This window comes from Eschscholzia californica, unplaced genomic scaffold, assembly GCF_041429995.1.
Source record: "Eschscholzia californica isolate CP2 unplaced genomic scaffold, dmEscCali1.0.p SCAF_6, whole genome shotgun sequence".
NCBI classification, from domain to species: Eukaryota; Viridiplantae; Streptophyta; class Magnoliopsida; order Ranunculales; family Papaveraceae; genus Eschscholzia; species Eschscholzia californica.
The window spans coordinates 42180747-42307560 of NW_028238483.1; the positions used below are offsets into that span (position 1 = coordinate 42180747).

A 126814-nucleotide genomic window follows, 5' to 3' on the forward strand; every position below is an offset into this window, starting at 1 on the left:
AGAGAGAGAGAGAGAGGGAGAGGGGGTAGCTTAAAACACGCAGGTCCAAATAGAGACAGATTTTATACACGTTTTCAGTTCAGTTTGTCTTTCTTCTTCTTCTTCTTCTTCTTGTTGTTAATTATATCTTGGCTTTGTTTGAATTAATTGTAAAATAAAGCAAGCAAAAGATATACTACTAATATATCCAAACGGACCAAACGTAATCAATTAACACACACAACAAATATAAAGTCTCTTTATTTAGATAAATCCTTTTGATAGATAAACTAGCTAGGTTAGAAAAGATAGAGAAGAGAGAGAGAGAGAGAGAGAGAGAGATCACGAGAGAGAGGAAGGAAGCATAAGAATGAAAGTAGTATAATATACTACTACTACTAGTACTAGTAGTTAGCTAATAGGTAGTGATTAGAATTGGTACTACTACTACTACTACGCTTATCTCATGTTTGCTTCACGCAATCATCCAAAAACAAAAAAGAGTCACTTCCTTTCTCATCATCCCTTGCCTTTAAAGATTTCTTCTTCTTCACCATCAACACCATCACCACCAATTCTTACCCTAGCTAATAATATAAACAAAACTTCAATTCTTCATTACTAAACAAACCCTAATCCAAACCAAACATACCTACCACCCTACCCCCCCATTCAAATACACTACTATTTTCATCCTCCTGCCACTTTAATTAATCTTCTCTCTTTCATATACCCTCTCTTTATCTCTCTCTATAGCTAGACAAAAATGAGTGGGAACCCATGTAGTAGTAGTAGTAGTAGTGGTGGTGGTGGTGGAGGAGGGGGGCCATGTGGTGCATGCAAGTTTTTGAGAAGGAAATGTGTGAATGGTTGTATATTTGCACCATATTTTGATGCAGAACAAGGAGCTGCACATTTTGCAGCTGTCCATAAAGTATTTGGTGCAAGTAATGTCTCTAAGCTTTTACTTCATATACCAATTCATAGACGTCTTGATGCTGTTGTTACCATCTGTTATGAAGCTCAAGCTCGTCTTCGTGATCCTGTTTATGGTTGTGTCGCTCACATCTTCGCTCTACAACAACAGGTAACCACCCCATATACATGCCCCTTAATGGACTACTTTTTTTTTTCTTTACACAGGAAGATTCGTACTCTAATCTTTTCAGGACATAGACATATATGTTACTAACCATCTATATATATATATATACTGGTTTGCAACAAAAAAAACCCCAATACACTAGTAAATTCTCGAGTAACTATTGCCAAACTTCAAAATTTTGAACAATTATAAGAAAATGAGTAGAAATCCCTAATAGGATAATAGGTCGGTGTCGAATATCCCACTCTAGATCTCGATACTCAGACTGACGAGTTCCGACTCAAACTAATGATGTTGGAGTAGATACGAGTTAATGATTTAGATCCTCAAGAGATTTGATTGTGTTTTGTTTGAGTGTTCTGCCTTATACCGTAAAAATTTGTAAACAATTATTATCTCGAGTTGAAAATGTGACTCTATTACAAATCCAAATAATGTTGGTAAATCTTAACATGACACTGGGCTAAAAAATATTATTGTAGGATTGAAATGTGATGTCGAGTCTTGAAGTCATGGCATCCACAACTCAGTACTAGAATTGGTGCATGATGAGACTGTGACCATAAGTCTTTTCCCATACCTGGTTACTTGTGTCTTTAGCTAGCTAGTTGTGATGTTTAGTAATGGGTTACTTGATTAGCTGCGTGACTTTGTGAAATATGATGAGATTTGTCAGATTAAGTTAGGGCTTGTTTTCTTATCCATTAAATCTTGCATACACTACTCCAATTTTTGTGGTTTTTCATATTTATCACTTTTAGTTTGAAAAATGTTAAGAAAAAAGAAGGCAGACTTTAGATAAATTTTATGTGGTCTGTTGTGATTAGTGTTTCTCATGATTCCAGTCCACTGAATCACAAATAAAGACAAACCACATAAAAATTCTGTGTAGAATCTGCCCTATTTTCTTGTTCTTTAGCATCACTTTTTTTTTTTTTGTTACCGTTCACTTCATATGTTCTTAGTTTACTGGAAAGAATAAAAGAAATACAAAATTTCGCATGCAACCGATAACAAATTTAGTCAGATTTCCCTTAAAAGAAACAAACACTGAAGTTGGAAAGAATAAAAACACCCCTAAGCCCTAAGTTGGTAACTAACTAGAGTTTGTGATTTTTGTTACTTAGGTGGTGAATCTACAAGCAGAATTATCATACTTACAAGCGCACCTCACAACCCTTGAACTACCATCTCCACCACCACCCCCTCCGGCACTTATTCCACCACCGCCTCTCTCAATAGCAGACCTACCATCGGCATCTGGAATGCCTACTAGCTTCGATTTATCGGCTCTTTTCGACCCTCTAGGCCAACCACCATGGTCACTACAACAACAACAACCAAGACAAGCAGACCAACTTCGACAGTTCACTGGAGGCAGAAACTTCCTTGAAAATCCCTCACCAGGAGGAAACGGCGATCTTCAAGCACTGGCTCGGGAACTTCTTCACCGACATGGGCCATCGACAATGTCAGCACTTTCAGGGGAGCAACCAACTCCACAACCACCAGCACCACCATCTCTCTCTAAAAGATAATCAACTCATCTTGGTATATCAAACTAACTCGGATGCAATGGAAGTCATACGAAAACTAATTTACTCTGTTATGTTCTTTTTTTGGACTTTATTTCTTCGCATATGGGTCACGGGTAACAGTAACAGTTTCGGTTCGCTAAACTTTCTTACAGTGGGATGTAATTTTTTTTCCTTCATCAAATAACTTGTATCGATCTAATTTCGTTCATTTTCATTTACTCACATGACACATTATACTTGAAGAATCACTGGAGAAATGGCGAACAATTTGAAATTGCATAATTTGATTTCATAAGACCATTTTCAAGTAATAAAAAAGGAATACATGATAACAGAATTATGTTTTTCTATTGTCACATGACTACAGAGACAAAAGGAAAATTTTGGGTACTCACAGATGAGAAATTTCGATAATTTGACACGGGTCGGGTCAAAGATGCCAATTCCGTCGGCTTAACCAGAGAATTTTTAGGCAAAAACTCCAATTTTTCTTCGCAAGAGAAAATGGGCCAAACGAACTGGAATGCAGCTGCAGTTCTTCTGGTCATACGTGTTTCCATGTTTCCTGCATCGTTGAAATGTGAGAAACTAGAAAGCGGGTCTTCTGCATGCAACTTGTTTGGCTGAGTATTCCCTCAAAACAAGCTCGACTTCCTCTACGACTCCTAACCGACGAAACCATCCAACTAGAACATCAGAAGCTTCTTCGGCAACCAAAATACCATCTTTCTCTAATTCAATCAAAAGTTCCAAAGCCAAATTAAGCTTGTTTTCTTTCTCATAAGCAGATAACATTATTGCTATGCATTTATCACTAGGCTTTAATCCAGCAGTTCTCATATTTTCAAACACGGAACGAACACCATTACTCTCACCTGCAACTAAGTAAGTGTTCATTAGGAGAGCACAAAACTTAGCGTCAGGAGAAATCCCAGCAAATTGAATCGAATCGAACACCCTTTGAGCTCCTTTAGTATCACCAATCGTGGAATAACTTCTTAGAAGTGCTTTATAAACTTCTTTTCCGGCGTATATATCTTGGGCTTCCATTTCAATCAGTAAACTTTCTCCTCGTATAGGCATTCCCGCTCTAATATAAGCCATTATCATCGACCCATAAGATCGTTTATCTAACGGCAAACCTAGCAATTTTATTTCTTCGAATGTTTCTTCAGCTAGTTGCAGATTTCCATCTTTACTATACATGTGAACCAGAACTGTTAGAGTTACCTGATCACAGATGAAGCCTCTCTGTTTCATGGCTTTGAAAGCATTTTCAGCATCAACTAAGCAACTTTTCTTAGCATAACCATCAATTAGCTTTGTGTAGTCTCGAACATGGGCCTCGAATGATTCTTCTAGAAGTGCGAATTCGATTACCTAACAAATGCGCGAAAAACAATAGGAAACAAATAATCAGTCTATGGGGTAGGATAAATGTTATCTGCAAAACAAATGATTCCATGATTTCACAACTCAATATTAGTTAGTTCAAGATAGTTTATACGTGGTACTAGTCACGAATTCCACCGAGGACTACTATTCCCGAGGATCGTATCAAGAATAGAAGTTAGGATGTGTAACTTTTACGTGTGTGATTCTTCTTCCACGGACCAGGATCTTTTTAATAAGACGGGCATTTGCTAAGTGTCATATCTAGAAATAACTTGTATTGTCGTTGTCGCTTCTAACTTCATTTTTCCATTTCACTTAGATTGCAAACTTATGAACCTAGTAGGAACATATAGGAAGGAAAAGATAAAGAGTAGGGCAATGTGAATACATTTCTTGCAAGCAATTACATCCATGATGGAAAAATCAGAACCCCTCAAAAAACAAAAGAGATAGTCAATTCAGCAAGAGAACACGACCCTCAAGTAGACATCAAAGACAACATAGATTAACAAATTGAGGAAATCAGTAGAAACAAAATCAACTAACAAAACCAATAATTTCAGATATAAGATCTTCGAGAAACATATGATCCTCAAGCTTTAAAGTATTCTCTGTTAAGACATAAACTCGCTCACTAAACAACCACCCAAACTATATAAAGGAACATCTTTTTATTCGCTCCTCTTGTTGGGCTTATAACTTTGAACTAGTATTGATGAAAAGGACATGGAACTAGTACTAACAAATTTGTACTTAGCTTACGTGAATTCGGCGCGATATTTTGAAAACTTATAGTTCTAAATATAGCTAAAAGTATTCACACCATTTCATAGGTTATGTATTTGAAGATAAACATTTGGTGATCTCACTAGATTCTATTGTGTCCAAGATTAAGTTTTGATTTTGCTCTACATTCTTTCAACTAATCACAACAAATGTATTTCTCAATAAACTTCAACTAATCAATAAAAAGTAAGCAAAAAAAAAAAAAAACTGAAGTAAAACTAGGGTTAGTAAAAAAAGAAGAAGAAATCCACCTGAAAGAGCAAAGGGTGATCCAATTTGGTCAATTCCTTAAGAACAGAAAGCCAATCAGCTCTTCTTGGCTTCATAATCTTAACCCATGAATCCAATAACTGATTCAAATCTGTTTCTTGATTATTAAAACAAACAATCTGTTTCATCAAAGCTTTACATCTTTTAGTCATCTTCAAAGGGAGTTTAGAAATTGCTTGATTTTGGGCATCAGTTATATCTGTTCCAATTTCAACCCATCTCAACTTTTTTACCTCTTGTTCTTCTTTCTCTCTCTTAAAACCAACTCCTGTATTAACAATTGTTGATGGTAAAACAGATGATTTAATGGGAATATAGGATTTGAGAGTGGAATTGAATCGTGGGTAGTGATTGGAAATGTTGAAAGAAGAGAACGGGTAGGAGGAGTAAGAAGATAACATGTTAGAAGCAGACAAGTTCATTTTTTGGTGCAAAATGATGCTTCAAGAACATACATCATCAGTTACTGATTATTTTGGATGTAAAATTCCAAGGCAAATATTGTCAAAATGATAATTTAACCAAACCCTAGATATAGAAGAAATTAGAATCTATATAATAAAGGCCAGCGCTTTGTAAAAGCTAAATAGTTTCCGGGGTGTGGAGACTTAGTAAAAAATTAGTCAATTTTGTTTGACAATTTTATTTTATAAATTGGGGGAAAAATAAAAAAATCTCCACCTCACCTCTCTCTCCACCTCACCTCATCAATCAAATGTTACGAAATTTATTTTATTTTTATTGAGAGAGAAAGATTTTTTATTAGTTATTATTTTTTGTTTCTTTTCTCTTAAATTAGTTATTATTTTATTGAGAGAGAGATTTTAATTTCTTTTTTTAACTCTTGAAATTTATTTTGTTTTTTTTTTCTTAAATTAGTTATTTTATTTCTAAGAAGGAAAGGATTATTGTTTTTTAAATATGTAATTTTATTTCTGCGAAATACTATATTTTAAATTTTGAGAAGGGCTTCTAGACAATATCCTTTATTAAAGAAGGATGTTTGTCCCAGTCATCGTTTTCCCCTCTGTTTTATTATATAGATGTTTGGGTGGTGTAGTCGGTTTTAACGCTAGTCTCAGACACTAGAGGTCCCCGGTTTGAAATCGGGCTCAAACACTTTTTTTCTTTGATGTCTTTTTAATGGAACTTCACGCTAGGGCTGGGAAAAAAGTCCGCAAACCCGAAACCCAGCACGGTTACTCGAATCCGTTAGAGCTACCCGCAACTCAAAGGCGGGTTTAGCCCGACCGACTCGATGAAATCAACGGGTCGGGTACGGGTTTTGAAGTGCTACCCGGCATCACGCACGAGACCGACCGATAATTTTTACCCGACATAACCCGCTTAATAATGTCATCCATTTATACGATAATACCTATGTACATTATATATATGCTTGCTTATATGTATTTATGTATGCATGTATAACATATATATATATATATATATATTTTTTTTTAAGTATTTGAAGTCTATAATATATATATATACATATATTGTTGTCCTACTGCGGAGTGCCCTTGACACAACATTGTTAAGAGAAGCTTAATTAAATTTTAGTTTCGATACCATCGAAATAGAAATATTTTGGTCATTTCGACCGAGATATTTTGAAACTTTGGTGAAAACCCGACACTTGACCGCCCGATACTCGAGAAACCCGAAAAGTTTGACGGACTTGGACGTGTTTTGGACACTAGGATTTGTTAAATGACCCACCCGATTAAACCCGAATGGACAGAGAGTTTCAAAGCCCGACCGACCCGACCCGATGAGTGACATGAACCCGACCCGGACCGATTCCCACCCATACTTCAGTCTAACCAGAACCAAAGTTGATAGATGGATTCCCTAGTGTACCCCCGGACAAGGGCATTTTGATCTTTTCACAGCTTTTTGTCAGATTGAAAGGACCAAAATACACTTGTCCTGTGTGTGTGTGTGTGTGTGTCTGTGTGGGGTGGGGGGGGGGGGGGGGGGTTTCACCAGCGAATATAGCCCATGGAGTCCCCAAAAAATGCAAGTCAAAATAATTAAATATTGATTTATTTTGAAAGTTTTCTTGTTTACTTAGAGAAATATGGGACTCCATTACACTTCCAAAGAAAATAAGAAAAGGAAGAAAAAAGTTTGCTCCAACAACACAAAGATTATCCATATGAAGACCTTCGACAATCTTCAGGTGCCCATGAGAGTCTATTTGTAGCCAAATTATACTCCATCCGGTTATTGATTTGATGCCTTGCTCCTATCAGAGAAAACTCTATTTCATCTGAAGAATATAATGCAAGGCAGTGATAGTCTTGATGGGCATCGTAATAGAACACATTTGTTGGTACCACTTTAAGATCGGCTGGCCCGTCAAAGTGAAATGTAAGGGTTGGAAGATCTGTGTATCCTCTATTTAACCTAAAACACATGTTTAAAGTTTGACCCGGGTTCGGAATGAGAGTGAAATGCCCCCTTAAGTATGTTTTTATAACATCAACGACACGTCTAAACGCGTCAGGAGGTATGTGAGAAGTAGCAGTTCCCGAATCGATAACAACTCCTCCCGATCCATCTGGTTTTGGTGCGAAATACCCAGGACTAAAAAAACATCTGCGGTTACCTACACTGATATCTAATAGGTTCAAACCGTAAGCATCTGCAAGATTTGGAAAAGGAACAAATTGTGTGGATTGGACATTTGATCCTTCTAACTTGTAGTCGTTACCGAAACTTAAGAAACTATGAGTCCCTGCAGGTGCGTTTTCATCAACTAAACAGTATGAAAATCGTCTCTGAGCTTCATTTCCCACCTGTGATATTAAAGAGAGTTCTCCTTTATCCATACCTAAAATACCATCAATATTACCTCCAAACGTCATTCCCCTATTATCTGTGCTGCAACCAAAGGCAATATTATTTAAAGATTTGACCGAACGTTGCGAATCAAATTTGAGAGTTTCAGTAGCTAGATAACCTCCAGTCCTCCCTGATACATACTCAAGGTCATATACGCATCGGTTGTCTTTGCATGTGAAATTTGGTGGCAGATAATTATTAGGGTTACAAGGTAGAGTTCTAAATGTATTTGATCTACTTGGATCAAAGGTTGGTGTATTCTGAGGAAAACAATTGGGAGCACAAGGTACACACTGGGTCCAAATTAGACCACTACCTGTATCAAGTAGTAAGTGGTAAGGTTTATAATAACCAATGCCTACTTGAACTAAATAAAGGAAGGCATCATGAAGTACAGGAGGACGAATTAGACCAAAATTAGAATAATTTGAAACACCAGCAATTTTGGTATGCAAATAGAGAAGACGCGATTTGGAGAACTGAAAGAATCGTTCGAATTTTTCTGAGCTGGTGAGATTACCAGGGTAAAGAGGAGACTCTGGGGAGTCTCTATGAATGAGTTTGAAGCTGAAACCTTTTGAGAGGCTGCCAGCAGCAGTACTGGTCATGAATTGAGATTGATGGGAAAGAAAGCAGCAAAGGATAAGAAAATAAGCTAGAGATGATAATTTTACTAAAAGAGCCATGGCTATGTTTATGATCCAAGTACTTGGCTACATCACATATTTATAGTCAAGATGGTGGAATCTCAATTTGTATAAATGGTAGGAAATCAACAATTAGATATAGGATTAAATATCAAAATCCATTTGGTATAACAAAATGGAATCATAAGGATTTGGCATCAGATCCATATTAAATGAAATACATGAATGTTAAAAGAATTACTTTGTCACTAACCATAAGATTTTCTTATTAATAAACTTTTTTTGTATTATTTTCATTCTAAATATATGTTAAAACTGTTCCAACTATAGCAAAGACAAACAAATTTTTTCTAAACTTTGTATTGGTAAAAAAACCAATCAATTTTTTCTATTCTTCAGCTCCCCGTAGTGTTGTTATAGTTAGTTGTTAGGGTTAATTTTATTTAAGCTCCTAATTATGATAAACTGGTCTTCAATTGTGTCACGACTTTCATTTTGGCCCCCAATTATGTTAGTGCTTCTGATTACCCAAATTTCTTTAATAAACTTTCCTTTTTTTCTCTCATTAAATTTCTTTAATTACAATTCTTTTTCGGACATAAAGAAAAGTTTCTGGGGCATAAGGACTTAATCAATCAAGATTGACTTACGGGGCATATTTATTTTTTGGCTCAAAAATTTACTAAGTTACCCCCTTATCTCCATCTTCCCCTCACCTTAACCCCCAAAATTCCGGCTGCCATTTTCATCTTTCTCCCCCTCGTCTCTGGGGCCGAACTCTTCCTTGTTGTCATTGGGTTTGGGTAGCTGTACTTTCACTTTCGAGGCGAGGATCTCTAGGATTTCCTCTCTCCCCTTTGTCAGGGGGGTATAAGTGGTGAAATCTGGTCTTGATCTCCTGCTCCGGTCCCGTTCCCTAGGAATCCTTACCTATTCACTTTCCTTTTTTCTGGATGGCTCTCCTTCGTACGGGATGTTGGCCACCTCTTTCATTCTTCGGTAATTTTCTTCCCTCTTTATGAACTGCTGGACTCTTTCTACCAGTTCTGGTAGCGTGTCTGGTTCTCGACTCGAGATGTCGCGTATGATATCGTCTTGTCTAAGACATCTCTTCAGAGCTGCAAAAGCGACCTTTGGTTCCAGGTCGGGGATTTGTACCATGAGGTTACGGAACCTCTGCCAGTAGTTCGTGAGAGTCTCGCTTTTCCTCTGGACCACATCGAACAGCTCGTCGGTTTTTCTTTTAATCGTGGTGCTGCCACGGAAAGCATCACAAAAAGCTTGAGCGAGTTCCTCGAAGGATCTTATGGACCCGGGGGCCAGTGCCTTAGTACTAAGCCTGTGCTGGTCCTTTGAGGATGGTGGTGAACACCACGCACCATACGTTCTTATTGGTTGTGTAAAGGTTCATCGCAGAGGTGTAGTTATTGATGAACAGATCTGGGTCTTCCAAGCCGTAGTAGTGTTCGAGAGCCGGACACTTAAAGTTCTTAGGCTTTTCCGACTCGAGTATCTCTCGGCTGAGGGGAGGCTGATGGATTACTGCTCTTCCCGTTAGTTTTTTTTCTCTCTCTCTCTCGAGTTAGCTCCGCTATCTGATGTATAAGTATTTCGCAGATGGTCGGGTCGTCCGTGCATCCTTCGTCGACCCCCCGCGCTTAGGGATGTACGTTATGTTTGGGTCCAGTACCCCAACTTCGTCCAGTATGGTTTTCATGTGCATCTGATAGCCAGGCCGTAGCTCCATTGCTCCGGATGAAAACACGCCGCCCGGTGAGAAGAGCTTCGGGCCTGCATCCTGATTGCCTCCTTTCGTTCCTCCTGTGCTATCCCTTTCCTGGCGGTTTCGGCCTTACGGAGGCTTTCTTGTAATCGCTTTACCTCTTCTTCTCTTCGTGTCCCATCAGCCTTGAGCTGCGCGAGTTCGGCTAACAACTCGACTGCGTTGGGATCCTATTCTGGGAGCCGCGGGGAGTGTGTTCCTCTGAGGACATGCTTGCCTGAAGGGCTGAGGGAAACAGTTAGTTTTGTAATTGGAAAGAGGGTTCGGGTTACCGAATTCAATGATTTTGCTGGAGAGATCCCCTCCTTCTAGCGCCAAATGCTGATGTCAAAAAATGGCCTTCCGTTATATCAGCATTAAAAAGGGAGTTGATGCATGACAACCTCCGTTATGATGGTATATTCTGTTATGAGAGGTGAGATTCCTCTGATTAGTCCTGCTTCCAGCTCTGGTTCTCTGCTACGTTGCTCATGTTCCTCCTTGCTTCTTGCTCCTCGTTCTTGCTTCTTGCTCATTGCTTCTTCCTCCCCGTTCCTTGCTCCAACTCAGGTTTCCCGTCTTCCAGCTCCTGTTCCAGCTCCTTTTGCTATCTCCAAGCTCCTGTTCGTCGATTCCCGAGGGGAAAAACCTACAAAGGGTTCGAAAATCGCTCCAACGCTTAAGACAGTCAGGGTGCTCTTTGCAGTAAAAGAATGAATGTTGATTGATCCTTTTGGGATAAAAGACGATGTTCTAAGATGTTTTCTTAGATTCGGGAAGTCTCCTCCAGATCCAAGATGTCCTGTGGAAGACGATGTGGGGGACCTTTTATAGGCTTAAGAGGCGGCGGTCTTTGCCGTTTGAGGGAAAGTTTTCCTTTGCGTTTATCTCGGATTCGGGATATGTGAAAGTTCCTAAGTTTAAGGATCTTTCATAGTTATCCTGCCGATGTGATAGATCTTCTGGGAGAAGTTTCCTCCCTTAGACACGTGGAATCCAAACTTGCTTAAACGTCAAGATCTGTAACCGACTGGGATCTTTAAGGTATTTCGGGATTGAGTCGGTAAGTTGCTAGTGTGCTTCTGCCTCCCAGTTCTGGATGTAAGGCATCGACCGAACCTACGTGGACCCCCCTCATTCCTTTAGAGACCCCAGGGTTGATCTGCTCATGCTGGAGGTGTAACATGGTTGGTTTCCTCTAGCCGACCTCCCAGTTAGGAGAGTACGTAGCGGATCGTCAAGAGTTCAGCGTCCGGCTGCCTTAAGCCGGGTTGACGCGTTGGACTTCAGGTATGATATTGACTCTTCAGACGTTAGTCAACGTCTGGACATTTTATGCATCATCACCACTGATATCTCCTAGGATTATAGTTTATGTAGCCACTAAACCCTAATCCCACCGCCTCACCGACTCTCTCTTTCTAAATCCGAAATACACATGGATACATTAACACTAATAACTGACATAAGCGTAGTTCCGCATTCCAGCTCTGTCTCGGAGATCAGCTCTGCCTCAGAGCCCTGCTTCCATATCAGCACTGTCTTAGCAATCAGCTTCGTTAACGAGTCTAAAATTTCGCGCTGAAACCGCTTGTAAACGGGTTGACGAGTCGTAAACCGGATTCGATATCAACCCATATTCAAGACACTTTCAAAAATAACCACCCAATCTAAACTAATAATGAAAGAGGTTTGAAACCCAATAAAGTGAAAGTGGCTTAAAACCCAATAACAATAAAGAAGCCTATAGCCCGACAAACTTATTACGTTTTTTATACCTTTAATAATGGAACTTCAATAACTGTAGATTCCACTTTCTCTGAAAATCGAACCTCGAACCTCTGAGAGTTTTAAACTTTTTGTAAATGTATTTTAATAGAAGTGTCTACTTCACTTGGCTAAAGAGGTGGATCTCATAATTTGGTTGGTTATTTTTGTAACTAGGCAACTGACTTTCCATGGAGCATTAACACTATTACCTAAGTATTTGTAATGAGGCGACACATGAGCTACACCTATTTAGTTGTCTAAAAGAAAAAACTCAGATGGGATTGAACTGAGTTACCCCCAATTGTATTTTGAATACTACTCCATGATTTAATTACTATCTTGTTTAACCACAATTATGTTTATCATTTTGTTACGAATACTGGTTTTAATATGCATATTTTGTTTCTTAAGCTTTCAAAAAATCTAGCTTAGCAAGTCATACTAACTAAATATTGATTCATTTCGAAATTTTATTCCTTTACTAAGAAACATATGGGACCCCATTATTCTTGGAAAGGAAATAAGAAAAGAAAGAAAAAGTGTGCTCAAACAACACAAAGATCATCCCTATTAGGACCTTCGACAATCCTCAGGCGCCCATGAGAGTCTATTTGTAGCTAAATTATACTCCATCCGGTAGTTGATTTGATGTCTTGCTCCTATTAGAGAAAACTTTGCCTTTGAAGAAAGGAGTGTAAGGCAGTGATAGTTTTCTCGATCATAGTAAAAAAACGCATTTGTTGATGCCACTTTAAGATCGGCTGGCCCGTCAAAGTGAAACGTAAGGCTTGGAAGATCGGTATATCCTCTATTTAACCTAAAACACATGCCTAATTTTTGACCCGGCTTCGAAATGAGAGTAAACTGTCCCCTTAAGTATGTTTTTACAAGATCGGTGACACGTCTATGCGCGTTAGGAGGAATTTGAGAAATAGCAGCTCCTGAATCGATAATAACTCCTCCTGTTCCATCTGGTTTCAGTGTGAAATCTCCAGGATTGAGAAAGCACCTATAGTTTCCTACACTAATATCTAATAGTCTCACACTGTAGGCATCCGCATTACTTGGAATAGTAACAAATGGCGTGGATTGAACCTTTGATCCTTTTAACTTGTAGTCTTTACCAAAACTTAAGAAACTTTGGCCGGGTGCGTCTTTATCAACTAAACAATATGAAAATCGTCGTTGAGCTTCATTTCCCATTTGTGATATTAAAGAGAGTTCTCCTTTATTCATACCTAAAATACCATCAATATCACCTTGAAACATTGTCATCCCCCTGTTATCTATGCTGCAACCTATGATTTTATTATTTAAATAATCGAACGAACGTTTAGAATCAAATTTGAATGTTTCAGTAGCTAGATAACCTTCAGACCTCCCTGTTAAGTACTGAAGTGCATATTCACATCGGTTGTTTTTCCATGTGAATTTTGGTGGCCGACAATTAGCGTTAAAAGGTAGAGTTCTAAATGTCCTTGATCTAGATGGATCAAAAGTTGGTGTATTCTGAGGAAAACAATTTGGCACACAAGGTTTACATTGTGTCCAAATCATGTCACTACCTGTGTCAAGTACTAAGTGGTAAGGTTTATAATAACCAATACCTACTTGAACTAGATAAAGGAAGGTACTTGAAACTACTGGAGGACAGATGAGAGCAAGATCAGAATAATTTAAAGGACCATAAATTTTAGAATGCAAATAGAGAAGACGCGATTCGGAGAACTCGACGAGTCGTTCGAGTTCTTCTGAGCTGGTGAGATTACCAGGGTAAAGAGGAGACTCCGGGGAGTCTCTATGAATGAGTTTGAAGCTGAAACCTTCTCTGGAGCTGCCAACAACATTACTGGTTATGAATTGAGATTGATGGGAGAGAAAGCAAAGGATAAGAAAATAACCTAGAGATGATAATTTTGCTAAAGGAGCCATGGCTATGTTTATGATTAAGGTATTTAGGTACATCACATATTTATAGTCCAAAATGGAAGGAAATCAGCAACTAGATATAGGATTATCAAAATCCATTTGGTGTATGACAAAATGAGAATCATAAGGATTTGACATAGTTTCCATTTTAAATGAAATGCATAAATGTTAAAAATTACATTTTTCACCAACAATAAGATTTACTAATTGATATAGAATTTTGGTATTGTTTTCATTCAAATGTATGTACCACTCTACCAAAATTTAACAAAGAGAAACTTAGTCAAATTTTCATTTAAATTTTGTTCGCTCATAAGAAACAATTATTTTTTAAATGACCCATTAGTTTATAACCATTTTCATTCCTGACCTCTTAATTTCTCGAAAATACCCGTATGACCCTCTTGTAGTTTTCAATAGTGGTCAATGTATGAATAATCAAATGTATTATGTGGACAAAAATATTATGCGGGCAAATGAAAAAATTGAAAATTTTATACGGACACCAATTTTTAGGGCGACATTACTCTAATATATTCCACTAATGCCCTCTAAACATTAGAGTTTTTTATTTTTATTTTAAGTCATCCCCCCTTTTTCTTCATCTATAAACCCTAGGCAACTTCTTCTTCATTACCAACAAAGAAATTTGTAGAGAGACAATCGGGCATCTTGATCCTTCTACTCGAAAACTCACTGCACTTACTGAGTTATTCATTGTTCAAGGTGGAATAATTGGTTCATTGCCTTAAACCCTAGGTCAGTTAAAAAATCTTAGGTTTTTTGTTATAGGTAAGAACTTCATTTCAGGTTTGATTCCTAAGTCGCTTTCAGAAATTCCAAATCTTCAAACCCTAGATAAGTTACAATCAATTAAACGGTAAAAAAATCTTAGGTTTCTTGCTACTGATATAAAAATCCGAAGGCAAAGGTTATCAAATATCCTAGGTAGGGATTTGATCAAGATTATATAAAAATTTCTGTGCGGTGTAGTCGGTTATCACGCTAGTTTCACACGCTAGAGGTACCATAACAAGATTTTGTTTATGGTTTTGTTACGACTAATACTGATTTTAATATGCATATTTTATTTCTTAAGCTTTCAAAAGTTTAAGTTAGCAAGTCATACTAATTAAATATTGATTTATTTCGAAAATTATCTTCCTTTACTTAGAAACATATGGGACCCCATTATACTTTGAAACAAAATACGAAAAGGAAGAAAAAATGTGCTCCAACAACACAAAGATCATCCACATTAGGACCTTCGACAATCCTCAGGCGCCCATGAGAGTCTATTTGTAGCTAAATTATACTCCATCCGATTGTTGATTTGATGTCTTGCTCCTATCAGAGAAAACTTTACCTCTGAAGAAACGAGTGTAAGGCAGTGAAAGTCTTCGCGATCATCGTAAAAAAATGCATTCGTTGATGCCACTTTAAGATCGGCTGGCCCGTCAAAGTGAAACGTAAGGCTTGGAAGATCGGTATATCCTCTATTTAACCTAAAACACATGCCTAACTTTTGACCCGGCTTCGAAATGACAGTAAATTGTCCCCTTAAGTATGTTCTTACAAGATCGGTGACACGTCTATACGCTTTAGGAGGAATTCGAGAAATAACAGCTCCTGAATCGATAATAACTCCTCCTGTTCCATCTGGTTTCAGGGCAAAATCCCTAGGATTTAAAAAACACCTGTAGTTGCCTACACTAATATCTAATAGCCCCACACCGTACACATACGGATTATTTGGAATAGTAACGAATGGTGTGGATTGAACATTTGATCCTTTTAACTTGTAGTCGTTACCAAAACTTAAGAAACTTTGGCCGGGTGCGTCCTTATCAACTAAACAGTATGAAAATCGTTGTTGAGCTTCATTTCCCATTTGTGATATTAAAGAGAGTTCTCCTTTATTCATAGCTAAAACACCATCAATATCACCTCCAAATAATGATGACGACATAGCGCTGTTATTAAAGCTGCAACCGAAGACTCTATTATTTAAAGATTCGACTGAACGTTTGGAATCAAATTTGAATGTTTCAGTAGCTAGATAACCTTCAGACCTCCCGGTTAAGTACTGATGTGCATATTCACATCGGTTGTTTTTCCATGTGAATTTTGGTGCCCGACAAGCGGTACGAGGTAGAATTCTAAAAGTATTTGATCTACTTGGATCAAAGGTTGGTTTATTTTGGGGAAAACAATCGGGCTCACAAGGTTTACATTGTGTCCAAATTAGGTCACTACCTGTATCAAGTATTAAGTGGTAAGGTTTATAATAACCAATACCTACTTGAACTAGATATAGGAAGGTATCTGAAACTACTGGAGGACAGATGAGAGCAAGATTTGAATAATTTGAAGGAGCAACAATTTTAGAATGCAAATAGAGAAGACGCGCTTCGGAAAACTCGACGAGTCGTTCGAGTTCTTCCGAACTGGTGAGATTACCCGGGTAGAGAGGAGACTCTGGGGAGTCTCTATGAATGAGTTTGAAGCTGAAACCTTCTCTGGAGCTGCCAACAACATTACTGGTTATGAATTGAGATTGATGGGAGAAAAAGCAAAGGATAAGAAAATAAGGTAGAGATGATAATTTTGCTAATGGAGCCATAGTTATGTTTATGATTATAAGATACTTACTTAGGTACACCACATATTTATAGTTCAAATGGTAGAATCCTTGTTTGTATAAATGCTAGCAAATCAGCAATTAGATATAGAATTAAATATCAAAATCCATTTGATGTATAACAAAATAAGAATCATAAGGATTTGACATGATTTCCATTTTAAATGAAATGCATAAATGTTAAAAATTACATTTTCAGCAAATATAAGATTTACTAATTAATATAGAATTTTGGTATTGTTTTCATTCTAAATGTATGTACCACTCTACCAAAATTTAACGCAGAGAAACTTTGTCAAATTTTCATTTAAATTTTGTTCGCTCAAAAGAAAAGGATTATTTTTCAAATGACCAATTAGTTTATAACCAACTTCATTCCTGACCTCTTAATTTTTAGAGAATACCCATATGACTCTCTTTTGTAGTTTTCAATAGGAAGAATTGGTGAAAGGTCCAAAAAACGCTGGGTTAATGAGGTATTGCCCCACTCCAAACCTAAAATGAGAGGGAACTCCAAAATGTCAGATTAACCTGACATTCTTTTTAATACCTATCTTGCACATGGACGGTACACTAAGCCTTCCCTCTGTTTAATTAGCCGACTGATTGGATATGCATTAAATGTAATCACATCCGGACGTCCAAATCTTCCAAATTAGATTTCTTCCCTTATAATCCCGCGCCATATCTCTTTCTGTCTGAAATATTCTTCTTTCTCTCTCTACAAATCTTCATTATCTCTTTCCCTCTGAAATCTTCATTATCTCTGAAATATTCTTCTTTCTCTCTGAAATATTCATTATTTCTTTCTCTCTCTACAAAAGATTGTTGAACCAGAAAAGTCTATCTCTCTATAAATTTTGGTTGAAATCTCTCCCTCTGTCTTTCCGGTGCCAAAAATTTTGTGTGAAAATTTCAATTCCCGCCGGGTGTTATTCATCAGTTTACTTGTAATGGGTGATTGGATTTCGGTGTTTAGGGTTTAGAGTTTAGAGGGTTTAGGGTGAAGTCAGAAACTTTCCCTTTGTGTCTTTTCCTTTGATTATCATCTCCTCATCTCTCCCCCATTTTCCCTCTCTCTCTAAAAGATTGATAAAGCAGAAAACTCTTTCTCTATAAATTTTGGCTGAAATCTCCCTCTCCATCTTTCGGATGACAAAACTTTTGTGTGAAATTTTCAATTCCCGCCAGGTATTATTCATCTGTTAACTTCCAATCTTTCTTCATATATATATATATATATATATATATATATATTAACAATCCACAAAGGTTTACAGGTTCCCTCACTTGCAAGAGTCATTGAAGATTAACAACAAAGCGGCTTTGAAGAATAAAGAAAATTCTCCGGGGAATAAATTCTCGAGGGAATCCAGATTTTTTTGAAAATTTTCCGGGGAATAAATTTTTATGGGGAATACAGAATACATTTTTTTGAAAGTTCTCCTCCATCTCATCTGTTCTCTCTGCCACTTCATCTTCTCGACACCTCATCATCTTCTCCCACGAAAGTCGCCGGCCCGTCATTTTTCCGGCGACCTTCAAACATAAAAAAAATTCTTTTCTTTCTCCTCTCTCTCTCTAATTTTTTTTTACTTACCTCTCTCACTCTAGAATTGTTCTAGAGAGAGAGAGGTCTGTTCGGGTGAGTCACTAACATTTATATAATCTGTTAACTTATGAACTTCTTTTTCAAGAATTTCACTTAAAGCACCACAAGCTTCTGATTCCACGGCTTGTAAATCATCCCAATCCTCACAATCTTGCATAAATTCAGCAAGTGATGCAAGATAATCACCACAATGCTCCACACTGATAAAATCTTCGCCATCTTCTCCTGCAATACAAATCAAATAAGATTAGTTAGGGTTTAATGAAATGATCTTGAAAGGATTCGGTTTAGGGTTTAATGGAAGAATTTTGAAAGGAAGGATTGGATTAGGGTTTAATGGAAGAATTTTGAAAGAAATGATTGGATTAGGGGTTTTTACCGTAGAGGAGAACAAGACGACCTAAGCATTTCTTGGAAGAATCTTCATCGAAACCAAAATCTAGGGCTAAACTCAGAAGCCGAGCTTTCTCTACGTCAAGATTTCGCCCTCCCATTTCCTTTGCTAATTTTCCCGCTCAATTTCATAAAACCCCGCCAACTGAACTTTGCTTGGAGACTCGTTCCTTTTATAAGGGGATCATTTTAACACGAATTGACTAGAACAAAGTCTGTTCGTGATGACACGAACAAACCTCTCTCTCTAGATCTGTTCTAGAAAGAGAGGTAAGAAAAAAAATTTTAAGAGAGAGAGAGGAGAGAGAAAATAATTTTTTTTAATGTTTGAAGGTCGCCGGCCGGAAAATTGGTCGGCTGACGACTTTCGCCGGAGAAGATGATGAGGTGTCAAGAAGATGAAGTGGCAGAGAGAGGTGATGAGATGGAGGAGCCTTTTTTATAGCATCTTCTAAAATTAGAAGCCCCTTAGCAATAAAAAGAAACATAAAAAGTCAATCTTATTTGACTAGTTTTAAGAAAAGTCTTTATTCTCCGGAGAATTATCTTTATTCTCCAAAGCCGCTGCCTTATTTTAAGAGTCCAAAATAATTTTGTTTAAACACAGTTGAAGGTTTTCCCATTTTAATGTTTCATAACTTTGTCTTCCTTAAACACTTTGTCTTCTACAGAAACTTTTGGACTGTACAGAAACATTTGGACTCAACTAAAATAATTTTGAACATAATCTGAAGTATTTATTCTCCATAAAAGTAGGTTGGAACATTGATATTTTGTTTGAGACCATAGTTTTTATTTTTATAAAAAAACTTTTCTTTCATTGCTTTTTCATATGGATAGAGATTTCTTTCATGTCTACACAGATTATGGATCACCAACATTTGTATTTCTCAATTATAACATGTTTTGTTTACTACTAGGTATCTCTCGCGCTCTGCGGGCGCGGTCAGTCCCGTCAGGCTTACGCCAGTCGTGGTTAAGAACCTCCACAACACAAGCACAACGTTTTTTAACATTCACTCGGGTGCATGTAACACGATGTCTACTTTAAATCTTCGTCTGACATCACTTAGAATGAGCCCAAACCTAGGCGTGCTAGCACTATATGACGAAACACAGGCACCACAGTGCTAGCACGTCTAGGTTTCGGCTTAGTCTAGGTGACGTCAGACGAAGATTTAAAGTGGACATCGTGTTACATGCACCCGAGTGAATGTTAAACACGTTGTGCTTGTGTTGTGGAGGTTCTTAACCACGACTGGCGTAAGCCCGACGGGATTGACGGCACCCGCAAGGCGCGGGAGATACCTAGTTAATAGTAAAATGACTAAGCCAAAATCACCTTGCATTAGAAAAGAAATTATAGATTTAAGATCCAATATTACAGGCCTCTCTAAAATGAAGTAGCATAAAATTGAGAATATATTGTAAATCTTAAAATATTTTGAACATTCATTTGTGCCCAACGTAAATAAGACAATGAATCTAGACCGTCAAACTCAAATCCAGTCGCTTTTAATCTAGACCGTTAAAGCTCAAATATCCATATGAATTGAACTTGAACCTCTACATCTCGAACTCTACCTTTCTGTTCTTAATCACGTGACGATCTCTATCTTCAATCTATTTTTATTTCAAAGCATCGGGTATTTGGTACAGATAGCATTTGCTTCCTGCCTGCAGGTAGTGTTTTTTCTATACCTTGTGGTTTGTGCTTGAATCTACTTTAAGAAATGTTTATGAGAGAGTATAGTGGATGGTTCTTTTAGTTTTTGGGTTACTCATACTTTCCTTGCTTTTTATCTTTTTCGAACAAAATATGTCGAAACGCAATACATTATTTTATTTTTTTAGGAATCTCTATTGAGTTCATTATGAAATTCAGACCTCGGTAGTTGTTGAAAAAAAACTATGAGTTTCAAATCCAAACCATAAAAAAAATCGCATTAGCATACTTTCCTTACTTTTTATCCTTCTTGAATAAAATATGTCAAAATGCAATAATATCGTATGCAGAAAATAGTCAATAATAGCCACGCCAACCATGTGAGTGAACAGAAAAAATATGTTGTAACACTTTGGATGAAGAGCTATCAAATTCTTCTTTGGTCTTCGACAAAGTTTCAACATCGTTCATTCGAATCTAGTTGCACTAAAATGTGGGAACTTCTCTATTTTCTAACACAAAGTTCATCTTCTCCATTAATCATTTTTTCTATATCTCCTTGTCTCCTTGAAAACAAAATTAACAACTTTAAAATTCTGACAATAATATCGTATGCAAAAAATAGTCAATAATAGCCACGCCAAACATGTGAGTGAACATAAAAAATATGTTTTCTGTGAAGAAAAAAAAGATTTATCGAACAAAGTAAATCAGTAGAAGCAATGAAATAGAAAGAAATTGAATCAAAGAGAACCGAGAATATTAAAACTTTAAAAGAAAAAAATACTTTCCTGTAAAATTAAACCTAACATTAACTAGCAAACCTCATTCATTATGAACAACAAAAAATAAGTTTCTTGCAAAGAGGAAAGAGATTAGATAAAAATAAGATGACTCACACATGAGGAAGAAATAAACAGAAAAAATGACATTACCTGCAAAACAAAAACGTAAGATCAAAAAAAGAAGATGAGACTAAATTAACAATCAACAATATTAAATGATGATCGATGACCAAAAAAAAGTAAAAGAGAAACAAAACTTGAAAATCAAAACTGAAATTTTAAAGCACAGTCAAGATTTATACCCCTTCAAGTATATATATTTAGATGTTAACCTACATGTTATTTTTGAAAAAAAATGAGGGTATAAAATAATGTGGTAGTTTTGATAACAAATAAACAACTAAATCATGTTTGGAGGCTTCTAAAACGATGGTTTGGATTCACAAACGAAGATTGCACGGTCAAGATTTATAGACAATGTTTATGACATGACATAAAAACCTTGCTGATTTGTTATATAGATAGTTGTACCTTCTCATATGCATAACAAGCTTGTAACAATATGCAGTATGAATAGAGATTTGTTTCGAAATGATTCAACCGATATATCAGTGTATCTGGGAACATTGCTCGAACACACCCTCATTGGTGAGACATAAAACACCATTTTTTTATGCATTGCTTATTGTTTGTTTGTTTGACACACACCGATGAAGCGTGAACTATTCAATTTCTGATAAACATAAAGTTGTACTCTACATTTTTTAGTGGTTGGGAAACATAAAGGTGTTCTGTACATACAAATGTTTTATTTGTTTTAGTAACATATAATTTGACTTTGTGTTTGCAGGATGCAACGAGAACTTTCCAGTTCTAGCTCGACAAGAAGGATTCAACTTGATCGGATTCGACAGAGTAAACTTGTAGCTTTAATGGTGCTTAGTATATGTTGTACGAGTATTCTAAATCAGATTAATTATTTGTCCAACACACATCAATGAACCGTAAACTATTCGGTTTAGTAAACATAAAGTTGTACTCTGCATTTTTAAGTGTTTGGGACACATAATGGTATAAGTCTTTCTTAGTACATGAAATCTTGCTCCCCAAATGAAACATTTGGTATACATATTATTTGAAAGTGCATTTCTGGTTGTAATAGAGGATTCTCTTTTAAACCCAATTTTCCTCCATGTACACAACTTTCTTCCCTGTACACAAACATATTTCCTATATACAAATCTATTTCCTAAACATTTCTGCTTGTAGTAGGACCAGTTAGAATGTAACACAAGTATGTTACACATAATTGATTGTAGTATCAAATTTTCTGTACACAAATCTATTTGTTAAACATTTCTTATGTATTGAAAATTAAAAATGTACATTTGGTATACATATTATTCAAGTCCATAAGAATGTAAGTTTGTCTTTCTTAGTATATAATATCTTGTTCCCTCTAAACCCGACTTTCTTAGTATATAATATCTTGTTATACATATTATTTAAAAGTGCATCTCTGGATGTAGTAGAGGATTCTCCTCTAAACCCAACTTTCTTCCCTGTACACACTTTTTTTTCTTGTACATAAATATGTTTTTTGTACACAAATTTATTTCTTGTACTCAAATCAATTTCCTGAACATTTCTGATTGTAGTCTCTGTCCCAAATATATCTTATGCGAATGTACTTGTCGTTATCAAACGTTACCTTAGATAATGTTTTGTACATTATATACTTCTCAATAAGTTTAAGAATATACTCCTTCAACTTTTTGTTTTCCAAGAGAGAGATCATGTCTTACGTGGGTTACCAAAGTTTACAAAATACGTACCATATTACTTCTTAATTACCGAAATTTTTCAAGAGGGGACATCCAGCACCTGAGTTAGTTTCAATTTTGTCACCATAATTTCTTGTTAACAAAGTTTACAAAATACCGTAACCTTAAGTACTTCTTAATTACATTTGTTTCTAGAATCTTGTGATATTTTGCCGCAAGGTCGGCAGGTCTGTTTTTCATCTCACTTTTAATCCCACTTCAGGTTTGAAGGACTTTCCCTTCTTTTTATTACTCTCTCCTAATGTTTCTTCGGGTGCTTTTCTCTTCCGTATAGACCGGTCGGGAACTTCTGTAGTTTCCATAGCTGGAGTCTGTAAACAAAATAAACTAGGAACAAACTTGTGTTACCCATTATAACAAACACATTATAACTGACACTAAAAGTTCAATGTTATTTCATGGACATACATTTTTTCAGTACATGGGGATAGGTACAGTGTGTTATTAATCGGGAATAAGCCCGTTTACAAGACACGAAATGATGTACCAGAAATCAATTTCTGTTCTACTGCATAGCGTCATGTACTGGGAATAAAAAAAATGCACAGGAAACAACTTTATAGGAAGTAGAAGAAATCAGTATAACCCATTAGGGTTTTTAAAAGTTCAATGTTATTTCATGGACATACATTTTTCATTACATGGGGATAGGTACAGTGTTTTATGAAACGGGAATAAGCCTGTTTGCAAGCCACAAAATGATGTACCAGAAATCAGTCTTTCTTCTAGTGCATAGCGTCATGTATTGGGAATAAACAAACGTACAGTAAACAACTTTATAGGAAGTAGAAGAAGTATAAACTCCTTTAGGGTTCTTACAATTCGATTTTTTTACCAAGAATCAAGCAATTCATGGTGGTCGTTATGGGGAACCCAGAGAATTCCTAAGGGGAGATCGGCTGCACCTTAAAGACTCATATTTTTCGACGATCTTAGTCTCGAACCACATCGAAAAAGGGTGATTCTCTCATCATTTTCTTTCCATTTCTTATTCAATCACCATGTTTAGCTAACTTTAGTCTGTCGATTATATGAAATGAAATGTGATGAATTCGTGATTATGTTTAATATGATTTGATGTTTTGATTGTAAATTGATGTTCGTTTATTTCGATTATCGTTTTGATCGTATTTTCATGTGTCTTGTCAAGCACTTCACATAGTTAATAGACGAAACGAAGTATTCGATATCGATCGTAGTCTAAGTCATAATTTCATGTGTCTTGTCATGCACTTTACATAGTTAGGCGACTAGACAACACTTTCGTTGACTCGGGATAAATCGATTTAGACGTTTGTTTGACTAAGTATGATTTCCGGATATACGTAGTACTTAGAGACATCTACTTTAGGAGTCGAACATTGATTATACCTTGAAACATTAGATCGGACTACACGTAGTCCTAGGTTTATCATTATCGAATTCTCGGTTCGACACCTCTCTCACTTATTTGTCTCCCGACTCTTGTTGCGTCCCGACTCTTGTTCCTCCGACTCTTCTCTTAAATCTCTCTCGCTCGTTTACTTCGATAGTTAGTTAGTTTTTCTTGTCTTCTTCGTTTATTGCTTATTAATCAAAAACTCCCGTTTATCTTGTTTCTTTATATTTTTGTCTAAGTAAGCCTTTAATACCTAAATCGACGGATAAAATCCTTCGATATCAAAATTACCTTCCTATCCTTGGATCGACTCCGGTTTTACCGGTTACTACTTGATACCTCTGCTTGGGTTTGAACCTTTTTGGACGCATCAATACATCATAGATGTGATAAGCTCGATAACTGCCCACTCAAACATTAACAACACCGGGCCTATAGCCCAACAATGAAAATGGCCAGAAGCCTAACAACTTTATTAATACCTACAACTGTTCCGACTTTAGCAAAGAGAAACTTGGTCAAATTTTTCTCTAAACTTTGATTTGGTAAAAAAACCAATCGATTTTTTCTATTTTCAGCTCCCCATAGCATTGTTATACAATTATAGTTTGTTCTTAGGGTTAGTTTTATTTAATCTTGTAACTATGATCAACTCCTCTTCAATTGTGTCACGAATTTTATTTTGGCCCCCAACTATGTTAGTGCTTCGAATTTGACCCAAATTTTATAATAAAATTTTTCAATTTTTCTCTCACCAAATTTCTTTAATAACAATTCTTTTTTGGGGTTAATTTTCCTCTAAACTTTGGCAAAGAGAAACTTGGTCAAATTTTCCTGTAAACTTTGTTCTGGTGAAAAAATCAATCAACTTTTTATATTCTCCAACTCTCGCTAGCATTTTTATAGTTTATCTTAGGGTTAATTTTATTTAAACTCGTAGTTTTGATCAACTGGCCTTGAACTGTGTCACGACTTTCATTTTGGCTCCCAATTGTGTTAGTGCTTCTGATTTGACGCAATTTTTTTTAATAAACTTCCCAATTTTCCTCGCATGAAATTTCTGTAGTTACAATTCTTTTTTTGACGGGCATATTTATTTTTTGACCAAAAAATCTACTAAGTTGTATCTTATCCTAATCTTCATCTTCATTTTCATCTTCCCCCCCCCCCCGATCTCTCTACCCTTTTTTTTGGTCTTCTTCGTCTCTCTTTATATTCTTTTCCTTCTCTTACTCTCTCTAAACTATATTATTCAATTCAGTTTTTCTGAGTCGAAGAAGATGATGAAGGGGAAACCGCTGCACCATCTTCCATTTGTGGAAGACCTTTGTCTTTCGTGTAATAATGGAACAGATTTAGGTGGATTTTCTAGGGTTCAACGATTCATTAGTCTAGGGTTTTAAAGAAAATCGTCATAGGGTTTTAAGCAACGCTAATGGTGTTCCAGTCGTCGATGTCGATCTTATTGCTTGTGTACTCGTTCTTTCTCTCTCTACTTCCTAATTAGGGGTTCCTCTGTTTTCCAATTTGATATTTTTTGTGGCACAAGATGTACTAAAGAATGGTCCTTGCGCTTGGAAGAAGTTAGTTGTTTCAGTTGCAAATGAAATACTTTTACTAAACGGTGAAGAAAAGCGGGCATAACCTGGTCAAATCCTTTTTGCCTATCAGTCGTCTAAACATCAAATCCTTAATCGGCATTAAATTGCAAACTTGGGGTTGAGGTGAAGAAGATACTTTTTAGAGACAGTAGGAGAGGGGAAAGAAGATAAAGAGAGGAAGAGAAGAGAAAAAAGATTGAGCAAAAAATTAAATATGCCTCCTAAGTGAATTTTGATTGACCAAACCTTTTTTTCACTCAAGCATCTTAAAATTAAATGCTTCTAAATCATCTTAAAATCTCAACTGAATTTTGCATTGGAGAAGTTTTTTCTTAAAATACTCTCAAATCGTAAGTGTCACTTACGATTTTAAGATTGGTCTTGCATTGGAGATGCTCTTAGTTGTCTACAAGAAAAAAGTCAGACGGGTTTGAACTGAGTTACAGCCTAGTTGTATTTTGAACACTAGTCTTTGATTTAATTCTTAACTTCCTTACAACAACTCTTAGTTGGGAATACTGGTTTTGATATGCATATTTTATTTCTTAAGCTTTCAAAAATGTAAGTTAACAAGTCAAACTAATTAAATATTGATTTATTTTGAAATTTTTTCTTCCTTTTTCTTAGAGAAATATGGGACCCCATTACACTTCGAAAGAAAATATGAAAAGGAAGAAAAAGTGTGCTCCGACAACACATATATCATCCTTACGAAGACCTTCGACAATCCTCAGGTGCCCATGAGAGTCTGTTTGTAGCTAAATTATACTCCATCCGATTGTTGATTTGATGCATTGCTCCTATAAGAGAAAACTTTACACTTGAAGGAAAGAGTGTAAGGCAGTGATAGTCTTGGTCGGCATCGTAAAGGAACAAGTTTGTTGATGCCACTTTAAGATCGGCTGGCCCGTCAAAGTGAAACGTAAGGCTTGGAAGATCGGTGTATCCTCTATGTAACCTAAAACACATGTCTAATCCTTGACTCGGGTTCGGAATGAGAGTGAACTGTCCCCTTAAGTATGTCTTTATAAGATCCTTGACACGGCTATACGCATTAGGAGAAATGTGAGACGTAGCAGCTCCTGAATCGATAACAACTCCTCCTGATCCATCTGGTTTTGGTGCGAAATACCCAGGATTAAAAAAACACCTGTGGTTACCTACACTAATATCTAATAGTTTCAAACCGTAAGCATCTGCATTATCTGGAAAAGGAACAAATTGTGTGGATTGAACCTTTGATTCTTTTAACTTATAGTCGTTACCGAAACTTAAGAAACTATGAGTCCCTGCAGGTGCGTTTGCATCAACTAAACAGTATGAAAATCGTCTCTTAGCTTCATTTCCCATTTGTGATATTAAAGAGAGTTCTCCTCTATTCATACCTAAAATACCATCAATACCACCTCCAAACAGTGGCATCTCCCTATTATTTGTACTACAACCAAAGACAATATTATTTAAAGATTTGACCGAACGTTTCGAATCAAATTTGAGAGTTTCAGTAGCTAGATAACCTCCAGATCTCCCTGTTACATACTTAAGGTCATATTGGCATCGGTTCTCTTTCCATGTGAATTTTGGTTGCGGACAACTAGTTTCAGGTAGAGTTCTAAATGTATTCGATCTATATGGATCAAATGTTGGTGTATTTTGAGAGAAACAATTGGGCTCACAAGGTTTACATTGAGTCCAAATTAGATCACTACCTGTATCAAGTAGTAAGTGGTAAGATTTATAATAGCCAATACCTACTTGAACTAGATAAAGTAAGAAATATTGAAGTACTGGAGGACGGATTAGACCAAGATTAGAATAATTTGAAGCACCAGCAATTTTGGTATGCAAATAGAGAAGACGCGATTCGGAAAATTTGACGAGTCGTTCGAGTCTTTCTGAGATGGTGAGATTACCAGGGTAGAGAGGAGACTCTGGTGAGTCTCTATGAATGAGTTTGAAGCTGAAACCTTTTGTGGGGATGCCAGCAGCATTACTGGTCATGAATTGCGATTGATGGGAAATAAAGCAAAGGATAAAAAAATAACCTAGAGATGATAATTTTGCTAATGAAGCCATGGCTAATTGGCTATGTTTATAATCAAGGTACTTAGTACATCACATATTTATAGTCAAGATGGCGGAATCCTGGTTGGTATAAATGGTAGGAAATCAACAATTGGATATAGGATTAAATATCAAAATATTTGGTGTATAACAAAATGGAAATCATAAGGATTTGGCATCATTTCCATATTAAATGAAATACATGAATGTTAAAAAATTACTTTGTCACCAACCATAAGATTTACTTATTAATGCAAAGAGAATCTGGACAATTTTCCTCTTAATTTTGTTTTGGTTAAATAAAAACAATCAATTTTTTCTATTCTTCAACTCCTGGTAGCATTGTTATAGCTTATCCTAAATTCTTAGGGTTAATTCTATATAAGCTCGTACTTGTGATCAACTGGTCTTCAATTGTGTCACGACTTTCATTTTGGCCCCAACTGGGTTTGTGCTATTTAAGCTCGTAGTTGTGATTAACTGGCCTTCAATTATGTCATGACTTTCAATTTGGGCCTCAACTGTGTTAGTGTTATTTGAGTTCGTAGTTGTGATCAACTGGTCTTCAATTGTGTCACGACTTTCATTTTGGCCCCCAACTGTGTTAGTAATTCTGATTTGACCGAATTTTTTTAATTTTTTTCAATTTTTCTCACATGAAATTTCTGTAATTACAATTCTTTTTTGGGCGTGATTTTTGGACATAAATAAAAGTCTCTGAAGCATAAAGACTTAATCAATCAAGATTGACTTATGGGGCACATTTACGTTTTGGCAAAAGAATTTATTAAGTTGTCTTTTGTCCCCTCCCCTAATCTTCATCTTTCCCTCAACTTAACCCCCAAATTTCCGAGTACCATTTTCATCTTCATTTTTCTCCCCCTCATTTCTCTACTATTTTTTTCCTTCTTCGTGATCTCTTCATCTCTTTATCTTCTTTTCCTTCTCTTAATCTCTCTAAACATAGAAGACAATGAAGGGGAAACCCCTACATCATCTTCATTCATAGAAGACTTTTGTCTTTCCGTAACAGTGCAACAAATCTAGGTGGAATATCTAGGGTTCATCAGTCTAGGGTTTTAAGCAAAATCCTCGTACGGAAGAAATGAGGACTGTGGGACTAACAGGTAGAATATCTTCAGCTTTAGGCACCGTTTTCAATCTCTTCAAAGCTAATGGTGTTTAAGTTGTTGATGCTGACCTTATTGCTCGTGTATTCGATCTTTTCCTCTCTACTTCCTAACTAGGGGTTCTCTGTTTTCTAATTTTTAATTTGATATTTTTTGTTGCACAAGATGTACTAAAGAAATGCACTTGTGCTTGGAAGAAAGTAGTTGTTTGATTTGCGAATGAAATACTTTGACTAAACGATGCCTCCCTAGTCATTTTTGATCGACTAAGCCTTTTATGCACGGACGTTCTTACTCCTCCATCTCTTTATTATCCATCTCTTCATTATTAACAATAATTACTAGTATATTAATAATATTTGTCCATATTAAAGTGGCCATGTTTCACATTATATGAACATATTCTGATCTTGGATCTACAAATTTTGGTGACATAGATATTAACATATCTGATGGGTATTTTATCAAAATAAACTAGACAAACTTATTTAACTCTTCCTATTTAACTTCTATCTCATAAGTTCGCAATCTTGAACTAGTGGTTCGCAACAGAGCGAGAGGCAGAAGGCAACACAACACACTAACACAATTCCTTTTTTTACATGCCATACTGACACACCACCATCAAATGCACAATGGTCTGTCGAGATTTTTGTCACTCATAACATAAAACTGTGAAATATCAGGCCACAAGAAGTGAATCGCCATGAAACACAAATTCAATAATGTAGACATTACGTCTTACGAGACTTATTACAAAAATAGTATATAAGTCTCATGTAACAAAAATGTTTGGTCCGTCCATTGTGAACTACTATTCTCAAGCATTATTCAAGATTAACACTTACCCTTGTGGGATTAATCTTTGTTAAAGTTTTTGGATTTATGTTAAATCAAGGGTTGTCGTGCTATTAATGGTTGTTCTAATGAATCGTTTGTTAGAAGATACACTACATATTCAAGTTTTATGAATATATGAATTTGTTGATCAGCAAGTTTTATTTACTCCGATAGAAAAAAAAGTGGTGAAGAAAGAGGAAAAGGAAAAAAAGAAGAAGTGGAGTTTGGAAATGAGATGGATTGATGGTAAAATTTTCGTATATACAAGGAGAGATCAATACTAGTAAAGCAAGGAAAGTTCTTGGATGAAAACCAAAAGTTGGCTTTAAGCAATTTGTGAAGATGTAAACGTGTGCAAAAAAAAACAATCAATCTTTTCTATTCTTCAACTCCTCATAGCATTGTTATAGTTTGTTCTTAGGGTTAATTTTATTTAAGCTCGTAATTATGATCATCTGGTCTTCAATTGTGTCACGAATTTCATTTTGGCCCCCAATTATATTAGTGCTTCTGATTTAACCCAAATTTTGTAATAAATTTTCTATTTTTTCTCTCATGAAATTTCTTTAATAGCAATTCTTTTTTGGGGTTAATTTTTTGACCCCCAATTGTGTTACTGCTTCTGATTTGACCCAATTTTTTTAATAAACTTCACAATTTTTGTCGCATGAAATTTCTGTGGTTACAATTCTTTTTTTTGACGGGCGTATTTATTTTTTGACCTAAAAATTAACTAAGTTGTCTCTTGTCCCCTAATCTTCATCTTGTCCTCACCTTAATTCCAAAATTCCGGCTACCCATTTTCATTTTCATCTTTCTCCCCCTGATCTCTCTACCTTTTTTTTGTCTTCTTCGTCTCTCTTCATCTCTTTATATTCTTTTCCTTCTCTTACTCTCTCTAAACTATATTATTCAATTCAGTTTTTCTGTGCCGAAGAAGATGAAGAAGGGGGAAACCCCTGTATCATCTTCCGTTCGTGGAAGACCTTTGTCTTTCCCGTAACAGTGGAACATATCTAGGTGGATTTTCTAGGGTTCATCAATTCATTAGTCTGGGGTTTTAAGGAAAATCGTCATAGGTTTTAAGCAAAACTAATGGTGTTTCAGTCGTCGTTGTCGATCTTATTGCTCGTGTACTCGTTCTTTCTCTGTCTACTTCCTAATTAGGGGTCCTCTGTTTTCCAATTTGATATTTTTTGTTGCACAAAATGTACTAAAGAATGGTCCTTGTGGGTGGACGATTGCAGTTGTTTCATTTGCAAATGAAATACTTTTACTAAACGGTGAAGTAAAGCGGGCATAACCTGGTCAAATCCTCTTCGCCATCAGTCTAAACGTCAAATCCTTAATCAGCATTAAATTGCAAACTTGGGGTTGAGGTGAAGAAGGTATTGTTTAGAGAGAGTAGGAGAGGGGAATGAAGATAAAGAGAGGAAGAGAAGAGAAAGAGAAGAAGAGAAGAGAAAGAGAAGAGAAAAAAGCCTGAGCAAAAATAAATAAATACGCCTCCTAAGTGAATTTTGATTGACCAAACCTTTTATGCATTGAGGCTTCTTAAAATTAAATGCTTCTACATCATTTTAAGATCTCAATTAAGTTTTGCATTAGAGAGTTTTTCTTAAAATAAATCTCAAATTCTAAGGGGCACTTGGGATTTTAAGATTGAGTCTTGCATCGGAGATGCTCTTAGTTGTCTACAACAAAAAAGTCAGACAGGTTTGATATGAGTTACCGCCTAGTTGTATTTTGAACACTAGTCTTTGATTTAATTCTTATCTTACTTCCTTACAACAATTTTTAGTTGGGAATACTGGTTTTGATATGCATATTTTTTTTCTTAAGCTTTAAGCTTTCAAAAATGTAAGTTAACAAGTCAAACAAATGAAATATTGATTTATTTTGAAATTTTTTCTTCCTTTTTCTTGGAGAAATATGGGACCCCATTACACTTCGAAAGAAAATAAGAAAAGGAAGAAAAAGTGTGCTCCGACGACACAAATATCATCCCTATTAAGACCTTCAACAATTCTCATGTGCCCATGAGAGTCTATTTGTAGCTAAATTATACTCCATCCTATTGTTGATTTGATGCCTTGCTTCTATCACAGAAAACTTTGCCTTTGAAGTAAGGAGTGTAAGGCAGTAATAGTCTTGGCGGGCATCGTAATAGAACACGTTTTTTGATGCCACTTTAAGATCGGCTGGCCCGTCAAAGTGAAACGTAAGGCTTGGAAGATCGGTGTATCCTCTATTTAACCTAAAACACATGTCTAATCCTTTACTCGGGTTCGGAATGAGAGTGAACTGTCCCCTTAAGTATGTTTTTATAAGATCGGTGACACGGCTATACGTATTAGTAGGAATGTGAGACGTAGCAGCTCCTGAATCGATAACAACTCCTCCTAATCCATCTGGTTTTGGTGCGAAATACCCAGGATTAAAAAAACACCTGTGGTTACCTATACTAATATCTAATAGTTTCAATTGTACGCATCTGCATTGTCTAGAAAAGGAACAAATTGTGTGGATTGAACCTTTGATCCTTTTAACTTGTAGTCGTTACCGAAACTTAAGAAACTATGAGTCCTTGCAGGTGCGTCTTGATCAATTAAACAATATGAAAATCGTCTCTTAGCTTCATTTCCCATTTGGGATATGAAAGAGAGTTCTCCTTTATCCATACCTAAAATACCATCAATATTACCTCGAAACATTGTTATCTCCCTAGTATTTGTGCTGCAACCAAAGACAATATTATTTAAAGATTTGACCGAACGTTTCGAATCAAATTTGAGAGTTTCAGTAGCTAGATAACCTCGAGATATCCCTGTTACATACTAAAGGTCATATTGGCATCCGTTGTCTTTCCATGTGAATCTTGGTTGCAGAAAATTAGTATAAGGTAGAGTTCTAAATGTATTCGATCTATATGGCTCAAAAGTTGTTGTATTCTGAGGGAACCAATTGGGCTCACAAGGGTTACATTGGGTCCAAATTAGATCACTACATGTATCAAGTAGTAAGTGGTAAGGTTTATAGTAACCAATACCTACTTCAAGGCATATTGAAGTACTGGAGGACGGATCAGACCAAGATTAGAATAATTTGAAGCACCAACAATTTTGGTATGCAAATAGAGAACAAGTGATTCGGAGAACTGGAAGAGTCGTTCGAGTTTTTCTAAGCTGGTAAGATTACCAGGGTAGAGAGGAGACTCCGGGGAATCTCTATGAATGAGTTTGAAGCTAAAACCTTTTGTGGGGCTGCCAGCGGCATTACTGGTTATTAATTGAAATTGAGGGAGAGAAAGCAAAGGATGAGAAAATAACCTAGAGATTGATAATTTTGCTAATGGCGCCATGGCTATGTTTTTTATCAAGCTACTTATGAACATCACATAATTATAGTCCAAAATGGTAGAATCCTTGTTTGTATAAATGGTAGGAAATCAGCAATTAGATATAGGATTAAATATCAAAATCCGTTGGGTGTATAACAAAGTAGGAATCATAAGGATTTGGCATAATTTCCATTTTAATGAAGTACATAAATGTTAGAAATTTACTTTGTCACCAAGACACCAACAATGGGATTTACTAATTAATATTAAAATTTTGGAACTATTTTCATGGGTGGCTCTAAAGGCACAGGGCCGATAGGTTGTTAGCGGGCGGTCATTTCATTGACTTGGGTCAATGATCATTGACCCAATTTCTCTATAAGCACCCGGTCAACTAATTTGGGTGAAGTTCACCTCTGTTTTCTTCATTTATTTTATTCTTCTAAAACAATTTTTTTTTCTTCCAAAACAAAATCCTAGGTGGTGCATTACTACCCACATCCTCCGGCCACTCAAATAAACGGAATCATTAATCTAAGTGAGGTATTCATCTTTCAACTGTGTTATATCATCTTTTTAAAAGAAGTAAAAGTCCACTATCATCGATATTCTTAGGTCAAGGATCAGCTGATCTGTTTGGTTCTCTTAGGTCTCAGATTGGTCCAGTCTGTCCGATAGATTTTTAGGGCAAATTAAAATTTTCATCTTTCATCACTATCAGTCTTCACCAAATGATTGTTGATTCTAACACTTAGAGAGTGAAAGAACAGATTGAGAGCAAAATTTGAGGTTCGGTTTTGAGCTTTAGAGAGAGAAAATGAAGGTTTTTCTCAAATGTTGAGATTTAGATGGAGGTTAGGTTAGATGAGGTCGGGTGCTTACAGATGAGACCGGTGCTAACAAAGAAATTAATTGTCAGGCCTGGTGCTAATAAAGCCCGCCCGCTGACAACCCTTTTGCCCAATGCCTTTAGAAGCACCCTATTTTCATTCTTTATCTCCCCGTAGCGTTGTTATAGTTTGTTCTTAAGGTAAATTTTATTTAGGGTTATTTCTCAAATGACCCCCAACTTTGTGACCAGCTTTCTACCTGACCCCCTACTTTAGCAAAAATACCCATATGGCCCCTTTTTTCATTATCTTTAACTTTCCGTTACTCTCTCTCCTCCATCTCATTTTCTCTCTCTGCCACATCATTATCTTTCCGGCGGGGGTCACTGGTCGGCCAAATTTCCGGCCGACGACCTTCAATTTTTTTTTTATTCTCTCTATCTCTAAAAAATCAAATAATATCTCTACAGATCTAGAGAGTAGACCCATTAAAGGTCTGCGAACAGACCCTTTGAAGGTCTACGAACAGATCTATTGAAGGTATCAGACCTTCAGTGGATCTGTTTGCAGACCCATTGGAGGTCTGTGAACAGACCTGTAATGTGTCTGCTTTCTCTAGATCTGTAGAGAGAGAGAGTTTAAAAAAAAAATTTTATCTTTTTAGAGAGAGAATAGAAAAAAATTAAAGGTCGCCGACCAGCGACCCCTGCCGGAGAAGATGATGATGTGGCGTGCTCAAATGATGTGGTAGAGAGAAAAAATGAGATGGAGGAGAGAGAGTAACGGAAAGTTAAAGATAACGAAAAAAGGAGGCCATATGGGTATTTTTGCTAAAGTAGGGGGCCAGGCAGGAAGCCGGTCACAAAGTTGGAAGCCATTTGGGAAATAACCCTTTTATTTAAGCTCGTAATTATGATTATCTGGTCTTCAATTGTGTCACGACTTTCATTTTGGCCCCCAATTATGTTAATGCTTATGATTTGACCCAAAATTTTTAATATATTTTCCAATTTTACCCTCATGAAATTTCTTTAGTTTCTTTTTTTGAACATGACTTTTGGACATAAAGACTTAATCAATCAAGATTGACTTACGGAGCATATTTATTTTTTGACCCAAAAATTTACTAAATTGTCCCCTCATCTACATCTTCCCCTCACCTTAACCCCCAAAATTCCGGCTACCATTTTCATCTTTCTCCCCCCCATCTCTGTAGTTTTTTTTCTTTTTCGTCCCTCTTCCTCTCTTTCTTACTCTCTTTAAACTATATTCTTCAATTCATTTTTTCTGAGTCGAAGAAGATGATGAAGGGGAAATCCTTGCATCATCTTCCATTCGTAAAAGACATTGTCTATCCCCTAATCGTGCAACAAATCTAGGTGGAATATCTAGGGTTCATCAATTCATTAGTCTAGGGTTTTAAGAAATATCCTCCTAGGGAAAAAAATATGAAGGTTGCTAGAAGGAAGAATATCTTCAGGTTTAGGCACCATTTCCAATCTCTTTAAAGCTAATGGTGTTTGTGTTCCAGTCGACGACGTTAGTCTTATTGCTCATGTGCTCGTTCTTTCTCTCTCTACTTCTTAATTAGGGGTTCCTCTGTTTTCCCATTTGATATTTTTTTGTTGCACAAGATGTACCAAAGAAAGGCACTTGTGGTTGGAAGAAGGTAGTTGTTTCATTTGCAAATGGCATACTTTTACTAAACGGAGAAGTAAAGTGGCATAACCTGGTCAAATTCCCTTCGCCCATAAGTCTAAACGTCAAATCCTTAATCGACATGAAATTACTTACTTGGGTTTGAGGTGAAGAAGATAATTTTTAGAGAGAGTAGGAGAGGGAAAAGAAGAGAAAGGGAGGAATAGAGAAGAAGAAGTACTAACAAATTTGTACTTAGCCAATTAGCCTATGTGAATTCGGCGCTATATTTTGAAAACTTATAGTTCTAAATATAGCTAAAAGTATTCACACTATTCCATAGGTTATGTGTTTGAAGTTAAACATTTGGTCATTTGGTGTTCTCACTAGACTCTTTGTGCCCAAGATTAGGGGTGTACTCTACTCGAGCCGAGCTGAGTAGTAAGATGTTCAAGCTCGGTTCGTGTATTTGACTGTCGAGCTCGAGCTCGTTCGAGTAATTGTCCACTTGTTCAAACTCGGTTCGTATAAGTTTGAAAGAGCTCGAGCTTGCATTCTTTTAAACTCGTTTATCAAAATACTTCAAATTAAAACTTTCTAAATTATCAAAATACTTCAATGATCACTTGTCACATACAATAATAATGATTAATGATTCATATTCCAATAATATTTTAATGGTTGATATTTCATGTACAAGTTTCAATACTAATACATAATTATGTACTAGAATATTATAAGAGTATGTTAAACGAGCTATTCACGAGTAGCTCGTGATAAACTAAAGAATGATCAAGCTCGGCTCGTTTACATAAACGAGCATGATTTTGGGCTCGTGTTAAGCTCGTGCTCGCTAATATTCGAGTCGAGCACGGGCAATAGTCGAGCCGAGCTCGAGCAACTCGTTAAGAGCTCGACTTGTGTACACCCCTACCCAAGATTAAGTTTTCTTGCAACCAATCACAACAAATGTAAGAAAGTAAATTGAAGTAAAACTAGGGTTAGTAGAAAAAGAAGAAGAAATCCACCTGAAAGAGCAAAGGGTGATCCAATTTGGTCAATTCCTTAAGAACAGAAAGCCAATCAGCTCTTATTGGCTTCATAATCTTAACCCATGAATCCAATAACTGATTCAAATCAGTTTCTTGATTATTAAAACAAATAATCTGTTTCATCAAAGCTTTACATCTTTTAGTCATCTTCAAAGGGAGTTTAGAAATTGCTTGATTTTGGGCATCAGTTGTATCTGTTCCAATTTCAACCCACCTCAACTTTTTTACCTCTTGTTCTTCTTTCTCTCTCTTAAAACCCACTCCTGTATTAACAATTGTTGATGGTAAAACAGATGATTTAATGGGGATATAGGATTTGAGAGTGGTATTGAATCGTAGGTAGTGATTGAAAATGTTGAATGAAGAGAATGGGTAGGAGGGGTAAGAAGATAACATGTTAGAAGCAGACAAGTTCATTTTTTTGGTGCAAAATGATGCTTCAAGAACATACATCATCAGTTACTGATTATTTTGGATGTAAAATTCCAAGGGCAAAGATTGTCAAAATGATAATTTAACCAAACCCTAGATATAGAAGAAATTAGAATATATAAAAATTTGACCATTGTTATAAATCTTTGATTTATGGTGGATGACCACCACACTTTGGTAACTCCCACCACCATAAGTTCTCCACCATTATTTGTATTCAAGCACCATTGATTATATGTAACTCTTGTATTAGTTTTGTAACTTATCAAGAGGCCTATATAAAGAGCTTTCTTGTTAGTGAATAAGATGTACCAAACTAGTGTACCAATGTACCTAATATACCAATATATCAAAGTAGAGGAATCATCTACAAACATATGAATACAAATCAAGTTCTTCTTGTCTCTATCTCTTGGTCTATATTTCCATTATCTTTCTTCTTCCCTCCTTTATTTTTCACAACACGTTATCAGCACGATTTGCTCTATGTCAAAGGGACGAAGAAATTATCAACTCCTTGATCAAGGTACAAACAAATAAAATATGGGTAAGTTTGGTCAATTGTAATTGGTAAGTTAAAAGGTATGTGGATTCTCTTTGTTAAAGTTTCAAACTTATTATTTTTACTTATCTCTAACCATTGATTTTGTGATTGTTGAGGCATAATGAATCACATTAAAAAAATATTAGAATTAAGTAGATGATAATGGTGAAAATGTTGGTATTGCAAACTAATATGAATGTCAACGCAATCTATTCAATGGTAAGGTCAAGGTAAATTATGCATCCAAAATAAATTGGTATTACTCTCATAGCTAATGTTTCATTTTGTATGAATGTATCATAAGAGTATATTTTGATCTGTGAATGAAGATTTTTCCAAAGAAGAAATTTAACCATTAAATTTTGGTTAAGATCAAATTGGAACGTCTATTTGTATATGAGATTGCCAAACCTGAAGTTTGGCGTATATACTTCTTCAAACCTGAAGTTTGTGACCAACTGGCCGTTTTGGCCCCCATAAGTGTCCGGCAGTTCGTTTTGGCCCCAAAAAATTCCTAAATGGCCCCAAATTTTTTCAACCTCCCAATTTTACCCCCATGGCATTTCTGTAATTATCTTTTTTTTCTTTGTCCACCTCATCTAACAATCACCACATCACCTGTCCACCTCACCCTTCTTCTCCGGCGAAAGGTTGCCGGCCGGAATAAAAAATTCCGGCCGGCCACCTTTACCAAAAAAAAAAAAAAAAAAAAATTTTCTTCATCTTCTTCATTTCTCTCTCTTCTTCATCTCCTTCTTTCTCTCTCTTCTTCATCTCCTTCTTTCTCTCTCTTCTTCTTCTTTATCTCTCTTCTTCTTCTTTCTCTCTTCTTCCTCTTTCTCTTTCTCTCTAACCCCTCTCTCTTCTTTCTCTATAACTCTGGCGAAGGGGAGGAGCCCCTTCGCCGGAGAACCAGACCTTGAAGGTCTGGTTGTAGAAACCAGACCTTCAAGGTCTGGTTGTAGAACCAGACTCGGTCTGGTTGGAAACCAGACCGAGATCTGGTTTCTACAACCAGTCCCGGTCTGGTTGTAGAACCAGACTCGGTCTGGTTGTAGAACCAGACTCGATCTGGTTGTAGAACCAGACTCGGTCTGGTTGGAAACCAGATCGGGATCTGGTTTCTAAAACCAGATCGGGATCTGGTTTCTAAAACCAGATCGGGATCTGGTTTCTAAAACCAGATCCCGATCTGGTTTCTAAAACCAGATCCCGATCTGGTTTCCAACCAGACCGGGACTGGTTTCTAAAACCAGATCCCGATCTGGTTTCCAACCAGACCGGGACTGGTTTTAGAAACCAGACTCGGTCTGGTTCTCCGGCGAAGGGGCTTCCTCTTTCTCTCTAACCCCTCTCTCTTCTTTCTCTATAACTCCGGCGAAGGGGCGGAGCCCCTTCGCCGGAGAACCAGACCTTGAAGGTCTGGTTGTAGAAACCAGACCTTCAAGGTCTGGTTGTAGAAACAGACTCGGTCTGGTTGTAGAAACCAGACCTTCAAGGTCTGGTTCTCCGGCGAAGGGGCTCCGCCCCTTCGCCGGAGTTATAGAGAGAGAAGAGAGAGGGGTTAGAGAGAAAGAGGAAGAAGAGAGATAAAGAAGAAGAAGAGAGATAAAGAAGAAGAAGAGAGATAAAGAAGAAGAAGAGAGAGAAAGAAGAGAGAGAAAGAAGGAGATGAAGAAGAGAGAGAAATGAAGAAGATGAAGAAAATTTTTTTTTTTTTTTTTTTTGGGTAAAGGTGGCCGGCCGGAATTTTTTATTCCGGCCGGCAACCTTTCGCCGGAGAAGAAGGGTGAGGTGGACAGGTGATGTGGTGATTGTTAGATGAGGTGGACAAAGAAAAAGAAAAAAAAGATAATTACAGAAATGCCATGGGGGTAAAATTGGGAGGTTGAAAAAATTTGGGGCCATTTAGAAATTTTTTGGGGCCAAAACGAACTGCCGGACACTTATGGAGGCCAAAACGGCCAGTTGGTCACAAATCGGGGGCCAAAACGGAATTAACCCGAAAGAAATTTATTTGCGCATTCCTGAAGAATGACAAATGCTAATTTTTCAGTATTAAAATTATTTTCCGTTGGTTATTAAAGGATTATAATTAAACGGTGATAAGAAAATCTTACACCGAGTTCATATTGCAAATAGAGTGACAAAATTGAAAATCTCATTTTACTATACGAACATATAGTTTGATTAAATTTGACAAAGTTCTTCATGGTGGAAGACAACCAAATTTTACGAAATTGTTTTAAGGAGAATGTGATATCAAAGTTTTGGTTGCACTTGCATTGCAAGTGGTGATGATATTTTTTTCGCATCTTTGGACGGTGATGATATCCGCTTTCAAACTACACCTGAAGTTGTATACCCTAAAAGAAAGTGATGATGGATTTAATAAATAAAATAAAATAAAATCACATGAAGATGATATATCTCACATGTAATTAATCACACCTGAAGTTGTGATATTATAACAAATTGCTCACACCTGAAGCTGTGATCAGATAGAAACTTTTGTCCAACTAAAAATATGATATGAAAAAAAAATCAAATTTGCCTAAAGCAATTGATTTTTCTTTCGTCTTTGTCACATCCTTGAAGTATGTGCTCATAAATAAGACGAAAATCTATCGACATTAGGGGGAGGAAGTCCTATATTCAATGTCGTAAAATACTTGAAAATGATCGAGTTTTTCTCATTTGGAATCATTATACGGAGAACTTGCTACCTCGAAATATTAATATTTTTCAGAGCTTAATATGCTTATATCCAGATAAAGGTAATGGAAAATGATCAGAGTTGCTCAAAGTGACATATACTCCTTGACACTGAAGGAATAATTTTTCCTCCTGAAGAGGCTATCAAATTAGAATTGAATGTGATTCATATTCCTAATGAAATCCCCTGAAGAGGATATGTGTAAAAAAAAAAAAAAAAAGACACCGACCTTTTACAAAGGTACATACATACATGAGATCATTGAACTATGTATGCTGTGAGAATTTGAGAAATCAAATAAATTATTTCAGACGATGTATTTCTGAAAATAGTAGCTACTGGGAGCATATTGATTCAGAATTAGTAATTTGTCAACTTTTGATGAGATACTTCATTACTTGCAGATTTTACTTATAAAATAATTAAGTCTTCAGACATGAAGTCGAAGCACCAAGCAAGAATTACCCTGAAGGTAATAAAGTAGACATATGTAAGAAATGTCACTTAGTCTATAAAGGATTTGACTTCCACTTATAAAATTTCAATATGAATTACAAATCCTCGAATTATATTATGAAGTATTTATAAATCCTATTCTGACTCTTGAAGAGATATCAAAGTTTGACAGTAGAGTATTGAAAAAGATTATTCGAGTAAAGAAAATCTTGAAAATGAACATATTCTGAAATACTAAAAGGCTATAAGCTTCAAAGCAACTCATATTGTTTTAACTTATCATATGTCATGGAAACTCAGGTCCTGAAGTACCTAATATAGTACAAACAATACATTATATGTGTTGTAATGTGGTTTTAGAAAACAACCATCATTCATATATAAAATGTCAATCGCGTTGTACTCTTTTCCTTCGTCAAGGTTTTGTCCCATAGGGTTTTCCTTGTCAAGGTTTTAATGAGGCAACTGTGCATATTGAAAATTATTTCAATTTTCTAAAAGTTGTAGTCTTTTTCCTTCGTTCAGGTTTTGTCCGATTGGATTTTCCTGACAAGGTTTTGGCGAGACAACTCTATTTTAAGACAAAAGTCATCGAATGATGAATTTAACACCTCTTATGCGTGTCAAGTGGATTGTACAACGAAATGTGATAAGTACATTAATTTCACAAGATGTTATAGTTATCTTACTGATATACATGATACACAAATACGAATCACTAAATAGTGACTTCAATTGATATCCCGGAAGGATTTAACAAGCTTCAAGTTAAAGTATGCATGAACTTTAAGACATTATACTAATGCAACTTGAAATGTCAAATGCTACAAATTGTATTTTGTGTGTATATATACCAAAAGGAAGCTGGCGATAAAAAGTTGAACAATGCCCTCAACCTTCATGAGGGGGAGCAAGTTTATGGAAACATTATATACTATATTTTCACAAAGTACTCTTTTTCCTTCGTTAAGAATTTTTCCCATAGGGTTTTTCTTAACAAGGTTTTAATGAGGCTGATTATGTGTTCATCAAAGATGTACATAAACAAAGAATTTGTACTCTTTTTCCTTCACTATGGTTTTGTCCCATTGGGTTTTCCTAGTAAGGTTTTAATGAGGCAATATCTGATGTGGTGGACATCCAGGGGGAGTGTTATAAATCTTTGATTTATGGTGGATGACCACCACACTTTGGTAACTCCCACCACCATAAGTTCTCCACCATTATTTGTATTCAAGCACCATTGATTATATGCAACTCTTGTATTAGTTTTGTAACTTATCAAGAGGCCTATATAAAGAGCTTTCTTGTTAGTGAATAAGATGTACCAAACTAGTGTACCAATGTACCTAATATACCAATATATCAAAGTAGAGGAATCATCTACAAACATATGAATACAAATCAAGTTCTTCTTGTCTCTATCTCTTGGTCTATATTTCCATTATCTTTCTTCTTCCCTCCTTTATTTTTCACAACAACCATGTATATATAACAATTTCTCGGTGGTGTAGTCGGTTATCACGCTAGTCTCACACACTAGAGGTCCCTGGTATGGACTCGCGTTTAGACACTTTTTTTCTTTGATGTCTTTTTAATGGAACTTCAGTCTAACCAAAACCAAAGCTGATAGAGGGATTCCCTGGTGTACCCCTGGACAAGACCATTTTGGTCTTTTTCACATTTTTTGTCAGACTGAAAAGATCAAAATACACTTAACATGTGAGAGGGGGTACACCAGGGAGTATGGTCGAGAGAGTCCCCAAATCATTTTTGAACCAAAACAAGACACGTAAGCTTTCAAAAATGTAAGTTAGCAAGTCAAAACAATTAAATATCGATTTATTTAGAAATTCTTCTCCCTTCACTTAGAGAAATAAGGGATCCATTACACTTCGAAAGAAAATAAGAAAAGGAAATAAAAAAGTGTTCTCCAACAACACAAAGAATATCCCTATGAAGACCTTCGACAATCTTCAGGTGCCCATGAGAGTCTATTTGTACCTAAATTATACTCCATCCGGTTATTGACTTGATGCCTTGCTCCTATCACAGAAAACCCTAGATCTGAAAAGAGTGCAAGGCAGTGATAGTCTTCGTGAGCATCATAATAGAACGCTTGTGTTGATGCCACTTTAAGATCGGCTGGCCCATCAAAGTGAAATGTAAGGCTTGGAAGATCGGTGTATCCTCTATACAACCTAAAACACATGCCTAAATTTTGACCAGGGTCCGGAATGAGAGTGAAGTGCCCACTTAAGTACGTTTTTATAAGAACGGTGACACGTTTATACGCGTCAGGAGGAATGTGAGAAGTGGAAGCTCCTGAATCGATAACAACTCCTCCTGATCCATCTGGTTTCGGTGCGAAATACCCAGGATTAAAATTACACCTTTGCTTACCTACACTGATATCTAATAGTTTCAAACCGTACGCATCTGCAAGATCTGGAAAAGGAACAAATTGTGTGGATTGGACCTTTGATCCTTTTAACTTGTAGTCGTTACCGAAACTTAGGAAACTATGAGTCCCTGCAGGTGCATCTTCATCAACTAAACAATATGAAAATCGTCTCTGAGCTTCATTTCCCATTTGTGATATTAAAGAGAGTTTTCCTTTATCCATACCTAAAATACCATCAATATTACCTTCAAACCCTTTCATCTCCCTATTATTTGTGCCGCAACCGAAGACAATATTATTTAGAGATTTGACGGAACGTTTCGAATCAAATTTGAGAGTTTCAGTAGCTAGATAACCTGCAGATCTCCCTGTTACATACTTAAGGTCATATTGGCATCGGTTGTCTTTCCATGTGAATTTTGGTGGCAAACAATTAGCGTGAGGTAGAGTTCTAAATGTCCTTGATCTACTTGGATCAAAGGTTGGTGTATTCTGAAGAAAACAATTGGGCTCACAAGATTTACATTGTGTCCAAATTAGACCACTACCTGTATCAAGTTGTAAGTGGTAAGGTTTATAATAACCAATGCCTACTTGAACTAGATATAGGTAGTTATCGTGAAGTACTGGAGGACGGACTAAAGCAAGATTAGAATAATTTGAAGCACTAGCAATTTTGGTATGCAAATAGAGAAGACGCGATTTGGAAAATTTGATGAGTCGTTCGAGTTTTTCTGAGCTGGTGAGATTACCAGGGTAGAGAGGAGACTCTGGGGAGTCTCTATGAATGAGTTTGAAGCTGAAACCTTTTGTGGGGATGACACCAGCATTAATGATGATGAATTGAGATTGATGGGAGAGAAAGCAAAGGATAAGAAAACAAGCTAAAGATGATAATTTTGCTAAAGGAGCCATGGCTATGTTTATGCTCAAGGTACTTAGGTACATCAGATATTTATAGTCCAAAATGGTAGAATCCTTGTTTGTATAAATGGTAGGAAATTAGCAATTAGATATAGGATTAAATATCAAAATCCATTTTGGTGTATAACAAAATGGAAATCATAAGGATTTGGCATCATTTCCATATTAAATAAAATACATGAATGTTAAAAAATCACTTTGTCACCATCCATAAGATTTACTTATTAATGTAAAAGTTTTGGTATTATTTTCATTCTAAATGTATGTACAACTGTTCCCACTTTAGCAAAGAGAATCTTGGATAATTTTCCTCTAAATTTTGTTTTGGTTAAAAAAACAATCAATTTTTTCTATTCTTCAACTCTAGGTAGCATTTTTATAACTTATCCTAGATTCTTAGGGTTAATTCTATATAAGCTCGTAGGTGTGATCAACTGGTCTTCAATTGTGTCACGACTTTGATTTTGGCCCCAACTGGGTTAGTTATATTTAAGCTCGTAGTCGTGATCAACTAGCCTTCAATTATGTCATGATTTTCATTTTGGCCCTCAACTGTGTTAGTGTTATTTAAGTTCGTAGTTGTGATCAACTGATCTTCAATTGCGTCACGACTTTCATTTTGACCCCCAACTGTGTTAGCACTTCTGATTTGACCCAATTTTTTTAACTTTTTCCAATTTTTCTCTTATGAAGTTTCTGTAATTACAATTCTTTTTTGGGCGTGGTTTTTGGTCATATAGAAAAGTCTCTGAAGCATAAAGACTTAATCAATCAAGATTGAATTATGGGGCACATTTTAAGTTTTGGCAAAAGAATTTACTAAGTTGTGTTTTGTCCCCTCCCCTAATCTTCATCTTTCCCTCACCTTAACCCCCAAAATTCCGACTACCATTTTCATCTCCATCTTTCTCTCCCTCATTTCTCTACCTTTTTTTTCCTTCTTCGTCTCTCTTCATCTCTTTATCTTCTTTTCCTTCTCTTAATCTCTCTAAACTATGAAGACGATGAAGGGGAAACCCCTACATCATCTTCATTCATAGAAGACTTTTGTCTTTCCGTAACAGTGCAACAAATCTAGGTGGAATATCTCGGGTTCATCAGTCTAGGGTTTTAAGCAAAATCCTCGTACGGAAGAAATGAGGATTGTGGGGCTAACAGGTAGAATATCTTCAGCTTTAGGCACTGTTTTCAATCTCTTCAAAGCTAATGGTGTTCCAGTTGTTGATGCTGATCTTATTGCTCGTGTATTCGTTCTTTTCCTCTCTACTTCCTAATTAGGGGTTCCTCTGTTTTCTAATTTTTAATTTGATATTTTTTGTTGCACAAGATGTACTAAAGAAAGGCACTTGTGGTTGGAAGAAAGTAGTTGTTTGATTTGCGAATGAAATACTTTGACTAAACGTTTGATCGACTAAGCCTTTTATGCACCGAAGACTTTTCTTTAAGCCTTAGAGTTTCCACCTTATTTTTTTTTACTTATCCACCTCATTTCTTTTTGAGAAATCTGAAATGTAGTTTTTGGCTCGAGTGGCCAACCGACTCTGACCCGAGTCTTGATGTGACCGTCCAGCTCAGACCAAGAACCCTTCTCTGTGATGAAGAGTGGAGAGTTCATAAAATGTTTGATTTTGGTCTTTGATTTTATCTTGTAATCTTAAACATTTCCTTTACTCATTTATCCAATGAGACACTTAAACTCTAACACTTAGAGTGCCTCGTATGATTATTAAGAGTTTTTGTTTAAGAAACCTTCTTTACTGAACCACTTTGTTAGACACTCTATTATGAGGTGGATGCGTTTATTATAGAGTCTCAACTTTTCTTACCTCTTACAACTAACTCATGTATTAACAATTGTTGATGGGTAAAACGGATGATTTAATGGGGATATTGGAAATGTTGAAAGAGGAGATTGGGTAGGAGTAAGAAGATAACATGTTTTTTTTTTTGTTGAGAGAAGAAGATAACATGTTAGAAGCAGACAAGTTCATTTTTTGGTGCAAAATGATGCCTTATTTGGAATGTAAAATTCAAAGGTAAAGATTGTCAAAATGATAATTTAACCAAATCCTAAATAGTAGAAATTAACAGTAAAAGAAATTATAAATATTGAGATTTGTAACTAGGCATCTGAGGCGACACATGAGCTAACCGTATTTAGTTGTGTACAACAAAAAAGTCAGATGGGATTGAACTGAGTTACTGCCTGTATTTGAACACTAGACTTTGATTTAATTTCTATCTTATTTAACCACAATTTGGTTTATAATTTTGTTACGACTATTATTGGGGTTTTTTTTTATTTCATCGAAAAAAAATCACACTAATTAAATATTGATTTATTTCGAAAATAATCTTCCTTTACTTAGAAACATATGGGATCCCATTATACTTCGAAAGAAAATAAGAAAAGAAAAAGTGTGCTCCAACAACACAGATATCATCCCTATTAGGACCTTCGACGATCCTCAGGTGCCCATGAGAGTCTATTTGTTGCTAAATAATACTCCATCCGATTGTTGATTTGATGTCTTGCTCCTATCACAGAAAACTTTACCTTTGAAGAAAGGAGTGTGATGCAGTGATAGTCTAGACGAGCATCGTAAAAAAACGCATTTGTTAGTGCCACTTTAAGATCGGCTGGCCCGTCAAAGTGAAACGTAAGGCTTGGAAGATCGGTATATCCTCTGTTCAACCTAAAACACATACCTAATTTTTGACTCGGGTTTGGAATGAGAGTAAACTATCCCCTTAAGTATGTTGTTACAAGATCGGTGACACGTCTGTACGCTTTAGGTGGAATCTGAGAAATAACAACTCCTGAGTCGATAATAACTCCTCCTGTTCCGTCTGGTTTCAGGGCAAAATCCCCAGGATTTAAAAAACACCTGCAGTTTCCTACACTAATATCTAATAGTCTCACACCATACACATACGGATTATTTGGAATAGTAACAAATGGTGTGAATTGAACCTTTGATCCTTTTAACTTGCAGTCGTTACCAAAACTTAAGAAAATTTGGCCGGGTGCGTCCTTATCAACTAAACAGTATGAAAATCGTCGTTGAGCTTAATTTCCCATTTGTGATATTAAAGAGAGTTCCCCTTTATTCATAGCTAAAATACCATCAATATCACCTCCAAATAATGACATTATCGCCCTGTTATTATAGCTGCAACCGAAGACTCTATTATTTAAAGATTCGACGGAACGTTTAGAATCAAATTTGAATGTTTCAGTAGCTAGATAACCTTCAGACCTCCCTGTTAAGTAATCAAAGCCATATTCCCATCGATTGTTTTTGCATGTAATTTTGGTGGCAGATTATTAGTGTTACAAGGTAGAGTTCTAAATGTATTTGATCTACTTGGATCAAAGGTTGGTGTATTCTGAGGAAAACAATTGGGTTCACAAGGTTTACATTGTGTCCAAATTAGGTCACTACCTGTATCAAGTACTAAGTGGTAAGGTTTATAATAACCAATACCTAGTTGAACTAGATAAATGAAGGTACTTGAAACTACTGGAGGACGGATTAGAGCAAGATCTGAATAATTTGAAGGACCAACAAAAACCAGAATGCAAATAGAGAAGACGCGATTCGAAAAACTCGACAAGTCGTTCGAGTTCTTCCGAGCTGGTGAGATTGCCAGGGTAGAGAGGAGACTCTGGCGAGTCTCTATGAATGAGTTTGAAGCTGAAACCTTTTTTGGAGCTGCCAGCATCATTACTGGTCATGAATTGAGATTGATGGGAAAGAAAGCAGCAAAGGATAAGAATATAAGCTAGAGATGATAATTTTGCTAGTGGAGTCATGACTATGTTTATGATTATAAGGTACTTTACTTGGGTACATCACATATTTATAGTCCAAATGGTAGGAAATCAACAATGGTAGGATTAAATATCAAACTCCATTTGCTGTATAACAAAATGGGAATCATAAGGATTGGAACATCAATATCCATTTGGTGTGTAACAAAATATTAAGAATCATAAGGATTTGGCATAATTTCTATTTTAAATGAAAAACCTAAATTTTAAAAAATTACATTTTTCACCAACAGTAAGATTTTCTAACTAATATTTCCCTTTTGGTATTGTTTTCATTCTAAATGTATGTACCACTCTACCAAAAATTTTCAAGTGACCCATTAGTTTATGACTGGATTCCTTCCTGACTTCATAATTTATCGAAAATACCTATATGACCCCTTTTGTAGCTTTGAGTGGTGGCCAATATGTGGACAATCAAATGTATTATGTAGACAACAATTTTATACGGACAAATGAAGAAATTTGAAATTTTATACATACAATGATTTTAGGGTTACATTACTCTAATATATTGCATTAATGCCCTCTAAATATTGAAGTTTTTATTTTAAATCATCCCTTCTATTTTGTTGCTCTATAAGTACTAGGCAACTTCTTTTTCATCACCAACAACGAAATTTGTAGAGAAAAAATCGGTCATCTTGATCCTTCTACTCGAAAACTCACTGCACCTACCGAGATATTCATTGTTCTGGGTCGAATTGTTGGTTCATTGCTATTATAAAGAACTTATTTGATTCTTAAATTCCCTTTAGAAATTTCAAATCTTCAAACTCTAGATTTAAGTAATAACGAATTAAACGGTTAAAAAGGATCTTAGGTTTCTTGCTGTTAATATTAATATAAAAGTTTAAAGGCAAAGATTATAGCCTGGATGGCACAAACAAACAATAGACACCAATTTTCTTCCGACCTTCTAATTTATCAAAAATACCCTTATGATTTCTTTTGTTGTTTTTAATTGTGGTCAATATATTATGTGGACGCCAGTTTTATTCGGATAAATGAAAAATTGGTGCGGGCAACTATTTTTAGGGCGATATTACTCGAATATAGTGCACTAATGCCCTCTAAAAATTAGAGTTTTTATTTTTAATCATCTCCTTTTTTTCTTGCTCTATAAATCCTAGGCATCTTCTTCTTCATCACCAAGAATGAAACTTGTAGAGAGAAAATCGATCATTTGACCCTTCTACTTGAAAACTCACTGCACTACCGAGTTGTTCATTGTTCCAGGTCGAATCGTTGGTTCATTGGCATTAGTAAGAACTTCATTTCTGGTTTGATTCCTAAATTCCTTTCAGAAATTCTAAATCTTCAAACTCTAGATTTAAGTTATAATCAATAAAACGGTTACAAAAAATCTTAAGTTTCTTGTTATTAACAGTAGAAGCATCTCGCTTATATAAGTATTTGACCGTGTTTGTACAAAAATGTCTGGGTGGTGTAGTCGGTTATCACGCTAGTCTCACACACTAGAGGTCCCCGGTTCGAACCCGGGCTCAGACACTTTATTATTTTGTTTTTGTGGAATTTTAGTCCTGCAAAACACAAGCAACAAGAAGACACTTGAGTTGGATCTGCCTACTTAAGTAACTCAGTTGGTTTGAGAGAGGTACTTCTTCAATGGGATTCCTAGAGTTTGCTTCAATGGGATTCTTAGAGTTTGGTTCATTATCTCTGTAAATCCTAGTAGCAAATTACATAGATTTCGGCCCATAGTCTACCTAATTTTTCTTTTTCCTCGGTAATTTTTATACTATTTGTTATGCAAAAAGAACAACCTAAAACATCGTAGCAAATCTATGTCCATAAGGTATAAGGAGATCCTTAAAAGACACCACAAAATCTTTTGAAGCCTATATACATTATTGTGCAACAAGTTTGTGCCATGACTCCCCTTTATTATTACTATCAATACACTTGTTTGATTAAATTCAACATATATTCTTTAGTTTTAGAAGAATATATTATTTGTGCCATAGCTTATTAGGCTATTTAACCTCCATACACCTCTTTGATTTAATCTCTATCTTCAGTAACCATTTTTTTATCTTTCTTATGGCTTCGAAATATTGGTTCTGATATGCATATTATTTTTATCTCTTAATTAAGTGGACACGCTTTCAAACATGCAAATTCGCAAGTCATAATATTTAAATGTTGATTTATTTCGAAAATCTTCTTCCTTTACTAAGAGAAATAAGGCACCCCATTACACTTCGAAAAAAATAAGAAAAGGAAGAAAAAGTGTGCTCCAACAATACAGAGATCATCCCTATGAAGACCTTCGACAATCCTCTGGTGCCCACGAGAGTCTATTTGTAGCCAAGTTAAATTCCATCCGGTTGTTGATTTGATGCATTGCTCCTATCAAAGAATACCCTACCTGTGAAGGAAAAACTGTAAGGCAGTGATAGTCTTGGCGAGCATCGTAAAGGAACACATTTGTTGATGCCACAACAAGATGGGCTGGCCCGTCGAAGTGATACGTAAGGCTTGGAAGATCGGTGAATCCTCTCTTTAGCCTAAAACACATGTCTAATCCTTGACTCGGGTTCGGGATGAGAGTAAACTGTCCCCTTAAGTAGGTTTTTATAAAATCCTTGACTTGTTTGTAGGCGTTAGGAGAAATGTGAGTAATAGAAGCTCCTGCATCGATCATAACTCCTCCTGTTCCATCTGGTTTCGGTGCGAATTCCCCAGGATTTAAAAATAACCTGTAGTTACCTACACTGATATCTAATAGTTTCAAACCATACGCATTTGCATTCTTAGGAAAAGGAACAAATGGTGTGGATTGAACCTTTGATCCTTTTAACTTATAGTCGTTACCGAAACTTAAGAAACTGTGAGTCCCCGCGGGTGCGTCTTTATCAACTAAACAGTATGAAAATCGTTGTCGAGCTTCGTTTCCCATTTGTGAAATTAAAGAGAGTTCTCCTTTATTCATACCTAAAATACCATCAATATCACCTCGAAACATTGTCATCCCCCTATTATTTATGCTGCAACCAATGATTTTATTATTTAAGGATTCGACCGAACGTTTAGAATCAAATTTGAGAGTTTCAGTAGCTAGATAACCTGTAGACCTCCCTGTTTCGTAAGTAAGGTCATATTCGCATCGGTTGTGATTGCATCTGTATTTTGGTGGGCAAGCGTTACAAGGGAGAACTCTAAATGTCCTACTTGATCTAGATGGATCAAAGGTTGGTGCATTCTGAGGAAAACAGTTGGGGTAACATGGTTTACATTGGGTCCAAATTAGGTCACTAGCTGTATCAAGTACTAAGTGGTAAGGTTTATAATTACCAATACCTACTTGAACTAAATATAGGTAGGGATTTTGAAGTACTGGAGGACGGATTAGACCAAGATTAGAATAATTTGAAGGACCAACAATTTTAGAATGCAAATAGAGAAGACGAGATTTGGAAAACTCGACGAGTCGTTCGAGTTCTTCGGTGCTGGTGAGATTACCTGGGTAGAGAGGAGACTCTGGGGAGTCTCTGTGAATGAGTTTGAAGTTGAAACCCTCTCTGGGGCTGCCAGCAGCCTTACTGGTCATGAATTGAGATTGATGGGAGAGAAAGCAAAGGATAAAAAAATAACCTAGAGATGATAATTTTGCTAAAGGAGCCATGGCTATGTTTTTTCTATCAATGTACTTAGGTATATCACCTGATATTTATAGTCCAAGACGGTAGAATCCTTGTTTGTATAAATGGTAGAAAATCAGCAATTAGATATAGGATTATCAAAATCCATTTGGTGTGTAACAAAATGAGAATCATAAGGATTTGGCATAATTTCCATTTTATGAAATACATAAAATGTTAGAAATTTATTTTAGCAATTAGATATAGGATTATCAAAATCCATTTGGTGTGTAACAAAATGAGAATCATAAGGATTTGCCATAATTTCCATTTTATGAAATACATAAAATGTTAGAAATTTATTTTGTCACCAACAATAAGATTTACTAATTAATAGACTAATAGTATAAAATTTTGGTATTATTTTCATTCTAAATGTATGTACCATATACCAAAATCTAGCAAAGAGAATTTTGGTCAATTCTTTTAAATGTTGTTACCTTGGAAAATGACCATTCAATATTTTTTTTTCTAGTCTTAAGCTCTCATTAGCACTGTGATAGTTATCTTAGGGTTAATTATGTTTAAGCCCCAAGTTGTTGCTAACTAGCCTCCAAATTGTCCCGACTTTCATTTTGGCCCCCAATTGTGTCAGGGTTACTAATTTGACCCCCATAATTGATAATTCTTTTATTTTACTCTTATGACATACATTTCTGCAATTATGATTATTTTTTATTTACCCACCTCATTTCTCTTTATCTCATCCACTTTATTATCTTACTTCTCTAGCTCCACTTCTCTAATTAAAAACAAATTAAAAAATTTTAACTTTTCTTTCTCCTTCTTCCTCAACTACCAATATTGTGAGACAGAAGGTGGTGGTGGTGGATGAAAAGAGATGGAACATTAGGAACTTTTGAAATTTCGAACTCACCGAAAATGGGTTGGGCGACCAACGCCCCGATTGATTCGAGAAGGACAAGTGAGGTGGATGAGTAGAGAGTGAAGTGGAATAAATAAAGAAAAATGAAGTGGACAGATAAAAATGATTTATAGTTACAAAAATTCTATAAAGGATAGTTGGTCACAAATTGAGGACCAAACCGAAATTACTTTATGTAAGGAAGAAACAAAAGTACCATCGAAAATTTTAAAAAATCATTTCCAAATTATCTCTCTAACCACATGATTTTCTCTGTCTAAAACTGAATCCATTTTGTGCAAATAATTTACAACCGATTTTTTGGGTTAATTCTCGAGATATTTTTATTCCCCACTACTGTTGATTCTCAAATCTCAACTAGGTTGTCTTCAAATCCTTGCTATTGTTCATGGTTGATTCTCAAATCTCAACTAATCAGTCTTCAAATCCTCGTTAGTGTGTTATTATTCTTCGAAAAATCTTTCAAAATTTTAAAATCAACAAGTTTTAGGTTTTAACTATTTATTGTTGATTTTAGCGAGATTTGAACAACTTACTTGTTGTTGATTCAACTAGTTTTTAAAGATTTTGAATTGTTTTTTTTTTCAGTTTCTCTCTTAAAAATTGAAAGTCGGTTTCTCTCATTTACTGATTATGATTTTGTTGGTTGTGATGTTTGCAGTAGGTTTGCACTATTGTTTGATTATTTTTTATTAAAGTTGTGGTTAATTGAGTGTTGTATTACCGTTTTACAATAAGTTCGCAATCAGGTTGCTATAGTTTGCATCTGGGTTGCAATTTGCAAATAGGTTTTAAACTTCTATAGTGATATTCACAAGCCTCTACAAAACGGGCGGGCATTACCTACACAACTTTTGTTATGGACTTCCCGTATCATAGCTACTAGTCACCATTTGCAATGGATATTTTGTGGCCATTTGCTACACATCGGTCGGTGTCAAATTTGCATCTGGGTTGCAATTTGCAAATAGGTTTTTACTCTGGTATATGTAAGACGGATTTTTAATGAATGAATGGATGAAACAGATGATTGACATGTTATTTTATGTCATGTATTTTAGTTATATATATGTGTGTGTGTGAATAGATGAAGGTTGAACAGGATCACGATTAATGAATGCGAACAAGAATTAGGATCTTAAAATGGCCAAATTTTTGCTATGGACGATTTTGTAGTTAATGAACATTCAATAGTAATTATACATGACTTTTTGCTACGACCAATTCCATAGCAAAATAAGTATTTAACGGTCAAATATTTCCGATCCTTTAGTTACGGGGAAAGCCATAGCAAAAGGTTTAAACTATTTAGTTACGGACAAGGGCGTAGCAAATAGTTCGTAACTAAACCTTTTGTGACGGCAATATTAGTTACGAGAAAAGGGTCGTAGCAAAACATCGTTTGCTACGAAAATTAGGGTAACAACTACGGAAGTAGGCGTAACTAAAAGTCGCCTGTTTTGTAGTGGTTGTGGAAGGAGTCACTATTCTGCTTATTATACCGACAATTTGCCCCCGAAACCTCTATCACAGCTAGAGAGAATGGAGATATTTTTGGTATTATTGAAGTTGCTGAAAAAAAAATGGAGATGTTTTGTCTACAACAATCAAGAACTTCGTCACATCGACAAGTTGAATAATGTGAAAACTGAAGATATGGCAAGGAAAAATCGATTGAGACTCAAGACAACAATTGATAGTGTACGCTATGTAGCTTATCAGGCATGTACCCAGAGGTCACGATGAATCTACAAATTCTATTAATCATGACAGTTTCATTGAATAGATAGAGTTTTTAGCTACTGTGAAAGATAAAACTGATGAAGTTGTTTTTAAACATGCTCATGGAAATGCAAAGCACACAACTCCGATGATCCAAAAAGAGATATTATTTATTCTTGCTAACAGAGTGCTAAAAGAAGATTTGCCAATAGGTTGGGAACTCACAATTTTGTAATCTTGTTCATGAAAGCACAAGATGAATCCTTCAAGGAGCAGATGACTATTATTTTGCGATTCGTTAGTGATGATGGTTTGGTTGGAAAAGTTTTTTTATATGTATATTTTACATGTGAAGAATACTGTTGCATTAAATTTAAAGCGAACTATACTAGATGTTTTTTCTCGTCGAAACCTTCACATTGAAAATATGCGAGGTCAAGGGTATGAATGAGCAAAAAATAGGCGAGGAACCTCTGACGATTACAAGATTATTCGTAAGAGATTGCAAATACGCATATTATATGCATTGTTTTGCCCACAGACTACAACTAGCATTGGCGAGAGCATCTACAGAAGTAAGCGATATGGGGCAATTCAATGTTAAATGCAATTATTAATTTCATTGGTGCTTCTCCCCTACGACAAGATTAATTAAGATCTTCTCAACAAGATGAGACTTCAAAAAATGTTAGCTATTGGTGATCTTGATACAAGTAGAGGGACAAACCAAAAAGGAAATTTGGAGCGATAGGAGCTACTCGTTCGGGCTCTCATTTAGCTTCAGTCAAAAAAAATTTTGTCAATGTTCACATTTATAAGAGAAATCATGGAGACCACGACAAATATCGTTTTGCGTGTGTGGGGAACCTGAGGGTCATAACATTCAGTTAGCGGAGTTGCATATAAGGTTTACAAATAGTACAATGGAACTTCTTATTCTTAGTTCAATTTTGGATCCGAGAGATGAATATAAGGCATTTAAGATTGATCTTGTTTGCACTTTAGCAGAAAAATTATATCCACAAGATTCCAGTATTGAAGAGGTGATTGTTGGAGAAGTCAGTTGCAACATTATGAATATAAGGTTTCGAGAGATGAATGTAAGCTTTCGAAAATGTAAATTCGCAAGTTGGGACTAATTACATATTGATTTATTTCGAACATTTGCTTCTATTGCTTGGAGAAGTATGAGAGCCATTACACTTCATAAAAATAAGAAAAGAAGGAAAATATGCTCCAACAAAACAGAGATCATCCCTGTGATTGTGAAGACCTTCGACAATCCTCAGGTGCCCATGAGAGCCTATTTGTAGCTAAATTATACTCTATCCGGTTGTTGATGTGATGCCTTGCTCCTATCACAGAAATCCCTACCTTTGAAGGAACCATTGTAAGGCAGTGAAAGTCTTGGCTGGCATGGTACTGGAATACATTTGTTGATGCCATTTTAAGATCGGCTGGCCCGTCAAAGTGAAAAGTAAGGCTTGGAAGATCGATGTATCCCCTATTTAATCTAAAACACATGTCTATCGTTGGTCTCGGCTTTGGAACGAGAGTAAACTGTCCCCTTAAGTATGTTTTTATAAGATCGGTGACACGATTGTACGGGTCACGAGGAATCTGAGAAATAGAAGAGCCTGAATCGATCATAACTCCTCCCGATCCATCTGGTTTCGGTGCGAAATCACCAGGATTTAAAAGACACCTGTTGTTACCTACACTAATATCTAACAGTCTCAAACCGTACGCATTCGCATTTTTTGGAAAAGGAACAAATGGTGTGGATTGAACCTTTGATCCTTTTAACTTGTAGTCGTTACCAAAACTTAAGAAACTGTGAGCCCCCACGGGTGCGTCCTTATCAACTAAACAGTATGAAAATTGTCGTTGAGCTTCATTTCTCATTTTTGATATTAAAGAGAGTTCTCCTTTATTCATACCTAAAATACCATCAACAAAACCTGGAAATATCGACTTCATTTCCCTATTATCTATGCTGCAACCAAAGACTTTATTATTTAAAGATTCGTAAATCAAACGTTTAGAATCAAATTTCAGATTTTCAGTAGCTAGATAACCTCCAGTCCTCCCCGTTAAGTAGTGAATGTCATATTCGCATCGGTTGTTATTGCATGTGAATTTTGGTGGTCGACAATTAGCGTTACAAGGAAGAGTTCTAAATGTAGTTGATCTACTTGGATCAAAAGTTGGTGTATTCTGAGGAAAACAATTGGGCGCACAAGGTTTACATTGGGTCCAAATTAGTTCACTAGCTGTATCAAGTACTAAGTTATAAGGGTTATAATAACCAATACCTACTCGAACTAGATAAAGGTAGGGACTTGAAAATACTTTAGGACGGATGAGATCAAGATTAGAATAATTTGAAGCACCAGCTATCTTAGAATGCAAATAAAGAAGACGCGATTCAGAAAGCTCCACGTGTCGTTCGAGTTCTTCCACGCTGGTGAGGTTACCAGGGTAGAGAGGAGACTCTGGGGAGTCTCTATGAATGAGTTTGAAACTGAAACCTTTTGTGGGGCTACCAGCAGCATTACTGGTCATGAATTGAGATTGTTGAGAAAGAAAGCAAAGGATAAGAAAATAAGTTGGAGATGATAATTTTGTTAATGGAGTCATGGCTATGTTTATGATTATAAGGTACTTACTTGGGTACATCACATATTTATAATCCAAAATGGTAGAATCCTTGTTTGTATAAATGGTAGGAAATCAACAATTAGATATAGATTAAATATCAAAATCCATTTGGTGTATAACAAAATGGAAATCATAAGGATTTGGCATCATTTCCAATATTAAATGAAATACATGAATGTTACAAAATTTAATTTTTGAGTTTATAGTCCAAAAATCAACACCTAAACCCACATTGTAGTCCTCCCTAATATTAATATAAGATTTTAAGCCAAAATAATATTTATGAAGGAAATCTGATCCAAATGGACCCATCTCCATAGAAAACACCAATCTCAAGGATTTATATTTTATCATAATACCCCATGTCTCTTATATAAGATAAGATCCACTTTTGAAACCAATCCAAAAAATTCTCTTTCCATTTTTATTTAATTTTCTCTCTCCAATCTTCTCTTCCCACAACTCTTTTACTTTTTCTCTCTAAAATTAGAAACCCTATTGATGGTCCTAAAAAGTTACCTAGATAGGTTTCCACCCGCAAGTATACGGGCGTCAAGTAATAGTTCCGGTAAGACCGGTTCGTTCCTCAGAGACTAAGTTAAACTAATTCTAACCTTAAAACTATTGAGATTCAAAATTGGTTTTGATGGTGATAAAATAGAATTATAATCTAAAACTCAAGAAAAATAAATAAATAAATAAATATTTCGATATTCAGAGAAAGGGAACCTAGGGTTTTCTGATCCGTTTTCCTAACAATTCTAAGGACAAATTTATTTTGGTCTAATTTGATAGTTCTTTGTATAACTCAGGTTTTTAGTCCATGAACGGTCTAAATAAACCCGGAAAATATTATCGTTAAAACAAAAATAACTGTAATAAATTTATTATTAGAATAGTCATTTAAACTTCGTCTAAAACCCTAGATATAAAGGATTTAGCTACTCATGCTAGAAACGATAAATATTTGAAGTAATGGAAGAAAAATAAGAAAGAAACTTACTTTTCTGCGCTTCGAAAACCAAACAGACCCTTAAGGAATGGATTTCCTTCTGTTTTTCCTGGAAATCTGCCAAACGCACCCTCTGGGAAAACGATTTTCTCGTCTTCCCGGAAATATTTTCCTCTCTGGAAAATTATTTTCTCATCTTCTTCAACTCTGTTTTCTCACTCCAACCTCCTGTTTCTCTCACTTTAATCTCTCTATCTTTGTTATTTCTTGCTTTCTCACTAAACAGGAAACACGAAAATAAAGAGAATCGAAAATCAAATTAATTTGAAAAAGAAACTGAGTTTCTGTTCTTTTCTCTCTCTACAATAATTCTCCTCTTAATCTCTCTGTATCTCTCTCTATCTCTCACTAATAGAAAGAGTATAAACAGGAAAGAAAAACAGAAAAACCTCTCTCTCCCTTCTGTTCTATCTCTCTCTTAAACCCGAGCTTAATCTCTCTGTTTCTCTCTCTCTCTAACTTTTCTCCTTTTCTCTTCTGTTCTCTGAAAACCCGATCATCCTTCTCACTCTCTCTCTGATTTCTCTTTGTATTTGAGCTCGAGAGGAGGATGATTCCCCAGCCGAGAGATATCCTTCTCTCTCTCTCTACTGTTCTTTATAGACCGGGCTCTCCTTCTCTCCTCCTTTGTTTCTGATTTTATTTTGAATCGAATCCCATCGAATCCGAACAACCCTCTTTTGATAACTCTCGGTTTTTTAGAAAGAGAGAGAAAAGCCCGACGAGAAGACGCCGGCCGTTGAGGAGGTTATATGCTCCTAATCCAGTGCGTCGCGGCCGGACGGAAAATGGTACGGCTCCTGCTCTTGGATGTCGCCACATGTCTCGGCTAAATCGGGACCGTTAAATAATCCCGTGTTTTGATAATAGCTTTGTGTACTCCTGACCGTGACAGAAGGTGTCCCGCGACTTCTCTGGTCCCTCCGATGACTTCCTGGATGCGCGCCACGTGTCCCTCTTGACCTTTGGTCAACTGAATTTGACCCAAACTTTGACTCGCTCTATTTTACTCATCCGAACTCCGATTTGACTTCCGTTTTCGCCTACGGGTTCGTCTTGGACTCTACTTTCCATCCGAGCACTAATACTGATCATGAAATCAGAATCAGCAAATGACCAAAATACCCCTAGTCTGCGTTTTCTCCGACTTTTATCCGCTTTGCACACATAACTCTGAAAAAGGTACCTGAGTAGAAAAAGGAGTAATTTCATGAGAGTAACTGCCCTAGATAGACTAACTTGTCCAAATTAAGAGACTCAGATGGGACATTTTCATGTCTCATCACCTATTCCATAACCTTAACTGAAAACCATCTTCATCTTGTTCTTCTTCATCTTCACTAAAAAACTCAGCATCCTGTATCTTCCTTCTACAAACCTGAACCGAGTAGAGAAGACAATCGTGCCACCATCTTCACCGTTTTTTCTTCCTCATCTTCATCATAAACTAGTTTTTTTTTCATCTTTCTCTCTCTAAAATGGGAAACCATCAATAAACCGAACCCCAACTGATTAGAGACGTCGCCTGTGAATCATCTTCATCATACTTTCTTCACCATCTTCAACTAATATCTTTATTCCTTCATCTGGTAAGTTGATTTTCTTCGTACTTTCTCTCTCTAAAACGAATCTTATATATATTCCAAAACGTGTTCATCATCTTCTAAATCGTTTTCATCATCTTCTAACATTTGATAATATTCGATTATGTTTTCATTATATCATGTATTTTAATTGATTAAACATTTGTTTTCATCATTTCGATCTTTCGGATCTAGATGAAGATTTTTGTATCATTCAACTATAACAGCTTATAGATTATACTTCATTTAAGAACATTATGTGTATTTTATTGAACATAACTCGTATTATTCGACACAATAAGAAACGTTTTATTAAGACATAACTCATTTTTTATATTATAAAACACGATGAATTTTACTAAACATCGTACATACTTTACCATATTTTACTAAACATTATACATTATACATACTTTTGCAAAACACGATGAATATTTACAAAACAAAACATGTTTTCCAATTAAAGAGAATTGTTCATAAATTACACATTATATATGGATAAGAAATCATTATATCTAGTGGACATATCATAATTTATCTACCTGTACACATTATACTATACAAGTTATTAATATATTATTGTTACATAGGTACACTGCTATATCTTCAGAACTATCAGAGTCATTCAATTACAACGATGTTGGATGCAATTCGTATGCATATAATGGAGATGATGAACTTCAATCGCGAGTTAAATCAAAAACCACCTACTTCGACAAATTTATTTTTTGTTCACTTTCTTCATCAACAACTCTATCACTTACATGTATCAAATGAATAACGTTAGTGAATATATTATGTGTAAGATGTAAAATATCTAATAAATAACATGTTATTTATATATTGTTTTAAACAAAAACATTACCAATAATGTATTTTGTGTCAACAAATATACATTATTTACAATGGACTGTTATAGGATGGTGCGCACCAGCCTTCCGGGTTGCTAGTGATATTGTCCGCTTTGACACACCTGGGCCTCACGGTTTTAAAAAGGCCTCAATAGGAAGGGTGCTTAACCTCTTAAGAGGAGCACCACACTCCGTCTCCCACCAATATGGGATTGTTGTCACAACACACTCTCCCAAGACCACATCATAGTAGAGTGAATCGTGTTGATAACGTGTTATAGGATGGTGCGCACCAGCCTTCCGGACTGCTAGTGATACTGTCCGCTTTGACACACTGGGTCTCACGATTTTAAAAGGCCTCACTAGGGAAGGGTGCTTAACCTCTTAAGAGGAACACCACACTCCGTCTCCCACCAATGTGGGATTGTTGTCACAGCACACCCTCATCCTATAACACGTTATCAGCACGATTCGCTCTACTATGATGTGGTTTTGGAATGGTGTGTTGTAAAGCAATCCCACATTGGTGGGAGACAGGAGTGTGGTGCTCCTCTTAAGAGGTTAAACACCCTTTCCTAGTGAGGCCTTTTAAAACCGTGAGGCCCAGGTGTGCCAAAGCGGACAGTATCACTAGCAGCCCAGAAGGTTGGTCCGCACCATCCTATAATATGGACTATATATTTAGGTGAAAAAATTCAGTTAATATGTGTTAGTTTTAATAAAAATCATGTACTGGTTCCATCAATATATATATTTTTTGGTTCAAGACCAGCCATATCTTTCTCCATTCATAAATCTCCTGCACATACATAAACAAGTTAACTTGTTTTACATAATTCGAAATTTTATATAAATTACCAGTATTTCAGTATTAAATACACTGTATGGAAATCAGAAATCCATTTTTTCTGTACAAACTTTCATTCTTACAAACAACATACGAAAAATAAGAACAAAAAAACTAAATCTGAACGAGTGATTTTGTTTCTTGTTTTTGAAAGTTAGAGAGAGAAAATAAAAAGATTTTTTCCTTTTTCGTAACTTGGATCATCGTTTATACGGTATTTTTCAGAAGAGAGAGAAAGAGACATTATGTTTCCAAATCTAAAAGTAAGAGAGAGAAAAAGTGATATATTCGTTATCTATTTTAATCTAAAAATCAAGCTAATTTGTTGTCGTAAATTTTCTCGTCCGGCTGGACCTAAAAATGAGTGGAAATAGTTGTGGGATATGGATGGAATTGGTTTTATCCAAAAGATGGCATTAGGGTCCAAAATGCAAAAGGACTAAAAACCTTTTTCTTGGGAAGATTGGACCTTATTCCCTTTTTGAACTTTATTTTGGGCCTAAACCCATGAAACCTAAAAAAAATTAGTATTGTTTTCACTCAAAATGTATTTAAAGACATTTCAAGAAGGTTGATGATTTAAGAACAGAGGGCATTGTTACGAGGACGAAGACTCTAAAGAGATGTCATGTAGTTTCTAGAATTCTATAGGGGCGGCATAAAGACAAGAAAATAGGTTTTGTCGTTTTGGCTAAGAAAAAACAATTCAGACCCAATTTCCTTGTGTGTTTCGAAAAAATTTCTTCGATCTTTTATTTTCGCGCCAACAACTTAGTTTCAAAAATAAAGGGGAAAAATTATTTAAAATGTATGAGATTTAAATTATAAAGAAATGGATTTAAATAATTAAAAAGTTAAATACTAATTATGGACCTTTAGAGATTTTTTTCTTTTTAAAAGTAAATTACAAAAATCATCATTATAAGGCAATGATACATCACGAAAAGATAATACAACGATTCATCATGAATAGAATTCAATATCTACGCATATAATGATATAACTATATACAAATATATATCGGATAATAGTAATAATAATAACAATAAGCAATTAAGTATGGGCTGGTGTGAGCCATTGTTCTGGCTGGGCATGAACCAATTATGTCTTCTCTCCAACTTGCACCAGGCTGTATATACTAATATCCTTCTCTTTCTCCTGTTACATGGCATGGGACATAAGACATTGGGACACTGTGATCAAATTGGTAAAACACCAAAAAAAACAAGCCTGACTCCAACCTAAATAAAAAAACAACTGATAATCGTTTAGACTGAGAAAGTCTATCAAGCGAAAAAAAAAGGCAAAAACCGGGACTTGTTAATAAAAGAGCTAAGTCATACCCTGAGGAGGGCATGGAATCAACATATAGACAACACAAACTATATCTGTTTGTCGTGTTTACTTTCTATTGCTTTTATAACAAGAAAATTTGTTGTCCTTGTTTTCTCATCACCCTCGTGTGGTGGACATGTGTACAAGTACAACACTAGAATTCTTATGCTATTTTTCTTCGGGGTCTTTTCATTTTTTATTTCTTTTGTTTCATGACATAAGGTGATGCGGGGAAACTTTTGAAAAATAATTCAAAAATCTTAGATATCCAATGATCTAGTTATTTAGTTGTTTTACAATTCAGCAAACTAGTATTTTGTTTTTTAGAAGTTGATATTTGAGTTTGATCAGCAGGTTAAGGAAACTCTAAGATTATATAAGGGGGACCTGAGTTGTTTCAGGGATGCAGTTTAGTCAATAAAATTCAGTAATTTAGTATTAATTCTTCTTAGTTTCGGTTCTATAGTCTCTAGACGAAGATCTAAAGATTTTTTTTCTAAGTTTTCAAAGTTTTAGACGAAAATCTAATTCTTTTCGAAATTTTTCGTTGCGTCATAAGAAACTCAAGACTCATTACTTTCAATATTATATGAATGTCATATATTATTTTCTTTTCGTGAGAAACTAATTGGTTTTATTGAAGTCAAAACCTTTTTCTTTTCTTTGTTTCCCCAAGTTATAAGGTCAATAGGCAATAGATTGTATGAAAATAATGTTTGTGAAAGATACGGGTCCATTTTCGGGTCACTTAACATTTGCTTTAAGTACTTCAATACACAAACTTAAATTTCTTCTTATCTTAATTCTTAAATGACCTTTCAAATGCCAAAAAAACACTTTTATCTTTCGGGAATGCTAGAGAGCCCAGCTGGGTTGACCATCAGCCCAACTGACGTGGAATTCACTAAACGACAACTCTGGGACAGTCAAACTTTAAAAAAATCTTGTCTTTTTGTGAATTCAACATTAGCTGGGCTGATTTATGGTCACCAAAGTTGTGCTCTCTAGCATTTCCCTTTATCTTTTTCTTTGTGATATACTTTTAAGAATCTGAAATTTGCAAGGGGATAAAAGAGTGAATCCTAAGAAAGCTCGTGGTGTGAGAGTAAGCATGCGAGAGTGCATACGCACATAAACAAACCATACGGTCCTCCACGGAGTTAGAATGATCATTTGCACGTGCACAACGTATCTCTCTCACTCCCCTTCCCATGGATGAAAATTAAAAAGTAAGAAGAATCAAGAATTGCATGAGGAAGCTAGAAGAATCTATTTCTTCCTCTTCTTCTTCTTCTTCTTCTTCTTCTTCATCTTTTTCAAATTAATTACTAGTAGTTGGAACATCTTCTTCTAGGGTTCTTATTAATTAGTGTTTGTTTGGTTTGAGAGGGCCATCCAAAAAAACAGTCTTGTCTACTTAAAGTGAAACAAATTTCACTCCAAAAAGCAAGCACCTTCTACCATCCCTTTTTCATGGTCGGCTCTTTCTTCCCTTCCTTAACCCTTTTCCCATTACTCTCTCACCTATAGAAACCCAACAAGTTTTTAAGCCCCAATTTTAAAATTCAAAAGAATTATAACTAGCTAGTTGGATCCAAGTAAGTTAATGATCAATGTTTTAAGGTCCCCTATCAATGGAGGTCTTTGTTTTTGTTTATGTGGGAGATTATGATCAATAAATGGGGAAAAATATAATGAGATGCCAAGTAAAAGAGGTTAAAGAGAACCTTACAAATTGTCCCAAGTGTTGGCAAATCTATGGCTAATGGTAGACATAATTTGACACTAGAATATGTGCCATGTGGACAAGTAATTTTTGTAGTGGAAAAAAGTCTCATCTTATTAATGAGGTTTAGTCCCCTAATAAATGAAGTCTCCTTCGAAAATGACTTGGCTTGATCAATCTTTTTCCTTCTTAATAACTTAGTATTTAGTGGAAGCTCATTTTCAGAAAACAAACGTTTAATGAAAGTGTTGAAGAAGTTTATTAAAAAAAAAAAAAATCCTACTGAACTGTCTTAGTGGAGTATTTGAATTAATATATGATCATATGTTATTCTTCTATAGTTCGAGTGACATATACTTCCAAATGGGAGGTCAAAATTGAGAATTTGGGTACAACTATAACCATCTAAAAGCTAATTTCTATACCTATAAATAGTGCATGATTATATATGAGAGGATCCAAATTACCATTTAATGTGTTCCTTTTGGACATAGATAATACATGATGTATTAATATAATAAATATATATATATATATATATATTTTATTTGTTTATTGGCATACACTTTGTTTAGATATTTTATTTCTTTTTATTATTAATCTCAATTGTCAACTCTTTGTAGGGTAAAAGTGGTGACAAATCAAATTGGTCAAACTTACAAATACACCCAGTAAAAAGAGTTCCTACGAACATTGGCGTGACTCCAAATTATGATGTCCAATTGTCCAGTTCATGAAAGAACCTTGATTTTGTACTAATTGAAATTTTATAGTACTTTTTTTTCTAAACTTTGAAAACAACTAATTAGTTGTGGATATAACAATTTTTATAGAAATAAGTACTATAGAAAATGGTAATTAATAGAAAAATAAAACTGAACATGTTAATTACAACAAAACAATCACCAATAATATTTCCAAGTGTGTTAAAATTCATGGGTAACAAGTGAGCGACGAAAAATAGAGTTACCAGCATCTTAGATAGGTGTTGGTAGTTTCAGACGTCTATATATGTACATATTGCTAAAGCGGTAAAATAACAAGTTTTTGAGATTAATTTTGTTACATTACCAGAAATAAACAGCAGTATATTGTTGTTATAATTGTCTATAAAACACTATTATATTCGTCCTGGAAGAACATTTAACGAACACTCGTCACATGAATGTGGATGTAATTTGGTTGACATACTTAGAAAAACCTAAATATGAAGTTACAGTAGTTCAAGTAAATTGCTGCACTATTTGGTTTTGATAATTCTTAAAGGTTTCTTCTTTTTCGTAATCCTAATTTCGAAGTTTCCTCCTGAATTCTTTACAGATCGCGACTTCTTCGGGGTGACATCGATGTTGATTTCCCTAACAAGAGACTTCTTTTTTTTCTTATATGTTACGGTATATAATAATAAGGTGGGAAATAAATGGCATCATCTATCATCACTTAAACCAAAACTCATAGGAATTTAAGAAAATTGTTGTTAGTATTGAGACCAGTCAACATGTATCTCGTGAACTGCCAAAGCAAATCACGCTTGGATTTAACAAAGATTTTAGCAGTAATTAAAACCCTAATTAAACCCTAAAAAATGTGACCCAGGCCTTCCTTCCTTTCAAATGATTCAATCCCCCACTAACCATGTGAGTTTGGTTTTACCCAATTCACTGTATGATGGTTAGTGTATCAGTCAAAACTTAAAATGGTCAAACTTTGGGATATATGATTCTATGTTTAGATGTTGTACCCTTTTTTTTGTGCTATTTATATAAAGGTTTTTATTATATTGGGCACCCAATTAATTAGTTAAATACATAAAAAAGAAAACTAATTAGTGAATAAGAGACAATTGGATTATGTTCTTTTATTTTCATAAAATTATTCTAATACATTATATATTTAGATTTTTGTTCAAAATTAAAACGGTGTGATGATCATTTCCACACAAAAAAAATAACCATCGTGAATAGTTTACTCTTCGCAAGAATTTATAAAGCTTTCATTTCTTTCTAAAATTTGTGGAGCTCAGATTATACAAATATTTACTGTTTCCGACAAATATTTACTGTTTCCGTCAAATAAATTATTATATATAATGCATATATACAAAGAATGTGCACTTCATTAGTTTTTGTTAGTCAAATTAAGTAGTACTAAAATTGACACTCATCTAAAGAAAAAAAAATGTTACATATAATCTTTATATAATGTCCAAGATGAAGAAAAAAACACAATATAAGGAGCTTAAAACATAGGTAAAAGGTTTGAAATAATGAAATCAAATTTCATATTGAAATATATATATTTTATATACATATTGAAATATTGAAGTGGTAGTGTATAATAAATACTACTAAAATCATTTTATTTAAGAGGAAGCCTGTAGAAAGAGAGATTATGATCATCATCATATGTTAATTAGAGCTAAATTACTTCAGCATGCTTGAAGTTTGTTGGGTAATCAGTCCTACCCCCAAAATTAATGAAGAAAAAGTTCATTTTAAATTATGAATATTCTACTGTATTATCTATCTATATATATATATATATATAGTAGTTTCTAGATCACGCGTCAAATAACGATAATAATACTAACGAATAATTCCCGGGGTCACACGTGCGTTGGTTTTACGGAATTTTTTGTCCTTGAGCTCACGTGCTTCCTTACCTGGCCTACAATAGTACTTTTTTTTTTTTTGTTGAGAGCCTACAATAGTACTTATAAGTCCTCCTAACTAATTTACATATTACATCTACATACTAAACTTCAAAAATTATGTATTTGCCCTTCTTCTATGGGGTTTACGTACATGATTGAAATTGATATAACCCCTCATGTAATATATCATTCCTAGTTTCCCCTTCTCTCTCTCTCTATAACCGTTTTCTAGAGAAAACTTCCAGAGATTTTCGTCTTTTTTCCGACGAATGGTCATCCCTTCGTCAGATCCCCCTTTGCCATTCTAATAAAAGTTTGTTTCCCCGCAATAAAAAGTTTCTAGAGTTTCGCAGATCCAGTCTTACGTTGTGGTGGTAGTCGCGATTCTTGTTGTGTATGGTAGTCGTTGTGTTCTTGTTGTGGTGGTGGTCGCGGTGTGTGGTGGTAGTTTGATTTCTGATATAGTGATGATGATTTGGTTTGTGGTGTATGGGGGTGCCTGGTGGTTTGATTTGCTGTGTATGGTGGTGGCGATGGTTTGAATGCAAGTGATGGTGGTGGTCATGGTGGTAGCGATGGTGGTTTCATCGTAGTGGCGGTGTCTTTCAGTGGTGGCAGCGATTTTCCGGCAGTGGTTCTATTGATTGGAGGCAATTTATGTTCTAGTTTAAAAAAATTATGACCTTTACTGTCTTTTCATTCTCGATCTTGATGATTTCTTTATTTTCGACCTTTAGGGTCTTTTTATTTTGTCTTTATCTTGTTATTCTTTTTCGTTCATGAGGCACTTTACGTTCGAAAATTCTGTGTAGAATTTTACTTATGTAACTCTCATGTAGTTCTCAGAGGAATTAAAATTATCATACCACGTAATGTTGTGGATTGATTTCTACTTATGAATGTGATTGTAGTTTTACTCAAAAAAAAAATACATAAATGTATCATTCCTTATTTAATATTATTTCTTATTATAGAGATTGAGAGAATTGTCCTACCTAGAATGCCTCATGAATGGGAAAGGAATAACAAGATAAAGACAAAATAAAAAGACCCTAAAGGCCGAAAAAAAAAAATCATGAAGATCGAGAATAAAAAAATAAGTATTGCATTCTAGGTACGAAGCTTATTATGGTTGAATAACATAAATGTATCATTCCCTATTTAATCTTATTTCGAACTTTAACCTCTCTCTAATAGAGAGACATAAATGTTATTCAACCATAATAAGCTTCGTACCTAGAATGCAATACTTATTTTTTTCACTCATCTCAAATTCGTTACGACTTGGATGCCCACAAGCTTGATATATTATCAAAAAATTACCCACACGTACAGGCACAATGAACATATGGGAACCAACATAATTTTACAAACAAACTAAAATTTACTAACAAACCAAAATATACACGAAATAAGAACAAGATGGAATAAATAGACAAATGCTTGTAGAGATATTGTTTGAAGAGAGAAACAATTATAACAGCCAGAAATGGAGAACACAAAGGAGAGTGAGTAGAATGTCCAACAATTTCAATCTTATAATAAGGTCATCAAGCTAATTGGAATAGATGGATTAAACTGTCATCAGTGTTTATTGCAGTGGTTACAAATTAAATCAGTTTTTACTATCTAAGTCTCTAATTTGTGACAGAGATTCATATTTCTTGGATTATTCTGACATTTTAAAAAGAAAATAAAGACATATTGAAATTTAAAAAGTGTTTTTGCTTAATTGAATATGTTAATGATATTTGAGAGGAAAGTACAGTTGTACAACCCATAATCCCATACACCAATACTGGGAAGAAGCTTAATATTGGGAGGAGTTCATCTCCAAATGTGGTTATATAGAAACTCAAAAAAAGCAAGGCAAAGCAAAGAAAGAATAAACAAACACCCCAACTTCCTCTTTCACTCATTTCTTCTTTAGACTACCAATTTCTTTCTAAAAGCTCTCAACATCCCACGATCTCTCTCTCTCTCTCTCTCTCTCTCTCTCTCTCTCTCTCTCTCTCTTCTCTCTCTCTCTCTCTTTCTAGTCTCTAGATAGCTGCAACTCATCCAATCCCACTCTTCAATTATTTCTATCTTTGTCTCCCCTTCTCCATTCCCACCCACCTTTTCTTCCCAACCCCATCTCTCCTAGCTAGCCTCCATCAACACTACTACAAATTCTTCATTCTCTCATCTTCATCATCTTGAGCTCTTCTTGGTTTCTTCTTGATTTCATCTCCGCGCAAATTGATCCGAGAAGATTAATTAGTAGCTATGGCACTTGAAACATGGCTAATTAAGGTTAAAACCGCCATCTCACACCGTCTAGATACATCTAAAACGAATTCAATCATGAATAAGAAGATTATGAACATGAAGAAATCTCATCAAATTGGTGTTCTAGCATTTGAGATTGCTGGTCTTATGTCTAAGCTTCTTCAACTTTGGCAATCTCTATCCGATAAAAACATAATTCGGCTTCGAAATGAATCCATGTCTCTTGAAGGTGTTCATAAAATAGTCTCTAATGATGAATCTTTTCTTCTTGGTTTAGCTTGTGCTGAAATAGTTGAAAACTTAAGACTCATTGCTAAATCTATTTCTAGATTAGGCAAGAGATGTGACGACTCGGGTCTTCAAAATTTCGAATCTTTATTTGAAGAATTCGCTAATACGGGTAGTGATCCTCATTCATGGGTATTAAGTTTGAAAGAAATGGAAAATAAACAAAAGAAGATGGATCGATATGTTTCGTATACTTCTAGTCTTTATAGAGAGATGGATGAACTTACGGATATCGAACATGCTTTTCGAAAAGTACTAAATTGTAGTGATCATGAAGCTCTAATCAAAGAGAAGAAGATTAGTGATCTTCAACAAAAAGTTTTTTGGATCAAACAAGAAGTGAAACATCTTAAAGAGAGTTCTTTATGGAACAAAAGTTTTGATTCAATCACAAATATGCTTGCAAGGTCAATCTTCACTTGTTTAGCAAGAATCAAACTTGTTTTCGGGATCGGTCCAGGAGTTATAAGCGATTCATTACCGAGAAGTTCTTCGGTTTCAGCTACTATTTATCCTTCTGAAACTTCTCCTTGTGAACAAGGTAAATTTATATGTTCTTTAGTGGGTACTACTAAATCTAAAGATGGCGATGAAGAAGAGGATTTGAAACTAGGGTTTTTCGAGTCAAATTCGAAACTACTAAAAGCTCCACCAAGTACTTTAGGAGCTGCAGCATTATCTCTACACTACGCTAATTTGATTATAGTGATAGAGAAAATGATAAGATCACCACAACTAGTTGGTATTGATGCAAGAGATGATCTCTATGGTATGTTACCAACTAGTATTAGGGTTTCATTAAGGGATAGACTAAAAGGAGTAGGCTTTTCCGCTAGTTATCCGGGCCTTGCCTTCGAATGGAGAGATGCTTTAGGAAGGATATTAAGTTGGTTATCACCTTTAGCTCATAACATGATCAAATGGCAAAGTGAAAGAAGCTTTGAACAACAAAATTTGATTCATAAAAACAATGTTCTTCTTTTTCAAACACTATTTTTCGCGAATCAAACGAAGACGGAGGCTGCCATTACCGAGCTTCTTGTGGGTTTGAATTATATTTGGAGATTTGAGAGAGAGATGAATGCTATGGCTTTGATGCAGTGTTCAAACATTAATGGTTTTATGAACAATCAACATCAGAGTTCTTGTTGAAGAATTCATGGGGTTTTCCTTTCTTTTGTTATTTAATCCATTCTTAATTTCTTTTATAGTCTTCTTAATTTTCTTCTTATGATTAATTAGTTTGAGTTTGTTTTGCTTAATTGAGATTGAGGGGGGGTTTGTTATGTTATGAGATTAAACCTGAATTGTATATATTATTAATATAGAGATGACATAAATGGGTTAATTTTCTTTTTCATTTTATGTTTGTGGGATTGATTAATAATCTAATTATGTTTAATTTTCTTCTTGCTTCCCATATTACCACTTAATCCAAAATCACCCACAAATATCAACTCCATTTAGGTCCGAGAGAAAAAAGCAAGGAAAAAGTAAACAGAATCCTAAGCATCCTTCATATAGATACAACTTTAGAGTGATTTGAAAATTTTTTTTTCAAATAAAAGTTTTCTTTTATTTAAAAATTATTTTGGTGAAAATAGGAGATATGTTTAGAGAAGCAATTTGAGTGTGGAGTTTCCAAGATTTGTTTTAGTTCAAAACTTATCATCTAATAGTAATCTAACAAGAATTTTAAATTTATGAAATTCCCTCAAACTACTAAACTAAATTTTATTGGGTTATCGTTGATAGATTCATGTCATAGGAAATCAAAAAAAATGTGAATCTATTGAAAACCATACACAATACTAACAAAGAATTTTTGTCAATTACTATTTAGTGTGGAGATCCATAAGTGACAAATGACAATTTAAAAATATATCCTAAATTAATCTAAATTTTAAATTATTGGATTTACACACATTGACAACTTGGTATTACTTTAAACTGAAAGTTCCTGCTTAATTCATATTTGTTTAATTAATTATGTCATTTAATAGTTTAGATTTGATTTGTTTTTGGAACCCAATGACAATAATTCGTCTTTGTAAAACAAATGAAAGATGACAACACACTTCTACTCACCCCACATGGCATACCCTGAGATCTGATTTGTTTCTCTATATCTAATTTTTATTTTCTTTTTTAACCTAAAGACCAAAGTAAGGGTAAGAAAAACAGGCTAATGTTAATTGTGAGAATATTTCAGAAAATAAACATTAGCCCATTTGTTTCTCTATGTCTAGGCAAGATTTACTTCTTAAATGGATTGAAATCAAAAGCTAAGATTTATTTTCCAAAGTGGAGAGAGTAAACAAAGAGAGAGAGAGAAAGATAGATTGGGCTTCTCTAATGGTTAAAAGAAATTGTCTTTAAGTATCTATACTTCAAAATAAGCCCATTTTTCTACATTACTTGGAAATTTTAAGGAGCCTTAATTATTGCTAAAGACACTCCAACCGAATTTGGGGTTCTCCCCTATGAAAAAAATGGAGCGCCTTTAGAACTGTAAACAACCCTTAATGAAAGGGAAAATTAAGACAAATACAGATCAATCTAAAGATACTCCCACACTACGAGTGGAAATTAGGAAACTGTTCATTGATTTTTGTACATCTGATACAAACTGTATGTTCCTTTCCACACAAAACTTATATGCCCACATAATAATATCTTAGAGCATATATCTCTAAGATATTGTCCTTATGGCATTATTCTTCTCTCTCATCCAAACTAGAAATGCTCCTGCACCACCAACAATACATAAGCATATTTCAATAGTACGTGCATAGTCGATTTGAGGGGATGGCATACAATTTCACCAATTACATAAATGTTTAGAGAGTTATACTTTTTGATACTTTCTAACTCTTTTCTTAAAGAACATCCTTACCACATTTATCTTCGTCTCGTCGCTATCACTACCAACCACCAGGTCCACCATAATTTATCTCCACTTCATTTCTCATCTCTCTCTCTCACCGATAGAGAAACTCCTCCACTCCCTAAAAAACACTTCGTGTTGGGATGAAAGCGTCTTAGAGGAAGACGATCACCTTCGTCGAAGGTTTCAAACCTTCCACAAAAATCTCCAATCGAATTTGTCAAATCGACCAAAAGTCTTTCGTCACTATAGCGAAACTTTGGTGCCACTAGCAACCTATCATATTCCTCAAGACCTAGGGCAATTTAGTCCCTTTAGCATTAAGAAAAGGTTTTTTTTTTTTTTTTTGTTGAACTAGAGTTTCAAAATTAAATCAAAACGTTATTACAATATTTTTTAACTAATATACAAGGAATATTCTTCCAGCTTTTACTTGTCCCTTTCTTTCTCGCCCATTTTGCTAATTTGTCTGCACTTGCATTCAGATCTCTTTTAACATACTTGAATTGCACCTCTTCAAAATCTTTCCTTTGTTCGATAATTTTCCGGGTATGAATTAACGATTGCCAGTTCACCATATGCCTGTTCTGGTATAGATGTTTGATTAGATTGATATTATCGCTTTCTATTATAATTTTCTTGTACTGATTCTTCTTCGCCCATTCGATTCCACTTAGGATTGCCATTGCTTCTCCTTCTTCACTATTCCTCGTTCTCTTTGATGTTACTTGCGCTGCGATGAATTGTGATTCTGCATTATGGACTATCAAACTGATTCCCACATTGGATGTTACATTGGTAAAAGATGCATCTACATTAATCTTAATAAAATTTGCTGGCGGAGGTTGCCATTTGTCTCTGTTATTCTGCCTACTTTTCTCAGATTTGATGGGGGTTTTAGGGAAATTCTCAATCATTTTGATGATTTTATTGAGGTCATTTAATTCGTATTGAAAGCAGTGGTCGCATCTCACTTTCCAAATAATCCATAATATAGTAGTAAAATGCACATTATTACTAGTGTAGGTTTGATTTATTTGACTTTCCCATGAGAAGATCCAATCCGATAAGGATTCAATTTTCTCTGCTATGATGTTATACTTAAACCAAATGTTTTTAGCCAGAGTACAATGTAATAGAGCATGTTCAATAGATTCAATGCTCGTGCAATTCGGACAAGTAAAATTATTATTTATGTATTTACCTATTCTTTCCTTCACCGGGAGTGCCTTAGTGCATATTTTCCATATGAACATCTTGATCCGAGGAATGGTCGGGAGAGACCAAATGAAGTTCCAATTTTGACTATTCGTGCTATTGTTATTCGACGTGTTATTGAGGTGTTGGTACATAGAGGCTACCGTAAATTTACCAGTATTAGTGAGTTTCCATCGGAGCTGATCCTTACCTTCGCTATTCACCGGGATAGCCTGAATGATATTCTGAGTATCAATGTCAAAGTTCGCTCGTAGCACTTCAGTATTCCAGCTGTTATTAGTGATCAGATGTGAGACTTTAGTGAGGTGAGAGTTGTTTATGTTCGGAATTCGGTCATTACTCTCTGGAATCCAATTATCCGTCCGTATGTTAATGTCTTCACCCGAATGTACTTCCCAAATTGCCAGATCATCCAGAAGGCTGTAGTGCTTTCTTAGAGTTTTCCATGTCCAGGAGTGATGCGCTTTAGCCGGCCCCGGGGTACTGGTGTTAGGATAATATTTGGCTTTGAGAATTTTGACCCAGGTAGCTTCAGGATCAGTCTTGAGACGCCACGCCAATTTGGTTAAGAGAGCTTTATTATCCAAGTCCGGCAAATGAAGTCCTAGACCTCCCAGTTTTTTCGAAGTACATATTTGTGACCAGGCTTTTGTGCAGATACCTTTAGCTTTACCCCACCAGAAATTCCGTTGCACGGCCTTGATGCTTTTGCAAATTCCTTTAGGAATTGCGAAGCACTGCATCTGATATCGGGGTACGGCCGCCGCAATGGTTGAAATAACCACCGTGCGACCAGCTTGCGAGAGAAACGAGTAATTCCATTTGTTTAGTTTATTCTTGATTTGATCAAGAATATCTTTGAAGACGGACGTTTTCTGAGCACCAATGAAGAGTTGTGTTCCAAGGTATTTCTCTGATGTGGACGCATATTTAACTTTCATAGTACGCATGATCATTCTCTTGAATTTGGGATGAGAGTTCTTAGAATAGAAAATGTTGGACTTCGCATAGTTGATGAGTTGCCCTGAGGTATCACAAAATTCCTGAAGGATTTTCTTGAGTAGGTGGACATTGTCTAAAGTGTTTTTCCCAAAAATAATGCAATCGTCTGCAAACAAGAGGTGGAATATTTCCATATTCGTGCTGCCTGCTGGAAAGCCTAAGAATCTGTCTTGATTGATATTCGTTGATAACTTACGACTGAGGCCTTCCATAGCTAAAATAAAAAGGAAGGGGGAAAGGGGGTCTCCTTGACAAATGCCTCTAGTGGGATGAAACGCTCTTCCCGGGCGAATTTCACCAAAGGTTGGCTATAGTAGTGGCCTCTCATCCGATCCGTGTGGGGGAATTTCACCATTCTATGTTCACCAAAGGTACGTACGGTCAGTCTTGCCCTCTCTCTGTTTGTCTGTCTGGTCTGTCTCGCGCGCAGGAAATCAGAAAAATAAAATAAAGAGAAGAGTTCATCAGTCATGAAAGCTTTACTGATCTGAACAAGAAGAAGAATTCAGCACAAGAAATTAAGTAAGCTACTTATTAGCTCAAATTCTTCTTTTACTCATCAGAAACAAACCCTAACAATTCCTTTTCTCTCACTCTCTCTAAATTTGTTAACCGCTTTCGTTCATTCGGATCTGAGAGAGTTAGAGAGTGTTAGTAGAAGTCGGGAATGGCTTCTTCGGAAGCCGATTCCCGTTTGAGTCTGGTAATTACTCCAGCACTAGAAAAGATAATCAAGAACGCTTCATGGAGAAAACACTCAAAACTTGCTCATGAATGTAAATCAGTTATTGATCGATTATCTTCACCTGATAAATCTCCATTATCACCTGATTCACCATCTGAACTTAATCATAATAACATTTCAATTCCTAGTCCTTTACATGATGGAGGACCAATTGAGTATTCATTATCTGAATCTGAATTGATTCTTAATCCTTTAATCTCTGCCTGTGGATCTGGATTCTTAAAAATTGCTGATCCAGCTTTAGATGCAATTCAAAAGTTAATTGCTCATGGTTATGTTCGTGGCGAAGCTGATCCGACTGGAGGTCCTGATTCTAAGCTTTTATCGCGTTTCATTGAATCTGTTTGTAAGTGTCATGATTTAGGTGATGAAGCTATTGAACTTATGGTACTTAGGACACTTTTATCAGCTGTTACTTCAATTTCGTTACGGATCCATGGAGATTGTTTATTGTTGATTGTTAGGACTTGTTATGATATATATTTGGGTAGTAAGAATGTTGTTAATCAGACTACTGCTAAAGCTTCTTTGATCCAAATGTTAGTTATTGTGTTTCGAAGAATGGAAGCTGATTCTTCGACAGTTCCGATTCAGCCTATTGTTGTCGCTGAATTGATGGGACCTTCTGAAAAATCTGATGTGGATGGGAGTATGACTCAGTTTGTACAAGGTTTTATTACTAAGATAATGCAGGATATAGATGTTGTTTTGAATCCAATGACAGTAGGGAAGGCTTCGTTGAGTGGACATGATGGTGCTTTCGAAACTACAACTGTTGAGACGACGAATCCAGCAGATTTGTTGGATTCGACAGATAAAGATATGTTGGATGCCAAGTATTGGGAAATTAGCATGTATAAGACCGCTCTAGAAGGGAGGAAGGGGGAATTAGTTGACGGGGAGGGCGATAAAGATGACGATTTGGAAATACAGATAGGTAATAAGCTGAGGCGAGATGCATTCTTGGTGTTTAGAGCTCTTTGTAAGCTCTCTATGAAAACCCCTCCAAAGGAGGCATTGGCTGACCCGCAATTGATGCGAGGAAAAATTGTAGCTCTGGAATTGCTTAAGATTTTGTTGGAGAATGCTGGAGCTATATTTAGGACTAGTGACAGGTATGTCATTCCCATAACACCTACTTTTTTGCTTTTTTCAATTGCGCTTACTTGGGAAATGAATTAACTTTTTGATATTTTAGTTATTTCCGCTCATTGCATAAATTATGTGCATATGTCGGCATGTCGCATATTATGTCTCTATATTGTCTTATGATAGACCACACTTTTGCATTTTACTACTTACCATGTCATTTTGTCATGTAATGTGACTTTTAGGTTGAGCGCGTAATAATAATTCGTAGAATCGGTAAGGGAGTAAAAGGAAACAAAAAGAAAAGAAGATAATAAAATGAGCAAATTGCATCCGAATCTTAATTTGGTGCCTTAATAGAATGAACAAGAGTTTGAAGTTTCATCTAGGAGAGGAACCGAGCAGTCCAAAATATGTAGGGAAAAGCAGGGGTAGGGTAAGATGGCCCATGTAAAGAAAAAGATTTTCTGCATTAAGGCGGTTTTCTTTGAAAAAGCCGTGGTTCACTCAACTTTCAATCTGGAAAAGATAAAGGACAACATAAGTCCATATCTGTAATAAGAAAACATGACAGTTGTTTGCTTTGTTACTATATAAGTTGAAGTGTTCAATGTTGTTCATGAAGAAGAAACAGCAAATCATCTTCTATTACGTTATCAGACGGCCTCGAAAATTTGGAATTACTATATGATATATGATATATATATATATATATATATATATAGTTATTGCATGTCATATTGTAGGGGATGACTATATGATATACATTATGCAGAATAAATTATCAAATTATTCTTAAATTAACAAACACATGCTAATTTTGTATACTGTAAGGTGTAGAAAATTTACCATGTTCATTCAAAATGCATTAAATGATAGAGGTAGGACACCCAGAGTATAACACTTTCAGAGACAGGCAAGCCTTCGATAGGTGCTGCTAGGAATCTGAGGATGTTATATGGTGATGGAAGAAGCCAATTATGAATAGTCAATTGATTTCTTAAGGTTCAGGGTTCACTCTCTCCCCCCTAGAGCGAATATAATCCTCTCCAGTTGGCTCTAGACATGCATTTGGTTATGGATCTGTAGAGCACACATGGATACGAGTTCCAAGTTTCTTTGTTTGTATGAGAAGAACAGAGGTACTGAAGAAACTCGGAAATATTTACTTGATCTATACATTATTGTTTGAGTTCTGTAGTCATCCTCAAAATTATGAATCTATGACTGCTGAATTTGGCCATTCGAACACAGTTCTTTTGGTATTCGAGTATCTTTCTTTGGTTTATTCTTCTTAAGAATCTGTCGCTTCCTATAGTTTTAAATGAGTCACATACATTATGACGTATCATCTTATGATTTTTTCTGGTTGTGGACAGATTTCTAGGTGCTATTAAGCAGTACTTGTGCCTATCATTGCTGAAGAACAGTGCGTCCACTCTCATGATTGTTTTTCAGCTTTCTTGCTCCATTTTCATTAGTCTGGTCTCCAGATTTAGAGCTGGACTGAAAGCAGAGATTGGTGTATTTTTCCCTATGATTGTTCTTAGAGTTTTGGAAAATGTTGCCCAACCGAATTTTCAGCAGAAGATGATTGTGCTGAAGTTTCTGGAAAAGCTATGTGTCGATTCACAAATCTTAGTCGATATTTTTATTAACTACGACTGTGATGTCAACTCGTCGAATATATTCGAGAGGTATGCTTTTTCTTTTTCACCATGCCAATCCTTCTGTTTATGACACAACATGGTTAAGTTTAAGAATATATAGTTTGATCATGGTGTTCACTGCCAATGTTTTCTATGTGTTAGTGCATTGCCATGTTAGGCTTTCTTTGGTTCTGAAAACTTATTTGCATGTTCGTCATCTCATTATCTGGATAGGATGGTCAACGGACTTCTGAAAACGGCTCAAGGTGTCCCTGCTGGTTCGGTCTCTAGCCTGCAGCCACCACAGGATGCAACCATGAAACTTGAGGCAATGAAGTGCTTAGTGGCAATTTTGAAGTCAATGGGGGATTGGATGAACAAACAGTTCCGGATTCCAGAATTTCATTCTTCCAATAAAATTGAAGCGCTTGAAAATAGTACTGAAACGGGAAGTCTTCCTCTGACAAATGGTCATGGTGGTGAGCTAGCTGAGGTATCAGATTCTCATTCTGAGGCCTCCAGCGAGGCTTCTGATGTTTCAGCGATAGAGCAGCGACGGGCTTACAAGCTTGAGCTTCAGGTTGATATTCCTCTTATGTTATAACTTATAAGTGCTAATTGATTTTGCCACCCACCCCCAACCTGGTATTTGGTATTTCTTTATTCCGCTGGATATTACTTGCTTATCTAATGTAAAAACTCTGGCAGGAAGGTATATCTCTTTTTAATCGGAAACCTAAAAAGGGTATTGACTTCCTTATCAATGCGAAGAAGGTAGGTGAGTCACCAGAAGAGATAGCATCTTTCCTTAAAAGTGCATCTGGATTGAACAAAACATTGGTTGGTGACTACCTTGGAGAGAGGGACGAGATACCTCTAAAAGTAATGCATGCATATGTTGATTCCTTTGAATTTCAAGGAATGCAGTTTGATGAGGCAATCAGGGCCTTCCTACAAGGCTTTAGGTTGCCTGGTGAGGCCCAAAAGATTGACAGGATTATGGAGAAATTTGCTGAACGTTTCTGGAAATGTAATCCAAGTGCTTTTACAAGTGCTGATACTGCCTATGTTCTTGCTTATTCTGTGATAATGCTGAACACTGATGCTCACAACCCCATGGTCAAGAACAAGGTATATTTTCCTCAATATTCTTTTGAGAAGTTTAAAATATATTATTGAGTGGCTGATTCTTTGGCCGAGGGGTGCAGATGTCTCCTGATGATTTTATAAGGAACAACCGCGGTATAGATGATGGGAAGGATTTACCTGAAGAATACCTGAGATCCCTCTATGAGCGCATTTCAAGGAATGAGATCAAAATGAAAGATGAAGAGTTGGCTGCTCAACAGAGGCAGTCTGTGAACTCAAACAGAATCTTAGGCTTGGATGGCATTTTGAACATTGTGATTCGTAAGCGAGGGGACGAACATATGGAGACAAGTGACGATCTCATCAGGCATATGCAAGAGCAATTCAAGGAAAAAGCTCGCAAATCTGAGTAAGCTTTCTGCACTTTATGGTATTGTAAATGAATGCATACTATGTCAAAGATGAATAATTTATTCATTGTTGCAAAGTTTGTGCTGGTAAATAATTTGTTTTTATGACACAGTTACCCCTTTTGTCAAGTTGCTCTCATGTTCTGAAATATCTGCAGTTTGCCACCAGCATTTTGAAGTGGCATGGATCTTATTCTACTCCCAGAGAATAGTCCTGGCCATAGAAATAAGAAATATAAATCCTTTTTTGGTGGAAATGAAGTATCGACCTAAACACCGAATAAGCTGTGTAACGTCAATACCTAAGTCTGAATAAGGTGGACTTAGGCAATAACAAAAAGTAACAGAAAGGGCTGTTTAGTAGTGTCTGAACTATTTGCTGGTCCAACACTCCAACCATAGGTAGTCTAAGTTTGGATCTAGAGCTGGTCGTGCCTAAGTTATTGAGTGAAGTAATTCGCAAAGAGAATGAAATTTGTCTAAGTCAAACAGAACATAATATTTCTGGAATTTAGAGAACAGAAAGAAAATAGTTAGAGTCAGTCTCATCTGGTGGGAGAAGAAGATTTGACACCACAGAGTTAATCCTACTGCTTAAAATCAACATGTGAAGACTAGTCCTTCCTAGGTACTTGTGGTATGAGTAGCAACCTAGTTCATTTCAAACCTTAGACATCAGCTCATTATCCAATTCCATGTATTTCATCTTATTGGGTGAAAATACAGAACTTGTTCAAATAATGTTCTTGATCAGGATCCCGTTTACAATTGTAGGTCAATTTATTATGCAGCAACTGATGTGGTAATTTTGAGATTCATGATCGAGGTCTGCTGGGCTCCTATGTTGGCTGCCTTTAGTGTTCCACTAGATCAAAGTGATGATGAAGTGGTGATAGCCTATTGTCTTGATGGTTTCCGCTATGCAATACATGTTACTGCCGTGATGTCCATGAAGACCCATAGAGATGCTTTTGTTACTTCACTAGCGAAGTTCACATCTCTTCACTCACCTGCAGATATCAAGCAGAAAAATATTGATGCCATCAAGGTATGTGCTTGGTTTGATCTTTACTTTTTAATGCTTAATTGTCACGTACTTGTATCTTATGATTCTTATCATTAACGTTCTTCCAGATGCTTTGAATCTGAGCGTCTCGATAGGGTTTTGTTGAAGTGAAGACCCATAACTGTGTCTTGTAGGTTTTTCAGCATTTTCTTTAATTAAGCCTAGAAGTTGCTTTCTATAATGTAAAGAAAACCCTTGAAAGAGAATATGAATACAACACCACGAGATAGATGATACGGAAGAGAGAAGGCCGAATCTGCAATTTGTCTAACTTGGATACAGTATCTAATAAGAAAAGGGAAGCAACTGATGCATGGATAATATCTAGTTAATTTGCGAAGTTTATCAACTGCATAACTGGAATGGGGAGGGAAACAGAGGGTTACTGGTTCATGATTAGCAAAATTATTTATAATACAATTAGTTATCTTTCTATGCTTTTCGATGGCTCTTGCATTAAATGGTATCTGTGTCTTTTCAAAATCACTTGCGAACATATTTTGTTAGCAATCTTTTAAAACACTCGAATTCCATAATGTCAATCTGGCGTTATATTTGAGTATTTGACAATTGATTGCAATCGACAGGCAATTGTTACCATTGCAGATGAAGATGGAAATTACTTACAAGAAGCCTGGGAACATATCTTAACTTGTGTATCTCGGTTTGAGCACTTGAGTCTTTTAGGAGAGGGTGCTCCTCCTGATGCAACTTTCTTTGCTGCGCCTCAGAATGATTCAGAAAAACAATCCAAGTCAACTACACTTCCTGTTCTGAAAAAGAAGGGAGCTGGAAAGATTCATCATGCAGCTGCAGCTGCCAGAAGGGGTTCATATGATAGTGCTGGTATAGGTGGCCATGCTTCAGTATCAGTTTCATCTGAACAAATGAGCAATTTGGTTTCTAACTTAAACATGTTGGAACAAGTTGGAAGCTCCGAAATGGATCGTATATTTACTAGGAGTCAGAGGTTAAATAGTGAAGCAATAATTGATTTTGTCAAAGCCCTCTGTAAGGTTTCCATGGAAGAATTGCGATCTACATCTGATCCTCGGGTTTTCAGCATTACCAAAATCGTTGAAATCGCGTATGTCAACTCCTCTCGTGCATTTCCTTTTACTGTCTTTCTTATATCCCTTATAATCCATTGTGATCATGCTTTTGGTTTGTATATAGTTGTTTCATCATAATTTGTTTTCTATTTTCTATTGCCTTTCTTGCAGCCATTACAACATGAACCGTATCAGGCTTGTGTGGTCAAGCATCTGGCTTGTACTTTCAGACTTCTTTGTTACCATTGGCTGCTCAGACAACCTCTCCATTGCAATTTTCGCAATGGATTCACTGCGCCAGCTTGCTATGAAGTTCTTAGATAGAGAAGAGTTGGCTAACTACAATTTCCAGAATCAGTTTATGAAGCCTTTTGTTGTTGTTATGCGTAAGAGTAGCGCTGTTGAAATCAGAGAATTGATCATCCGATGTGTCTCGCAGATGGTATTGTCCCGTGTCAATAATGTCAAATCCGGATGGAAAAGCATGTTCATGGTATTGATTCAGCTCAATCTACTTCACTTTTTAGTCTTTTGGTTAATTATTGTTCATGTTTTAAACTTTGTTGGGAACCTAAGAATTAATTGTTTCCGAGGAATTTCATGATTATATCTTTCTGCCAATATCACTCAGACTTTCTTAGTTTTATCGTTTTCAACCAAATTTTAGTAAGTAATGTTTATTCACTACGAATTTTTCAGGTTTTCACAACTGCAGCATCTGACGACCACAAAAACATTGTTCTGTTGGCTTTTGAGATCATTGAGAAGATTATCCGTGATTACTTTCCATATATAACTGAAACTGAAACCACCACTTTTACAGATTGCGTGAACTGTCTGATTGCTTTCACTAATAGCAGATTTAGCAAAGACATTAGCCTCAATGCAATTGCTTTTCTTAGCTTCTGTGCGGCAAAACTTGCTGAAGGAGATCTTGGTTCCTCCAGGAGTAAGGAGAAAGACTCTTTGGGGAAGGTTGCTTTACCATCAACTCAATTTGGCAAAGATGGAAAACAACAAAGTTCAGAGTTCCCTGATCACGTATATTTCTGGTTTCCATTGTTGGCAGGTAAGAAAATGCATCCAAGCAGACCTTGCAAATGTATCTAGGAGGGGGTTGGGGGCATTGGGTGATTTGGGTTCGGTTGTGCTATCTTTTCATCCATATCTGAGCTGATTTTGATTTAATAGTACATATTCTTATCTGATCTAATTAGTCAAGTTACTTGATAATGGGCACTCTTTTTGCTAGCAATGGATAAGAACTGGGTTACATAAATCTGGTTAGCTGTGAAACTCACTTCGTTAGAGTGGTCACATGTATATCTCTCCACTTGAGGGACCAGGGCTTGAATCTGGACGTTGTCCAAAAAGATAGATCTGGTTAACTCCTATCGTGGCACGTAAACATACCATATAGAAAAGCTAAACTATGGGTATTCTTGATGGTCCATGGACATGTTTGTAATGCACTGCTGACTCTTCATATATGATCCATGATCCATTTTATGGCCGCAAGTGGTTTAAAGAATGTCTAAGGATGCTTCATAACTTATATAACATTGTCATATTGAGTTCGAGCATTTCTGATATAAATATCTAAGGATAAATGCACGCACACTTGCCTACAACAACTTTGTCCAGAGATGCATATATTCTTTCTTTTCCACGGGGTAGCATATTTCTTTCAAAACATTAAAGATCAAGTTATCTATCCTGTTTTGCAGGATTGGCGGAACTTAGCTTTGACACAAGACCTGAAATCCGAAAAAGCGCTCTTCAAGTTCTGTTTGATACACTTCGCAACCATGGTCATCATTTCTCGTTACCTCTGTGGGAACGAGTTTTTGATTCAGTTCTTTTTCCAATTTTTGACTATGTTAGGCATGCCATTGATCCTTCTCGTGGACCTTCACAAGGGGAAGGGATTGAAGTTGATAGCGAGTTCGATCAGGATGCATGGCTGTATGAGACATGCACATTGTCTCTCCAACTAGTCATTGACCTTTTCGTCAAATTCTATGGCACTGTCAATCCACTATTGAAAAAAGTGCTGATGTTGCTTGTAAGTTTTATCAAGCGGCCTCACCAGAGCCTTGCTGGCATTGGAATTGCTGCATTTGTTCGTTTAATGAGCAATTCAGGTGATCTATTTTCTGAAGAGAAATGGCTGGATGTGGTTTTGTCATTAAAAGAAGCAGCTAGTGCCACACGTCCTGACTTCTTGCATATCCTTGATGATGGAGAGGGTATGGCTAGAATCAGTGAAGATTTTTCAACTAGTGTTGCTAACGGAGAAACTACCGAATCTGTTCCACCTGATGATGATCAGGAGAAACTGATATCAAGCAGGATTTACGATGCAGTCAATGATGCCAAGTGTCGTGCTGCTGTTCAGCTCCTATTGATTCAGGTATGCAGTTTCTATCATTTATTTATGACTATATACTTGGAAAACCACATCTATATGTTTACATTCAATACAGCCATTAGGACATGTGAAGTTGTTGACACGTTTCTATTTTCTTCTAAATCTTATGTAACGAGCACTGATGCATGTATCAATATATGACACCGATACGAGGGATCAAAGAGACTATGAGTGGAAATAATCCATGTTGAGATACTATCTATAGAAGTATATATATTTAGAGTGTTATTAAACTTTATTATGTGCAAGTTCCAAGATGTACATACAAATTTTCAGAATATACCCGATAAGTGGGCGGAGTGTTTTGAGTGCCCACGGGGGTATCCGAGCATCCAAATACCCTGGTGGGGCCAAAACAAATGACATAAGACTGTCTTCTTTCAGAGGAAGATCGAATCATCAAATTCATATTTTTATCAAGTAATAACTTAAACTTATTTGATATGAATTCCAAATTTTTGCAGGCCATGATGGAGATCTACAACATGTATAGGACTCAACTTTCAGCGAAGAACACTGTTCTGCTATTTGAAGCATTGCATTCCGTGGCATCCCATGCTCACAAGATAAACGTCAACAATCATCTCCGGTCAAAGCTACAAGACGTCGGTGCCTTGACTCAGATGCAAGATCCTCCATTGCTACGTCTAGAAAACGAATCCTACCAAGTTTGCCTCACACTATTACAAAATCTCGTGCTGGACCATCCCTCCACATATGAAGAAGAGGGTAGAGTAGAGACCCACCTTATCGATCTCTGCAAAGAAGTCTTGCAACTTTATCTCGACATAGCCCATCCACATCAGCTCTCCCACTCCTCAACCGATAAAGGTCAATGCCAATGGCCAATCCCTCTTGAATCAATGAAAAGAAGAGAATTAGCAGCAAGAGCACCTCTAATTGTAACCACTCTCCAGGCTATTCGAGCTTTAACAGATGACTTGTTCAAGAAGAACTTGGTTCATTTCTTCCCACTTTTTTCAAGCCTGATCAGTTGCGAACATGGATCGAGTGAAGTTCAAGTAGCGTTGAGTGATATGCTGAGTTCGTCAGTGGGTCCAATTTTGCTTCAATCTTGTTGAGGTTAGTTATAGAAATCTTCGTCCTATGTACGATATATTTCTTTGTGATTCTTTGTTGTCTTATTTTTCTTGTTTATCGTTTCAGTCACGCCATTCGAAGTATAGGTTGTTAGTATACAAAGAAAGAGTAACGAATGGTTTTTTATTGCGAAATATAGTGTTGATGGATTTTTTTTTTGACATAGCTTTCTATTATCGAAATCGTCGATGTTGTAATGCTAGAATTGATTACTTTTCTATCCAATAATTTCTTATAGAGTCTCAATTTACATTATTTCTTGCCTATTACAGGTATGGATAAGTTGAAATGTTGAACTAATATGAAGTCCTGTTCCTTCAATGGTTTTGATGGTTTTAAGTGGCATGATTTTCTGTTGGTAGTGCTTTTTTTTTTTCTAAATCAGATATGAAATCTAACTCAGAGATTCAAATTAACCTAGGTTAAATTTGAGATTGTTTGTTTTCATGGACTCGCCCGATTGGCTAACTTGGGTTGATTTTCGGTTTGTTTGAGTTTGCCTGTTCATATTTAGACTAGATTGAAGCAAAATTGTGGGAGCCCGTGTAGATTTGTGTGTTACCCAAGCAACCCGCGTAATCATTCCAATAATTTGAAACTCTGAAACGGTTTGAGGTTTCAACTTTTGTCATGCATCTCAAATTTGCCAGTTTTTGGCCTCATTCGGAACAGAAACTGAAAGGAAAATATCAGTTTTCACACTTTACCATTAACTGTTTCCAAACTCACATGATTTCCACCACCACCATTAACTTCTTCCATGGAAGAAGAAGAAGAAGAAGAAGCAAGTCTCTGAGCTTTATCGGCTTCACTAGTCCAATCAATCTTAAAAACAAAGATGAACAAGAGTAACAAACAAGATATCATGCCAACCAAGAACCCTAATAGTAAACCACTAAGTCTAAGCCCAATCTTGAAAGCCATAGTCACACCCATAGGCAAAGCTATAAAGTAAAACCCGCCGATATTCGCGTACATGGCTAACCATGGTCTCGCTGTTCCTCGAACAATTCCTCCACAGACGGTTACCGGAAAATTCACAACCTCGACGGCGGCCATTAACAACATAATCTTCTTAACACCGTTAACAACTCCTTGATCATGACTATATATAGAACCCCAAATACCTTTTGAAGCTATCATAATAGATCCACCTACGAAACCACATAAAATACTCAAACCCAAAGAAACACAAGAAGATTGACGAGCAATTTGAGCTTGGTTTGCTCCTAGCTCGTTCGAGACACGTATAGATGCAGAAGTAGATAACGAGAGCATAACCGAGTATAACAAATAATCGAAGTTTAACACGATAGCTAAGACTGAGACGGATCGTTTTGCATCGGGTAAGCGTCCAGTGAGAAGAACTAAGATCTCAATGCACCACCACTCAAGACAAGTTGTTAAACAACAAGGACCAGAGAGCTTTAATAATTTAAACCAGTCATGAACTCTTTGATCCAACCATCCTCCCTCATTCCAGCTCTCTATCTTTCTTCTTTCAGTAAATAAAGCGTAAATTGCAAGAAGAATCATAACAAAGAGATCGGTTAACCAAACGGCCATTGAAACACCTCGAAGACCCATCCATCTCGAGAGAAAGATGTTTAGAGGAAGGTGAAGAGCTAATGCTATAGCAGATGTAATCATACTAGGAATAGTTATACTTTGAGAGTTCAAATAGGCCTTAAGTGGACAAAGAAATGAAGTAATCAACAAGTCAGGGAGAAGAAACAAAAGATAGTCTTTAGCAACAATTGAGATGTCTTTTTCTTGCCCAAAGTGAATCAAAATCTTATCAACATTAACCCACAGAAAGGATATAGGAAGGGTAGCAAGTAAGAGAAGAAAGGTAGTCATAAGAAGGGTCTTATGAAGAAGCTTGTAGTTCTTAGCCCCAAAAGCTTGACCACATATAGGTTCCATAGCTCCACATAACCCATTCAAGACGGAGAATCCGGTAACATTAGCGAATGTAAAACCAAGTGTTCCTCCGGCTAGTTGAAGCTCACCGAGTCGACCTAAAAACGCCGTTGTAATAGCTATTTTGGCAAACCATGTTAAGTTCATGGCTATTAAAGGAACACAAATACCTCTTTGTGTATTTAACTCTGTAAGAATGGTTTTTTTGAGAGTTGTTGGCCATCTAAGATTGAGAGATGAAGATGAGGATGATGAAGGATGATGTTTTTCTCCAAATGTTGGGGTTGAAGACATGTTTAATATGTGAAGATGGTTTCAAAGGTTTCCCCAGCTTTATAATCTCCTTAATTTTAATTTTTTAACTTTTATTATTTATATTTGAATTTAATTTATAATGTAAATTTTGTTTGAAGTGAAATGAAGGAAGAGGTAGGAAGAGGACTTAAACCATCGGTTTCGTAAGAAAGTAGATAATTTATTTTTAGTAAGTGATAAGAGTTGAGGAGATCAGGATAATTTAGTGCGCGATGAGAATGAAAACTATAATATAAAAAATAAATTGAATGATATTATAAGGAGGTATGTAGAATGATTGGGACTTTATAAAGGGTTATATAGTTAATGAAATCATGCAAAATTTGGATATGAAACCAAAAAAGCTAAGTAATACAGGAGTATTTGTATAATATTATATATAAAGAAGACTATAAGGAAGAAAATAAAGTAAAGTAGGAAGAAAGAAAAGAAAAGGAGAAGAATGATGAAGAATCACATATAAAAATGGTGGAGGAATAAAGAAGATACTATCTACAACTATAACACCACTCCACTTAGTGGAGTACTAATATTCCATTAGTATAATGATAAAAATTAAACAATACTAGTATATTACTTTGAAATTGACAGTTTTAGTATTGCATCCACTAAGAAGAAGAAACCTTAATTTTGTGGATGGTATATTGGTATCTTGTCTTTTCACTTGGAAAGACAGGTCTTCAATTGTCATTAAAAATTCAAGATGATTACTAGTTGATATTTTTGCAAGAAGAAAGATCATTAGTCCTTAATATTGGGTTATTTGTCTTATACCACAGTACATATACGATGACGACGTATATGTTTTCTATCGGTTTTAAAAGTTGTCATATGATGAATTTATTAAGGAAGACTGTGGAAGAGGAGTTTTTTTGTTGGGAAAAGAACTCATTATAAATTGTCTTTTGTCGAAACTACTCAATCTTCACTAAAATTCTTTTTGTAATCGTAAATAAAACCGTCACTTCAACTATTTTACCGTCATCAATGAATTTTGAGCACATAAAGTATCAATCATTTAGTTTTTTTATTTTTATCTTTTTGATTTTTTACTTTTGAGATTGAGTTGTTTTCTGATTTTAAGTAGTGACTCTGCTTTTGTGCCAATTAACAACATGATTGATATTCATGGCTCAAATTCAATTATTGGATTTGGAATCCCTTTATTTTACATTGGGGTTCTCATATATATTCCATTTTGGATTCAAAGGGTTTGATATTCACCTTATCAAGAAACACAAGACTGTTTCTCAACAAAAAAAAAACACAAGACTGTTACTAAGGTTACGAACATGAAAAATCGACCATAAAACAAAATTTGTGCCGGTCTACAAAGCGAAAATCTAAAATGATCGGGATGTCATTGTTGAGAATGATAGTTGTAACATTCTCCAATATCCAAAGGCTTGCTATTTTCCTTGACTCTTTGGGTGGGCACGGGGCCAAATTCTTTTGAAGTGCTTAGTCCAAAGCCGTCCAATTGCTGGAAAAAGTTCACCCTGCCCAGACCGTCTCAGCCCGCTGCGGAAATTACTTATGAGTGTTGGAGCCCGTCCCCATTCACACGGCTCTGGATAAGATAGCTCTCGTCCTCGGTACATAAAATTATCAAGTTAGGTCCAAAACTTGGGGTCCTATTAGTATTTTTAGTCCATCCGTACCTCTTTAGTCTTATATTGTCATAATTTGAAATAGAATTATCAAAGGTAAATACTTTTGATTTATTGAATATTAAATAAAATCATATTCTATATATTGTTTTCCATATCGTTATTGAATTTACTCTACCTGCCCTACGAGAAACTAATGGTGTGTTTGGTTGCAGGATTTCTAAGTAGGATTTCTATTAAAAGTGAAATTTAGTAGGAATCATGAATCCTTGATTTATTTGGCTACCAAGAATCCTAAGACTCTTGAATCCTAAGGATTCATAATTCCAAAATTTGTATTGGACCAAAATCCCACCCTACCCCCTAGGATTTGCTAGGATTTTGGATTAATGAACCTAAATTTCAACTTCAAAATCAACAAAAAAATATTTTCTTCTACAAAACCATTATTTTATTTCAAAATCATTATTTTTTTCAAAAATCATATTTTTTTAAGGACGTTTAAAAATACTCAAATAATAATAAATCATAGGATTCTTAGTTGTCAAACAAGCTATAAAATATTACTTGGATTCATGAATCCGCGAATTCATGATTCCGCCTACCAAACATACCATAAAAATAAAGTCAAGTTGAAACAGAAGGCAATGGAAGATTTGTCATTTGGTGTCATGCTCCCATTGAAGCTCTAAACATTTGTTTAGGATGATATAGCTTTTTGTACTAGCAAATGTTTTCCTAACATTCCTTAATTTACACCAACTAGATATAGATAAAGAATCAATGCATATCTATAGTAAATAGGTAGAGAGTGAGAGATTCAATGCATATATCTATGTAATGGATCACCCACTAATGAAGGATCTAAATATTCCATAATTTGAATATTTTTCGGTTTCGAATAGATGGATTATTTAAGGACTAATTCTATTTGAGAATAAAGTCTACCAGAAGAACCTAGCTAAAAGGCTATAAGCAGGAATCCAAGAATTGTTGTAAGCACCTCTATCCAATACTCGGGGGCCCTTAGTTAACCGATCGGTGCCCTCTTATTCTTTCTCAATTTTTCCGTTCTGACTTCTCTTCCAAAATATTCACCAAAACTCCTACGTTCCTTTATTCTTTTTTTAGATTTTCCTTTTGTATAATTGTATTCATTTTTCAAAGAAAACTTTTCAAGACCTCTGTGTTTCTTGTTAAATGACGGTTTAAACATTCTGATTTTCTTTTATATTTTATCGTTTAATATAATGCTCGAATTTTGAGAAATATTTATCATTAGTTTTGAGTTGGTTCTGAATGGTTTTGGAGTGATTTATCCGTAGTACGTGATGACTAGAGCGAGTCCAAACAATTTTTGAATGAATTTAGATTGGTTCCGGTTCGAGGAGAGAACAGTACCAGTATACCACAGTGCGCGTATAGAGTATGCTGGTCAAAACAGAATGACCCGAGTCAAAGATGTTGTCAGGCACTATTAGCTCAAAATAGGGGCGCTTTTAGCAGCACTAGAAACCCTTCATGGTAATAAGCAGATTTTTGGGCCTTCGTTTCAGGTGAAGTGAAGTTGATGAAGAGTGAACTTGAATGAAAAAAACTAGGTTGAAAAATAAAGAGAGGCACTGTTAGGGTTATGGTTGTAGATGAAGAAAGAGAGGCACTAGGTTGAAGAAGAAAGAGAGGCGTTAAGGACTTAGTCACTTAGGGTTTTATGGTTGGAATTGGATTGGGGAAGGCATCAAAAGTTCTGGACCTCATCCATCGGTCTAGGTGAAGCCACCTATTAATTTTATCAGGTAGGTCTCGGGTGGGTTTTATAAAATGCGGGCGGGTAAAGTCGGGCACCTATCGGGCCAACAATCTGGTACGGGCTCGGGCGGGTAGCCGGCACAAGGTCCCAACCCGAGCCCGCCCATTTAGCTGAACCAGTACGGGCGGGTAGAGCCCGATTGTGGGCATCGGGTACCGAATTTGCTTACGGGTTACGGGTACCCGCGGGCGGGTTCGGGCCCGCGGGCTTTATTCCCACCCCTAATTTCGCCAAGATGACAATGGCAGCTGATAAATCATCTTAGTCAAAACCCTAGAACCAGTTTGCAAGATTCAGACTAAGAGGTTCTAAACGCGCCCCTGTTAATTACTTCCATTAATCATAATTTAGACACCCAAATTATAATTTGATTTTTTTTCGAAATAAATAAATTAAAGTGAATATTTAGAATAAACACATAACTAACAAGCTAAATGATATTCGACTACTCATGCAAGGATGGATTGTCAAGTCCTAATCTTATAAAATTTCATCAAAATTAATTTTCATGGATCATGCATGCAAACAGAAAACACGAGCACTCAGGACTAATTAGTTGCCAACAATTGGTAGCTCAGTTGGTCAATGCATATACTCTGCAATGTAAAGGTCCCGGTTTCGATCTCATACAAGTGCAAATCTAGGAATATTGAACTTGGATATAAATAAAGTAGTTTGTGTAGGCTTTAGGCCGTTTAATTCGTCGGCCTTTATGCCAGTAGTATTTTGGCAATATCGTGCTTATGACAATAATGACATCGTCTCGATGTATCAATGCCTTTGTAATGACCATTGTAGTCAATATTCAAAAAAAAAAACTACTTAGCTTATTCTGATTCAATAATCCGCTATTGAATCTTGCAAACATTAAACGGATCCCATGCTAAAAATTAATTAATATCTCTAATCAAATATGGAATGCTTAGTTACTCTTTGCTCTAAGTGGTGCCAGGACTTCACATTTATTAGCATGATTAAAAAATCCAATTCTTTTTCTATTCTATTTAAATCTACCTATAACCATAGTTTTTATTTTTAGGGGAATTTGGCCAAAACTCCCTAAGAAATTATGATTTTGGTTAAAAAGAATTCATCAAAGTTTTTTAGGCTTCACCTCCCTGATGGCAATTATGTAATTTTCAATTTCAGTAAAAAGACCAACCTAACCCTAGTCTAAGAAAATACCTTGCAAACAACTTGCAAAGCCTTGCAAATACCTTGCAAACACCTTGCATGGTTTTTGCAAACACCTTGGATAGCCTTGCAAACAAATTGCAGAGCCTTGCGAACACCTTGCAGAGCCTTGCAAAAACTTTGCAGAGCCTTCCGAACACCTTGCATGACTTTTGCAAATACCTTGCACAACCTTGCGAACACCTTGCAGAGCCTTGCAAAGCTTTGCAAATACCTTGCAGAGCCTTGCAAACACCTTGCAGAGCCTTGCAAACACCTTGCAGAGCCTTGCAAACACCTTCCAATGCCATGCAATGGTTTGCAAATTAATTTTTGAATTGATTTAACATGAAATTTGTTACAAATTATTATATTTTGTCTAATAGAATGTTGTATCGAAAAACTAGCTAAAATCCCTACAAATTCATTATAGTCATTTTATAAGCTCTAGCACCATCATTTTACTTTTCTTCGAAAAACTTCCAAAGCTTTCATGAAATTCTCAATTTGAACATAAATACCAATCATGATTGTCTAAGAAAAAAAATATTTCTCACAGGCATTTCATCTAACAACTTTATAGCTATTTCAACCAACCTACGTCTTGTATAACCAACTAACGTTGCATTCCAAGCAACAACATCTCTTTCAAGCATTTTATCAAACACATTGCTTGCATCAACTATACTTTCACAACTTCCATATAAATCCAACAAATAAGTTTGAACATAAACATCAAAACTAACAAATTGTCATCCATCATTCATAACTTAATGAAAATAAAGCAATGAAGAAGTTGGATTATACCTTGAAACACTATCAAATTCTCCTTCCATTGAAAGTATATAAAACTTTATCTCTCTAGAATTTAGAACCAAAAACTAAATCAAACCCCTTAAAAGCCTCTTCAAACAACAAGCAAATAGATTAAATCACCAAAACCTAAAAACATCAACCCATCTTATAGCCAAAATCGATTCAAACCCCATAAATTTTAATCGGCGTCAACAATCCAACTCGGTTCGTTCATGAGAAAAACTCAAGTTCCTGATTTATTAGTTAGATTATTACTAGGTATTTCTAATTGAATGAAGGGTATTTTTGACTCTTAAAAAGTTGGTGCCTTTAAAAATGTCCTTCAAGCCTATTTTTATAACTTACTTGGGGCCTAGCTAGTTAAAAAGATGGGTTGTCTTTTTAACAAAAAAATACTAGAAATTGGGCCTCCGGCCCAATTTCCTGTTATTTTTAAGGGATTACCTTGAGTTGTTTCTCGTTTTTTTTTTCTTTTTATTACCCCTTAACTAAACGTGATTAACATTTTATTACATGAAGAACTTGATTTCTTTACCTTTGCTTTATCATGGATTACTTTTCTTTTAAAATACTTTGGATAACTAAGAAATGATAATATCTCAAGGCTTGTCAAATGAGTATCACTGTTTTGTGGATAATATTTTGAACTGATTATTAATTAAGTTGTTTTAATTGCAACTAATATAAATTAATAGCTTTTAGAATGTTCTTAAGAAAATCATGCATTACTCAAAGTAGCACATATATTTATTTTTTTTACTTTTAGAATTCTCATAACCCATGTCATTGGAGACAAGATCTTCATCTCATATATATATTACATCAAAAATATAAGTTATCAAGTACAAAAAATAGTCTAAATTCAGGTTTAAAAAAATCTTATAGTTAATTTAATTAGGATTTTTATCGAAAATCTAATTTGGATCTCTCTAGCTTATTTTATGAGTTAACTTGTATCATTGAATACATTTGTATAAACAACATATTGTTAAAAAGAAATGTAGAAAATCTTAAAGGTACATATATTTCTCCATAGATTTATAGTCGGCACGTCCATAGATGTAGGAGAATGATTTTTCAATTTAAACTTTATCGGCTATGAACTTTAATAAGTTTATATCGTACTTATCATTGTTCCTTTGTTTGCCATATATTGTATATAGTGTAGTTAATCAATTAAGTTTAGTTTAATTATATGTCTAATTCAAGGTGGATGAATATTATTTTCATATTGATTTGTGTTATTAATAAAGGAACCCAAAGATATATAGTTATATATATACTTTATGAATACATAAATATATAAATAAAACATATAAATATTAATTAAATAGTAAGCACTAGGTATAAAGTATAATTGAGGACTCATATATATCTTCAAGCTCAATTTTCTCATTAGTTTGTCTGTGTATATATAATGTAAAAGATCCATATTTGGATACATAGCTAGGTTTTCTAGCTAGGTAATGTCTTGGTGTGGGAATGGAGAATCACTAGTTTCCATCTACTATATTCAAGAAAATGGTATAACACAAACTACCAAATCCTAAACCCTAATTTTGTATCTGGACATGCAGGATCTAGTAACGGGTCAGGGTGAACCAAATAAAACTTTTACCTACCCGTTAATTGTTTATCTATCTTTATTGTTTTGATTTCTCTTTTTTCTTCTTCTCTTCTCAAATGTTAGAAAACTGCTGGCATCAGCAGCTCCCTTCCAACTAGAATGGATCCAATGTTAACTAGATGTAACACAAAAAACTTAACTAACCTAGAAGGATAACACCCATGGGTTGTAGGTTGATGAGAGAAAGGATGGAATCATTGACATAATATTAATTAAGAAATTAGGTTAAACTCCTAATTTTGATTGATCAAGTTGACAAGTAAGCAGGTGAAGCGATGACTAATAGGAAGAGTCCAAATCGTTCCACATCGGTCCCCATCAATCACATGGGAACCGTAGTTCCGGTCGGTTGTTTGGTTGAATAAAATAATCGCCCGAGGGAATACTTGATGAATTTTGATTAAAGTAATTAATCTTCAACGTGATTATCTATCAATAGCTTTGAGATGGTCTTAAGAAATTGGTGAGGTGCAACAAACCCAGGTCATATCGGGGACCAAAAGAGACGACTTCTGCACACATTATGCAAGATTCGAGGCTATCGATGGATTAAATGCCCTTCACATGCTATAAATTATTGAAAAGGTTTCTTAAATTTTTTATTAAGTGGTCCAAATTTCATTAAATATTTTTTTTCTTTTTTTATAAATAAACAATATTTGTTTATAAAGGGATGGTAAAGGACTAACGGGTGGTTGATGATGAGTATAATAAAAACAAAGTCATCTTTGATTAAGTAAATCTTAAAATATTAATAGGGTTTATAAGCTTTCTTCATGACTCTCCTTTTTTTTTCTCTTCACATATTTCTCACTCACACTCTATGGAAGACTACAAACTTCACTACAACTTCCCATGATGAGAGAGAGAGAGAGAGAGAGAGAGTACTGGCCGTGAGCTCAACGTTTGCTGAGGCTTTTGGTAAACTATACCCCAAAAGGAAAAAATTATATATAATTGGTAGTAGAAACCTTCTCGACAGTAATTGTAAACTCATCTCTCATTTTAATACAAAAATACAATTCATACAATTGTATCAGAACTATATTATAATTGGAGAAGAAAAATCTACCACTTCTTGGTGCAGTGGTAGGACACTCCGGAAGTCCCGAGTTCGATATTCATGATATCCATGGAAGTGAAGATAGAGAATTAGAATGTTATCCTATTAGACTTTCTAGTATCAAATGTGGTGAATGTAGAATGTGAACTTACACTCAAGTTTATCACTTTGCCATATCCATTGAGTTTTTCTACCAATTCTATGTTGTGATGACATTGGACTAGTAAATAAAAGAGTTAATTCTTATTTGGCCCCTTACTTTGTGACCAGCTTCTTTTATGGCCTCCTATTTTTTATAAATTCAAATATGGTCCTTTTTTTGGTGTAGATGTCATAAGTACCCCTCCTATATATATTTTTCAAAATGAAATTATTTTCAAAAAAGAAATTACACCTCACATCTCTCTCCACCTCACATATCTTTCCACCTCACCTCTCTCTCTCTCCAACTCACTCCTCTCTCTCTCAAACTCACCTTTATCTTCTCCGACGAATGTCGTCGGCCAGAATTTTTTTCGATCTGGTCTGTATGAAGGGGGTCATATATGAATTTATAGAGAGGAGTAAGTTGGAGAGAGAGAGCGAGAGAGAGAGGTGAGTTGGAGAGAGAGGTGAGGTGGAGAGATATGTGAAGTGGAGAGATATGTGAGGTGTAAGTAAGGTGGAATTTATTTTTTTTGGAAATAATTTTATTCTGAAAAAATATATATAGGAAGGTACTTATGACATTTACACAAAAAAGGACCCATATTTGAATTTATGAAAAATAAGGGGTCATATAAGAAACTGGTCACAAAGTAGGAGGCCAAATAGAAATTAACTCTACATAAAATTTACACTTACATAAATAGAAAGTTTAATGGGCGAGTTTTAAATAAAATTACACTTATATAAAACTATCTGGACAATAAATGTCGATTGGGAGTATTGAAAATGAAGTAATTAATTTGAGAGAAGGTGACAAGGATTTCAACCGTGGTATCCGGGTGAGGTTTTTTTGTTTGAATCTTAATTTACTTAGGTTGTGTTTGATATCAGGGAAATTATTCCATGAAAATAGAAGAGTTCCATGGAAAGTCTTCCGCGGAATTTATTCCGTGGAAATAAGAGGTCTTTCGTTTGATAGTCGTTTATTATTCCGTGGAAGTACGCACTCTGTTATTTGGTTGACAACAAACTTCAACGAATATAATATTCAAGTAAGAGTTTTTGTTTACTCCTTATGCAGTCAAAATGACATTTTCGTCCCTATGCTGTCTAAATTACGTTTTTACCCTTATATTTTCAAAATTATATTTTTATCCCTATGTTGTAAAATTACTTAACCTTGTGTCATTTCAATGTAAAAGTGTAGACATGCAATTTTTACACGATAAAGGTAAGAATGTCATTCAGACCGCATAAGGGTAAAAATGTCACTTTGATTTATATGAGGGTAAAAATGCCATTTTGACAACATAAGGGTGAGATGTCAATTTGATATTATAAAATGGTAAAAATATAATTTTGGCTATATAAAGCCAAAATGTCTTTTTAACAACTTTGTAAACATGTATTTGGTAAGAAGGGCAAAAATGTCATTTGCCAAATGTATAAGTAAAAATTAATTTTGCTAAATTTTATGGGTAAGATGTCATTCAGAACATATATGGAGATAAATATTAGGTTTCAAGTATCCGAATATATTAAAATATTTTTATTTTGATTTTTGACTTTTCACGAAAACTAATTCCTAGGGTGGAGCAAGGAATTAAAAGTGGGCTATTTCATGAAAATAGATTCCCTAGGGAATTAAAGTCATGGAACTATACGAAGTATCACTTAATAAATAGTGCTAAAATATAAGGACTTTAATAAAAATCAATAATAAATCTAATATTTTATTCACTTGTAGTTTTCTCTCACTTAAACAACTCAACCGTAATATCGTCACTACTATCAACATCACTATTAGTATTAAAAAAACTTGCAAAGTTTACCATCATTATAGTCTTAATTTCAAGCTTTTAATGATGCCTCAAGATCTCATGGATGAGGAACCACCATTAATGAAGGAGGCAACCTACATCAAGAAAGAAGAGTCCTTTGACTTAAACGAAGACATCAACTCAAACGAAACCATCGATTCAAACGAGGACAAACGAAGATATCGACTTAAACAAAGACATATATAATGAAGATAATATGTCGCAGATGAAGAAAAATCATTTCTTTGTTTTCCTCTATGGTTTTTTTTTTGTTGAACAATTTTCCTCTATGGTTGAACAAACGTTTTAGGGTTTTAGGTCATTTTTGTTTCGTAAAGAATTTTCGGTTGGGTCGACTGAAAAAGACAACAAATTTCAATCGTGATGGCTGAAAAAACAACAAATTTCGGTCGGGTCCGTTGAAAAAAGCAATAAATTTCGACCGAGTCGGCTGGAATTATTCTGTTTTTTCATCCGTCCTGGACGAAATTTGTTTAAATTTTCAGTTGTTCTGGATGAAAATTTTCACTATGTTCGTTCATGAATTTTTATTTATGTTAAGCGAAATTTCTTTTATTAATCTTCAAAAGTTACTTTAATCAGTTTTAAAACCCTAAAAATCTATGGAGAAATCAAGTAATAACAAGAATTACAAACCCCTTTATGGAGATGAATGTTGTGTTAGTCATCTAAGGTTTAGGTTTCCATCTTTATCTCTCTCTTTGATCGAAACGAACAGATTTAGAGGTTTTTTCTCTTTTGTTTGAACAGGTTTTAAGGATGTTTATCTATCTTCTCTCCCTTTAATCGACGAACAGGATTTTGGTCGAACATGATTTTTCTCTCTTATCTATCTTTTGGTCGAAAATAGTTTGAGGGGAGGGACCAAAATTTAAAGTTGAAATATTTTAGAAAATAGTGTTTATCTCTCCCTATTCTAAAAAGAATGTTCTCCCTATCTAATGCACTGCCTTTGCTAAAATTTGTTCTTCATATACCAAAGAACATATATAAAATATTGACGTAGACAATTGAAGTTATCAAATGTAATCTCGAATACTCCGTATTTAGTTTGTTATTGAGGCATCTTAAAATTAAATGTTGTTATATCATCTTAAGAATCAAAATTAGTATTGCACTAAAGAGAGTTTTTTTCCAAAAAAAAAAAAAAATCGCATTTAAGTTTCTCAAATTAGATTGTGCATTGGATATTAGTTCAACAAAAAAAAAAAAAAGATTGTGCATTGGATATGTTCCTAGTAATAGCGTATATGTAAATGACGAAAGAAAAAATTTAGGTATCCACTTATCCCACATGACACCTTAGATATTTAGAATTTTTCTGGAGTGTTGCCTTGGAAATGCTCTTAGTTCAAATAATTTTTTAATTTTTATTTATATTTTGGTAAGTGTTGTATCACATAGACTATTTTCTGCTTAACTCTAAATATTTGACAAAATATAGCTCTAATACACATGGCCAACAAACATTATCTTATCCCTCCAAATTTTTATACATAATGAAGTACAAATTAAATGATCTGTAAAACTAGAATAAACCACACTACAACATAAACGGGACATAAGTATTTCCCCAAATATCAAGGGAACTGATAAATACATCTCGAGGTGAAAGCATCGCCAATTGGACACTCAATAAAAACTCTAAAAGTCTTAGTCCGTTGTCAAGTGTCAATTGCGACAATCTTCCCTAAGTGGGAAAGTAAAGACACTCTAAAAGAAAAATTGTCCCCAAGAGATCTCCAAAACAACTGTATTTGACACACACAACAATCTTAAATTTATAGGAAAAACATAATTAAAAAAAGTTTTCTATTGATTTAAACTTTGAAGTGTCAGACATTCAATGAACGCTATAAATTATAAGTAGCACTCTAAGTTTTGGGTTTGAGTGTCCCATTAAGATGCTCCAAGTCTTTATCAAGAAAGAGTTTTTTAAATATTCTTCGTTTCAATGGAAAGTAATAAGAAAAAAGTTAGCGTCCGTTGCTGGAGGGTATCTATTCTAGAATATGCTCTCGTCTTTTTTTTTCGGAAATGGACTACAATAATAGTCGTTACAAGGCATTGATACATCGTGAAAAAAACATAATAAAAAGATACATCTAGACTCACGAATAGAATAAGCATTATAACTGTTTAATTTGAGTCCTAAAGGTTGTATATACTCTCGTCTTTCTTTATTTATACCCAAGTGCAATAATTCTTGTATTTCCACTTCAACTAAATCGAATCTGGGATCTTTGGGTTGCGAAATGGTGTCCAACCACTATACTAAAGAGTGATCGAGTATACTCTCGTCTTAAATAGTTAAGATTACACTTTCTAAACTTATTTTCAAATATCGAGATTAAATGGACCAAATTTATCTTAAAAGATTGAGATAATACATAACTATTCTAAGAGGGCTGGATATATACCAATGGAGAAGAATAGGGAAGTAGAGTGAAAGGAAAGATATGCTATACTGGGAGTAATTGTGGTGGTTTGGGTGAATGCACCTCACCCGACAAAGAGCATCTTTCTGATTCATGGGTTTCCGCCTCATTCTCCCCCCTCCTCCCCTCTTTCTCGGTCTCATCATCATCATGCCCTAAATACTCTCTCTCACTAAACAGTAAACAGTAAACACAGTCTCTGTGGGTCGCGTGTGCGTGGTTTAGGCGTGACCCACGCGTCTTACACAACCCCACATTAACTCCCCCCATTTCATTCATCATCGATAATTGCGGGTGATTTCTTCCCTTCCGAGGGGGACCAGTCTATGTGCATCTCGAGGATATGATAGAATAGGATGATGGCTTCTCTTTTGATGGTTGTTGATTTCACCTTATTCAAAAGATGCCACTCCTCCAACTTTAGATGATTCTACCACCCATCATCTACACCGTTAATTTTAATCATCAACCTTCATCATTACCTAATTTTAACCTTTTTTTTTATTTTGTTTCAATGAAAAACATGCATAGAGAATACAAAATGATTATAGAATTATGGCCGTCAAAACTCAAGGGCCCATGCCCCATGCTTGGAGGTTGCAACAAAGTTCCTCTAACCCGGAATTAATTTTTGGTCTTGTCAATATATCCCTTTAATGTTTCTCTAGTTAGTCATGTTGAGTGTGTAAATAAATGTATAGAGTTATCTTTCAAATTCATGTGCATTGACTATTAATTTACATGATAAAATAAGCATGACCAAAAATGCAAGCATTTGGAATTCAAAAAATATCAACACAAGTCCATCTAGTTAGTATGAAAGGATGAATAAAATAAACAAATAAAATCAATTTATATTACATAATTATTTTTATTTATTATATTAATTTAACCCCTTTGAAAAGTTTGGCATTGGAATGAAGTGATGAAATAAGTACATAATTGAGAAAAAAAATATATATACAAATATTGAAGCCCTCAATAAGATTTTCAACTTCCAAGTTTTCAGGATTTCTTTCTCTATCCAACATACTAGATTGTTTGCAATATATAACTTTTAGTATTATATAATCTAAATTCATAATTATTGTAACATAGATTCAATAACTTCACCACATAAATTTTAAATATACAAAATGTGAAGCACAAACATATATGGCATGGAGCCATGAATAAATGTTGGGTTGATAGCGCTAGCAACCAGGGACGTTTCTAGGCATAGGCCAAGGGGGGCCATGGCCCCCCTTGAATGGCAGCAAATTTGGGTGAAGGAGTGCTACAAATGGCTCCCTAAACTCTTAATTAGTGGTATTTAAAGTCATATCTAAACAGTCAATGGGCACGGCTGGGTTGGTAGTTGTTTGTATTGGCCAACTAGATGGATGCGGGTTCAACTCTGGGCATTGTCATCTTTTATTAACTTCGTAAGATTTTTTTATTTGTCTTTGTTATGACCTTTTTTATTTGTCTTTGTTATGACCTTGTTAATCGATGTTAATTTTACCTTATGAATCAGTAACAAAATAAATGAAAAAAAATCATATAAAATTACAAATTTTTCATAGTTTATTTATGTTTTTTTTTTGGTTCAAGTAAAAATTTAAACCCAAAATTTCCTTTAGTTTTTCGAAAGGACAACTAAAACGAAACAAAAAAAAACTTATACATTATAGCACATTGTAACGACTGCACTTCTTAAGACCAACAAATTGTAAATATGAATTTAACTGCGCTTTGAAATTTAAATTATCAATTTTATAATTTAATTTCATAAATATTAAAAAAGTATTATTCAATATCGGCCCCCCTCTATTTTTGGTTCTGGTTCCGTCCCTGCTAGCAACACAAACTTTTTGACGAAAACTATTTGATGTTAGTCTACAATATCAAAAGATTGAATCTCTTCAAAAACAACAAATGTTATAGTACTTAATTGGAATTGTTTACATTACGTCTATACAAAATCGCAAAACTATAAGTTTTATTTGAAATTTCTTTTTGATAAATATCCGTAGCACAATCTTTACCTATATAAAATAAAATGTACAATCGTGTAATGTAGAGAAATCTAATTAAGAGTATGGAGATTGCTAAACAAGTATTCCTTGATCATGGTTACTCCTAGCTATCTATCTTTAATTCCTTCTATGGTTGCTTATCTTCTTAGCATCCAAACCAATGCATATACTATATACATAAACACTAGCTAGTCGTAAAGTTACGAATACATAGTGTTACATAATAGCAAAACTGCTATATTCTGAATATTGGGAAACTTGGAAAACTTCCCTATTCATGAATATTACAATAATTAACAACTTTACATAATATCCCATAGCAAAACTGCTATATTCTAACACATGGTATAAAAAAATGACAAATAAATAGTGTATTCTTTTGTTAGAATATTTGTTCCAAATTACCCAGTTAGCTTATTGTTCGAATTTTTAATGTATTTGTGGTGCACCTTGTGCAAAACATTTTCAATTTTTGTGGTGGTCTGTCGGCCCAAAAATTCTAATTTCCATTGATATTTTGGAGTCCCAATTCTGAATTTTCATATATATTTTGGAGTCCAGGACACCGTGTCCATAGGCTGAACTATGTGAAGGCTAAGCCAGGCTACACCCTGAGTTAGCTCTTCAGAGTTTCAGATCATGATACTAGCAACTAAGGGAAGTACTTTGGCTGGTAGAAGCTTCACCTTGTGCCCCTTACGTAACGAATTTGATTTACCCAAAGGTGGCACTCCTGTCTCTTAGTTGCCTTATGGTTGAATAATACCTGATCACCAATTTATAACAAAGTCTCGATTTTACCCTTAATTTATAATCAACTGTCATTTCGACACTCAATTGTGACGAGAGGTATCATTTTTAGAACATACACTCTTCTTCAATAGTTTAAGTTACGTTTTCCAAACTTGTCTACAAGGATTAGATTATACTCCTGAAATTTATCTTAAATTATTTACAAAAATATCTTTATTTTTCTTTCTAATTTTAAAATTCAATAGAACTATCTGTGTCATGCGGGCAGATAATTTTTACCAAAAACTAAAAGAATAGTGTATTTAGGAATTTTCCCTAGGCTCTCCCTTTTGGAGGAGATTCACTAATTGAGGGGGAAATGGAGCACCCGAGATTCGTGCCACCCCCGTCCGTCTGTGGAGAAGAATCAACTGGGAAGACAAGTACTGACCTAAGAGATTGTAAGGGACCAATTCCCCATGACCCACACATGCACACTCTGCCCAGCCATGACCCAACCCAACAACACACACTCTCTCTCTCTCTCTCTCTCTCTCTCTCTCTCTCTCTCTCTCTCTCTCTCTCTCTCTCTCTCTCTCTCTCTCTCTCTCTCTCTCTCTCTCTCTCTCTCTCTCTCTCTCTCTCTCTCTCTCTCTCTCTCTCTCTCTCTCTCTCTCTCTCTCTCTCTCTCTCTCTCTCTCTCTCTCTCTCTCTCTCTCTCTCTCTCTCTGACTGAGGAAATTTGCCATAAATCAATCAGTCCCTCTCGAAAACGACTAGATACCATTGTTATTGTTACTCAAGAAAGACAACAAACCAATCTACCCGCACGCCCATTTTCTTTTTCCATGGATGACTCATGACTACTTTGTGATTAATTCTCTACTTAAAGTTGATGAATTAAAACTACAACTTTCGGTTTAAGAATAGTTGATTGATTGTGGGTTTCCAAATTTTAATGACAAGATCAAAATTTGAGAGAAACCCATTGAAAATGATGTTTAGACTATGAATCTATAATTTCAAGATTTAGTCTTACAAAAACTTGGTAGTCACAAATTTAAAAGCTACAACTATGAACATAAATTGTACTAGAATTTCATTACTAGTTAGGAATTGAAGTTCCTATAGCAATATATAAGAAGTTGTTAAATAATCCTTTGTGAAGAGGAAGATAGAAGATGAGCTTGTGTTTCAAAATGGATAGAGGAGAAGGTTCTTCTTTTTTGTTAGGAGTGGAAGTGAAGAGAGAGAGAGAGATGGTGGAGTAGTAAGTTAGAGGTCTATAGTTTCTTAAAAATGTAGAGAGGGAGAGAGAGAGAGAGGAAGCACGTGTGGTGTTGGGAAGAAGAGAGAGATAAAGAGTAGGACCCATCCACCGCCCTAGCCTTGTGCACGATGTCTCATACGCAAGCGAAAAGAAAATGGTATGGAACAAGAAAAACAGTCCAAGACTAATGGTAGAGAACAAGAAAAATTAAGTAGACTCTAAGGAGAATTTGAAAAATCTTGCTAATTCTAAGCAGAAATTCTATATGAATTGCTGTGATATGTATTTTCGATGATTTTGATCCACTAAATGGCGAATCACGACAAGTCACATAAGATTTCGGTTCCATGTGTTTTCTTGTACTCAAGTCAATAGCCCAGGTTTCACTCACCCAACCCTAAACCATACTTAACCCAACGAAAGGGACCCAAAATACGATTTCTCATTTGCTCCTCAATCCATTTCTCTCTCTCTCTCTATTTATTCACTTTCTCTCTCTCTCTCTCTCTGTTCAGTTTCTCTTTCTCTCAAACAACCCTTCAACAGCACAGAAGTATCAACACACAACAAATGATAAACCCCAAAACCTAAAGAAAAATTGAGCAGACAGAAGAGCCAGTTAGAGTGAAGATCAACCCAAAAGGAAAAAAGATGACTAATTCAGATAGAGAATTGGTGGATTATGCACAAAAGAAGCTCAAACTTTCCTCTTTAGCTGGTGAAGAGTAGTAGAAAACCTAAACAAGTTATTTTGGTTCATCAAACAATTGATCAAAAAGAGAGATACCCAAGAAGCATAATCTTTCTCTTCTAAGTAACTCAAGTATTGTATAACTTGTCTCTAGATTTCATCAAAATCTAATACTTAGTTTGGTGTAAGTAAAGACTAAAGAGAAAGAAAGGGTTTGATTTTTATGGATCAAGTAACATCATCAGCTCATGGTCATTCACTTCCACCTTCCTTTCACACAAGAGATCTCCATCTACATCATCATCATCAACAACAACAATTCCAACATCAACAACATCAACACCACCAACAACACCAAAATTCAGAAGATGATGAAGGAAGCAGTGGGTTAAGAGGTCAAAAGCGTGAACGAGACGATAACAGTGATGGACAAGATATAGTGACAGGAGAAGGAGAGATCACAAGAAGACCAAGAGGTAGACCTGCCGGTTCGAAGAATAAACCTAAACCACCAATCATCATAACTAGGGATAGTGCAAATGCACTTCGAGCTCATGTCATGGAGATCGCTAATGGATGCGATGTGGGTGAAAGTGTCGCTGCGTTTTCAAGGCGGAGACAGAGAGGAGTTTGTATTTTGAGTGGAAGTGGGACGGTAACAAATGTTACACTCCGGCAACCAGCTGCACCGGGTGCAGTTGTTACACTACATGGCCGATTCGAGATCTTGTCTCTCTCGGGTTCGTTTCTACCACCACCAGCTCCTCCGTCCGCCACAGGATTAACCATTTACTTGGCTGGAGGACAAGGTCAAGTGGTGGGTGGTAGTGTTGTTGGTCAACTTCTAGCAGCAGGTCCGGTCGTAATTATGGCTGCATCGTTTGGTAACGCTGCATATGAGAGACTCCCCTTAGAAGAAGAAGAACAACCATTGCCATTAACGAGCGGGGGAATAGGATCACCGGGCGGTGGAATGGTTGGTCAACCACAACACCACCAACAACAACAACAACAACTTCTACCAGACCCTAATAACTCAGCTCTTTTTCATGGCTTACCACCAAACCTTCTGAATCAATTGCCAAATGATCAAGCTTATTGGGCTAATACTAGTCGCCCACCATTTTAACCCAATTACTACTACACAAGAATCACACTTCTTCTTCTTCTTTTGTTTCTCTTATCATTTGATCATCTCTATGTCCTCCCACAGTATGATTCCTTGATCAAGTTGAGAAGAAATTGGACTAGCTAGTAATATACTACTACTTCAAGAGAAGGGTTATTGATGATTTGGTCTTTGGATACTTCTTTATTTCCAAAATTAGCTTTGGTGTTCGTGTTGAATGATTGATATCAATGGGATCGAATATCATGTCATCAGAAAAACTAGGCGGACTCTGGACAGAAGAAGAATTCTTGGTGAGTTGGATTTTATGTGAATTAGATATATTAATTGAAGCTCATATTGAGACTTGCCCCTCAAATATCCTCATCCTTGGTTGAAAGAAGCAAAAAAAAAAAGGAAGAAGAATATGACCTTTATCTCTAATTTTTCAGTTTGTTTGATCAGTATCTATTTATCTTCTACATTTTTCAATTTTGTTTTTGCAGCTATTTTATTAGCTTGTTTGATTATAAATTTTTCACTTAATTTGCAAAAATATCTGATGGTTATTTTTGGTCTAAATGTAGTTTGTCTAATACTATTAGTTTTCAATTTTAGTTACTACTATTTCATCATAACCCTAATTAAGAAACAAAAAAAGTAAAGAGAGTATTTATTCCTTAAATTAACTTCATATATCATGAGAACATCATTAGCTGATTTCCACTTACAAAACAAAAACACACATAGGCAAATGAACCCACAAGCAAGCTAGCTATCAATCATCAAATATAGACCTAGCTAGCTAATAAATAAACTTTCTTTGTGATTGTTGTTTGTTTGTTAATTTGTGGAAAGTAAGTGTTAATGAGAAAAGATAGTAGCTATATATATTCTTATTCAAGTAAGAAAAATGTTTACACAAATTATGCAAATGCAAAGGTATGGGTGTTTTTCTTTTTTTAGGTTTTCATCAAAGTTGAAGGTAATAAGATCATGTTATGGGGGAGGAAAGAAGGAATGGAGGATCCTACTGAGGAGAGAGAGAGGGTTTAGGGAGAGATGGGGGTATTGGGGAGTGGGTTACACTTACACACAAACACACACGTGCAGTGTTCTGAACAAGTTCTTTTTCGAGGCAAAGTAACCAACAACTAGCTAGATAGCTACGACAAACACTGGCTGTGAGCGTTAAAGTAAGTATAACTAGTACTAGTATATATCCTCCTTCCTTCTACTCTCTTTCTTTCTCTCTCTAGTTAATATATAGGTTGTTGGTTGGAACATAAAAGCTAGCTAGCTAAAGAGAAGGAAAGATGATGAAAGAAGTTAAGAAGAGGAAAGATGATGCATGGATAATAAGTGAGGAGGAGGTAAGTGATGATTAATAATTAAGATTATGAAATTGAGTTTTATCCATATATCATTAATTTTATAGTGTGTATTAGTTTGGAACTTGTTTAAGAAATGAACCACCTCAGGTTCTCCATCATTGATAGAGAGAGATAGAGTCTCATGCCATGCTTCTTTGATACTTTAAGTCTTCCAAACCTTTTATTAACACTACCTATTTTTACATATAATTGGTTTAACAGATAGAGAGAGAGAGAGAGAGAGAGAGAGAGAGAGAGAGAGAGAGAGAGAGAGAGAGAGAGAGAGAGAGAGAGAGAGAGAGTGGGTGAGTGTGAAATGTTGGTTGGGTTAGCTATAACTTAAAAGTCATATTTGTTTGCTTATAATTTTCAATTTATATTAGAGTTCTTCAATAATTATTTTTAAGCTAATCCCTACCTGCATGCACCTAAACGATTCAAGAAACTTAAGGAAGAAAACCATACTTGAATTCTTAACCTAGCTTACTACTTTGATAGTCCACTTCAACGGCCGGTAGAACTTCTTGAGTCGGGACTATATGTGTGTGCTCAAGCTAAGTGAGTCTTGAGACTTTTTGGGTAGGCCTCGTGAAGTCTTCACCCGAAACAAACCTCGGAACATGTTGGACTTGGGGTTGGGTGTGTCAAAAGCAATGACAATACTGGTAACTACTAAAGCTTGTGCGTTAGAGATGGTAATAGAGTTTGGTATATTGGTGCATGCACAAACTTAGTAAGTGTACAAATGCCTTTTGAGTGCACTTGTAAAGTCTTCCAGAAATAAAACTTTGTACCTATCAAACTTGGCCCTGGGGGTCAAAAGCAAGACTATACCAACAAGGCGACAACGGCTAAGGAATGAGGAGTTACAATTACACTACATTTCACACTAAAAAATTTATGTACTATTTTTTTGTGTGTAAGGTGGTATTTGATTTTATCACAAACAATTTCATGATGTCCTTCTCTTTTCTTAAGATCAAAATCATGATGTTCCTTTTTGTTTGACACCATTACCTAGTTGAACCTTCTTGGCTTTTTCTTCTTCTTTATATATTAATAATAACTAGGTTCTCATATGTAACATGGACTAGTCTGAATCAGTCTGTAACTATTGAGTTTTGTGCGTGTTACTTCAACACGACTTGTCTCTTGACGAACACAATTCTACCTCTAAGTAACATCGGCGATCATTGTGTCACCTGCAATTATGTTTGATGAGTTTAAGGTACAACTCTCCACTCATGAAGTAAGCATAAATTTAACCTAAAATAATAATTGATGTTAGGCTCCACACTAAGACTTTATTCTTCTCATTTGAAAGATTATCACTACTTTCTGCTCTCAATTACAATTATGTAAAAATAAGGATTAAAGTAGTTAGGTAATCTATTCTTAATTTTAATTTTGGATATGGAAAGGTAGTTTGAGTTAATCTTTCTTCAATGTTATGAAACACTTCACTTTGTGGGGCTCTTATGAAGATTCTTCACTTATATGTCTTATGTATCAATATCTCATTATTATTTCTTCTTTTTCCTTTCTTTCCTTCTCATTTGGAAAATCTTTTTATTCATTTTGTAAAATAAGAATTTTGTTGCATAAATGAAGTGATACTATTCCAACCTAATCCAATATCGACTTGACATCAGTATTTTCGGTTACATGGGGATATATAGATATTATATATATAGCCGAGGGAACAGCAGAAGCCCTAGAACACTTCCAAATATTCTGCACAAGCTGCTCTTCGGAGCTTACTCGAACAAAATTGCAGCTAAACAAGGAAAACTGGCTAATTTCTTTACAAATCCACCAGTTTTCATTGGGAAGGAAAGCTATCAAATTGTTGTAGTCCATGAAACCCACTTCTAACCTTTGCTCTTCCGAATAACCATAGAAGCTTTTCCTCGGAGATATATCAAATGATCCTCAACAATGAGGGAATGCAAATATTCATAAGTGCATTCGAGGAATCTCAATAAACAAACAAAAACACTATAAATGAAAGATACGGAAGGGTGATCAATAAGTGAAATAATACCGAGTATCACTTTTACAAGAAACCACGGAAAAACCAGGCTTTTTTCTTTTTCATTTTTCGCATTTACATAAAAATTTCTACAATACTTGGGAAGCTAATCTTGAGTCAATAAATACGAATTGGGGATTACGAAACAAATAGATACCAAAGCTTAATTAGTTACACACCCAAGATCACAAAACTTCAGCAACAATCTTATTGGTATTTGGGCTTATATATCGGTGTAGCAGATGAATTTTTCTTCCATGGAGGCGAGGTCGAGCTTTCTTGAAACTGTCAAGACTTCATCATATATCGAATATGTTTAAAAATCAATACGCAAGCGTCGGAGCTCAGCTTGGAAAGTAGGGCTAGAAGTTAAAGTTCTGTGGGCAAGAGACCGAATATCTTCTCGAGAACAGTCTCGTGCAATTCGAACTAGCTCCCATAGGGCACCCCCAGTAATCATGTCCTTGGCATTCACTTCTGGGAAGTAGAATAGTTTTATGAACGTCAGAGACATACATGAGTTTAAAATTTTTAACCACATTTTAAGGCAGGAAAAAGGAAAAGAAGAATTCACCATGTTGAGCTAAGTGGCAGAGTGCAAGCTCGATATGTCGCCTGATTGGTCGTGAGGCTTCATTGTTGGCATTTTGAACGATCCAAGGTAGTGCCCCGTCATCAATCAGGAGTGACTTCCCAGATTTCGTTCCTATAGTTTGAAAAGTATCTCAGCATTCAATGTTATAATAATAGGCAACTCACTGATGGGATGTTTATCTAAGTAATCGTTGAGTGTAATAAAACTAGGTAGTCTTCTGATAAAACTAGGTAATGTTAAAGTTAGGATCGCGATACAACCAGCTAATGTTTCGATCATACCAAGATGGGTACTTATAATATGATACAATTAGGTTAGCTTGTAATGTGCAACACGTTAGATGACATTGCCTCCATCACATGTGAAAATATGCCAAAGAACATCGCAATGAGAACATACAGTATAAGTTCAAGTGCCATGAAATGTGACAACGAGAAGATGAAAACGTTACCTTGAGTTGCTGCTCTAGACTCGCATTTTGCAAAGTTGGCAATTCCACGTGCAACTTGGGCGAGAACATCTTGATGTCCGCATCTCACCATTCCTAAAAGAGCTTTTATGCCACCTTCACCTCTTAGCTTGGACTGTAGCTTATCTGGATAATATAACATGGTAAATTTCGATGATGGTGGAAACCAAGATAAAATAAAGATGAATCCGCTAGAGGTCTACAACTCGGCAAATAGCTCTAGGATGCTAAAGCTAACTAAGTCTCTTAACGTGCAAAAAATCCGACAATATTTGAATTTGCTCAGCTGTATTTTAACATGGACGAAGAAACTGAGTCTAACGTTCAAGTCCCCACTGGTGAGATGGTCACAGGGTTTTTCGGTCCTCCCACATTAGGAGTGGATGAAAAAGTACTCTCGAACACCCTATGAAATAGATCTGCAACTTGACCTGCATAACCCTGAAAACCTGAACCCAACTAATACTCCATTTAGAATCATTTTTAAGGGTTCTGATCACCAAAAGTTACTCATTTCAAACCAAATTAACCGAAGCAAGAAAGTTGAATCCTACCCCAATCCAAAAATTCATCAATCAAACATGGTCTATTCACTTGGTTGTGCTCAGAAGCCTCAAGATTTGTAGGTTTTGGTTCAGGTTAGCGTCCAAGGGAGCTCAACCTAACTAAATTGTAGTCAATACCTAAATCTTAATCATTCTCCTGTGACAAAAATTTGCTTGAAGTAGAATATATTCCTTAGAAAATTTGCAACCATGTATAAAATAAAATGAAACAGATTTGCTGTTATCATCATCCTCCCGAGTACGTCAACGTGGGGTAACTATCACATTTCAGATTATATGAAAGTTTAGACCAGTGAATTATGGTGTTAGAAGTCACGTCACATTCTGAAGGTACAAAGGTTTTAATATGTTTACTACCGTTGTCTTTAAAATGAATTACAAGATTGAATTTAGTCACAACTCACAAGTATAGGTGTATAGTCCCGAGAGGTTAAAATCATACTCGAACATGCAACTTTATGTTTAGCAGAACTCTTAATTTGAATTATTTCTTGTAAAACAAACTACTATATAGTGTGTGTTTGTGTGTGTGTGCTGATGAGCATTATTAAGTACATCTAGGAACAAACACGAAAAGAGAAGATAGTAGAGAATGCATTTTACCATTCCCACATAGATTAGCAATGGCGCCTGCAACCATTCTAAGAGTTTGAGGGTCGTCTGCATCAGCTGCCGTAAGTGACAATAACCTAATCCCACCTTGAGACATTATAAGCTCCTGATTTGTTTCTGCCAAAACAGATTGAAAGACAAACAAATATAAACCAAAGGTTCAAGTAACAGATACAACTCATGTAGTGTAATTTACAGAAAAAGTAAAACTACATCAAATCCAAATATTTACCATTCATTGCAAGGTTGGCAATAGCACCTGCCGCCACTCTGCGTATCATTTCATCCTCTGAGCTTCTAAGAAGCATTAGCAAGGAAGTAAGACCACCAGCTTCTACAATCTTCTCCTGGTTGGCTTCTGGAAAGTATAAGAAACCATCACTCACTACCCAATATCAATGATTACACAATTTTTTCAGCCAATGTCAATATAATTAACAATAACAGTGTCATGTTTAATAAAAAACAAAACAAAAATTATCACTCCCCCGTTTGATTTAGGAGCACCATGTGAACCATGTACATAAAATCGCTACAGTCAAACCACTCATAAGTTGTACCCACTATAATCGGCTAGAGTTATATAGTCAAAATTCATTTCGTGATTTAAATCCTTCAAGACTTCAGAAAAATACATCATGAATACAGAAGAAAAAGTATCTATCACTCCGAACAGATTAACCAGACAACTTGATTCTTGAATTAATAGTACTATTAATAATCACCTTCTGCTGCAAGGTTTGCTACAACTTTTACTGCATGAATTCGAACATCGGCATCTTCTGACTCAAGCAAGGACAAGATCTTTTGCAGTCCCACTGCCATATACAAAGGATTTGTTCATATTATGGAAAGAAAAGAACTTGATAAATGAGAAAAATGGACAAAATAATTAAAACCCGAAAAAGTTATATAAAGCAACTACGAGAAGATAGGAGATATGATTTTCAATAGTGACCATAAAGAATCAGCATTACGTGAAACAGTACTAATGATAAGAGATCTGATACATTGGCGCCTACCTTGTTCAAAGAGAGTGGCAATTGGTGCCTTTTGGCCATTTTCTGAATCATTTATTTGTGAATGCCTGACTTGAGACACAAGAGAGTCTAGACCCGTAAAGCCATTGCCAGATACACCCCTGTCGAGGCTCCTCCTCGTCTGTAATGAATATAATAAGATTGAATAACGGAATAATCGATCATGCCTACATATTTTTACGGACAACTACAAAGCTGTGGGGCCACACTTTCATGCAAGCCCATTAACACCATCCTGTCCCTTGGTTATCTCAACCACCATTTGGTGAATCCATGGAAAAAATCAGGCCCCAAAATAAATTGACTTCACCTATCCCCCAAAAACTGAACTCTACTTTTTTTTGGCAGTGGTAGTACTAATTTATGTCCGTGCGAGAAAATGCCAACAGAGAAAATGACCAGGCAAGCTTGACATTGGGGGTTCATTAAAAGAAGCTGAAAAATACATGGAGCTAATGTCTCACGACCCTCACATGGGACCAAACATATAGGTAGGTAGGTTTTCTTTGGATCATGAAATGGAACCAATTTATTGAAACCAAAACCAATGGACAAAGATGCAATCATCAAAGTCATACTTTTGCAGCTATTTTAGAATGAAATGAGAAGAATATCAGTTACATGAGAAGTAGTACTGACAGCACAGGACCAAAAACTGCCTGTATAAATTAATAGAGTTATGACGAGCTAATCTAGTCAGTTTCGCACTTCTTTTCTTATATTCTCATTTTCTTAGTAACATTTTGATACAGGTACGCAGCACAAATTCAGATAAGTGACAAAAAATTAGGTCACTGTCATTCCCAAATCTGGATTCACCGTACCGGAGCAGAAAGAGATACTTCAACGGAAACATACCAAGACAAAAAGAATCGGCACGTACCTCATCTGCTTCAAAACTCAACTGTAATAACTGACTTCTCAGTATTCCTATTTCTTCTTCAAGCTTCTCTTTTTGCCGTGCCTCTTCTTCGAGCATCTTAGTGAGCTTCAAAATCTCTGCATTCCTAACTGCCTAAGACATCAAAAAAAATTATATTTCAGAAGCATATGATTAAATCAACGATCATGATGATATACGGTTGCTGGAGAGATCATACAATTCATACCTCCGATCTTTTCCACTGCACTAACTGAGCTTTTACATTATTAGCCTCTTCCTCAGCAGCCTTTCTCAAATTAATTTCATTCTGAAGCAACTGTTTGAGGTCCACAATTTCCTCTGAGGCTGATGAAGAAGGTCCCTATGGATCGAAAAAATAAATGAGGGTAAACTTTCAAAAACTAATAACAAAAATAAGGCCAACAGGGAAATTGGAAGAAAATGTATAAAATCTAAAATAATAGTATTATTTATCACGCAATTAGTATTAAATTACGACATGTATTCAGTCATAATGACCAAAATAGTTTGGTTGTGATGGCCACCTAAACAAAATTCAACATACACTGCTACTTTGTGATAAGTAATGGAATTAGTGCTCATTACTACATGAACAATGATTCCACTAAAATTTATAAATTGAAATACGAGATAGAAACATCCTCTTGTAAGATGACAGAGAGAAGTTATAATGCAGCTGCGGTGCAAGAATAGTCATCATTTGTTCGCATTTTGTAAGACTTCAACCATAAAAGAATGAGAAAGACGTATGGCATGAAAATCCATGCATTTATTATACTTCAGAGAATTACAAGTCACAGCCTCTTGAGAAGGATCAGAAGAAACGACATAAATGAGATACCTGGAGGGATCGAACAATTCACCAAGAGAAAATGAAGAGGTAAGTGGAGAAGATATACCTCTCTGCTACACTTCACATCCGAGTACTCATTTTTGGATTCAGCTGCAGCCTTCTCCTCGTCACGCTTCTGTTGTGTAATTGCCCATTGTTCCTCAAGCTTCTTAATTGACTCCTTATAATCTTTTTGATGTTGCAACCTCTCAGTCTATATACAACCACAGGGGACACAAACAAACAACCAGCTCGGGAAGTTAATAAGCCTCGCTAAACAGGATAACAATAATTTCTGCTAATGGAAACTACACCTGAAATTAACTACACCATTTCAAGCCCCAAGTTTCATTTATAATCCAATACTGGTTCCAGTTTATATCATCAGTTTAATGTTATACCTCAAAAATGTCAATCACTTGTGCACCGTGGGGCATGCAAATTCAATGCAAGCACTAAGACACTAGCACGAGTATTTCTGTCACCGTGTCATGTGTAATGTCCTCACTATAGTGAAAGCAGAGAAGGCATAGAAGTCTATTTTGAAAAGATGTGGCAGTGAATCTAAATGTCCAGGTGATCAAAATACTAAATGCATCGATATGCTTAGTAGTTGTCAGTTACTCAGTTAAGCATCACTCTACAGGGATTAACCCAAAAAATGTAGGGACTTCAATAATAAGCGTCGTTTTTGAAAAGATGTGACAGTGAATCTAAACGTGGGTGATCGAAAAATAAATGCCTCTGTATACTGAGTAATTTTTTATTACGCGTCACAATACACAGATTGATACAAAACAATTTAGCTGACTTCAGTATTAAGCTAAACAATGCAATCCCTTCCTGGCCAATTTACACGAAATTCATGAACCACTTTAGGAAAAACAACCACGCCAGCCTAATGCCCTTCAAAATACTAACAAACTAGAAATGATAGCTTCAGTTTCACAAGTTATATTGCTTGTCAGAATTAAAAATATCAGAAACATTAGATAACAGACCTCCAACGCCTCGGCGTAGTTTCTTTCAGCCTCGGAGACACGGTTTTGTGCTTCTATAGTTATTCTTTCAACCTCATCCTGAAAAGCTTTTTGCTGCCTCTCATGCTCTGCAATGAGCCTGTCTAATTGTATGTCAAGCCGTCTAGACAAACTTTTATAATCAAATTCTTCCTTTATTTTCACCATATTCTCCACCTTCATAGCCTGTAAAGAACAAAACTTCAGTAAACCCAATATCTCAAACCTGTCCATGTAAACTAGGTACGAGAGACCGCTGAAAATTATTTGAAACCACTACCGAACAAGTACGCTAAATAACTTGATACAAGACAAAATACAATTTGACCCACATAAAACTAGCAAACATTTATAGTAGAATGAAAAGTTACATAAAAGCTTTAGAGGCGATACTACAAGGACACATGTATTCAGCGGAATGCTTAATAATTAAAAACCACATGTGGTGAAGACAGTCCTTTTAAATGGGGCGGGTTTACTGATTGCCGGCATCTATACAATCAAGTATCAGCTTGAGACATACATTTTTCCTCCTGTGCAACTGGAATAGAAATAACATTATGCAGAGAAAATACAGTTAAGAACTCACCCTTTGTCCAAACATGATAGTACTTGACGTCTCTCCTCGATGGCGTGGAGATGGACCGATAGTTACAATCAAGGAGGTTCTTGCTGTACCTGGTACATTTTCTCATGTTACAACCACAGTTGCCATTCAATGCATATAAGAATTGCAAAATTTACCATACAAACAAAAAATGCTTGTAGATGGTATTGTGTACATACACATATATCCGTACTTACATACACAAATGTGATCAATGTACACGAAATTTATAGATTCACGGGTAAGATATTAATTAACTAGATATAATATATACAATATACATGGAATCTTTATTGCTGCTGATAAGTGCAAATCAATATCTTTTCTTCGTTACAAGAACTTAGTCATAAGAGCATAGAACTCATTCTTTATCAAACACAAATTAGTTACCTCCAAATGAATCTCGAAGCAACCTCGTGAGTTTTGAATCACGAACGGGCACATGTGGACTGTTTTCTGCAAGGGCGTTTATGCACTTCCCTAGTGAACTTAATGAGAGATTAATTGACTTAGCTTCCTCAAGTGTATGGCCTTCGCTTCCTGCCAACAAGGAAGTGATTGTAAAACCTTCAGTAGATGTTTGAGGGGTTAGCTCAAGGACACAAAAAAAAAGCATTATACTGTAGTACTAAAGTGCCCGACTTGGTGACCGTGTGTCTCTCTTTTAGAAAACTTAAACTATAACGAACTGACATGTCATGCAGATATAGTGGCTGTTTTCTGTTTGCGGTTTGTGAGTGGAGCCTACAAACCTATATTTTCACGAGACATCAGAATTGAAGACCTTAAGTGAAATTACAGCGTAGTATGTTAGAAGATGAACAAATGGAATGACAAAAACAATAATGTATAGAATGTATAAGCACTATTAGGTATGGTACCGCCAGCATATAAAATGATGAAAAAATAATAATACAAATGTGATACTCCAATAGTCAGTTGCTTACTTGGCAGGTGGAGAAGGTATTGATATAAATAAATAAATGATGTTCAAGGATTGAAACGACAAAAAAGACACTATCATTGGCATCTACAAGTTGCAGCAAGAACCTGATTTATCAATACGTTCTGACCCCGCAAGATCAACGACTACTAGCTTCCCTTTCCGAACAACAGGTGGCTTTGAACCCTTGACCAAATGGGAGACGTTTCCGTTCTCACTCGAGTTAGAAGTCTCTCTTCCCTTGACAGACCTCCTTACATTCACCTGTGCCAAGAGCATAAATTGGGTTACTCCATTAACAAGATCCCACTAGGTCCTTGTTTCTTTTTCTTTTCAGTTTTGAGGGGTGATGGGGCTCTGGGAGTGTGTTTGTGAGGGTCTGCCAATGGTGGGATGTTCACGCATGAATCATAGTAAAGAACAAATTACTCACCATCAAAATAGCATGACTTCGAGAAGATTCTGTATTCATCTTCGTGTTTGCAGCAAACCTATGTGCTTCTCCTAATCTTAGCAGCTCGATGAAACTATGATGATCCCTGATTTCAAAAACAGTTGCCCCTGGTAGTGAAACATCTCCAGTTTTTGGATCTTCCACAATAGATATGTTGTCATTTGTAGGATCAAGGAGGTCCTGGATGGTCTCCATATACAACTGCACATATCATCAAAAAGAATCGTTAGGAAGGATAGTGTTCACAAGTTCAAAGCAAGTTTCATAGACTCGAATAATGCAGACTTAAGACATAAAGAGAACAGAAACAACAGAAATTTTGAGGCGAACAACCTGCAAGTAAGAAACCGAGACTGAGTCAACATCTGGAGAAATATCAGCAAGAATATCTTCCATCGATCGCACCATAATACCACGAGCAGCAGTATCTTCCTCTCCAAGCCGTCCAAGAGTGAATGTCTTTCCAGTGCCAGTTTGTCCATAGGCCATGACTGTTCCATTATAACCTTCCAGAACACTCTACATAAAAGTTAATAAATAAAAAGAACTTCGGAACCCTGCAGAAGTCAATCCTTTATTCCTTTAAATATTAAATATATTAGTTTGTAAATATTTCCTTTTATATCATATCCCAACTCGTTAGTAGAAACATATTCTGCTCATCCTTCATAAGTTTATGTGGTTGAAGCACCTTGCCTTCACTTACGAAGTTAAGACATTCTTATACCTCATATTCTACTAATTTCTTCAAACTAACTTTCTCTTTTCTCTCCCTAAAGATAGTATTACTTTTTTCTATTCACAAGAAAAAAAAAATACAAGAGAGGAGTTTCACCATATAAATGAGACACTTCCCTTACCCCTAATGATCATATTTTTCACTTGACTAATACAATAAACAAAGTTATAGATGTAAAAACCATCGTATATTATCAGAAAGAAGATAAGACTCGCAAATTATACAATACATAACTAGATGCAAGGACGCTATCTAAAACAAAGAGATGTTTTCTATTGTACGCACCTCAACGACAGGTTTTGCCACAACTTCATATACTCGCTTTTGTGAAGAAAACTCGGTGAGAACCTCATCAAATTCATAGGTGTCTGAGTCCCAATTGTTTTTTCGAAGCTTTAACCTTTTCAGCTGCATTGGAGCAAACAAAACTGAGTTACCATTATTTATAGCAGCCTTTCATGACATGTGTTGTACAGTCTACAGCTAACGAAAGAGAACATCTATATCGAAACAGAACTGTTAGATGATCAAAAAGTTGATAGAATAGAACCTCAGGCTGCAGTTCAACACAATCAGCAAAATCTGCATCTGCCACAAGTTCCTCCGCATTCCGTGGCCTCAATCTTACAGCCACTCGAACCCTTCCTGAAACTACCCAGACATCAAAAATAGCTTAATTCAATCAAAATTGATGCTAAGCAATACTAAACTAAGAAATCTCAATTCTTCCTTAAAAAAAATGCTCATTTCCGATTGTAATTAGTACTACTTATCAGAGTAGCATTAGTGCTTGTAGTTTAAAAAAAATGGATGCTTTTTCATATTCTTAAGTTCATAAAGAGATCCCTTATATTGCACAATCTAGGTATAGTATATAAGTAAAGTACTTCCACAACTCAAATCAGAAGCTTGAACCAAAATCATATCAACCTAAATCACAAACTTCAGCAAAATCATACTTCTCTAACTAAAAACCCACATTTCGATCACAAAAAACTAACTAACCTCCAACATCATCTTTTGCAGAACTAGAGGCGCCTCCGAGAGAAGCATGACTACTCCGACGAACATTAGTAGATGTCTGATTTGAGTTTGGTTTAGATTTGATGTTGGAAGATTTAACATTTGAATTCAAAGATAAAGATCTATCAACCTTCAAAGATCCCTTTAAAGAACCGTTTCTATAACTACTAGTACCAGTAGCCATTACTTCTTTGCTCTCTTTCAAGAGCTTATTTCAATTAAAGGATCTCAGAGGGAAAAAAATCAAAAAATTTGGGGCTTTTGGGGTTTAATTTTGATTCTAAATAGAGAGAGAGGGAGATTAGAGCGAACCGTTCTTAATACGATTTTAGAGAGAGAGAGAGAGAGAGAGAGAGAGTTAAGTGGTCACGCTTTGGGGACTAGAACAGTGAGAAAAGATGGAAGAAAAAGAAGCTAAATGGTGGTCTCAAAATTGGTGGGGTCCCTTTAGTTTTGAACTTTTCTATAATTTTTTTTACTCCACCAATTTTAGCAAAATTATGAAAAAGTGCCTGACTTAAGTAAAAGAAAGTTAGTGGGGTTAACCACAATTGCGAGATTGAAGGAGTATAAGAAATACGTGTATGGTTTTGTTGTAATTAGTCGGGGTGGAAATTGGAATTATCTTCTCTTTATTTAGTAGAGGTCACATGTTAAGAACAAATTTCGAGTTGGATTATGCTTTTTTTTTTCTTTTCATTTGTTTAGGTTAGATTTAGGACAAATTTTGGTCCTTTTCTGGTTGATTGAAAACTATAAAGTGAGAGACATGAAAAGTGAGGTCAAGATTTAATTTCTGAAAAGTTTATCATCTTCTTAATTTTCAGTTTTTTCGTAAGGTGGAGAAATTGAAAGAAGTTCGAGGTAAATTTGAAACGATGTTATGTTAACTCATACTTTTAACCCTTTTCACCTTTTGTTTATAATCATTTTGTAAAACTATGCGTTTTGATCAGAGAAGTTTTAAAATTTGACACATAGAAAATTAAGTATTAAAATAAGAGTCGATCTAGATTGGTTGTAACAACAAGAAAAATGGTTGTTTGGGCCAAAACAAATTCTTTTCCCCTTAAATCTGGGCCAAAACAATTCAGCCTAATGACAAAAAAACCACCAAAATATCATAATGATTGAAAAATCAGAATAATCTAATCTAATTGAAGTTTAAGCCACCAAATAAGAAGTTTCTGCCAAAATATTTATTCAACCACGCGGGTGACATTCGCATTTTTCTAATAATGATAAAACTTTTTTTTTGCTATTTACAAATTGTTGTGTTGCAAGAATGTTAATTGTTTGCTTTCTAAGAACTGTTGTTTGTTCTAGAAAATCAAATATGTTCTGAGAGTTATGATGATATTTTGTATCTAGTTTAATATGTTTTGATCTTGTTTAATGATATATTTTTAATTTGTTTTGATGTACTTTTATATATTTAATATTTTAATATTTTGATGTACTTTTATATATTTAATATTTTAAAATATGTACGTGATGTTTTGTGATTTTTTTTTTATCATTGCAAACTCTTGTTTGCTCCATGCAAATTGTTTGTTTGCTCTATGCAAAGAGTTTGACCAATGGAACAAACATGTTTCCTCGTAAAAGAATGATAAGGGGAAACAAAAGAGTGAGATGACACTAACTCAAGAGAAGAGATACACAATTGTTTTTTTACATAGACTCCAACAATCATTCAATATAGTATAGATACATCATGTTTACTCATTGATAACCCCTATAACTATCATGACCTAATACATCTTTCCGCCTTAAAGGCCATATAAAGACCTTCTAGGTCATTCTATATAGGGGATGAAAGTTCATTCATACATTACTTTTGACGCAAACCAATAAATGGTGGATTCTTATATGCAAAGCCAATTGGCCTAACGGGTGTTGGCAAAAAGAAAGACAATTATCAAACACTAGAGTAAAATGATTTAGTGGTCCTTTCTGAAATAATACTCCACACCTTTACATAGATGAGGCCTTCATCAAATTCAATTTGGAAATCTAATTACAAATATGTACAACCTCTAGTAAGTGTATGCGATTGTCGATTAGAATTTAGAAGCTTATGAACTAAATTTCTTCATTTGAACACGGTAAGATTCACATATATATTACACCTCCATCCATTTCAATTACATGGCACATGAGATGTGTATAGCACAATTTCCATCATCCATAGACACCCAACAGCAGGTTGGATGTTAAGTGGATGTTCTCTTTAAGGTCGAGGACAAGAAAGGTCTCCTCTCTCTACCAATAACCACTAGTTTAGGATCTAATAAGTAGAATGAAATGAGGGGGCAAATAAAAGAAGAAAAAGGATGAAACAAGGTTATGTCAAAATGATTAGACCTCTAATCTACCAACTTAAATGGTGCTTTTGAGCATTAGATCATTGGTCGGCATCCAAATGGTGGTGCATCACCTACAAGATCCACAATATTAGCCAGTAAGTGAGGTATTTTGGCCCCATGAACAGTTTATGATTATTGCAAGTATACATAAATGCTATAAAGGGTCACTACTTTTAAGTTTCTCCACCTATTTAATCTCAAAAGATAAGTGTGTATGAGGAATAGGTGTAGCTAGCAAAGACAGATTAAACATAAATGTTTCTCGTGATTGAATTCTAGACAAAAGAGTTATGACTATTGTAGAGTTTGTCGTTTTTTCTTGTTAGTTTGTCTACTGCAACAGTCTGTCGACAGAACGAACTTTAATATTTTATCGCAATAGAACAAAATTAAAGAGTGGAAAGTGACTTCCGTAGTTAGACTTTTTATCATCCTTTTCTTTTCAATAGTGATTATTTTGAATAAAAGTTATTTTGGCAAGAGACAGTTAGGGTTCCATCCTGCCATTTTTCAAGCAATAATCTAAATAAGCAACTTGAGTTGGGATGTGTAGATATATCAAAGGATGTATAATCCTTTGGATCAAACAGACATAGAGTTCCACTTCACTTGCCTTGAATTGTTGGTTAGAATTCTCATTCCTCTATGATTGACAAGAGAAATCATGGAAGACAATGGAATCAAATGTACATGTATATAAAGCAACTTATTCTTCTTTATCCCTCCACACATATAAGTTGAAACATCTTTTCTATTTCTTTTTAACTATTGAAAGTTGAAATAGAGAAAGCAAAAAAGAAGTAGTACTTGGAATTTCAATACATATTTCATAACTTTCCTATGTTAAAAACTCAATTATAGGCATGGATTGTCATCAAACTTTAGTTATTACATTTTCTTTTTCTCATATCTTCAATAGATTCAAAGAATACACTAGCAAAGTCATACATGCTAGTACTCTGACTTCGGATTTGACATCTTCTTTTATTTGGGTTATAGAGATAATGGGCCATACAACCATGGATCCACTTGAACTGGCCCTAGAAAGATGGCTTCTTTTTCTTTTTCCTTTTTTAGCTTTCAATTCCACTTTTGTTTTGATTAAGACATTCAACTTTGGGCATCTTTCAACAAAAAAAAAAAACTTTGGGCATGATGTAGTTTCAAAGATTGAAAGCAAGATACATCATTTACTTATTGAACAAGACAATAAAGTATATAGATAGGACTAAAATATGTGAATTTGTACACATGCAATGTGAGTACTCAATTATTTTATGAAGTATTTTTTGGAAAAGGCACCACAAAAGATTTCTTATTCTTTTCTTCTTCTTTTTGAAATAGACAATAGTGATATCTATAAACAATTTTTTGGACAAAGCACAATAGCTCAATAAGGATTTATTATTGTAGTATGTATAAAGCATAATAAAGATAGCTCGAAAATCATTTTGGCATATAATCATAGTCGTCTCAGTACCATCCTAATCTTGGAATATTTTCAACAACAAAAAATCCTTATTTGGGAATATAGTGCGTCTAGTCTCCAATCACGAAAAATTAACTTGAATTTGATTCGAGCTATGGGATGCTTTTGGGCTTATTTACCAACTGCAAGCATGTCCAATATAGCCAAGTTTTACGAGAAATTTTATGCACACACCTTTTATGTTATGGGCACACACCTCTCCCTTGGTATGGCCGTATGGACAAAAAGAGAAGATGTGTTTGCACATAACAAAATAGTGGGAGCATGTAGAACTTCCGTACATTTATGCCTACGAAATTATTTAGACGCCCTCATCTTCACTAAAAGCGTGTTCAAATCACCTTCGTTAGTGGTCATTAACATTTGATTTGAAAATGAGCTGAGCCCGACCACTCTACCGAGGTGAATCCCAGGCGGGTGACATGATCAAGTGAGATTTAAAGAGAGAAACTCGCCCGGCCATGTCACCGGAAGAGTGGCCCGGCATAGTGTCATTTTACTTGGGAAATTTAGAATGGTATTTTTTCCACCCATATGTTGAGAAGAGAAGAGGAAGAAAGAAAAGAAGAAGATGCTGATAGAGAACTTCACATCCTAGAATTTATCTACACTAATTTATCCCTGAGAAGTAAACAAAATATATTGTTATGTTTGTCAATTGTGTTCTTGTAATGAATTATCTTATCTTACTATATTAATCTCTCAAGTTTATCTGAATATCTCGCATCAGTAGCTGCAGCTTCTCGTGCTTTCGATTTGAAATCAAAGTCAACCAATGTTCTTCTAGATATCGTCATATCAATGTAACGAACAAAAAGTATGTCAAATAAATCCCAAAAGTCTGGCCCATTTATTACTACAAGAGCATCGATTTCTTTTTTACTTTACCTCCGATATATCCTTTGTGTGACTATATATTGTGGATCCAAAACCTTATTATCAGAGCGTACGCACCCTGTTCCTTCTTAATTGCTAGGTTCCGAAAAGTTTGTCTCAATTGCGGGGAGGATAGGAAGTCCTGCTTTCTTCTAGATTCTTGCTTAAACACATTGAGATAATATTTTGAGAGATTAAGGCAAACATGGGCTGATTTGGCTCCTCTTGCTGTTGCCTATTTCTTGCCGGTTAGACTACAAAATTGAACATATTTTCAGAATTCCCTCAAAACAAAATCGAACTTGGGAATACCACTTCTCACTTTTTCTTTTCTTGCCGGTTAGACTACAAAATTGAACATATTTTCAGAATTATTTTGGAGCTTAATCAAAATTCATATATTTATCCATTTATCTATATCTGATTCTTATCAATATTGTTAAGTTTAAATCTTAAAAGTACTATAATTTGGAAAAATGAACTTAACTCGACTTAGATTTCTTTTTGTCCAAATTCACATATTGATAAGTTATACAATTTCTGAAGGAGACACTTGTCACGTCATCTTTGAGATCTTAGTTGAGAGTGTTGGAGATGCTCTTAAAACTCAAGAAGCTCCTCCCTTCCTAAATTTCAAAGCAGCCTAGAAAACCCATAAAACCCCCTGGGCCTAGCCACATTATTATAATTTTGTGACATTAGTCATGCTACTTGTTTGCATTGTTAATCCCCATTGAATTGTTTATTCAATCAATCAATTATGGACAAACACATAATGAACTTTAAGGAGTACTTAAAACAATTTTAATCAAGACAAGCAAGGATTATCAACTCCTCAATCACCTACCAACAAAACAGAAATAAAAATTGAAAATAAACAACTTTTTAATACTATATTTAAAAGAAAAAGAGAAAATTACATGAAGTCCAAATGTCCCTTTTTTTATATCGGGTCACCCACTTTTTAATGAGAAAGACATTTATACCCCAATAATACTTCAGATTCCAAACTTGATTCAAATAAACCAGAAGGTCAAAATAAGAAAACAGAAACCAAAAAACCCTTTAAAATCTTTCTATCTTGTCGGCCTTAATAACCGGGTTAGCCTTAGCTATAGCATCACGACCCGAACCCTTGAAATCGAATGTACATGAATGTTCTTCCGGGTACCGGTGACTTGAACAATAAGTAAAACCGCACCGACACTTAAATCCTGTTAACCCGACCCGTTTATTGCAACTACTACATCGGTTCTTCAAACCCGAACCCGGTTTCACATCCACCGGCGAATTATCCGATGCCGATGAAATTGAATCGGAAGAAGAAGAAGAAGATGGAGACTCGCCAGCATTGGCAAAAGAAAAGGGGCATTTCGATTTAGTCAAATTAGTTTGTTGAAGAGATTTTTTAGGGTTTAGGGATTTCTCAACAGCTATTTGTGCCGAAGTTGTTTGAAGTTCTTTGTTTTGGTAATCTCTATAACACTTGGAACATAGATTCATAGTTGATGCTGACCCGAAAAACCCACACCCGTTTGCGCAATGGATTTCTGTGGTTTGTTGTTGGCATCCTGTTTCTTCGTTCATTGATCTATCAGAAGAACCACCCATCTTTCTCTTTCTCTCTCTCTCTCTAGAACTCTGCAACTTTCAGCTTTCTCTCTCTAGTTTGATGAGGCAATATACTATGGGGAATGGCTAATGGTTGGGTTTTTATAGAGGTGTTAGTCAAGTTTAATTTTGATTGTAATTTCTGTATTGGCTAATATACCCTTTTCTAATACTAGTTGGAAAGGGTAATTTTAGTTTCTAAAATTTGGATTAGGAAGGGGTTTTTAGTAATTCGAACTGAATAAGAACTTCCTGGAAGATCTTGTTTCTAAAATTAGGTTTCTTCAACTTTAAGATTCCGTGTTTTTGGAAGGTTCATAATTGCCATCTTGACTAGTTTAATTAGAAACAACTATGTCAACATTCCGTCCACATTCTGACGAAATCTATAAGCGGAACTCCGTTGTTAATTGATCATCCACCCTTACTTTCAATTTTTTTCCCCCCTACAGGAAAGGCGGCTGGCTGGTATTTACTATGTTGTTTGATTATTTATAGAGTTCATACATGAGTTATGAGGATAACACTTGTACGGCGCCCGAAAAAAAAAAAACAGACACTGGGGTTACTAGTCCGAGTTACTTTAAAAATTGGACAACCCAAAATAGAAATTAGGTCATTCATTTTGGGACGGAGGGAATATTGAAACTCGAGATCCCACCGTACAATACGCGATAAACTTGAAAGGCTCGACAGGCTCGGATGGATTTTGGACACATTGATTTCTAAAATAACCCGCCCGATTAAGTATGAGCGTCCAAATGAACAAAGAGTTTCAAAGTCCGACCAATCGGGCCTGATGAATTATATAACCCGTGGGCGCACCATTGACCAATTCACACCCCTAAACACAAAGACGTAAACACCAATCGTACAGGTATCGATATAAATATTGGAAGCACTAAAAATAAACTTTAACTTTATCAAGTAGTGGGAGGAAGAGTACAACTAGGGGTGCCGAAAAAAGTCTAACCGAGAGCTACATGGTTTGTCTGCTCAACATTGAGTGAGACCGTTAGAGCCATGGGCTAAAGTCAACCACATCCGGACAAACGGGATTGAAGATACATGGTGTACTCTATAAAGAAATTCTAACGACTTACAATTGGGCTCAGACTTGCCTAACGAACCTGATAAGACCGTTTAATAACTCTTGCATAATTCATGATGTATCAATGACTTGTAATGACTAACGTAGATCGTAGTCGATTTCTAAAAAAAACTTTTATTTTGAACAATGGTGATTGGAATTGGACAATCAAACACATTTTAAGCTAGTCACGA

General features: G+C 35.5%; 13 protein-coding genes, 1 non-coding gene and 2 pseudogenes across 17 annotated transcripts; 5 read left to right on the top strand and 11 right to left on the bottom strand.

The window, feature by feature from the left end:
- The first annotated feature begins 259 nt into the window (after positions 1–259).
- Positions 260–2830, top strand: LOC147535133 (LOB domain-containing protein 30-like). The gene is made up of 2 exons (XM_086649214.1): positions 260–1066; positions 2212–2830. Exons 1-2 carry the CDS (start codon positions 746–748, stop codon positions 2620–2622), a joined length of 732 nt encoding a protein of 243 aa, XP_086505340.1. The 5' UTR covers positions 260–745; the 3' UTR covers positions 2623–2830.
- A 59-nt stretch (positions 2831–2889) lies between these two features.
- LOC147535134 (Tetratricopeptide repeat (TPR)-like superfamily protein) lies at positions 2890–5603 on the bottom strand. Its single transcript, XM_086649212.1, has 2 exons — positions 5055–5603; positions 2890–4002 (listed from the first exon to the last, which is right to left on the bottom strand). Exons 1-2 carry the CDS (start codon positions 5493–5495, stop codon positions 3211–3213), a joined length of 1233 nt encoding a protein of 410 aa, XP_086505338.1. The 5' UTR covers positions 5496–5603; the 3' UTR covers positions 2890–3210.
- A 1623-nt stretch (positions 5604–7226) lies between these two features.
- LOC147535135 (aspartic proteinase CDR1-like) lies at positions 7227–8609 on the bottom strand. The gene has a single exon (XM_086650168.1). The coding sequence runs from the start codon at positions 8607–8609 to the stop codon at positions 7227–7229; it is 1383 nt and encodes a 460-aa protein (XP_086506294.1).
- Positions 8610–12672: 4063 nt separating this feature from the next.
- On the bottom strand, positions 12673–14034 carry LOC147535136 (aspartic proteinase CDR1-like). Its single transcript, XM_086650170.1, has one exon. The coding sequence runs from the start codon at positions 14032–14034 to the stop codon at positions 12673–12675; it is 1362 nt and encodes a 453-aa protein (XP_086506296.1).
- Positions 14035–15289: 1255 nt separating this feature from the next.
- Positions 15290–18778, bottom strand: LOC147535137 (aspartic proteinase CDR1-like). Its single transcript, XM_086650171.1, has 3 exons — positions 18664–18778; positions 18331–18509; positions 15290–16738 (listed from the first exon to the last, which is right to left on the bottom strand). The coding sequence occupies exons 1-3, from the start codon at positions 18776–18778 to the stop codon at positions 15290–15292; spliced, it is 1743 nt and encodes a 580-aa protein (XP_086506297.1).
- Positions 18779–26659: 7881 nt separating this feature from the next.
- LOC147535138 (aspartic proteinase CDR1-like) lies at positions 26660–28737 on the bottom strand. The gene has a single exon (XM_086650172.1). The coding sequence runs from the start codon at positions 28025–28027 to the stop codon at positions 26660–26662; it is 1368 nt and encodes a 455-aa protein (XP_086506298.1). The 5' UTR covers positions 28028–28737.
- A 14210-nt stretch (positions 28738–42947) lies between these two features.
- On the bottom strand, positions 42948–44312 carry LOC147535139 (aspartic proteinase CDR1-like). The gene has a single exon (XM_086650173.1). The coding sequence runs from the start codon at positions 44310–44312 to the stop codon at positions 42948–42950; it is 1365 nt and encodes a 454-aa protein (XP_086506299.1).
- A 5282-nt stretch (positions 44313–49594) lies between these two features.
- Positions 49595–49668, top strand: TRNAV-CAC (transfer RNA valine (anticodon CAC)). Its single transcript has one exon. It is a non-coding gene; the product is annotated as a tRNA-Val (tRNA).
- Positions 49669–50437: 769 nt separating this feature from the next.
- LOC147535141 (aspartic proteinase CDR1-like) lies at positions 50438–51730 on the bottom strand. Its single transcript, XM_086650174.1, has one exon. The coding sequence runs from the start codon at positions 51728–51730 to the stop codon at positions 50438–50440; it is 1293 nt and encodes a 430-aa protein (XP_086506300.1).
- Positions 51731–55680: 3950 nt separating this feature from the next.
- Positions 55681–57069, bottom strand: LOC147535142 (aspartic proteinase CDR1-like). The gene has a single exon (XM_086650175.1). The coding sequence runs from the start codon at positions 57067–57069 to the stop codon at positions 55681–55683; it is 1389 nt and encodes a 462-aa protein (XP_086506301.1).
- An 11971-nt stretch (positions 57070–69040) lies between these two features.
- LOC147535143 (protein PSK SIMULATOR 3-like) lies at positions 69041–71004 on the top strand. Its single transcript, XM_086648228.1, has one exon. The coding sequence runs from the start codon at positions 69366–69368 to the stop codon at positions 70806–70808; it is 1443 nt and encodes a 480-aa protein (XP_086504354.1). The 5' UTR covers positions 69041–69365; the 3' UTR covers positions 70809–71004.
- Positions 71005–72634: 1630 nt separating this feature from the next.
- Positions 72635–85716, top strand: LOC147535144 (brefeldin A-inhibited guanine nucleotide-exchange protein 2-like). 2 transcript variants are annotated; one of them, XM_086646208.1, is made up of 13 exons: positions 72635–72873; positions 75067–76623; positions 77977–78294; positions 78481–78826; positions 78955–79377; positions 79455–79744; positions 80520–80793; positions 81399–81898; positions 82035–82356; positions 82563–82932; positions 83591–84276; positions 84759–85377; positions 85668–85716. In XM_086646208.1, the coding sequence occupies exons 2-12, from the start codon at positions 75431–75433 to the stop codon at positions 85374–85376; spliced, it is 5340 nt and encodes a 1779-aa protein (XP_086502334.1). In that variant the 5' UTR covers positions 72635–72873; positions 75067–75430; the 3' UTR covers position 85377; positions 85668–85716. The 2 variants fall into 2 exon arrangements, with proteins under 2 accessions (XP_086502334.1, XP_086502333.1); XM_086646207.1 differs by lacking the exon at positions 85668–85716 and having other exon boundaries at positions 84759–85641.
- Positions 85717–86071: 355 nt separating this feature from the next.
- LOC147535145 (MATE efflux family protein) lies at positions 86072–87632 on the bottom strand. The gene has a single exon (XM_086646209.1). The coding sequence runs from the start codon at positions 87610–87612 to the stop codon at positions 86092–86094; it is 1521 nt and encodes a 506-aa protein (XP_086502335.1). The 5' UTR covers positions 87613–87632; the 3' UTR covers positions 86072–86091.
- A 16673-nt stretch (positions 87633–104305) lies between these two features.
- Positions 104306–106559, top strand: LOC147535146 (AT-hook motif nuclear-localized protein 22 pseudogene; annotated as a pseudogene). Its single transcript, XR_015227319.1, has one exon. The product of XR_015227319.1 is annotated as an AT-hook motif nuclear-localized protein 22 pseudogene (transcript).
- Positions 106560–109404: 2845 nt separating this feature from the next.
- On the bottom strand, positions 109405–119697 carry ARK3 (armadillo repeat kinesin 3). Of its 2 annotated transcripts, none has more exons than XM_086646210.1 (19): positions 119168–119697; positions 118713–118813; positions 118448–118570; positions 117757–117942; positions 117403–117624; positions 117077–117233; positions 116417–116566; positions 116009–116097; positions 115402–115605; positions 114468–114614; positions 113774–113908; positions 113548–113679; positions 112647–112785; positions 112350–112442; positions 111857–111982; positions 111616–111741; positions 110429–110572; positions 109957–110088; positions 109405–109859 (listed from the first exon to the last, which is right to left on the bottom strand). In XM_086646210.1, exons 1-19 carry the CDS (start codon positions 119367–119369, stop codon positions 109699–109701), a joined length of 2769 nt encoding a protein of 922 aa, XP_086502336.1. In that variant the 5' UTR covers positions 119370–119697; the 3' UTR covers positions 109405–109698. The 2 variants fall into 2 exon arrangements, with proteins under 2 accessions (XP_086502336.1, XP_086502337.1); XM_086646211.1 differs by having other exon boundaries at positions 118713–118807; positions 119168–119612.
- Positions 119698–124786: 5089 nt separating this feature from the next.
- On the bottom strand, positions 124787–125612 carry LOC147535148 (zinc finger A20 and AN1 domain-containing stress-associated protein 1 pseudogene; annotated as a pseudogene).
- Positions 125613–126814: the final 1202 nt, after the last annotated feature.

Bases quoted from the DNA above. Each gene is read 5' to 3' on its own strand.
- LOC147535137 (XM_086650171.1), bottom strand. From the start codon at position 18,778: ATGGGAGGGCGAAATCTTGACGTAGAGAAAGCTCGGCTTCTGAGTTTA. The intron at 18,510-18,663 runs GTAAAAACCCCT...TTTGTATTGCAG, and splicing joins TCGTCTTGTTCTCCTCTACG to GAGAAGATGGCGAAGATTTT. The intron at 16,739-18,330 runs GTTAGTGACTCA...CTGATTTGCTAG, and splicing joins AGTTAACAGATTATATAAAT to CATTTATACAAACAAGGATT.
- LOC147535144 (XM_086646208.1), top strand. From the start codon at position 75,431: ATGGCTTCTTCGGAAGCCGATTCCCGTTTGAGTCTGGTAATTACTCCA. The intron at 79,745-80,519 runs GTAAGCTTTCTG...TTACAATTGTAG, and splicing joins GAAAAAGCTCGCAAATCTGA to GTCAATTTATTATGCAGCAA. The intron at 82,933-83,590 runs GTAAGAAAATGC...CCTGTTTTGCAG, and splicing joins CTGGTTTCCATTGTTGGCAG to GATTGGCGGAACTTAGCTTT.
- LOC147535135 (XM_086650168.1), bottom strand. From the start codon at position 8,609: ATGGCTCTTTTAGTAAAATTATCATCTCTAGCTTATTTTCTTATCCTT.
- LOC147535143 (XM_086648228.1), top strand. From the start codon at position 69,366: ATGGCACTTGAAACATGGCTAATTAAGGTTAAAACCGCCATCTCACAC.
- LOC147535134 (XM_086649212.1), bottom strand. From the start codon at position 5,495: ATGAACTTGTCTGCTTCTAACATGTTATCTTCTTACTCCTCCTACCCG. The intron at 4,003-5,054 runs GTGGATTTCTTC...CGCATTTGTTAG, and splicing joins ATCACCCTTTGCTCTTTCAG to GTAATCGAATTCGCACTTCT.
- LOC147535133 (XM_086649214.1), top strand. From the start codon at position 746: ATGAGTGGGAACCCATGTAGTAGTAGTAGTAGTAGTGGTGGTGGTGGT. The intron at 1,067-2,211 runs GTAACCACCCCA...TTTGTTACTTAG, and splicing joins TCTTCGCTCTACAACAACAG to GTGGTGAATCTACAAGCAGA.
- ARK3 (XM_086646210.1), bottom strand. From the start codon at position 119,369: ATGGCTACTGGTACTAGTAGTTATAGAAACGGTTCTTTAAAGGGATCT. The intron at 113,909-114,467 runs GTATATCTTCTC...TTCGATCCATAG, and splicing joins ATGTGAAGTGTAGCAGAGAG to GGACCTTCTTCATCAGCCTC. The intron at 109,860-109,956 runs GTGAATTCTTCT...TCTACTTCCCAG, and splicing joins CTGCCACTTAGCTCAACATG to AAGTGAATGCCAAGGACATG.
- LOC147535145 (XM_086646209.1), bottom strand. From the start codon at position 87,612: ATGTCTTCAACCCCAACATTTGGAGAAAAACATCATCCTTCATCATCC.
- LOC147535139 (XM_086650173.1), bottom strand. From the start codon at position 44,312: ATGGCTCCTTTAGCAAAATTATCATCTTTAGCTTGTTTTCTTATCCTT.
- LOC147535141 (XM_086650174.1), bottom strand. From the start codon at position 51,730: ATGACCAGTAAGGCTGCTGGCAGCCCCAGAGAGGGTTTCAACTTCAAA.
- LOC147535142 (XM_086650175.1), bottom strand. From the start codon at position 57,069: ATGACTCCATTAACAAAATTATCATCTCCAACTTATTTTCTTATCCTT.
- LOC147535136 (XM_086650170.1), bottom strand. From the start codon at position 14,034: ATGGCTCCTTTAGCAAAATTATCATCTCTAGGTTATTTTCTTATCCTT.
- LOC147535138 (XM_086650172.1), bottom strand. From the start codon at position 28,027: ATGGCTTCATTAGCAAAATTATCATCTCTAGGTTATTTTTTTATCCTT.